Below are 125471 nucleotides of genomic sequence, written 5' to 3'. Positions count from 1 at the left end.
GATGTTTTTCTTTGCTCTATCTTGGCCTCTCTGCCCTTCCCTCTGCTCCATCTCTCTGCCTTTAAAATAAATAATCTTTACAAGCAGAAAAAAAAAAGATGTCACAGCTCATATTAGAGTGTCAGTGTTTGAATCCCAGCCCCAGTTCCACTTTTGATTAAGGTTTCTTGCTAACGCAGACCTTGGGAGAATGTGGTGATGGCTCAAGAAATTTGGTTTCCGCTACCCATTGAGAGAACTGGGTTGAGTTCATGATTCCTACCCCTGACTACTGCAGGCATTTGCAAAGTTAACCAGTAGATGGGAGGGAGAACTCCCTCTCTCTCTCTTCCCTTCTCACATAAATACAATTTTTGAAAAATAGAAGATAAACTTTTTTATGCAACAATGTCAAATAAGAAGTATTCAAACGTTCATGAGGAATATATAGTATAAGAAAATGATGCAGACATTTCAATTTTTTGTAGCAAAATAAGATTTTTAATGCCATTTTCCCACAAGCCTTTTGAAATATCTTCAAATTCCTGAATTTATGCTTTAGATCCTTAAAGATTCGTTGCTCATATCTATGAACTTGATTTATAAGAATGACCAAATTTTTTACAGCTGAATTTCAGGATTCACTTCCTCTGATCCAGTAAAACAACAACAACAACAACAACAAAAAACTATTGTCTGTCAGGGTTAAGAGAAGTTACTTCAGTTAGCTCTGCTGGACTCTGTTGTTAAATACAGCTTGTTCAGGGCATTAAGGCATAGGGCTTAATCTCTAAAATCTGGGACACATCTTCCACATGGCACATACCACCACTATGGCAATAATGCTAATATCAGAATTGCCTATGAGTTTTCTCACACATGATCTCATTTAACATTCAAAACAGCATTGATAGCAAAATGAGGAACCAATGAACCCAGTGCTGTGGCAAAGCATATTAAGCCACCTGCAGGACAAGCATGTTATGGGCACCAGCTTGAATCCCAGCTGCTCCACTTCCAATTCAGCTCCCTGCTAATGTGCCTGGGAAAGCAGTGGGAGATGGACTTTGTCCTTGGGCCCCTTCCACCTATATGGGAGTCCTGGAAAAATCTCCTGGCTCCTGGCTTCAACCAGTCCCAGCTATTGCAGTCATTTGTGGGGTGAACCAGCAGTTGGAAGATCCAGCTCTGGCTTTCCTTTTCTTTCTCTGTAATTCTGCTTTTCAAACACATCCAGGAAGTGCCCTAGCCCTGTTCCTTATACTCTGCAGGGAGAGTTTGTGTCATCACCTATGAAAGGTTTCGGGAGCCACTGGAATCATTAAATCCCAACTTGCTCAAATACACAATACTGAGTCCCTACCACAACCAAGGCAGATCTGAATACCAAGATGCCAAGCACAAGAGCTGCCAGGGTCCCACTCTTTGGGGATGAAACTGACTAACTGCCACCTTAGCAGGCTTCTTCCCATCAAGAGACGGATGTGACACTGGCCAACTGTCCTTTCCCTGGGGACTCAACTAAGGCTTGGGCAAATAGTACAAGTTGCGTCCTGCCTCATGGGACAGCTGTGCCAGTGAAATAGAACAATTACTGCCTTTCTGAGATGCCAATAAAAGTAAAATTTTAATGACTTGAATCTGGTCTATTGTCAACAAATTGCTCTTCACACACAGACCAAAGTTTCTCCCACTTCCGACCCTATCCCCAGTCACTGTCAGCCAGGGATGAAGAGCAAAGACTCCAAAGATGTCCAGTGGTCGACATCAAGTTACACCTTTCCTAATTGCTATTCTTGACACTACTGTTGTTTTACTTTTGTTTTCCCATCTCAGTCTTCTGCTTTCTGAATCAATTATCTTGCAGCTGTAACAGGTAGCATTTTCTTTTATCTTTGTTTCTAATTTTTTTGCACCCCCCGCCTTTATTTTTTCCTAGGTCTAGGATGGAAAAGATTTCAGAGAGGAATATGAAATAAGAGTGAATGTAGCTATTCTTAATGCACAGCGTCACCTTCAAATAACCTTTCATAGCTTTCCAGAAATGTGGTCCAACAGATCTCTTCATGCTTTACTAGGAAGATGTGCACCACCTGCCTCCTCTCTCAGTCACTATAGCTCACACAGAAACGCTCAGGGGATCTGTTACCAGCGGTAAGACAACTGCAGAAGCTGTGGGTCGACCGAGAATGCCTCTCATCAACATTCACCCAGGAAGCAGGAAAAAACACAGCTACTTATGCCTCAGCAGGAGAAAGCATGAGTTGGCAGATGAGGGGCAGCCCCAGCCCCAGCACGTCCTAAATGTCTCAATGTTGATTCCAGGCTAGATTATCCTGTTTCCACTTGAAAAACATTTTCCTTATGAAAGCATTTCATATATCTTATGGAAAGGAGATGTGAACATTTTCATTTAGGTTAGATGGAATTAAGAACTTATTTGGGGGCAAAAATACTGAAATCTACACACAGTCTGCAAAATATGCATTTTCTTTTTTATTCTTTATATAAAGTGAACAAATTTCACATGTGTCAAAATACAGCTTTAGGAGCACAGTGACATTTCCCATCCTACCCTCCTTCCTGCCCGTGTTCCCACCCACCGTATCATTCCTTTTTATTCTTCTTAAAAAATTTATACAATGTCATATTTTCATTTTTCTTTTCAATCACAGGCTTAATACCCCATTGGGTAAATATTTCAAGAAATAGAAAAAAAAACAGCCCTGCCATTCTTCAAGGGTATAGACACAGGCTAAAAGACATTTTCCATGAACTTGGGGAACAGCCCTCATATTCAGTTTGTGAATTGTTCATCTGAAGGCCCCAGCAGCATAGTAAGAACTTACACGGACTCAGCTCTTTGTACAAGTCCATGTAGCCCATATTGTCTCTTAATCTACCAATTTATAGATAAAGCAATTGAAGCTTAGGAAGATGAAATCACTTGCCCAAGATATCACTACTTATTGGTCAGGCTGAGCGCTCCATACTCAGTTTATTTGATCCTATGGTTTGAACTTCTAATAACCTCAATACATTTCCCCTGCATCCCATTTGGAAGAATAATCTTGTTGGCATGTGATCCTTTACATTAACAGATACATGCACATCTGCAGCCAATTCCTCATACCTCAGGGGCACTTGATAAAATTAAATGGAAGTTTAAACGAATGATTAAGCTATTCAGCATCACTAGAAAGTTGAATAAAACAAAACGTTAACCAAGTGGTTACTGCACTATGCAAGAGTGATTATGTGCCCTCTAAAAGCAACTTTGACCATTGCAAGGGGATGGAATTTTATTTTATTTTAAAACTAAGAATATCAGTTTGATGGGCATGGATTGATCTTCAAAATCTTAGGACATGTAACTTAGGGATATCTGAAAGCATAAGAAAGATTAAGATGAGACAAAGTTGAAGGTAGAAAACTTTCAGAAACCATTACCTTAAGCAATGGCTCAGGCAACATCTTGGCAGCTGGCCTAAACCTGCAGGTGAACATTCAGGAGCAAGGCATAGATAGATAAGGAAACCTGAAATGATGGCGTGCAGTAGGGGAGGGTGCCTGCTGATTCGTTTTTAAGTATCGGCATTCAATCTAGAAAGAGGAATGCTAAAATGAGTTAGGACCAAAGCCAAAGAAATTGTGAATAACTTGATTAAAATAAATATGGATTAAGAAAGGATATGTCTTTGCAGAAACAAATAAAATACATACTCACAGAAGACCCATTGTAACTTAGAAAATAGTTTCCCTTAAAATGGAAAGAGAACTTATCCTTGAAAGTTTGTGAGGGACAAAGAATGACCTATTTGTTGTCATGTGAATAACCAGGAGGAAAGACAGATCTGCCCTTCAATCTGCCAGGATGGACCTAGCGCACCACAGTTTACCTGGGACATTCCTAGTGAGGCTACCACCTCCCTCCTCAATTCTTGGGTGACTAGCTTAGATTTTGAGAAGAAATCTGGTGTAGGCTCCTGGATACTAAGGCTGATGGTGGTGGGAGGGTGACTCTTACAGATCAGCTTACAAGTACAACTTTATCTAAAGGAGATTGGGGAAAAGGATTTCACTGTGTAACAGATGAAGAATTCTCTGAAACATGGAGGTATATTAGAAGTTGGGGTGAAGGTTCAATTTTAGAGTGTTTTTCTTCTGTATAGTGAGCTATTTAGGATGCTGTTGAATTTCTCCCCTTTACTTCATATTGGTTAACTTCAACTGGTCATTAAGATTTGGCCCACCATAAAACTTTGAGTGGAAGTATACAAATAAAGCAAAAATATTTTAAAAGCAGATGGGGCCTGCCCAATTCGCCCCCTGTCTGCTGAAACCCCTATGGGAGCTGGTGGCATCTTGCCATGAGGTCAGTCACAGGGAGTGATCTGCAGCCAGGGTGCATGCGCTTCTGACCAAGTTCAGAGTTATGACGAGGGGCTCTGTGGAGAGGCAGTCTCTCTGGATTCAGCCAGAAGGCAACTGAGCTTGAAAGGAAAAGAGGCTAGAGGTCGGCTCACTCTGATAAGGGGTAACTTTAGGACAAATGCAAGAACATTTTTACACAGTGGGTAACTTAAGAAATATCTTACCCCTACATGCTGAACATGTAAATAGTTTCAAGAAGGATTTAGATAAATTTGACTGATAATATTTTAGGGCTGGAAGGAATCTAGGGATCACCTTGTTCAATGGCTCTCAACCATGGCTGCCCATTACAATCACCCAGGTGGTTTTAAAAATCATTATGTTAAGTCTGCAACCCAAACCAAAGGATCACAATCTCTGGAGGTTTTTTTAAGCCTTGTTTTGAATTCACATTTAGTCCTAAATATAATACATTGTCTGATCTACCCTTCCCTACTACTAAAAAATAATGCCATCTAATCATGAAGTTGATATTGGTAAAATGTTACAAACTGGACCATGGATCTTATTCCATTTGCACAATTTTTCACATGTATGCATTCAAATGCTGGAAGTTCGCATGTTTCCATGCAACCAGAAATAGTATTTTTCAAACCTCCTTAGAGTGGAGAACCAGGCATCCAGAGCAGCCAAGCCTCATTCTGAATGGGAGAAGATTGAGTCTAGAGTGATCACAGGAGCTTTCCAAGTCCATGGCCACCTATGTTCTCTGGTGCATGTTAAGTTACCTCTGCCCTTCTGGTGCTTATAGGTCAATAATGTGCTGCTGAAAAAAAGCAGCCATTTGTGGAGGGACCAGCAAGAAGCACAAGCAATGTGCTAATTTTCAAAACCACCTGAAGGGATAAGCAAAAATTTTTCCAACCTCATGAAGTTCGTAGCCTTTAAGAAAAAAAAAGATTCATAAAAAGTACGGATTCTGGCCAGGAGCACACAGCACCTCCTTTATGTTTGTTCTAGTTATCAGATAACCTTGCCCTGACGGGATGGATCATAAGTCTGGCCTCCTATAAAAGTTTTTAGAGACTCTACTCTGCCCTCATGCCTCCTTTTGCCTGCTTCATGTTGCAAAGGGTTTTCCAGCACCTGAGAACATGTGGTCCATCTTGTTCAGGAGATCTCCTCGCTTCCCTCACATGCCCTCCCACCTCTACTTGGGCAAGAGAGAGGCTCACCTTCTCCCCCTGGGACTCAGCAGTTCCATTGCATGCACTTTTCTGGTGTGTGAAAACCTCAGAAATGTCAGCTGCTCTTCACACCGTGAGCTTTGGACCTCTTCCTCTGTCAAACCCAGCACATCTAGGGTAGCACACAGAAGCTGGCCCCCATGTGGCTGAGACAGCTCCAGCCCAAATCCTCTGAGAGCCTCACCTTATCTCAGTAAGTCCTGGTGCACATCCACCCCCATCCCAAAACAGAACAAATGCAACAAGGACATCCAGCTCACTGGAACAGGAGCCAGGGCCCAGGGAGCTACCATGGGTGGAGGCTCTGCAGAAATGAACATGGCAGATTAGAATTCAGCCACAACCTAAGCCTAGTGAGCGGGGATCAGCTGTCAGCTTGCAAGCCAGTCTCTCACAGCCGCTCGTCAGCTACAGCCAGTTAGAGTTGGGTTTGGGGAGAGAGACTATTCGTTGGCAGTTTGTCCCCCATTGTTGTTGACTTACTAAACTCAACTAGACTTGGAGAGCTGGAGATTCTCCAGGCAGCTCCTTTAAATTTCTCTTTGGAGAGTTTTCTACCTTCCCTGGCAACCAAACTTCTAAAGGCTGACTTTTTTCCCCTTTTCTGTCCCCAGCTTTTTTTTTCTGTCTCAGGAGGATGAAAGGAAGGCTCCAAGCTGCAAGGAGGCTTGGCTGCCCTTCTCTAAGGCTTCATCTGTCTTCCTGCTGGAATGGCTATGGGAGTAGTCCCTGCTTGGTAGGCAGCCATTTGTGCCACCCCCTGTCCTGGCACATCGTGTCTCCCAGGCTGGGGCTGGGTGATTACCTGGAGGAGACCATCCGTGAAGGACACGACAGAGCCTTCTGACCTGGTTAACCACAGGGCCCTGAGCCTTGGCGTTCGTTCCCACCGTTGGGGAGGAGCAAGCTAGTGTCTTCAGTCACTTTCCCTGCAGTCTGCCGAGAGAGGGAATCCAAATCTGCCAGCCCCTGCCTCCACTTCCACCTCTAATGCTGTGTGGCCCAGACTTGAAAGAGCTCTGCAACCAGACAGACATGGCCTGGACTTCTGCTTGCACTACTTCTTGGCCCTGTGACAAGTACCTTAACTACTACGGGCTACAAAGTCACACCAATCAGTGCAGCCAAAACCTGCCCAACTCAGTAAATCCCTTCAAAACTGATTTGATCCTATAAAATGCTCGTATTTTCCTTGTATGGATTGTAGGAGGTCTCATCATCCCAGGGAGTCAGGGCACACAGCAAGGCTGTGTGAATCAGCTAAGACCTTTCTGGATTATCCAGGACATGGTGACAGGAACCCCTCCAAGCAGCAGACACTGAAAGCATCATCAGTAACACATGAGCTTGAGAAGGGCTCTGTTCATGCTCTGAAAAGGCTCCCCAGTATAACGGGCTTTTATGTTCTCTCCCCACTTCGAGAGAACATCATGGTCATTTGCACACTTTAGTGGATCACCTCCGCAGACACCCTCCCAAGGCCCCAGTTGTTTTGTCTGCTGTGTATTAGATTTCCTGCTAGACCACCTACATATTCGATCTCATTTCCACAATCAGCCTGTAGGTATTGGTATCTCATTTTCCTGGATGAGAAAACTAAGACTCAGAGAGATTAAATCAAAAGCCCCAAGACAATAACTTGAAGTACCACAATTCTGACCTCCAGCTGCATAATCCCATAGCCTAGTACAAGGCCTAAGCCCATGGGAAAGGTCCTGGAAGTTTGCAGAGAATTCATCTGGTGGGGGCTTCACACAGTTGACCCCCATTTGTCTTTCTTGCTCAGCATTGTCCATCAGCAGTAACTAAAAGACTCTCACTAGATATTACCAAGGCCTCTGCAAGGAAACTGCTCCAGTATACCTCTGCTTCAAACCCTACCTTCGATCCCTTATTTCAAATGTACCAAAGAAAAACGGAAAGGTCCCTTTAAGAACATTCTCCGAATGAGTTTGGAATTGCTAGGTTTTGCCACCTTCAGAGGACACTGTGCTGCTATTATAAACAACAAAGTTGCTGCACCAAGCATTCTGCAGGTGGAAGAATGATCAAGACACAGTCCCTGAGAACAAAACCTTACCTTCCTAGGTAAATTATCTTCTACAGAGTAAATGAGGTACAAAGATGGAAGCACAAACCAAAAACAACAATAGAAAGACAAGCAAAGTGCCATTAGCTCTAAGGGGAAGCCCTGAAGTGGCTGCTATTTTTGTTCTCTGTATCAAGTGCACACAAGTGGGTAACTGCTTTTGTTAGACTGTCAAGGATTTCAGCCTTAATGGTGATTCGGAAAGTCATGAAGCGTTACACGGAAAACATGATTTTCAGTACCTGTGGGAGCTACAATATGCTCCAGTATTCAAGTTTAGGTAAACTCTACTGCTTCAAAGAATTGCTTTTCCTTGCAATCTTGTGTTGACCTTGGATGATTTCATCTCTTTATGCCCTTCTCCATAAAATCAGGGTGACAAAAAGTACCTCCTTGACTTGCTTTACAGTTAAATGAGATGATACTTGGTAGCGGAAGGATTTTTCATGGGTTTTTTTAATTTATTGGTAAAGCAGAGACAGAAATCTTCTAATCATGGGTTCATTTCCCAGATGCTTGCAAGAGCCAGGACCAAATCAGGCCAAAGCCAGGAGTCTAAAATTCAGTGTGGGTTTGCCACGTGGGTGTCAGGGACCCAAGTACTTGAGCCATCAGCAGCTGTTTCCCGAGGTGCACAGTAACAAGAAACTGGCTTGGTGGAAGAGGTGAACAGGTACTCCAATGGGAATTCATGCATCAGAACTGCCACATTAAGCCTTTCCTGCCCCCCATGTCAGATTTTTTTAAAATATGATCTTATGGTTGGCTCTTGTTATCAGCTACATCATGAGTGGTTAAATACTTTTAAAATAGAAAGTTAAGTTCCTGGAAAAGGAGGAAATGATTTATAAATCAGTTATCTCTGCTTTCCTGTATTTCTCTTGAGGAAAAACTCCAATTGCTTAGGCCATATCCCAAGACTTTCAGAATGCCTTGTATTTCCACACACACACATGAACTAGCTGGAGCTCTAAAGAAGTGGGAGATGCTCCTTTTTTAAGCTTAATATTTTATTTTGCATCAACCCTACAATCATTGTAGGGGAGCAAAATTACAGTTGGATAGGAAGAAAATGTCCTGGTGTCCCACTGCACAGTAGGTCAACTGCAGGTAGCAACAACAGAAATTTGAATTAAGCTCGCACTGGTCTTGAGCCAAAAAAAAGGTTCTAATTCTGTGGGTCTGTGGTGGGTCCCAAGGTCATTTCTCTAACACACTCACAGTTGATGCTGCTGTTTTTTTTCTATTTCTTGAGTAAGGGGATACTTCACATAGTGTCAAAAGCACTAATGGTAGTCATGGTGTCCAGGACATTAAAAGCACATCTGCTTGCCTCCTGTGAGAGTTGGAGTACTTAATGAAAATGTACATGAAGTAGTTAGTCCCATGTTAACTGTAGCTTAACCTGAAGGTTTCCACTCAGCCTTTCTACAAACACTTGTCTACTCTTCAAATGCATCTCTTCATTGCGAACACAACCATAGCAGCCAAAAGTCAAGATTTCACTCCCAAAATCTGAAGGGTGGCAGATGTACATCCACAATTATCCTATAAATAGAATCAGAGAAGTGTCTTTGGCATCCATTTGTGAGTGTTTGGTCCTTTTTTTAACTAAGTTAGAAACTGCGACTTAGTTTTTCTAAGTTTAGCTAATAAGAATTCCTGTTGCAAGCAGAATAAAGAAATGAAAGAGAAGCCCTAAACTTGCCTATATGTCATCCAAAACCACTTCTTCCCTCTGACGAAAGGCATGTGCAGCCAAAACAAGCAAAACTGTGGATGATAGCACTGGGCTGAGGACAGCTGCCAAGCAAGAGAACTGCTCAAGCAGGTACCAACTCAGAGTCCAGGGCCATACACCGGGGGACTCGCTGAGGCAGGAAAATGATTTCTCTCTTGGCTTCAGCGGTGTGGGAAGTCAAAACCTCACTGAGAGCCATGAAGGACACCATTTCTAACAGTCATCGCACTTGACAGACAGGGTCCTTGGCCTCAGGAGCCCACCACATTGTTCAACAGGGAAGACTGTCAAAGGGAAAGACCAAAATCAGCATATAAAAAGGCAGGCTAGGGCCTGCACCATAGCCTAGTGGCTAAATTCTCACCTTGCATGTGCAATGAGTCTTCTCGCCACTATGAATTTGCTACTCATTTACCAAGAAAAATCCAATTCTGTATGCTCACCAGCTCTACTGCCCCTAAGGGGTCATTTGCTTTCTGAAACTCAGAGGAGAGCCGTGAAGGAACTAGAACTACCCTCTTCCTTCTCACCTCCTTCTACATTGCACCCGTCGAACTCAGACTGCAGTGCTGTAGGTGGGGTGGCCAGGTTTTTGACAATAACTGATTTCAGGCTGAACTGATCCAAAGCAAAACCACAGCCCAGCTAGACTATTCTGTGATGACTTTACGTAAAGGCAGACCTACCCTCTTGAAAGAAGTCTTCGAAACACCTGGAGTCCATTTCAGAAATTCTATTTGCCTTTTGGACAGTAAAAGTCCAGGGAATTTTTACAGCCTCCCAAAATAATCAATCTGACCCTATAGGTCCCACAGCAACAGACCAAAGTGTCTCACATAATTAGCCAGTTTCTCATGGAACTTGAGGGGACTGGCCCAAGATTGTTCTCAGAGATACACTGTGTAAATGAATACCCAGCTGGTGTCATCAGAGCAGAGGAATTCAGTGTGGAAAAGCACCATGACCTGGGAGCCAGAGGAAGGACACAAGCTCTCACACTGGAGAGCTGGCCTGGAACTTCTTTTAGCAGGGTCCCAAGGTCCCAGGGACACATGGTTGGGGTTAACCATGGGGGAGTGGGAGGCTTGGTCCTGTGTGACCCCTTGTTCTTACCCTAGGTCCCTGAGATGATTGACCTCAGGCAAACCACTTCAGGCATCTTAGTTTTCTCATAACCGTCAGAATATGGCCAATCCCTCAGGGCTGTTGTATGAAGAGAAATAGAAGGTAAAGGGGTCTTCAACAATGGAAAAGGAAAGAAAATTGTGCATTGTAAAAACGTCGTGTGGAACTTTTGGAAATTTTTGTTTGGTTGTTTAGATGAATTTCAAGAGCTTTGTGAACTTGTGAAACCTTCATGTTAAGGAGGTTGCCCAAGTTCATACAGGCAGTAAACTACGGTCAAAACCGGAGCATGTCTGACGCATCCTGTGTTCTCTTTCCACTAAGCCCTGGATACAGGAGGTGAGAAAGATGTGTGGTTGCTGTGGTCTCACAGGGCACTCGTCCAAACTGGAAGATGTTTCAGTCTCCTCAAGCTCGGTTTCAGCTCAGTGGAGATTTTGTAGCATCAACTCTTTTCCTTATTGTGTTTGTTTATTTGAGAGAGAAAACCCATAAGAGAATTCCTGTGTGCTGGTTCACTCACCCAAATGCCCACAATCCCAGGGTTTGAAATTGAAAGCCAGGGACTAACCTAGGTCTCCTGTGTACATAGCAGGAACTCAGTCACCAATCAGCCAGGAATCGAACCCTGGCTCTCTGAGATGGAACACAGTTGCCTTAATCAATAGCTTAATTGCCCACCCATAGGGACACAATTTTAACCAAGTCACATGCTTTTCTGAGCTATCAGGCAAAGCACAGGATTTTCACAAGTTTAAACTCAGCTCAAATTACCTCTCAATTTAGGGTAACGTGCAGGGACTCTTCCAAGCATAAGTTGGTAAACTATTATGGCAACTTCACCCCTCTACCCATTCCTCCCCAAGAGCCTGTGTCCTAGAACTCAGAACTCTGAAAATTTTAGAAATAGATTGTATCATAAAAAATATTCATTAATTACAAGGAGCACCTGCCTAGGTAAGTCAGGTTCTTCATAGCAATGTTCAATACATTATTTAAAATAATTCAATATTCAAAATGAGATTAAGGACATGTTTTATTATTATTATTTCTATTATTCTGTTTTTATGGTAAAGGAAACTGAGACCTAGAAAGATGGGATGACTTGCCTAAAGTCATTCAATGACGGGGGTGGGACAAGATTCAGAGCCAGTCTTATCCCAGGATGCCCTGGGTCCTGGTGCTAGTGGAGAGTAGTGACCCAGAAAGCATACTACCCTGCCAACCCCCCGTGGCTGGGCCAGACTCTCAGAGATTCACAGCTTGTCAGCCAGGCACCAACGCAAATGCACACACAACCTGAAGTACATAGACCCTGACAGAAGTAACCCAGGTGACCACTTACCCATGGAATGTGCCCAGCCCGATAAGAAGGCAAATGCCTGGCACCTTGTGGGGTCAAAGAACAGATCAGGTTTCATCGCTAGGTGGTGGTAATGCAGGACTCTATGTGGTCTTCACCCGCCAAGACTGGCTGGCACTTACATCCACAGCCTGCCCCCAGGGGACCTTCTCTCACCTCAACTAACTCCCCAGTGGAGCATAGTTCCCTAACTGCATAATGCAGCAGAACTGGAACAGACCTCCCCCTTTACCTCTGTCCCTCTGCCCCTGCCCTGCTTTCCCTCAGGTATGTCCTCTGTTGGACAACTTCAAATGCAAACTCTAGTCAGTGTAGCTATTGACCTTGGATGACTTATTTCATCCTTCTGAAATTAAAAAAAGGGGGGGGGGGGAGGGGAGGGCAGTAAAAATGTCCATGTGCCAGGGCTGTGGTTGGGACTAAGGGGCCCGGTCTTGGTGAAGCATGGCACATAGCAATATTCTAATTCAATTCATTTTGGATAGTGACTTCTCTGCATTGTAATTCCTCTCAACACCTGCCTCATTCAACTTAGCATTTTGTCAAACACCCCCAGCTTAGACATACTTAGCTGAACATTTTCCATTCTTGTTGAAGTCTTGTTTGTTCTAGATCTCCTTAGAGCCAAGAATTAAGCCTGTTCTTCCTCTTATCTCCACCTAGACCACCACTGACACTGTTTGGAGCTGTGGCATGACCCCTACGATGCTGATGGATGAGAACTCCTCAGTGTGTTGGTAATGCCACTAAGCATTCTGAGTTGTTAAATGTTATTTACAAAATTGAATTTTTCATCCTGGCAAAATTAAGCAGGTGTAGTTTTTATAGCTATGTTGCAGGGAAGGTGATTAAAGGAAGTGTCCATCACCACGGAGATAGAAAATGGGAAGTTCAGCCTTGAATCCCTGTGTGTCCAACTCTAATACAGCAGACCTTTAAACCAGTTATTTAATCAGGGTCCATGTCTCTGCCAGAATTAAGTATCCCACAATAAGCCCATGAGGAGCTACAGAAAAAGGGAAAACAGATAAGGAAGCACCAAAACATCAGGGGGTAGGGCAGAGATGGCCAGTATCATCCTCTCCAATCTCGGACCAGTTTAACTGCAGCCCTAAACCATTCCTGCTAAACACACACAGGAAGAAATGTCATACTCAAAGACAGCAAAAATAAAATTTCTTTTCTCCTTAAATGTTTTCTTTCCCTTCACCATATACTACAAAGACCACCAGATGAATGAGCCCTAAACAGTTTCTCTAGCAAAAAAACTATCTTGCTTTTGAGTTACCAGATTTATGTCAACAGCTATCAGGAAAATGCTGCGGCTTCAGATTGTTAATTCCACCTGTCTGTTACCCTAAAATTAAAGTCATTTGCATATTTGCTAGAGGGCTTTGAAATTCAGAAATCCACATAGTATAGCTTGAAAGCCAAAAAAAATCAATCAAAGCAAGCCAAGACTTGTTCCCAGGAGACAGAACTGAAATTTACAAGTGGTGCTGGGTACTTTCCCTGCAGGGAGACTTGCCACTTGCCGCTGCCATCTGGGTCCAGCTGAGTCTGATCTGTCCTCTCAATGATTGTGGAAGGAGAAGCTTGCCTGCCTCTGTCAGTCACTCTAAGCCTTATCTCCAAGAATGGGGCCAACTCCCGAGGTGTCTGTTTCCTTCTCACACTTCCAAAGTCAAGCAAGCAAAGCAGATGGTCAGAGAAGGTGGCCTTAGGATGAACATCTTAATCAGACAGGGAGTGATTCCAAGTTCTATTCCAAGACTTTGACATATGCAAGCAACTCTCACTGAATATCTATAAGTCCAAAGTCATTATTATTATCCCCATTTTGTGAATGAAGGAACTGAGGTTTAAAAAGGTAAAATAACTGTCCACTGTCCTAAGGTTAATAACTAGAGTTGGAATCTGAGCTCACATTTTCTAGTCCTAAGTCTATTTCATTGCACTTGGCTGCTTCCCCTTGAAAGCCATCAGAGACCAGCACAAGCCACATGCAGGTATGAGCAGAAATAGCATAGCCTGTGGGCTCAATTGCTCCATCTTGGGTCAGAGGTCAGAGGAATGATAACTACGATGAAGGGTCACTGACGTAGCCTGAGGGGATCACCATCTGTCTGGTTCCATGTCCTGTGATGGAGTTTGTTATCTGCCAGTAGAAATGGGCTGGGCGCATGCCAAGGCCATAATCCAGGGCAAAGGGCACACTCATAAAGTCCCTGAAGCACCTGCTCTGGCTCTTGTTGGCTACATAAACCTGGACTTTCGGGTTAAACCTGGGCCTGTGATTTCTCTCCCAGCGTGTTTGGGAATTGACCCCTATCTGGTCTGGAGACAGCAGAGCGCAATGCAGGTGGTCAGCCTGACTCCCCTGCTGTCAGCTCAAGCCCATCAAAAATACACATGCAGCGTGTGTTCCCTTTGCTAGGCTTCCCTTCCTAAGTGGTGCTGCAGGGATCCAGCCTAACAGTCCCAGTAACCATGTCTCATCATGATCGTGTACCCCAGTGTAAACAGAATAAAGTAGGGAGAAGGAAACCAACAAGTGCTGGGTACCTATTCTTTGTCAGTTACTGAGCACATAACCTATCTCTTCTCCTTCCCAAGAACTCAGCAAAGGTAACAGGCATGGTTGTGATAGCCATATTTTACAAAAACCCTTTCCTATGCTAGTTGGGGGCAAAAGCTTGGAAAAAAAGATTTCTTTCATTCAACTTTTGGCTCCTCTTTCCGTTGTGTGCCCTTGAGCCAACAGTTTCAATCCTTTATGCCCCAGTTTCTGTACCCATGATCTCTTTGCTGATCTCCAGCCTGCTGACTACCCTGCAGATTCTGGGCTTGCTGGCTCCATAATTATTCAATCCAATACATGAATATCTTAAAGTCAACCCTTTCTTACAACTTCCTTCTTTTTCTCCTATTGTTTTGCTTTTTTCTAGAGCACTTCAATACAGATAATTGTAATATCTGATTACTCTGAGAAATAATAGGGTTACTGTGAGAAATAATGAGTTAAGACATGTCAAAGTCATTACATATTGCCTGGCCAATGGGAAGAAAACAAACTGTGTCTCTTCACAATATACAGATGAGAACTGATGTTCAAATAACCTATCCAATGGTTGAATCCAGGACCATCTGTACTCCTGGGTGAGGGGAAAAGGCTTTCTGAGGCACACATGAGAGAATAACAAGTTCATAGGTAAGAAGCATAAGGTGCCTCAATTCAGTGCTATGCTCCAATGGGTCAGTACCAAGGGAAACTGGGTTTTGAGTGAGCCAAAGACCAATGGGTAGAGCGATATTGCCCCCATCCTTAGGGCAGAGTTTGAGGAACCATTGTAATGATCAACTTGGCCTGGTTTTCCCAAGACTTTCCCTATTTTGATGTTCAAAATCCACATTCAGGAATACCCTTAGTCAAGAGTTAACCAGGATAGTTGGTCATCGTAGGAATAAAATTCCTGATTTTGAAAAAACAAAAAACTCAAAAAATCAGAATGCTTCATACTATATGAGCCCTTCAGACTTGGTAGCATTAATTTAGGACTTCTTAAAAGACTCAGCATCTTATAGAGAATATATTTATAATTTCACCAAGGAAGCACTAAACCTCTTCTACTAACACCACTTAGCTCTCTTCAACCTCACTGGCTGTGAGCAGAGAAGTTCCCACAATGTGCATGTCTACAGCTGCCAAGTCTCCTGTTCACAGATCAGAAAGCTCATTGCCCAGGAGTCTTGCCCAGCTGCTTTACCTGGGTCTCCAGGCTCCCTCTCCTGCCCTCTATTAACCACATCCTGGCCAAGGACATAGACCATGTTGATTTTGGAGAGGGCAATTCAGGCACAAGCACCACTATCACCCTACTCCTTCAAACAACTGGTTTTCCTTTTAAGAAGAGTGAAGTGCCAAGAGCTACTGGGTATGGCTGCCAAAGAGGGCCTGGGATCTACTGCTTTCTACAGACAAGGAGCCTCTGTTTACAGACAGACCTGCCTTGTTGTTGACCAGCTCCCTCATTCTGATGCTCTCTGAACATCCATGTCTCCAAAAGACACCTGAGAAGGTTGGTGCTCACATCTGGATTTCCAGATTGCCTGGTGAGTGCTGTTGTCATGTCTCAGGATTGGACAACTAAGAGAACTGGTGCAAAAAAGTGGAAGGGAAGACAACCGAGTCACCAAGATAGGAAAGACCACCACCTTACTGATGCTCTATTTTCTTCAGGTGTCCTTCCTTCCCTCCCTTTCTCTCAGTCCTCTGCCCCACCCCCTTTGGTACTACATTTTGGCCTGCTCTTCGGAAGCAAGTCTTCAAAGCTCTCCCTTCCCCTGTCAAAACTTACCTTTCTTTGCATCCTGTTCTCTTACTGATATTCTCAGAAATCCTCTCCTTCAGACCCCTTGTCACCCTGGCCAGAAGAGCTCCCATGTGCCAGGGTGCCCCTCCTGCGTCCTGTCTTCCTCAAATTTCAGCAGATTAGAAGCTGGGGGGAAGTGAGCTGTGTCTGGGACAATCCTTCAAGTGGAATCAGGCATATCGAAGGATGGGGAGGGAGAGACTGAGGTTTTAAGAAGCTTGTAATGGTTCAAGAGCTGTAAGCTTTAGTTCCAATTGGTCCTGCAAATGTGGTATGGCACAGGCAAGGATCCCTGTGAAGGCTTCCAGGAGGCAGGTCTAGAAGGCAGAAGCCCTGTTTCTTTCCTTTTGCCAAAGATGATCAGCAGTGTCTTCTCTGCCAGACCTAACAGAAGGTTACCTGTCAGGACAGCTATGTTTGGGGTCACTTAATGCTTGCATGATTATATTAACCTAGTTTGTCACAAGAGCCTTTGTTTCCATTGGCTTCTAGGCCATCCTCAGCTCTATACTCAGAGTGGTCTTTCTGGTGCCTGTGGCTTCCCATTCTAGTCATGGAGAGGCCTTTCCTGCTAGAGCCCAAGGGCCATTTCTGGACCTTGACTATCAATCTGTTAACTTCCCAACAAAGCTTCCTGAACCACAGAGATATTAGGGCACTCGCCCAAGGCTTGTACTGCTAGTGGACTTAAACCCAGACTTGACTCCAATGACCACCATCTATTTCTACCTATTGTAAACATTGCATTAAATAGTAACAAAATAGTGTCTAGAAAATGACTGATTGGGACTGGTACATTTTCAGTGCTCTGTCAGTATCTGCTTTCTTATAAATACTATTAGTATCCAGTTTTCACAAATGACTGAACTACTCATGTTCATGATTGCTCATGTTCATGACTGCTCAAGGCTGCTCACATCAAGCCATAGAGTCAAGATTAGTTTGCCTAATCTTAGTAGATTATTAAATTAGTAGACAGCAGGACAATACAATCCACCAGATGGATATGTGACTCCTTTGGTGACATTACCTTAACGACTTAAAACCCTCCATATTTGTAACAGAGAGAGTTTAAGGAGTTATGGTCCAAAGTTAGGATTTTTAAAATTAGAAACATGAAAAGCATTTCTTGTGAATTTATAATTTCTATTAAAAGGTAGTGAATGCCCATGCCATCTGCTCTGCCTCATATCTTAGGCTAGGGTACAGGAAACTAAAGGTCAAAGTTGTAGTTTTCAGCTTATAGATCTGCTCTGAAATTGGCTGGACATCAGTGCTCTGTCATCCAGCCTCCTCCTCAGGGGCATGGCAAACTGGTTCCAACCCAGATATAGGCTACTGTGCCTGAAGATTTTCCAGGAAAGACAGCCTGAGTTTCCATGATCTTCATTTCCTTTCCAAATATCAAATTCTATCTGTTACCAGCTGCTTCATATGTATGTGGCCAGAAGTCATTGGCTGATCATGTGTCATCTCAATTAATACTCACAACAACTTTCAGTTAGTGAGAAAGCCATCTCCATTTTGCTGCTGTGAACCCTGAGGCCAAAGAGGCTGCCACTGCCTGTGTGCAAGGTTGGCTGCCTGCTTCCTCTGTGCGCACCCTCTGGTTGTCTCAGTCCACTTACCCTGGAACTATCCTCCCTGGAGAAATGTAAATGCACTAACACATGTGCAACCTACCTTAAAAAGATATTTGTTGGCAGGCCCAGTGCAATAGCTTAGTGGCTAAATCTTCACCTTGCATCCTCCAGGATCCCATATGGGCACTGATACATGTCCGAGCTGCTCCACTTCCCATTCAGCTCCCTGCTTGTGGCCTAGAAAAGCAGTGGAGGATGGGAATCCTGTACCCATTTGGGAAACCTGGAAGAGGCTCCTGACTCCTGGCTTTGGATCGGCTCAGCTCTGGCCATTGCAGCCACTTGGGGAGTGAATCAGCAGGCAAAGGATTTTTTTTCCCTGTATCTACTTTTCTCTGTGTATTTGCCTTTCCAATAAATCTTTTTTTAAAAAAAGTATTGGTTGGTACAGCCACTTTGGAAGGTCATTTGTCAGTGTCTATTAAAATGTTATTTGCATACTTTGTTACACAATTCCATTTCCTTTGCCCTAGAAAAATACAAAAGAATACAAGGAACTATGCCCAAGGATATTCACATAAACATTTACAGAGTGGACATATGATAACAACCTACATGTTCAACAACAGGAAAATGATCAGAAACAAACAAAAAACAGAACAGATACATACTCAGAACAAGGAACTGTGGGCAGTGGTAGAGAAAATGAATCAATTTGCTTACTCACATGGAAATAGGATCAAGATCTTTTGCGATGTGAAACACATTTCAGATTGGTGGTTGCACGTATGACTATATACATCTTAATAGGTGCTGATTTTTTTGCTTTTAAGTTTATTTGAAGGAAAGTGACAGAAGAGAGAGACAGAGAGAGAGAAGCAACCAGTGAGACTCTTCCACCTGCTGGTTTATTTCCCAAATGTTCTCAATAGCCAGAGCTGGGACAGGTCAAAACCAGGAGCCCACAGCTCAAGGTCTCCCACTTGGATGACAGAGACCCGACCAGCTGAGCCATTAGCAGCAAGTTGGATGAGAATGAGGTATCCAGGACTCTGATATGGTAATAGCACTCTGATGCTCACTTCAATGCTGAGGGTTTTTTGTGCACACAAATACTTGTATGTAAACATCTAGAGAAAGATGTGAAATGATGTAAGTGAAACTGAAAACTGAGTAGGAATAAACAATAGGAAATGGGGACCAAAGGGGACTTCTCTCTCATCTAAGGGGCTCTGTTTTTTTCACAACAATGTATCCATGCATTACCTGTGTAATAAGAATAGATCTAATATATAAAGTTCTTTAAATTCACTCTGTCATAGAAATGGTAGCACAGATCTTGGCTTTTGCATCAGCTTGACCAACAACAATTGCATAAAATAATTTTGATAACATCTCATAAGAATAAAGCACTTGACCCTGTACTTTGAGCATAAGTGATTAATAATCATTGGCAGTGAATATTGCTCCCACCACCCAGTGAAGAACTGTATTTGAGCTGTGTGCCGGCACTAATCTGTTGAGGAGTACTAAATACCTCATCTTGACTACATAGTTTCTATCAGGGAATGGAGAGCTCATGCCCCTGCCACTCCATGCAGGTACCTCACCACCACCACCATGGAAGAAGAAATGAGATTGCAAATCCAATAAGCAAGATAAGCAGGAAGCAATGAGATAGGACATGTGTGTTGAAATAAGAGGTTGCCTTATCGCAGCCCAGGAAGCCAGCACATGGTCATGACTTTCCAACAACCCATCCCCATGCATAGGATACCTACCAAGAGCAAGTTCCTTAACTCTGAGGGCTAAAGAGCATGTCTTCCTTTTCTTCCTTTTCCTAAGGCTTTCACTGAAAACTGGCTGGGAAGACAAGACAGGCAGAGCATTGGAGACTATAAGAATGAGCCTAAGAAGGTCCAGTTGGGACACAGGAACCTGTTCACAGACAATAAGGACCAGAGATTCTAGCCTTGTCCCTCCCAGCCTAGCATAGATCCACAACTCCAATGTTAAAGAGGTAGGGATCTTGGCAGCATCATGTACACAGAGTATTCACCTGAATTCCTGTGACCAACTCTGGGACAAATAGCTAGGTAATCTTGGGGCGGGGGGACTAATACTATACTGGGTTCAGCCAGAGGCTGCCAACATAAGTCCTGAGTCTTACCATTACAGACCAAATCCTGCATATCCTGATTAAATATTGACAATAGCTCTGCCTGCCTTATCTCCCAATTCAGTGAAACTCCAGTCCCTGAGGAGCTGTATGGAGCAGAATCTAACACCACCACCACCACCACAACCATACCACAGCAGCCAATGTTCTCACGAACCAGCTCAGCAAGGACACTTCGCTAAGACACAGAAAATCAAGCCCATGATTCTCAGCAAATAAGTTTTATGAATCATTAGACTTTAACATAAAAGCTTCCTTGGGTCATCTGGGGGCAACTGGCAGGAGTGTCACCTGTGAAACTTAATAAATCACCCATTAACTTTCTACCAGCAGGTTAACTTGTAGGTGGAGAAGTGTGGACCGGGGGGGGGGGGGGGGGGAGGGGAGGGGGGAGGTCTGGAGCTGACCATCAGAGCTCCCTGGTGCCTGAGGCTGCTCACCAGATCCAAGCCTTACTGCCCAGAGGACAAGGAACCCTGGTTGGGTCTGAAGGTGTGTAAAAGTCATGGATCTCAAGGAAAACACAAGCCCCAAGTGATCCCAGATTATCTCTTGAGAACCTCCTATGCCATCCGTAGGAGGCATCTACAGGAAGAGTTCCTGGCCTCTTTCTGGACTCTGATAAAGACCCCAGTATTGTGGCACAACAGGTTAAGTAATCACCTACAACCCTGGTACCCAGTATTGGTATGCTGGTTTGAACCTTAGCTGCTTGGCTTCTGATCCAGCTCCCTGCTAATGCACCTGGGAAGGTAGTAGAAGATGGCCCACATGCTTAGGTCCCTGCCACTCGTGTGAGAGCTCTGAATGGAGTTCCAGGTCCTGGCCCAGCCTTAGTTATGTGAACATTTGGGTAGTGAACCAGTGGATAGAAAAATCTCTACCTGCCTCTCCCTGTCTTTGCCTTTCAAATAAATAAAAATATTTTTTAAAATAAATATTTTTTAAAATCTCATGAAAAGGCAAGATTTCATGTGAATTCTCCATAAAGACAAGAAGGGGGTGACCTCATATCATAGGCAGCCTTGTTGGCAGAAGCTGTTCTTTATCACAAAGGTGGTTTTCAACAGCAGGGGTCACTGCAGACATGGAGGGAAGACACTTCAGAGGCTGATGCGCTCTGGCCCCCGATAAGGTCATCATGTGGAGGTTCTGCCCTGCAGTGTGAATAGAGGATTCTGTTCTTTCAGGCCGAGACGTGAAACTCAACAGCAAAGCAGCTTCCAGTAGGATCCCTGCTTCGAGGTTACTCCTTAAGGATTCTACTCCACAACAGAGAAATTTCCAAAGCTTTGGGGATCCCCATGTGGATAACACCCACCTGCCACCCTTTGATGGAGTTCCAGAGTCCAAAAAGGGATCCCCATCTCTCTCAAACACTGGGGCTGGTCTTCTGTTCAGGAATCCCATGCTGCAAGGGATCACACAAGTTCCCAGCAAGAACCCCTAAGAAGGCAGATTTTTTTCCTCCTCATCATCACAGCCATCAGTCACATGAGCCATCACATCTTAAGCTTAATGCTTTGCATCCACATTATCTCATGACCCATTTTATAGAGGCAGAAGCTGGGAAAGAGCAACTTTCCTCCTGGTCGTGCGATTATGAAGTGATAGAAGCCAAGATTTTAAATTACATCTCTCTGACCTCATAGGTCATGCTCAGAAGTGGCCACAGGGGCCAGCTAACCCTCTACCTCCAAGCGCCACATCTCATATGGGTGCTGGTTGTGTCCCAGATGCTCTGCTTTCCATCCAGTTCCATGCCTGTGGTCTGAGAAAACAGGAAAGGACAGTCCAAAGCCTTGAGACCCTGCACTCACATGGGAGACCTAGGAGTAGCTCCTGACTTTGGATTGGCTCAGCTCTGGCCGTTACAACCACTTGGAGAATGAACCAGTGGATGGGTTATCTTTCTCCGTCTTTCCTTCTCTCTGTAAATCTGCATCTCCAATAAAAATAAATCCTTAACAAAGAAAAGGGAAAAAAAGTAAAAAGCCATCACAGACCCCAGAGCCAGACTGCCATGGCCACCACAGGACAAAATATATTCACATATTCATATCTGTTAAGCAATCCCAACAATGCCCAGCAAGTAGTAAGCATTGTACAAGTATTGAATAAGTAATTAAAAGCTTTTTGGAGCAGCTGCAAGTGACCTCATCTATCTGTGTGGCAGTAATGAAACCTACAAGAGAGGAGTGAATACAGCAAGACTGAAGATGTGCTCAGGCCTCTGGGCCTCTTTACAACTCCTCACCCTCTCCTAACCCCATCTCAGCAGAAGGCGAAAGTCGTCTCTAGCATAATTTGCACATAGGAAGTTCAGCCTGGACTTTTGCTTTCCCTGGAGTCAAAAATAGTCTCCAACAAGGGCTCCCAGGAATGCCCCAACCAACCTTTCCAAAGCTTCAGAGGTTAATACAGCTGGAGTTGGTTTGCATTGAGGTTGCAGGCCACTGCATCATCCAGGAGATAAGTCTGAATTAAGCAAATCACCTGTGCCAGCATTCTCCAGAAATTACCAAGCTAAAGGAGTGTTGCCCAAATAACTAACCCTTTCCACCCAGTGGTAAGGCAGCAATGGACATTCCTGGCCAATACAAAGCATTACCCAGGGTGACACAGCTTGAGGAGCTCAGGGCTGGTGGGAGAGGCCCACAATTCATTTCATACTTGCCCTGCTGGGTTTGAAACTCCACACAGTTCCTCCCCACACTTTGGGCAAGGGAGTGAGTTCCCTCTGGGAATCCTTAAGATTCACTCAAGAGGTAAAGGCCTCTCGGTGGGTTTTTGAAGCTCTGAATCATTACTCTGACTAACCTGACAATGGGACTTCTCAGAAAAGGTGGGGTTTGAACTGGACATTGGAGACAAGTCAAGAAAAGAAAGGACATTCAAAGACATGGAGGGGGAGAATCACAGCTTACTTTAGGAACAGCACGTGGCTGGCAGGAAGATTATAGGCTTGGATTAAATGGAAAATGCATTTTTTGTTAGAAAAAAATTACTCTAATGGAGGCTGGCATTGTGGCACATCAGGTTAAGCCACCATTTGCAACACTAGCATCCTATATCAGTGCCAGTTTGAGTTCCGACTGTTTCAGTTTCAATTCAGACAGTGACAGATCTCTCTGTTCTTCACATTCTGATTTTCTAATTAATTAAGTTATCTTTAAAATTATAATAAGGCTTAGAATATTTAATAAAAACACAAATTTCTAAGCTATAAAACTCACCACTTGAATGAAACAAGAACTGCAAGTGAAAGTCCCTACACAGTTTCCCGGTGATAATGGGCACTGGCGATTTAAAAGCCAGAGCCATGGCTGACACAAATACAAACTGGCAAATGCATTTGCATAGCTGTGCTCCTGGGTCCAGCTGGAGCAGACAGGCCCTGCGATGACCAACAGCTGGGCCACCTGGGACTCAGGCTGCCAGATGAGTGCAAGGAAGGGCTCCTCCAAGGGAACTTGGCTTCTCCATCCAAATGGTAGCTTAAGATGTCAGCTTCTCTTGCGGTTGCCATAAAAAAGAGTCACTGAATTTTAGGGTAGACCGTCAGCCAGAAATGTTTTAACCATTCCTCTACTTCCAAACCTGTACCATGTACAACATACCAAAGACAAAAAGCTGATGTTCCTTGGGTGTGCATTGTTGCCAGGGATGTTCACAGTACAGGCTCTCCTCTGACATTCAAATGATCTTACTGATGGCACTCCCTCCAATAACCCTGGTAATGCCTCACCACCTTATAACCTAAAGCTTCTCCTAGAGCCCACAGCAGAGGTCTGACAACCCATGTCTTCAGATAACAGAAATGACATTGTCTTTACATACGCTCTCTAAGTCTGTCCTTACCCATATGTGATATGGCACATCTTCCCAAGTCTCCATCCATTTAACTTGTGGAGGAAAGCCCAGTGTAACAGCCAGGAGCTTGGGCGCTGGTGTAAGAGACCATGACTCTGGTGTTCCTACTCACTGTGTCCTTGGGGAAGTCATTTAACTCATATGGACTTAAGAGTCACCTCTGTAGAATAGAAATAACATTATTTAATTGTAAGATTGTTGTGGTAATCAAAGGAGAGCATAAAAGACCAAGTCTTCATAAGTTAGGCACTACATACATGTGAAATATTATGGGTTCTATTTTAAAAAGTATTATCAGTAAGAGCCTGATGTGGTAGCCTAGTGGCTAAATCTTTGCCTTGCATGTGCAGGGATCCCATGTGGGAACTGGTTCATTTCCCAGCTGCTCCACTTCCCTTTTAGCTCCCTGCTTGTGGCTTGGAAAAGCAGTTGAAGAAAGTCTGAATCTTTGGGACCTTGCACCCAAGTGGGAGACTCAGAAGAAGCTCCTGGCTCCTGGCTTCAGATCATCTCAGCTCTGGCCATTGTGGCCACTTAGGGAGTGACCCAGCAGATAAAGATCTTTCTCACTGTCTCTCTTCTCTGTATATCAGACTTCTTAATACAACTAAATAAATTTTTTAAAAGTAGTATCTGTGATACTGAATAGCATTAGGAGGCTAACATAGGTATATTAACATCAAATAAAGTAGATTTTAAAACAAGCAATACAATTAGAGATGAAGAAAAAAATTTTATGCTGATAAATCAATTAATATGAAGCATATAAAGGGTTCATCACAATGGCCAATTGGCTGATCCTCCCTCTTCAAATGACAGGACCCCATTTGGGTGACAGTTCGTGTCTTGCTGCCCCACTTCCCATCCAGCTCCCTGCTTGTGGCCTGGGAAAGCAACAGAGGATGCACTCAAAGCCTTGGGAGCCTGCACCCGTGTGGGAGGGAGAAGTTCTGGCTTCTGGCTTCAGATCAGCTCAGATCCACCTGGGCAGTGAATCAACAGATGAAATATCTTTCTGTCTCTCCTTCTCTATAAATCTGCATTTCCCATAAGAATAAATAAATAAATCTTTTTAAAAGAAGATTTATTTAATTTTATTGTAAATTCAGGTATATATAGAGGAGGAGAGACAGAGAAAGATCTTGTGTCCGGTGAGTCACTCCCTAAACACCCACAGCAGCTGGAGCTGCGCCAATCCGAAGACAGGATCCCAGAGCCTCCTCCGGGTCTTCAGCATGAGTACAGGGTCCCCAGGCTTTGGGCCATCCTCTGCTGCTTTGCCAGGCCACAAGCAGGGAGCTGGTTGGGAAGCAGGGCCACCAGGATTAGAACCAGCACCCATATGGGACCTCAGTGCGTGCAAGGTGAGGATTTTAGCTGCTAGGCTACTGCACCAGACCCAATAACTAAATCTTTTAAAATATTTTAAACATTCATAAAAAACCATAAATATGTGTATACTTAACAACAGACTCAAAATACAAATATGTGAATTAAAAGTATCCAGAGGAGTAAGCATTTGGATGCATATGGATGATCATAGTCTCTCCCTCTTTCAGTAATTTTGCCTCTCAAATAAAATGAATAAAACATGTTTTTAAAAATCCATCAATGTAGTTTACTATGTTAGCAGAATGGAGAAAAACTGCATGATCACCTCAATGAATCAAAAATATGGCAAAATCAGCATGATTTATTATTTTTTTAAACCCAGCAAACTAAATAACAAGTGCTTTCTCTAGCTGATGAGGATGAAGCACTTACATAGGAAACACACAACCAGCATCACAGACGGGACAAAGTAATGACGTTTTCTTGCTAAGGATGGGAACAGACAAGGATTCCGGAATGCTTAAAAATATCTATTTCAAAAGCTGTGTTCCTTTTTAATGATTTATTTACTTATTTGAAAGACACAGTTACAGAAAAGGAGGGGTGGGAGGATGGGAGGGAGGAGTGGGAGGGAGGGGGAGAGAGGGAAAGAGAGAGAGAGAGAGAGAGAGAGAGAGAGAGAGAGAGAGAGAGAGAGAGAGAGATACTTCACCTGTTAGCTTATTCCTTCTCTCTCCATGACTACAATGGTCAGAGTTGGATCAGACCAAAGAAGTGGCAGTGAAAACTGATAAGGGGCACGGGGAATCTGAGGGTTAGTTGTGTTACTTTGTATTTTAATAGAGATTAGGATTGCACAGGTGTATGTATTTGCTGAAATTCATTGAACCATTCCCTGAATATTTGTATCCTTCATTGTATGTAAATTTGACTTTATGATAAAACAGAGCCCTCAACTAAAGCCAGTTTAATATTTATGTGACCTAAAATACTTAGTGGCGAACACCTTGATGTCTCTGCTGACTTTGAAATCCACCCGTAGATAAAACGTACGAATACAGAGAGAGGGTGAATAGATGGATACAGATCAGGGAAGAAGTAGAGCTGGATGTTAAGGAAAAGTAAAGGCAGTGAGTATGTTCAACGTATAGTTCTTTCAATTCTTTTGAATGTTTGTAAATTTTCATAATGAAATGGTGAACAGAAACAAATATAACCCTGATGTGCAACAACAACAACAACAAACAACTCTATGAGAGCCTCCAGACATAATCCAGAGGCAGTGAGCCTAGGTAGGTGTGCTGCTCCCAGCCGCCCACCATCCGCTCTTGTCACAAACAACCCCTGCAACACCCAGAGTTCTGTCAGACCCAGGTTCCTGAATTGAACTTTCCTGGTTAGCGAAAAAACACACAGAATTTCCAGAAGTCTCACACATTCTCGTTTTTAAAGCTGTGGTTACTAATACTATAAGGACACAATAACTACATTGCTTATAAGACAAAAAAATATGCAAAAGGCAAACAAAAAATAAAAGAATACACAAGGAATATATAAAAATGTTCCTATTTGGGATCCAAAACTGGTGAAATGACTATTACAGGTAGGATAATAAATTATTCTCCAGACAAAAGATTCTATTACAATGTTGTAATAAGAATGCTGATCTAAATTTTAAATTTCACTTATATTCTTAACTGACCTGTGAGATATTTTTGAATGTCCAAAGCGTAGAATATAAAACTGCCTTCTGCCTAAAAGAAGCTAACATCCATGAGGGCCTTAGACTATGTCCCACATTACAGGTGGTCATATACACGTATGTCATGGGAATCCTGTATGCTATTCCCATATGAACTGACTTCTGCCTGCTCCAGGCTGCTCTTTCCACTGCCCCACTCTCATGGATGAAGGGGAAGTGACATGTGAATGAGCCTTACTCTGTTTCAAAGCAGCTTCTAATCAAGGGGTGGCACGGAACACAGCAGTCCGTGCCTAGCGTTTTGAACTTGTCCCTGTGTGTGACGTGGGCAGCTGCCAGGTCTGCTCAAGAGCACTTTGGCATCACTATACTTTTCTGTCTGTCCCTGGTCTTCAGACACACAGACCAGAAAGCCACTGTGCCTCAGGCATGAACAGCCAAGTGATATAGCAGTGAAAAGGCAGGAAGGAAACACTCCTCCAGAAAACAGGTTTGTTGTGGAGTTTAGGCATTTTAAAACATGGATCGCCCAAAGCTCTGGAAACCTCTGTGTAAGGATTCACAAAGGAGTACGCTATTTCTTTTTAGTAGGATAGTTTGCAGATTTCATTTCAAAAGGAAAAATACAGGTATGCAAATGGATTTGTCAACTGCCACTATAACTAAACTCCATGGGCAAAGTTACCTGTGAAGGAATATTTGTTTTGGCTCACGGTTTTGGAAGTTCATGGTCTAAATCAGTTTTGGGTCTGATGAGAATGGTAGATAGCAGAACAGCAGCATAGGAAAGATAAAGCCAGGAAGCTATCAGGGCTGGGTCAGGCCACAGTCAGCAGCCAGGAACTTTTCCAGATCTCCCACATGGTTGGCAGGAGCTCAGGGACTTGAAGCATCTTCTGTGCTTTCCTAAGGATATAAACAGGGAGCTGGATTGGAAGTGGAAACTTGAACTAGCCCCTATATGGAATGCCAAGTGTTTCAGGCCGCTGCTTAACCCATTGCACCACAGTGCCAGCCACCAACTTCCAAATGATTCTAACATGCAAAGTGAGAACATCTGTTATAGTTTTTCCTTCTAGCTAGATTATGTGGAGGAAAACACAGCCTTTTAACTTTATGAGAAATATGTTTGCTTCCTCTTAAGTTTAATTTAGCATTTTAATATAGGTGTCACTTTAGAATAAGGTTGGACAGTCTTTTGTGAGAACTCAGGTTTGGCTTTGGGAGAGGACATGGTGACCATGAATGCCATGCTCCTGCCATGCCTCGACAAACACCAAGATCCCTCCTCTGGCAGATCCACTGATGCTCACAGACTTAGTGTTGATTTGGAACACATGATGGCAGGGTCCTTCAGGCCACAGCAGATTCCCAGATGGGTGCTGGGAAAAGTCCCATGCATGCCACCAATCCACATCTCTGCTACTGAAACTGGAAAAGCAGCAAATGACAGCCCAAGTGCTTGGGTTCCTTTTCCCATGTGGAAGAAACTCCTGGCTTTCTGGCATCAGTCCAGCCCAGGTCCAGCTAAGGCAGCCATGTGGGGGGTACACCAACAGATGCAAGATGTCTCTGCCTTTCCTTCCCTCTCTGTAATTCTTTCAAATAAAAATAAATAAATCTTAAAAGATATGTAGTTTGAGTGCTTTAAAAATCCATGTATTAAATATATAAGATGACAACACCTTCAATGAGTTTATGACTGGTTGATATCAACTGAGATAAAAAAATTCTAGTCCAATTTAAAAATGAAGACTTTGTATTATTCCCAGAAAACACTAGAAATTATTTTTGTAATGTGTTTTGCACAACCAATGATACACTACTTTTGTTTAGATCAAAATATCTTTGAGTATCCTTTGCAGCAATGACATTTATTCAAATGAACTAATGAAATCAACTAAAGTTAAACTCAGCTCTTCAAATCATCTCATTTTAAAAAGAAATTGGATATATTCAATAAATATTCTAAATGTTATTTATACCTAATAATATGCAACATATTTTTCACTATTAATAAATGAAATAACAGGGCCAGTGGGATGGCTCAATTGGATATTCCTCAGCCTGCAAGAGCCAAGATCCCATATGGGCAACAGTTCACTTCCCAGCTGTTCCATTTCAGATCTAGCTCCCTAGTTATGGCCTGGGAAAGCAGTGGAGGATGGCTCAAAACCTTGGGACCCTACACCCATGCTCAAACCCTTGGGAGACCAGGAAGAAACTCCTAGCTCCAGGCTTCTGTCTCCAGATCAATTCAGTCCTGGCCATTGTGGCCAGTTGAGTTGTGAACTAGCAGATGGAAGATCTATCTTTCTGTCTCTCCTTCTCTCTGCAAATCTGCCTTTCCAATAAAAACAAATAAGTCTTTTTAAAAAAATGAAATAGCTAAATATTTATTTTACGTTTATCTAATAAAATTTTTAGTATTATAAATGCTTTATAGTGGATACTATATTCATAAAACAGCTCAAGTATATATCAATAACTAAATTTAACATAAAAATACAATGAACATGTATTACTGACTTTTAGAAAACTGCTTCAAAACAGACACCTACAATCATTTACAGTGTCTGTCTAGCCCAGGGTTGGCACTTCATAAAATATGTATTGATGGCCAAAAGGTACATGAAAAAAAAGTGCCCAGCCTTACTCATCACTATGGAAATGCAAATTAAAACCACAATGAGATACCATCTCACACCTGTCAGAGTGAGTATATCAAAAAGACAAAAGATAACAAGTGTTGGCAAGAATGTGCAGAAAAGGGAGCTCTTGTACACTGTTGGTGGGAATGTAAATGAACACAGCCATTATGAAAAACTGTATGAAGCTTTCTCCAAAAAAATTAAAAATAGAACTACAATATGATCCAGTAATCTCACTTCTGGCTATTTACCCTAAAGACTTCAAATAAATTTGTCAGAGAGGTACCTGCACTCCCATGTTCATTGCAGTGTCATTCACAGCAGCTGGATGGTGTTACAGCATCAACCTCAGTATCCATCAACAGATGTGTATACACAGCATGGTGTGTATAGACAATGGAATGCTATTTCACCTTTAAGAAGCAATTCTGTCATCTGTGCCAACATGGACGAAAGCTTAGAACATCGTGCTAAGTGAAACAAGCCAGGTCACCAACAAACATCACCGTCTCACAGTGGAATCCATAAAAGTGGAGTTGAATAAGGGGTACAGATGCTAGAGTAGGAAGGAAATAGGGGAGGCATTAATCAAAGAGTCCTTAGTTAGGAGCAAAATTGGGATTTTTTTCAGATATTTTCTACAGTTTGGTGAATAACTAATTGCAACATATTAAACATTGAAAAATTGTGAAGTGCAAATTTTAAATGCCTCCATCCCCAAAATGGTAAATGTTTAAGGTGATGGATGCATTAAATAGTTCTTTGATTATTTCACATTGCAGTCATAAATCACAACATCCCTTTATGCCCCATACATAGACTGTCAGTTTATAATAAAACTTTAAAATATCAATGAATAGCAATCATAGCCATACCTACAGTATCAGTTTATGAAGGTGTCCACCCACACATTCAGAAGAAATATCTGAGAAGCATCATGTCTCCATAAATCCGATGAAGAGATTATTTTAATCAACTTATAACTAGCCACATCAATGATTAGGGGCATGGAAGGACAGTTTTGGCCTGTCAGTCAAGATACCAGCAACCCATATCAGAGTGTCAGGGTTCTGATACTGGACTCCTGCTCCAGACTCCAGCTTCCTGTTAATGTAGACCCTGAGAAACAGACGTAATGGCTCATGCAACTGAGCACCCGCCTCCTAAATGGGAGATCAAGATTGAGTTCCTGGCTCCTAGCTTCAGCTTGGTCCATTTCTGCAGGTTGCAGGCATTGGGGGAAGAGAACCAGCGGAAGGGAGTGTGCTTGGGTGCTCGCTTGCTGCCTCTCTACCTTTCAAATAACTCAGCACATCATTTTTAAAAGATATTTAGGAGCAATGGATAATAAACATCACAAATTAATTCAGTTCAATGAGGAATTATAGAGTGTGTCATATCTGACTCACAAATGAAGCAAGTTAATAAGTTTTTTTTATGGTTTCTGGCTTCAAGAAATTCATGTTTAGCTCCAGAACATGACCTCAAACTTCCACTTCAAGTTGCATGCTTTCTGATATGCAGAGAATCTGAGCCACTTAGCTGTGTGATTTCACTATTTTCCAGGTACCTAACTTCTTACCATATGTTGTCTCTTCCTTGCACCCTGATTACATGCTGGACATGGGCCATGTCATGGATCAGGATCTTGTAAACTTCAGTCTACACTTGATTTGCCATTTCATTTGTGTTGCAAGTCAGTTTGTTCCTATGGCTACCTCAAAAGACAGTGGATAAGACAAAGTAAATTTTTAATAGAACTCCCTTTAAAATTGAATCTCATTAAAGCAAATGGAAAATTTCAAATACCTTTTTTTCCATGTCCTTTTCCGAGCTTACAGTCTACATGTAGAATGAACCAAAAAGGCAATCATCTAAAGTGAGCTGAATAGCTGGATGTGGTCCTGTTCCCCAAAATCTGAAAGTAAGTCATACAGGAGAACAATAGTGATAATATAAAAACAATTTGTTAATTAATGATAAAGATTAATGATGAAGGCAGTGAACTCAGAGGCTCTTAGTAAGTTAGCAAAGCACCAGGAAAAAGCAATTCTTCCAAAGTGTTACTCATCCCAAGGATTAGTCTTGGAGAGAACCAACCAGTTCTTTAATTTCCATTTCGCTGTGATATCTGGCCCCAAGAAATGACTTCCTTTGGCTTCCTTCCCACGTGGTACCACAAGCCCCTGGATCCAACTGACGGATTTTCAGAGCCTGCTGTAGGAATGCTAATGGTAGGACCCATCCCAGTTACCCAGCATCAGGAAAGACCACTCATGTAACACAAATAACTAGAAGAGAAATAGAATGGAAATATTTGCTCCTCTCCTCCATCCCTACTCTCCTAAAAACCAAACTACGGGCTGCACATATGCTGTGTTTGGGAGAATGAGACTCCTGGAATAACGAGGACTGTTTTAATCTACTCCTGCAAAAAAACAATTTGCAAAATCAACAAGACTTATATAAGTTCCTTCCTCTAATGACTCTGGCATGGGTTCTGAAAGCTAAGGGACATTAATTTGATGAGAAATAAAACATTCCAGCACAGAAACACCTCTACATATCTTTATTGAAAATGTTTCCATCTCAGCAGAATAACCCAGGGGGAAAAACGGATGGATGAACAACCACAAACAATACATTGACTTCGAGAAGGAAAAAAAATACCATTTTAATCTTAGCAGATACATTAAATATTTAATCTAAATTAAAGCATTCAAGATACACCAGATGTCTTCAAGAAGTTCAGGGGAAAGGCAACTAAAAGGTAGATTTATTTTGGTGCAAAACATTCTTAAATTCATGGATAGTTTTCATAATATTCACTTTCCTTCAACTTTTTGAAGAACCACCTATGCATGGATTTTTTATGACAAAATAAATTTGCTTTTAATTCTACTTCTCATGTACTTTTTGAAATACTCTACTATATATACTGGGTTTTAGAAAAATACTGAGAAATTTGTTTCAGAACAAACCCAAAGTGGGAAAAAATTCTAAAAGGTAACTTTCTCCAAAGTTGATTTTTAATTTTTTATTTATTTTAATATTAATTGAAAGTGTAAGGAAGAGAGAAAGACACACACAGAGAGAAATCTTCCTTCAATTTGGTTCACTCCCAAATGCCTACAACAGCCAGGCTTGGGCCAGGCTGAATCCAGAAACCCAGAAATCAACCTGGGTCTCCCATAAGGCAGGAACTCAAGTACTTGAGCCATCATCTGCAGGCTCCTAAAAGGAAGCTAGATTAGAAACAGATAAGCCAGGTCTCATACCAAGCACTCCTACTGGGATGTGACTATTCCAAGCAGTGACTTAACCTCTGCACTAACTGCCTGCCCCAAAAGTCTTCATTTTAAATGGCAAAGGAAATGTGTCCAGAACACTATCATTTCCTAGAAATGTCCTTAACTTCTATGTGAATTCTACCAATGAAACTGTCTGCCTAACAGTGGAAATAGTCACTAGAAGGCAAACATGGTATGCCCAGGAGCACACAATAACAGCCACACTCATTCCCCTGCCAATCTGACATGTCTCCATTAAAGAAAAATAACTACTATAAGTTGGACTGAACTTAAATGGCAGTTATCCTGGCTGAGGGTTCAGTGACCCCCAGGAAGAATGGTGCTTGGATGGAGGCAGCCTTGGCTTCACATACTGGTGGCTTGTAGGTAATCTGAGACATTAAACTCAAGTAGCAGCCACTGAGCTCATCGCTATTGGACTTCAGTGGGTCTGGACTCACGCCCAGCACAGCAAAAGATATGGACTTGGGATAGAAATGTCTAAGCCCATCACTCATCCTGCTCATCACAGCCTGGTTAACCTCATATGTGTTCTCAGGAAAACAGTAAAAATATCCCTTACATAAAGATTTTTCTTAAGTTTGTTATCTTCTTAATAATCAAGTAACCTGGAGCTAACTCATTCCTCTATCTTCCTCCTCTCCCCATAAAGCCCCAGCTAACCTCTATAACCTCATCTGCAACAAAAGACATATCTGTGCATGTCCCTGCCTTCCTTAGCCCACCTCGCTGGTGACCCACCCCTACCCACCCTGATCTTCCTTTAAACCCTCCCACCCATCGCTACACTCATCCCAGGGTCTCAAGATTTTGCTGCCTAGGTTATAAATCTGGCAAACATTTAGAACAACAAGCAAAGGAGTGACTGTGCAAACCAATGACTCAAGGACTCTGGCATCAGGTCTGCCCTTGGCTGCCTCTCTCAGGAGGTGCTGGCAGGGTTGGACTTCACCACAGTGCCCCCCTCTCATCTCTGAATGACTGGGGTAGAACTGGCTTACAGATGGGTCACCAGTGAGCACCAGAGAGAAGAGACCCTCCTAAAGGGATGACACATAATAGAAATGGAAGTGCCTAAACCACAGACCCACAGACTTAGCAACATTCGGAAAACCAAAACAAAACAATAAAAAAAAAAAAACTCTGAAATCTCTAGAATGCCCTGCCCAAAGGAACAGAGCAGAAAAATAAAGAAGAGAAGGAGGCAGAAGGGAAGGTCTACAATTTAATTGCTTCGGCAGAAAGTGTAGCTACAACATGGCTACTCCAGATGTGAGTCTGGGGCTCAAGCCCAGGCTATTCTGGAACTCCTAACCAAGGGTAATAGGACTCCCAGTGGAGATCAAACCCTAAAAGCCTTCCACAGAGAGCGTGTGGTTGAGCACGTAGCTGTCATTATCTTCTTCTTCCAAAAGCAGCTTGTCGATGGTCAGCGAATTCATGGCTCTCCTAGGGTCTTCCATGTCCTGAAGCACTGGCTCTGGGATGGAGATGGGCAGCTGGACAAACTGAGGACCAGGCAGGGCTGGAGCCGGAGGCTGGTACTGTAGGGTGGAGGTGGGCAGCGTGGAAAGGGGTTGAGGCCATGGGAAATAGGTGAGGGGTGCCTGGTGTTCTGGGGCCTCCAGCTGGGGGCCACCCGTGGGCGTGCTGGCACTTCTGGTCTGTAATGGGAAGCACAGGACCAATGATTAGCAGCCCTCAAATACCTAGCGGCCCTTCCTCATCCTCGAGGGACATCTTCATTGCCCCCTCTTCAGCTCTGCCTTTTCCTGTTTTCTCCTGCTCCAAATCTTCCTCACACAAGCAGCCATACTTCCTTTCCATGTGTCACTTTGACACTTCGCAGGCTTGTGTCTCTTTCCTACTCAGAACCCTCAATCTTGTCATAAGAGACAAATGGTAACAAAGCCCTACAACTAAGCAGATCAAAGAGGATTTTCCAAATTTGGTTGAATATAAAATGCATCTCAACTTCAGGGATCTTACAATGGAAAATGGAAATGTATCCTAAAATCTGTGAACTTGTAACATGTTAAACAATGAGCATATGATAGGTAGCCCAGGAGTTGTAGCTGGGAAGTGGCTGTTATCCTGCCCAGCCACAAAGACAATCCTGGCTCCACCCAACTGCATAGCATCCGGAATCCCTGTAGGCCAGAACAACTCCATCACCTCCCAGCCCTTGGCAGTGATCAGCATAGGAAGGTCTATCTACTGCTTTCTCTGTCTCTGATCTGTAACTCCACCTGCTAGTCAAAGACTGGCTTCTTACTACTCCTTCACAGGCGACAGGTGCAGGTGGAAGCAAAACTTGCCTGCATACAGTAACGTAAAAGAGGAACAACCTCCCCCTACCAACCTTCTCTCTGGTTACCACAATGTCTTGAGAATCAACTTATCAGAGTCATTCAGGGCACAGCTCTGCATCAGGTAACAAAGCAAATCCTGGCCCTGGAAGTCTGGGGCAGGGCCTGGGATTCTGCATATCTAATCTGAGCCCAGGGGATGCCAGTGCAGCTGCTCCAGGAATCAGTGTTGAGTAGTAAGGATTTAGGGTATTGTCAATAGAATGATGGAATAGGATGGGCACCCCAGAGGTCACTTGGCCTCTGAACACCTGGGGGATGCAGGCATCCCACTGTGGCACACAACCACTTCCCTCCGCTGATGTGAGTTAGGGGCCTCCAGCCCAGGGTCTTGAAACCAGACAAATACAAGGAAAGCCCTTATAATTAGCAGCATTTAAAAAATCCAAATGAACACCCTCTAATTTGGAACCATCGGCCTGTACAGATCGAGTGCAACTGCAGGCTTCTTCACTCAGGGATAGAATTACATCATCCCAGCACCTCCATAGGCCTTATCTCTGCTGATCACAGCCCTGACTAGAGAGAGGCCTAAGCCAGCTTTGATGAGTTCACTTACAAAATGGCAAAACAAATAAATTACTTCTTAATGAATACAGTTTGTTGGATATACAGAACTGTTCAAAGCAGAAGGTGGGGATGATGAAAGGCAATAAATAATAAAAAAGAATCTTCAGTAATGAAATGCTGGGAACCATTATGTTCTCAAACCCGTAAGTCCCCTGATATGGAAATAAGTGGCCTGGGGGGAAGTGTTGAATTCTCCTAAGCACCTTCAGCAGGCCCCACAGTTGGTTTTCTGGATAGCCAGGTGGGCATGGAGAAGAAGGGCTCCGGAAGGATGGGCCTGGAGGGTGTTTGGAGGCAGAGGCCGAGGCAAGCGCACTGGGATGATGCTGGATCCTGGAGGGAAATGGAGTGTGGGGAACCTAAGCAAGCTTCACCATTGGGGGTGGGCTCTGTCAGTACACCTGGGGTCCCAGCTCTACTGGCCACAATCTTCCGAAGCTGGATACCATGCCACGCACAGTCCTTTTCCCCATAACCTCTAGGGGAATTCCAATTTCTTTGGTCCAACAGGAAACACTTACCTAAAACTGTGCTTTCTTCCTCTATTCCTGATGGAATGGGCTCTTCCTTTGCTATTTCACAATGGGAGGCAGCCCTTGACTAAGTTTGTAGCTGTACATGAGTGGCTAAGGGATTTGAGCCTAAGCATCCTGACATAGAACTCAAGAAAAACTATCCCACAGGTGGATTTGATTCCATCAAAAGCACAGTTTCTTGAAAAGTTGTATCTCCTGTCACATGGTCTTGAAATCTCTCAGGAAATTCCAGTGTTAAATGTATAATCATCCCTTAGGCTGTATCTAAGGATAAAGGAAAGGCTTCGTGGGCCTGAGGCCCCACATAGATCTCATTCATGAAAAACTTCAGCTTCTAACCAAGACTCCCTGCCTATAGGGCAGCTGGGGAGATTGATACAGAGGCAGGAGAAATATCTCCCGAACCCAAGGGAGGATCAGACACAACCAGAGAGCTTGGGGGATGTTTTTTTTGGAAGGCGCTATGGGTCAAAAGGAAGAATAGGCTTCCTTGGATGATACAATGGGCTTCAGTAGCCTGATTGGCCTGAAAATCAACAGCAAGCAACTGCAGGGGTCAGATATTGAGAGTATCCTCAGCATGGGCTCCATGACGTACCGTAACATTAGTAATGAGTGGTGGAGAGGCGTAGGTCAGCACCGAGGAGGGCCCCACCACCGTATAGCTGGGGCACACGGGCTGCACGTACATGTCAGTTGAGTAAGGGCAGTTGACGGCCTCATGGGACACATACTCAGTGTAGGGTGTCCATGGTGCCAGGGGCTGGAGGGTGGCTGGGGCAGGTTGAGAGAGCCAGCCAGCACACAGGGCCCCCTCCTCTGTCACAGTGGAAGCAGACATCTCCATGTCAAGGCAGGAAGGACCTGTGGGAAGAAGGAAATCACAGAACTGCAGGTGCCACCCAGAAGAGGGCCTCAAGGAGACCAGGGTTGGGAGGGTGGGGAGGAAGCATGTTCTTACCCACTGTGGTGTAGGTTGCCAGGGGCTGGTGAGGCAGCACCACCTAGAGGAGAGGAAAGAAGACAGGATTGGTATTGAGTCATCTCCAGTGGGCCCTGGACAGGGGCTTGCCTAGAGAACAGGGTAAGAATCACCCTTGATAGAACAAAACACTCCAGCCCTATAACCTCCCTACTCCCTCCACACCCTCACACACACACCATCACCACCCCCTTCCAACCTACACTGGTGAGGCAGTTGTGTTTGCATGAAGACTGGCATCGTCCCCTTCGCAAGGACATTTCCAGTTCACACCAAGGAGGTATGAATCAGACCATGGTGAGAACTTTGGTCACTTTAAGGCATCACCAACTTGCTCTACCCTAGGTCTGCCCCTAGGGGCAATCAGCATGGCACTTGCTGCCTTCCTGCTCCCAATGAGTAGCTGCCCTGGTTGACCCTGCCAGCTGGCAGCTGGCCCCGCTGGCCACAGGAGGCCTTCTCACCGCTGTTGGTGTGACTGGCGCCCCGCTGCTGGCATGGCCACGCTTCCTCCTCAGCAGTTCCTTCACTGGCTCCTTCACACGGACGCCCTGGTAGGGCCGAGGTGGGGCCGGAGTTTGCTCTGGAGCTGTGGCTGTGGAAAGCAACATGGCTGGAGGAGCCCGTGGCCTTTTCTCAGACTAGCTCCCACCCCCAAAGTGCCCATTTCCTGGAGGATCTGATGGTTCACTTCTTCCATTTTGTGTGATCACCGAGTTGACCCAGAAACTCTTTCCTAATCCCGTTGTTGCTTCTGAGCCCCTTCAGTAGCTTCCCTGAATGGCCTAACTCTCTAAACTAGGATTGGAAGACCTTCCCAGTGGGATCCAAAACTGTTTTCTTAACCACTTTGTACCCTAATTTCTACCTAAAACCTACAAGTTGATACAATACATCTTATGTTCTCCACATCTCATCTCTTCATATTTACTTGAGGTGGCAATCACTTGCCATGGGTGGAGTTGGCTCCCACTTCTCTCAACATCCTAATTCCTCCGGACCCAAGGTTGACACAACCCTCCTGGCTGACCACTATGGTCGTAACCTCTGACACACTTCTGTTTCAGGTTAGCAGACCTTCAGCTCCAGTCCCCTGACAGTCTAGCTGTATGATCACGGGTGAGCTATCAGACCCTCTCTGTGCCTCTTAGTATGCAATTCCTTCATCAAAAGAACTGTGCGAGGAATCATCAGACACAACCCATGGGAAGTGCAGCGTGTCCTACAAAATCAGGTAAAGGGTCAGCATTCAATAAACTTGCAGTCTGCAATATACTAATGAGTTGTCCCTGTTGATAGAAATTTCTTTTGCCCTAGCTAGATCTTAAACGTCTCAAGCTGAGCTATTATACCTGTTTTTCTACATCTTCTTGAGTGACATATCCATGATAAGCTCAGTAGTTATTTGGTCTTTAACTGAATGGGTGATTCATTAAACCATGTACCCATTCATCTTCCCTCCATCTCTCTTGGTCCTTCAGAATGATGGGGCTGAAATGAATGGCTCCTAGGTTCTCCGTGACTCCCAGAACATGGCACAAATGCCCAGTGGTGATCCACAGGATCCTGGAGCCACAGGGTGTATACCTGGCTAATGAAAAGGCTCCTCCCACCCCGACACCCCACTTTATCCCTCAAAGGAAAAAAAAAACCCTCTAATAAGAGCCAGAGCAGAGAGCCCTTTCTGGCCTGGGACAGCAACCTTAGTGACAGTTCGTGTACTCTGAGGAGCCCTTCGAGGGCAGGCCTATATCCACCAAGAGTGATGAGAAGCACTGGCCCTCAGGACCCACGCAGAGAACCCATTATTATCCCCCGATAAGGGCCCCAAGAACCTGGACTCTGAATCAAAGTCCCGGAAACCTGGATATCTGTGAAACCCGGATCTGCTGAGGTGCCTTGGCTGAACTTTGCTCAGTAAATACCGAGCTGATAAGGACAGGGGCCAGGCACCAGCATGGCCTGGTCTGGAAGCCCAGCAGTAAGATGGAAACTTGGGCTCAGACAGCAGGAGAAAAGAATGAGACCCAGGGACAGATGACATGGGGTCATGTATGTCAGCCCCACAGGCTCAACTTCAGACCTATCACTGAGGTCCCTCACCTGGCCACATGGCAGAATCAATCAGGGAGTGATGTAACACACAGATCCCCAGGCTCTGCTCCCCTATAGTCTTACCCTATGAATCTGGTGTGGACCTAGAAGTCAATTGCATTAAAATCTCTGGTACATTGGCGGTCTTACTGAGATTAGATGCACTCATTATTCATTACCAATTTAACACAAGGGTCTGTCTACAACCCTCTTCATTGTAACTTCTTCTGTTCCATCAAGGATCTCTACTGGTACTCAGTCTTTCAAACATCCCTAGTATGAAGAATGTGCAATACCGAACAAGACATGTGCAGTGGAGCCAGCCTGCTGCTGTGCCCCTAGACCATCTGTGTACCTTCACCTTTGTTCTAAGCAGCAGTGACAATGGATGTCAGAGTCAGAAATATCAGTATTCAGATCTGGGCTGTTACTTAGTAGTACAAAGTTGTCCTATTTCTTTAGTGTTTCTAGATTTCAATTTCTTCATTTATAAACACGTACAATAATTCCTCTCAGGAACTAAAATAATAAATGGTGCGCTCCCAAGGCCATGTCTGGCTTAGATGGGTAGATGCTCAATACACTAGAAAGCTCTTCCTCATACTAAACCTGCTTTACAGTAGCAAGTACATTTCTGTACATTGCTTTCCAATGAAACTCATGGTCTGTATACAGCTTTCTTAGCTAAAGAATGAAGGCCAGAATGGTAAGCATATTTTAAGGGGATCTCAGAGTCATATGCAAATTGCTCAGAATAGAGCTTGGCACAGAGTAATCATTCAGTCCGCAAGATCTAATATTATCAGCAGCTTTAGAAGCAGCAGCCCTCTTTAGCAACTGAGGACAGAAATAAGGTAGCCCTACTGAACTTTCCACTGCTTCAGCTATTTTTCAATGACATACTTCTACTGTCACCTTCCTTTTGGGAGCATTGCTTCTGCGCAAGTTTCATTTGCCAATTCGCTTTGTGCTGGGTGATGCTCAGTTCTATCACAGAGCATGGGTATGGAGCAGACATGGCAGAGAGCTGGGGCACCTGCTCCTCCCACACCTTTGATTCACTCCTTCTCAGGGTCACCTATGGCTGTATCAGCTTTGTTCACAGGCATATTGTTCAACCTATACTTGTCATCAGTCGGGTCTCCAGCTATTTCTTAGGTTCAAAGTATAGTCTAGGATATTGTGTACTGAAGGAAAAAGTGAGTGTTGAGATTGTTTGGGGCCTGAGCACTGTGATACTCCTTAATTCAGCTGGGGAACCAGAAATACTTGGTCCTATATGTACACATTTCATACCACATCTAAGACTGGCATATGGCTCATCCTCCCACTCTTGATTTGCATGCATATTTCTAACTAAATGCCCAGAAGCCTCCCAGTCCCATCCTCTCCCAGGAAGTAGACATGGCAGTCACTGGCAAAAAGGAACCAGTTGGACACTTCCAGGATCCCATCAGTTCTGGAGAAGTAGGGCAGGCCTGCCTGCATCCTTTTGTTTTTAAGTCAACAAAGAGGGCTTGGGGAGGTGTTGTGAGCAGAGGGGATCACCCTCTAATGTTGGGGGCCTCTTTGGAACTTATAGTGCCAACAGGCATGTCCTGGCAAGACAGATCCTATGTGGAGCAATCTCTAAGTTTCCACTTCTTATTGCCGTCCCAAGATTCCACAGCTCCCAAGGGACTCCTGACTGTCCAATCGTATGTCCAAAGCCAGCTGCCTAGGAATCCTGTAATTGACTACAGTGGAGCAGGCTAGAGCATGCGTGTTTCTGTTCACGTCTTTGCAAAGAGTCTGTGATTCATCAGAATCCAGACCCTCAAGACAATTCCTGAAGGAACCCATCAGCCATGCGTACATGCCAGTCCAAAACAGTAAAGATTCCTAATCCCCCAGTAAACACCACGCACCTTACTACCTCAAACATGGGCACTGAGCTCACAAATCAATTTGAGAAGTTTGTTTGAAATCATGACTGTCTCACCCTGGGACTTATGGATGCCTGAAATGAACAAACTTTCAAACAATTAAATGAGACTGTGTGAAAAGATTCTAAGATGGGGCAGGCATTGGAATCAGCAGTTAAGACATGGTTTGGGACACACACACACCATATCAGAGGGCCTGGGTTTGAGTCCTGGTTCCACTCCTATTTCCAACTTCCTGTTAATGCACACCCCAGAAGGCACCAAGTGCTGGGTGGGTTCCTGCCACCCACACAGGACATCAGGATTTAGTTCTCAGCACCTGTTTTTGGCCAGGCCTAGCCCTCACTACTGCAGCCGTTTGCAGGATGAATCAGCAGAGAAGAGAAACTTCTCTCTTTCTCTCTGTCTCTTTGTCATTTTCAAATAAATTAATCTTTAAAAAATGTCAATTGTTGAAAACATTTTCCAAAGTAATAATAGTAAAAAAAAACTATCTAAAGAATATAGAACGAGATCAAAGTAATAATACACCAGCAGAGAAGATAAAAGCCTCATTCCCCAAAGCCAAGTTGACCAGAGATTTTAATAACCCCCAGATGAACCTGCAGCTGCAGCTAGCACGCCAGCAAAGTCCGAAGTGTTCTCACCATGAGTCTTGTGATCGGAGGCCCTTTATGCCTCCCACAGGCATCCCAGTGTCCATCACTGGGGAAAACCTTTCCACATAAGCACCAACTTCTCCTCCCTCTTTGGAACCCTTTCTCAGGCTGAGGCAGCCAACACAGTGCTTTTCAAACCCCCTAGAAATCAGCCACCAATAGGGTTTGAAGGGGGGGGGAAGAAAACTACTCCTATACAGAAAACAAACAAAAAAACCTCATGAATCTGTCCTCTATGGGGGCTTCCCTTTTCCAAAATGAGCAGTGAAGAGAAACCTTTAAGGTACAAAAAGTCAGCAGAGGATATTTCAGTTCCCCCTGTCACACACCCGGACATGCTCCACATCTCAAAAGTAGAGTCCTGCAGCTGCTGTTCCACTGAACACAAGACCAAGCATGACACAGGCAAGCCAGCGGGGTGCCCCAGACCGCACCCGGCTGCATGTGGGCAACTGGGTTCACTTTGCATCGAGCTGAGGGAACACACGATTCTACCAATTTAAATTAACATGGTATTCCCAGTTCTTCAATAATGATACAATAAACTATCACTGAGAAAATATGCAAAATGGTCAGCACTTGTTTACTCAACGACCCCAGGCAAACCACATTCACACCACAGCACGGAAGCTGGTCAGCTACAAAGGGCTCTCCAGCTAGCTTCAAGTGGCACTGAGCACGGGCAACCACTCTTTGGAGGTAGCTTTCAAAATGCCACGTCAGACATTTCATGCATCCCCTAGGACAGCCTCCAAGCTACCCTCAAGAGAAGATCTTCTCCCAGCACTTAGTCTTTTGCAAATTCCCATGGGGCCACCAGGGCCAGGCAGCTGGCTAGAAAGCTGCATGAGAGCTGCTAGAAGCAGGAGGCGGATCCAGGACAAGCACATATTTCAATAACCCTGCAACCCAACGTGACATGTGATCCATTGAGATTCCTACCAATTGGATGAACTTCAGTAACAGCCACAGGCCATTCCTGAGATTAAAAATCTTCCTAGCCTAGGAGGACATGTGCCACACCATCGACTGTGTTGCATGATGTCTTGACAGCTCTAGGTAACCTCTACAAATATTATTATCTTTCATTGCTGAATCTTCAATATTATTAAAAGGAAGAGACAAACCCTCTCTAAGAAGAAACACAAATAATTTTCCCTTTACTAATAGCAAAACCAAAGACAAATAATTGAACAATAGGAATCTGAGCCTACGGCTAACAAACTTGTCCTAGCTTCTAACTGAAAACAAAGTCATAAAAGTAGCTGACACTTATCACTTCAATACAAAGAATCATGTTTGTGCTCCCGGCCTAAGATTGCTGAGGAGTTCTGGGAAGTGTTCGCTCAGATCAACTCAAACATCATTCACATCCTTAACTGAAACACGAATATGGGAGCTCTTTTCACAGTGAAGGTCTGAGTCAAAGTTTTCAAATTGCCATTTTCCATTCATGGACAATGGCTGATGTTTTTCCAACAGGAAGAAAGAAATTGGGCTTTGTCCAAAGTTTGGACTTGACATACTATAGAAAGGCTTTCCCACCCAATTTACACTAGATTGTAGCTTACATTTTTTTTTAACATAGGCCGAGAAAAAGATCCTATACACATGTAAATGTGGGCTTTCCACTTACTACTGTTTGAACTGAGGGGAGTCTATGGGCCCAGAAATATAAACATGTCATTCACATAGTGTAGCAATCTAACACCCAAAGCAGAGGAGAAAGATAGACAAGGCGGAACGGCAGCTATAAAATAAGAGGGAAAGTTCAACCTTGACTGAAATATGATCTACTGTTGCACGTAGGGCTGCTGAGGCTGTTGGGAAAGAGTAAGTCATGGGATCTTGGGCAGTAGAGCACAATATCCCTCTCTGGGGATCTCAAAGATTGTGGCTGACCCCATGTCCTCTGGACTGACTGGACAAAAGAAGAGGCGTCTCCTCTCTTCTGTCCCCATGCTAAGAAACATACTTCCCTTCCCATCAGCCCTCTAGAGCTCACACATGGACCAGGGCAAGTCCAACTAGGAAACACTCAAGGAAGACCATGGTCATTTAAAATTGTCCCCTGGTGTAAGCAGGCCAAAAAGATCTGAAGAGAACAACTCTGTCAAGAGAAGCCAGGGAGGATTCGTAAAGGACATTTGGGGTAACTATCAGCTGTCTTCAACCACAGAACCCCAGGCCAAGGCAGTATAATAGGCAAGTGAGCCCCCACTTAAAGGAAGTCATAGCCAGCAAAGAATGGACACCCAAGGTGGTCACTTAGGGAGGGACTCCTCTCTAGTTTACCATTAGGCAAGTGTAGACAGCCCATTTACCCACAGCCTACCTGCCTCATCAAGTCACCACCTCAGATTTTCAGACTCTGAGGCCTTGCAATGGACAGAATTCTCCCAAAAGTTCTGGATGTCCCATCCTAACATCTTAAACAAGGTCAGTCAAGAAGTTTTCCATATGGCATGGTCCTCTGCTCACTGCTACCCTGGTTGTCCTCCCTCCGATGCTGTGGTGCCATTCACACCACATGTTCACCCTCCCACAAAACTTCCTGCCGAACAGGCAGAGCACAAGTCCATTGGATCTACCCTTCCTAATGTGGAGCTGAATACATTGGATGAATAGGTGGCCAAGGTCCATTTGTTTCCTGGTCACAGTCTTAACTCCCAGGGACTCAGAAATAACCACGCTCACATTTGCATGGAGGTCTGTGGCCCAGAGAGTCTTTGACACAAATGATTTCATATGAGGTCTCACCGCAAGGTCTGATATAGTCAAGGGACACACACAGTCCAGGCCCCTTCCCTTCTTTTCTGATGAGGAAAGTGATGTTTAGATATGCTTCAGTGACCCACCTTACCCTGATTATCCATCTGACAAACCTAGGACTCTGATTCTAAGAGCAATCCCATTGTGCCTCAGGTTGTCACCCTGGAGGTCAGATAGTTCCATGCCCAAACCTTCTGGCTCCTGCTCTAGTTGAGATTTCAGCTATCCTGATCCAGAGACAGCCAATTTCCCACAAGGAATACAAGTCCCAACTGAGAAAAGAATGAGTGGTCCACGAGAAACCTGCCAGCGGCCTGCTCACATGAGGAGTGACGAGAACTGAGACCAAAGCAATTCCCCGCAAGGTTTTATTTTTGGTATTTTTCGACCGAAATGACAACAGATAGGTCCACCTGAGACACCAGCTGCATCTGCCCGCCTTTTACAGAAACTGGGGTCACCAGAGCAGAAAGAGTTCCCATCTCAGAGACACCGTGCCCCAGGGTATGGGTCAAGACCAGGAGTCCCCCAGCAGAACATTCACTGGGTGAGGATGTGCTGAGTAGAGGAGATTGGGTCTCAGCCCTGTTGCATTTACAAGCTGGTCTAATGGGGTGTATAGCCTCAGTCAAATAATCACACAAGCACATCTAGAATTGCAGACTCCACCAAAATTGCATCTGTCCCAAGACTAAAGTGTTTCTGGCTTATCTCACTCATTTCCACCTCTACTTAAGTAAGGCTTGAATGAGCAACACACTAGAGGCCCCAGTCTATAGGATTCTATAAAGAGCAGAGTGGTGAGAGGTATGACTGTGCTGTCTCAAATGCAGAAACTGAGCTAAGGTCAAAGACTCAGGCCATGCCATGCATGTGAGCCTCTCCTGAGACATTCAAGGTGGCAGGTCCTGAGTGAACCCCAAGGATGACACATCAACTGGTCTTCTCCTGCCTTGGGTGATGATGCTACCAAGAGACAAACCGTCTCAGCAACTCAAGATTCTAAGCTGAAAACTGACTCACTTCTGAGGTTCCATACCAAATCTCATGGGTAAAACTTTTTGAGACTCTAGTTTTCACTAGCTTTTGAACCAGGTTAGAGCTGCCCTTGATGAAGTCATAATGTGTCTCTATCTAAAGGTGGGAGAAGAAGCAAGACCCAATGGAACTCAGAATTTGTGGCATGGAGAGGCTTGTGTTCTAGGTTGGGACTCAGGCAGATCCAATTTGGAAAATGTGCTGCATTGTTTATCACTCACACAACCTTTGGCAAATTACTTAATCTATGTGTGCCTCAGTTTACCCATATGGAATCTGAGAGTACTATTCACATCAAAAGCTTATCATGAGAATTGTGCGGAACTGACTAAACACCTGTTGAACCAAACGGCCATTTCTCATTGATGTCAACCTATAATCCATAGCCCATCCATCTCTCACCAAAAATGTAGCCTTAGTAAGTAACCCTAACTTGTTCTCATCTGCTGCATCTGGTGAGTGTCTCTATCTTCAGCCTAACAGAAGTCTTCTGCTGCCTGCAAGGCCTGTATCAACCTTGCCTTCATTGCGCTCCTGGAAGCCTCTGCTTGGGTAGTCAGGCCTAACATCCCCCAGTAGCCTTTTAAGGAGACAAGGATGCCAATACTGCTGCAACAGGCAGGACTGGTCAAAGATCTCACTTGCAGAAAATAGAAGACATCAAAACCAGGTTCTGACTTTGTGTAAAGATACTATAAGCTAAGAAGAAGACTTCTTTCTTCAGAAGCCTCTAGAGGATTGGGTTTGTGGCAGATTTGAATTATTTTAAATGATGATATCAGGAATGAACACCAAGGATACTCTCAAATGATAACAGTTAGGTAGCAGACCAGAAAAATGACAGTCCTTGATCCTGAGCTCAGACTGAGCAGCTCCTTATGGAACAATCATGCTTTTCCACATGGACAAGCACACAGTTGTGATAAAGGCTGTGCTGCAGATATTCCTTCAAGAGGGCTAGAGACAGCAGTACTCTTAACACATAGGGCAGAAACTCAGCAACACACAGGGAGAGCTCTCATGTGCTCAGAGAGGGAGATTTTATCACTGTTGGAGCCAGGAAGATTCCTGGCTGATACACTGAACATAGCCTTAGCTTTGAGAGCAGCAGACATTAAGAGGAGAAAGAAATGACCCAAACTAAGAGCTCAAGATCAACAGTTCCATATCGGGGGTGAACAAGGACAGTCTGCCTACTCCAGAAACCCATTCAAAGTCTAGCACAAGGAAGCTTTGCCAAGACAGAGCAGAGGAGATAGATGTATCTTTTCTTACTAGATCAAGGCCTGAACCCAGAATGGCAAATCTGGTCTAGGGTGGGAAATACCTATAATCAGGCACCTAGAAATTCAACTGTCCATTTCTTGAGTTAAGCCAGGAGTGGGAAATCTTTGTTCTGGAAGGGCCATTTGGATATTTATAACATCATTCACAGGTCATGGAACATCATCAACTTAAAAATCAATCTGCCACAGATTTATTAAATTTTGAGTCATGCTTGCAGTTGCTTTAGCAGAGCCAGAGCAAACGATTTCATAGGCCTAATATATAAGATCCCTGGACCAGACATTCCCCACCCCTGAAACATTATTTAATCTTTCATTTCCAGGGTCAAAAACTCTCATGAAAGCAAGAAACTTCTCTTGAAACCCTGAAATAAGGAAGGACCACTTCCTTGAAGGAATGATTCTTCAGACCCCAATATCAGTTGTGTATTTGCAATTAGAATTGGCTGCCTACAGTCCCAAGGCTCATAGCGGCCCACAGTACAGACAAATGAGCAAAAGCAGCCCCAATGATGGGCACATGACAAGAGATGCAATTGCCAGGCAAGATGAGCTTTTTTGGTTAATTCTCAGGTTTACTAACCGGTGGCCCCCATGACATGGAGAAACCCTTATAGAGGACTCTGGGGGAGGACAGTGGTGCACAGAATATCAAACCTGGGAAATTTATCACTAGGTCAGTTTCTGAGGAAGTTAACCCTTTCCTTACTTTAAAGAAACTCATAAACACAAAGAAAACCTGACCTTCACAACCTCAAAGCTCCACGAACACCAACACAACTGATCCGCAGCTACTTACTCCTAAAACCAAGGACATGTGCCCCAGTGTTAAGACCTTGCAGATTTCAGTAGGGGATTTAATCCAGGTCTGGGTGGTCAAGATGTAGTCTGAAGAAGCCTGAAATATGGCAACATTGTCTGTGAGTACCAAGAGAGACAAGGAGTGGGAGTCTGGGATGAATGAGCAAAACTGCTCTATTTTTATGTTGATGTGCTACAATTCATTTGGTTTGAATAAATAGGCACGTAAAAGAAATCTGCAGACAGATATCAGCCTAGATATCCTTGCATTTTCTTTCAAATGTTAATACATTCTGGGATACATATCCATGTCCCTGGATCTAAGCAAGAAGTTGGTCATCAGAGCCAGCATTGTGGCATAGTGGGTTACAGTCACCTCCTGAGATGTGAATATCCCACATAAGTGAGTCCCAGTTGCTCCATTTCTAATCCAGTTACTTGCTAATGCATCTGTGAAAGAAGCAGGTGATGGCTAAAGTACATGGGCCACTGTTGTCCATGTGGGAGATCTGCATGGAGTTCCTGGCTTCAGGGTGACCCAATAACATCTGTTGCAGTCATCTGGGGTGTGAATCAGTAGATCAAGCATTCTCTAACTCTGCCCTTCACATAATCATATATTTTTCTTTGACTCTGGTTGTCATTTATTCTTCAGATTTGGCATCCAATTCTATATTCATGATAGCTTTCCTACTTATATCTACCCTTCAATTCACTAGTTGATTCCTTTGACTTGGAGCAATTCCAGTAATGGATGGATACACACTTGTATGATATGATGACTGGAGGGCTAATTTTCCTTCTGTACTTTTCTCTGCTATATCAGTGTGGCTGTCATTCAACATTAAGATTCGCTTATATTTTCAATTCTCTTTCCTCTCTTCTTTCACTCCTACGGACTCCGTGTTTCCCAGTCCTGCAGTATTTTTTAATAATCTTTACATTTTTCTGTCTTCCAATTAAATGTATGGGTATTTATAGAGGATTTTAAAAATTCACCTTTTTAAAAAGGTAGTCAACTCCTTTTTGGTCCTAACATCTGGTCTGAAAATAGTTATAGTTTACAATTCTTTGGCTACCAGCTCTTCCCAAAAAGTGGTACTTATGAAACCATTACTAAGAAAAGGAGGCAGCACATTGTTGTTTCAGATTTCAGTATCAGGAGTGCTATTTCTTGCTTATTTCAAACTTCATTCTCTAGTCAACTAGGTTATAAACACCTCAGTTCAACCTTGTGAACTAAAAACAAACAAAAACCACAAACTTTCCAGTCAGGATAAGCTTTGCTGCTATCCTCTTTCAAGGTTGGAAGGGAAAAATGTGGCTTTCAATCCAGGTTTAGTCAGTGAATGGTCAATTTAACTATTATAATTAACTGTGATCATTAATCCCACTAGAAATCAGAAGAGTGAAGTCTGTGTTATGTCATTTCACAAGAAATGCAGGCTTTAGAGACTATAAAAATATACTAGTCTACATAACCATTATCCTTTCAGTTAAAAAGAATGATAAATTATGAACAATATCTAGTACTTAGTGCTTACTTGATGCAACATACAGTAGTAAGCAGCTACCACAAGCCTATGAAGGAAGAACCACATCCTTGGAGTATGCATAAGGAAAATAGCAGCGAAAAGAGGGAGATGGACTCAGCAACAGCACATAACGAAGAAGGCATAAATCTAGGTCTCAAATTCAGATCTACCTGTGACTGAAGCTACTCTTTCTCAATTGTTAAGATCAAAGAAAGAATAGAGATGTCACCAACTCAAACTAAAACCCTACTCGCTCTGTATCTTGCTCTTCACCTCATGGACACATACGCACACACATGCGCACACATACACACACACACACACACATCCTCGAAAAGATGTGATGGTTAGTCTAACTCAATTTAGAACAAAGGAAGAGCTGAGGAAGCAGAGGAGTCGGCTCCCAGCACAGGGCTCTCCATGGGAATTGACCAGAATGCAGATGGGCTTGATAATTTGGGGACAAACTCAATGGTCCTCTTTTGGACCACTGTAACTTTCCACTGTAACTAAGGAGTATGCAAAGGGTTAATCGGAGAAACAGAGCAGTGAGCAGTTTCTTTTGTTTTGTTTGTTCATTTTCCTCAATGAATAAGCTAAAGCCTATGCTGAACACATCAAAATGAGCTCATAAGATAGGAAAAGCCATCTGCAGTCTGGTGTATTAACTTCTACCTCCGTTCCTTTCTGGAACATGGCATGTTAGTACTCTCCTCAGGAGCCCCCTAAACACCATGTGAGTGAGACAGGACCCATGATGGAGAGACTGGATGAGTTAGAAAGTCTGCACTCATGGTCTAGTTTAATCCATTTCACTATGTGGGTGAGTTACTAACCTAACTTTAAGCTTCTTTTCATCTGTGGAGTGGACTTTATAAGAAAACCTACCTCACGGAACAATGAGGTATGACATAATACTAAAGAGTTGTGAAGACTGGGTAGTGTCTTCCTCCACGTTGGTAGCAGCCACACAATAAAAAAGGCAACAATGTGTCCAGCTAAGCCACTGCACAGGGATCCCCATGGGAGAGCAGAAATTCAATGTCAAGGAAGTTGTATGATGGGGAAAGGAGCCATGCCAGGCCTGATTGTTTTGCTGTTCCCTTTTGTATTCTTCCATACCTGAAGTCTCGATGAACATCACAGATGTGACAGCTATGAAATAAAGCTGGACTTCTCACACATGGTAGAAAGTATATCACTGGCATGTTTTTTCTACAAATATTTTATTTGAAAAGCAGATTCTCAGAGAGAGAAAGAGAGAGAGAGAGAAAAAACACTCCCATCCACTGATTCACTCCCCCAAACAGCTGCAACTACCAGAGCTGGGGGTAGTCTGAACCTGTGAGCCAGGAACTCACTCCATGTCTCCCATGTGGGCCTAGAGGCCCAAGCCCTTGTTCTCCCAAGTCATTAGCAAGGAGATGGATCAGAAGCAGAGCAGCCAGAACTTGAACCAGCACCCATATGGGATACCAGCACCACAGGTGCAGGACTGGTTTCCCACCATGCTGGCTCTATCACTGTCATATTTAAACTGGTGTTATTTTAGAAATCCTTGTTAAGAAATAAATGTAGCCCAAATTGATCCAACAGAATATTCAAAATACCAAACAAATACTCAGTACTTCATAGCTGTATTTATCATCAGTGAAAGAATCGAGTGGGTTCACTCAGCCTAGTACAATGTCCAAAGGCATCTCAGAAGGCATCAACTTCAACCTTCAGGTCAATAGTTTTCAAACTCTGCTGCATGTCTGCATCATCTGGAAGCATCTGAAGCTACCAATGCCCAGGGAAATTTCATAAGAAGCTCTGGTTTGGGATCCAGGCATGAGTGATTCTTAGCCCCAGAGCACTCCAATGAGTTGCCAAAGTTGAAAAAGACATCTCTAAGTAAATGCAAGAACTCCTTCTTGTAAGTTAAGGACTTATAACTTAGAACAATTTTTAATTTTGTAAGCAGGAACCCTCAAGAATCAGCATTGGAAAAGAACCTCAATCAACTTCACTACTCTCGCATCCGGCTAGAAAAAGACAAGAACCGTTTTACAGATGGAACACTGGAGATTCAAAATAATTAGCTGGTTAACAGTCTAATAATCTTTTGATTGGAAAGCATAACAACGTTTTGTCCTCAGTTTCACACAACCAAAGCAAGAGGGTTTTAGAGAAGGTTCTCTATCCCAAGTAGACCCACTCCAACCAAGTAGTTGTTCTAATTTGAAAATGAAGGTGTCAGGCCCGGCGGCATGGCCTAGTAGCTAAAAGTCCTTGCCTTGAACACACCAGGATCCCATATGGGCACCGGTTCTAATCCTGACAGCTCCATTTCCCATCCAGCTCCCTGCTTTGTGGCCTGGGAAAGCAGTCGAGGATGGCCTAATGCTTTGGGATCCTGCACCCGTGTGGACGACCTGCAGGAAGTTCCTGGCTCCTGGCTCTGGATCAGCACAGCACCGGCCGTTGTGCTCACTTGGTGAGTGAATCATCGGATGGAAGATCTTCCTCTCTGTCTCTCCTCCTCTCTGTGTATCTGACTTTGTAATAAAAATAAATAAATCTTTTTTAAAAAAAGAAAAAAGAAAATGAATGTGTCACTAAGGATTTCAAAAAAGTGAAAACTGTGTTAGCAATCCCAATTCATTAGCCAGCTTTGACTTGGTTACCTAAGAATGAGAAACTAGGTGGGCATTTTCCTTAAGTGGGAAAATAAGTAACTTCAGAGAGACGTCTCGGGCAGGGTCGGGGGTGGGGAGGGATGCTGAAATACACTGACTTTGCAATGACAAAGTTACAAACATTGATAGGACTTCTTCAAGAATTAAATGCCCTCACACTTAATGAGTACAGACAACCTTGCTGTGACGAGATTTGCAGGTGTGAATTAAGCGAGAGCTTTTAAAACTTCTGACTTGGAGATTTGGGAGTATAAGAGCAAAACTTCAGTATTTTTCTTTAAGAAATATAAGGAGAAGGAAGCAAAATGCCACACCAGGAAAAGCATTTGCTCTCTGACCAGTTAAATCTGGGTGTTCTGTAAAGGTATGTCCTTTATTTCACCTGCACAATGGAGTACGAATGTGGGTCTCTCTTCCGGATTCTACTTGTTCTTTGCAGGAAGAACTACTGAATTAATGGACAAACTTGGCAAGAAGTAAAGGTATGTTAGACCAATTAAGTAAAGATTCCAACACAGAATAGAAACATTAGAAACTGTTCACAGACTGAATTACTATGTGTTGTTGTAAGAACACCTAAACAAATGAAGGAGATACGGTTCCAAAAACTACTGTGTATTTTGCACATTTTCCTTAAGTCTGTTTAGTGGAACCCTGAAGTAAATCCTAACAGCAGAGTTCTGTATTAATGAGAATTTTGAGACCCTAGTTTAACTGTCTGCTAAAACCTTGGCTCTGTTCAAATTGTCTGAAAACAAAGGCATATTGTAAGGTAATAATATGGTAGTACTGTCTCCCACTCCTCAAGTGCCTCCTAATTATGGTTAGGTGCCCAACAAGGCCGAGCCTACGGGACACCTAGACATGCTGCCAATTCAAAGAAATCAGCCAAGATGGCCCCTTATGCTGTCGCTCTGTCCCTAATATGACTAACAATAAATTGTAGTTACCCAATTCAGTCATCTTCCAACCAGTGGTGTGTTTATCAGAGCCGGATCCATTGGCTTTCAGGGAGAAGTTCAATCAAATCAATGCTGACCATTGTAGAAATTATTACGAATTGGTTGCAAGCTTTCTCTGCCATTAGTGTTGATATTATGCAACTAAACAACCTAAGGAAATAAATGCCTGAAGTACCAAACAAATCATCTTAGACTAGAGGTCAGCAAACTCTTTCTACAAATTTTAGCCTTTTTGTGCCATATGGTCTCTGTCCCAACTCAATTCTGCTGTTGTTGCAGAAGCAGTCAGGGACCAAATGCAAATGGACAGACATGGCTGTGTTTCAATAGAATTTTGTATACCAAAGCAGGCAACAGTCAGATATGGCTCATAAGCCATATTGGCAGACCCGTGTTAAGACCCTTGGAAAATCTTGCTAGACCATAGCACCCAAGAACATTTTGACAGTAGCTTTCTAATTACTCCATCAAAATATAGGAAAGATTATATAGGAGGGAACTTGGCATGACCGTATCCACTCAAGACAGGCACACAGGAAATACTGAGTAAGAAAGATACAGTTACTTGTTAGGAAACCTGCTATCTTTCCTTGCATTCTCTGCTTTAGCGATCGCTCGCTCTCTCGCTCTCTCTCGCTCTCGCTCTCTCTCTCACACACACACACACAAACCTTAGGTTCCCTGTTTTCTGGGTTTTAAACAATGTGGGAAAGTGAACAGTCAAGAAGTTGCAGAGTTTGCCTTTAAATCCACATTTGCCTTGCTCCAACACTCATGTCGTTCCCACTGAGGCTGTTCACTACCTTAGTGGATGCTAATTCTCATCCACATGGCACAGGCAAGACCAGGTGCAGCAGCCAGGGAAAGGATCTGCAGGTGGAGCACCTTCTTTACCCGAATGAGCAGTCAAGCAAATCTCAAATCCATGATTGGGGCTTAAAGATCTCCACTTTTCTGCACCAGCAGTTCTCACCTTTGTCACGCTAGTTTCTGATTTTTAACCAAAGTCAGTATTCACATTCAGTTCACAAAGGAGGGTCATGGGCAGGCAGGGAGGAGGCAACGTTTACAAAGCGAATGTTTTCTTAACCCTTTCCAGAACCCCATAGTACAGTCATTTCAGCTCATGCCTGGAGGGTGTTTTGTGAAAAAAGAAAGTGCCTTTTCAGCACTCTTGGTGTCTAATTTCAAGCCCTGCCCTTCCAATGGTGATGTGAAGTAGGCAGGCTGATGGTGCTGTCCTGTTTTCACTGCTTTTCCCACAGGGTTTAATCACTCAGGTCCCTCCCTGCCACACATTTGGGTTCTAAATGCCCTTGAAGGCTCCAAAGGGTAATGAGAGACAATCCAGTAATTTATTCATCCGAACATGTGGAAATGTGTAGCCCAGTTATTCCATGATAAGCGTACAGTGTGGTCTCCTTCATGATAAAGCTTTGGGTACCTGACTGGCCTCCTGAGCATGAGCAGAAAGCATCCCCTTTGAAAAACATTCACCTCTTACACGGTGTTAAAGGAGAGAGAAGGCAGTGTGCAACCCAGGAGGAGGACTATGGCAGCTTAGGTGTGCAGGGGAGCAGCCCACATCTCAGATGCTGATGCAGAACCAATACAATCAACAGTATTTTGGTGGCACCATTGTGGACTTCCTAAAGTTATCTTTTCTAAATGTTGTTTTTACCCCATTTTTCAGATGAGCAACCTAAAGACTGAAGGAAAGCAAAATGACTTGTCCACTAGAAGGTACACTGAGGCAGCACTCCCTCCAAGGATCCAAACCAATTCAGCTCCAAATCTCAATGAAACAGTTCTATATACCTTGACAATATGATACTGGATTTTCTACCTTTGTCTATACCTACAGTGTCATGATGCACTTAGATAACAGAACATTAAACTTGTAACTGTTATTAAAGGACTATGCTATTATGATAATATAGGGGGAAATGGTGAGACAGGGAAATGGGGAGAGAGGAAGCCGAGGGAAAAGGAGGAAACCCTGTATCTACAAAACTGTAATCATAAAAATAATAAAATTTTTTTTAAAAAAGGGCACATGGATGCTCAGAGGCCCCCCAGGAAAGGCATCATGAGTCACCTGCTCTCATCAGCATTATTTCCCTTCCTTAGCAAGGATACAGTCTCTCTTTCTCCTCCTGGTAAGAGTTGTTCACTACCCATACTAGAGCATTCTTAATTATCTTGGAAGGAAACCACTGCTCTCAAACCCAAACATTTTATTTTAAAAATAGCCTGCTGATATCAAACAATATCGTACTTCTCGGAAATTCTTAAATCACTCCATTAACAAACTCAATCCCACAGAATTCACACGAGAAACAAAGGAACAAGACATTTGTGATAAAGTGACTTGAGGTAGGTTTTCACCAGTGGAAGTTGTATTTGAGGAGTCTAAAGGAATCTCTTTTCACAAAATACTGTCTAATTTACCCTTTTCTGTAAATAGAGATTCTCATACATTAGACTTGCTTGAGGTGAGGTGTATTAGAGTTAATTCAGTTATTTTTTAAGGCAAGCACTGCTTTTAAAAGGAGCAAGGTTTTGTTTTGTTTGTTAGAGATATTTTGGCTTTTGGGTTTTTTGGCAATATTTCTTGCTTAAGGAAATTAAGGTTCAATTCTCACGAGCAGGTGCCTTTATTTAGCTCCTGAAAGGAGCTTTGTAGATAATCTCTGTATGACTTCAACCATTACTAACACAAGTCTCTGTTCAATCCACATTATGGAAAAAAAAGTTCACAATTGTTCCACCCAATTCCAGGGATAGAAATCAAGGTCAAAGATAAGCCCTTCGCCTCTTGTAGTGGGACACACAGGCCTTGTCATAGTAAGAAAGAATGACAAGGGGCAAGACAGGGAGGTGAAGGAGGACCCGTTTCATAAACTCAGCTTTCCACTGCATCCCAAGTCTTCATCAGAAACGAGCAGCACCCTCGGTGGAAAGCTAAGGCAGGTGGCTAGCAAGCTCCACACAGCCCCACAGCAGGCTAAAAGGTGGCTGCTGCCAACACTGAAGCTCCTGTGCAAGCTGCACTACTTTCCCCTCTCGGCCCCAAACCCCCTCTCACACTGGGCTTTGGTCTTGTGAATCATCAGCTGCCCTTTCTTCACCACAGTGATTCATGCACAAAAGCGAGGATGCGATGAGCTGTCCCTCCTTGGAACGTGTGCGTTTTCCCCTCAAACCTGGAAACTCAGCATCACCTCTCACAGTTTGGTTTCTGTATCAGGCTCCATTCTGCCCACTCTGCCCTCTCTGCTCCCCAAAGCCTGGAACTGAACACTGAACCCTCTACAGCACCCGCAGCTCGCCTAGTCTGGGCCACCTTGATATCTCCCCCAGCCCCAGCCCTTGCCTGCGCTAACTTGGCTCTGACAGCCACAACCAAACCACTTACGTTTTTGCCAGAGCATGGCCTGTGACAGGATGTTGCCTTTTCTCTTTGAAGCAGACAGTTTGGCTTCTTTAATGTGAGACCTGGGTGTGCTTTCCTCCAGTGGAGCCACCGTTTGCTCTGAGGCTGTTTCCTGGGCTTTTTAAAGGCCCAAGTTCCCGCTGCGTGGGGCTGCGTCATCACATCCTCCCACCTCAGGCACGGGCGCACTGCGTCCTGCGCAGTGCTGCCTTGCCTGTCCCCCCACTGTGTGCGTCCTCTGAGACCCACCAGCTGCACAGCACTGCACGCACACAGCCAGCCAGCTGGGACCCAACCTAGCACAGAGGCCATGGCCACTTGCACACAGCCACAGGGTGTGAGGTGCTGCGGCTGTGTGTGTCTGTGAGAGAGGGAAGTTGTGACAAGTGCTAATGGTGTGAGTACCAGGCCGAGTCTTGGACCTCTTCATACCAGGGAAGAGCCCCAAGTTCCCTCTGGAAAAAGGATTTTCTATGGTGCCCATGCAGGCTTCCACACCACTGGCATGCTGGCAGGACTCAGCCTGCCTTGGGTGCCTACTCAACAGGAAATGCAATTCCCAAGGGTCACTGATTCTCAACCCAGGAGGAAACACCTGTCATCTCTTCAAGCCTCACTAAACAACCTCCTCATTCTTTTAATATTGCTTTTCTGTTTATTCCATTTTAAAACACAACGGCCCTTCTTGTGGCCCCCAGCCACCACCAAAATGGCAAGGCCTACTCTTGCTTAGATATGGGGGCCAGGGGGTGGGGAGACACCTGTTCTGATAGTCAAGATACCCAAACAGAAAGAAGAAAGGCACCCATGCTCCCTCTGGATTTGGCTCTCAATGCGGATGTGTAGGGTAGTAGGAACAGAGCTTGGCCGGAAGCTCCTCAAAGGAAAAGAAAGGCTGGGACCCTTGGCAGTGATGTTCTGTCTGGGCCCAGGCTGCCCCAGTGTGGCAGCCTTCTGCTGCTTTGCATCTAAAATCCACATATTCAGGCTCTTGTGACTCCATCAGTTTGGAGTTCAGGCCACTTGCATTCCCAAAGCAAGTCAGGGACCTTAGTGCTGTGCCCCCCATGTGCTTGGGAGAAATCTCGTAGACCCCACATTTTATGCTTACAAAAATCTCTACCTCCACAGAGCTGTAGGCATAGGATACCATTGAACCCTAGCCTTCGCCTCCAGCCTTATCTCCTACTACCCTCTTTTTTTCTGGTCCCCAGTGTCGTCTAAGCACCACTGCACGTCTGTTCCCTGCCCTTGACTCTGTTATCCTTTCTTGCTGGGTTCCTCTCCCTATTTCCCCACCTACAAATCACTTCTCCATTTATCAAGCTCCAATTCACAAAGGATGTTTTTGGATGACAAAAAGATTCTGACCCTTCTGAAATCTCCTAGCCCAAAAAATATCCCCCCTCTTTTCTTGGCTCTTGGAACACTTTGCTCATCACATAACAGGTATGTCTATGGGTTTCCTCTGACACCTTGGTGCCTCACCCAGGACCACCTACACAAGCTTGGACCTTCTCTCCCTCCCGTCCCAGTAAAAGTAAATGTAGTGAAGTTATAAAGGGATTGCTGGTTTGTGGGCACATCTTAAAGTGAGATCATATTTCCATAAACAAGTCACTCACAAGACAGAGAAGGCTGCTTCCTAGCTGAGTGATGATGAACTTTTGCAGAGGCTGTAGCATCTTGCACTGGCCTGAACACAGCAGGTCACAAGCCTGACGTCTCCCCAAGATGCCTCCACTGAAATGATGGTACATCCAGCGGTCCTGGCTCAGTTCTAAATCATGTGAGTTCCCATCACAGCTCTTTCACTCATTGGTCATATCCCCTTAAACAAGTCATATGACGGTTCTTGTCTCTGTTTCCATGTTTACATGGCAGGTGTCTGAATACCTCACAGTTTCTTAAGGGGATATATGACCTTGCTCATCCAGACATATATCACGCTGTATGTTAGTTATCTGTCTCATTTGCTTTAATTCCAGGAATTAAGATATTTATTAGTTATTTCTGTTTCTTCTCAAAGGCATAATGATTTCCATGAATTAATAATGACTTTCCATGCACCAGGCTGCATATAAATATACTACCTAATCTGGTCTGCACAGAATACATTCGTGAAGATATTTCTATTTTGTTATTCAGAGAAACAAATGCTTACGTGATTTAACTTGCCCAATAACACAAGGCTATTTATTGATAAGCTGGGTGTCAGATTCAGTTCATCCAATAAGACTTAGATATCTAATTAATAACCTGAAAGTACCAGTACCAGGCTGTTTTGATAACTACCACCCTATATGTCTGAAGATCTGAGATTGTGATCCCTGCTGCTAGGTTCTTACCCTTCAGGATGGTTCTGGCTGTTTGTAGTTTCCTGTGTTTCCAGATGAACCTTTGTATCATTTTTTCCAGCTCTGTGAAGAATGTTCTTGGTAGTTTGATTGGAATTGCGTTGAATGTATATATTGCTTTTGGTAATGTGGACATTTTGATGATGTACTCTGCCCATCCAGGAACATGGTATGTTTCTCCACTTTTTGAAGTCTTCTATTTCCTGTCTTAATGTTTTGTAGTTTTCCTCATAGATGTCTTCTACATCCTTTGTTGGGTTTATTCCCAGGTATTTCAATTTCTGCTCTGTTATTTTGAACGCTACCGTGCTGGTTCGTTCTTCTTCAGCATTGGGGTTGTTTGCATACACTATGGCTGTTGATTATGATGTCAAATCTAGGGATATTACATGTGAATCTTACCTTACGTCATTTCATACTTACCTGTACCTTTTGTAATAAGAACTTTTGATGTAATTCATTAATTAACTATCCATAAGTGACATTGTTTATAATTACCTGAGATGGTCAATGTCCCTTTTATCACTGTTATTGGTATTGCCCATAAATAACGAAGATCTGGTCCTCTTTCTGCCTTCAGTAGGGCCCTGGGATACAAGAATGAACCCACAATGAAATGACTGACAGTCTCCTAAATGGTTGGGAGACACTCCAGGGGCAGCATGATGGACTTGGGAAAATTCACAAAAGACACCCACTGTGAGACTGGAGGGGAGAATGAGGGTAGGGCGGGGGACGACTTGTGGGAGAGGAAAGGGAGACCCTAGCACCAACTAAACTATATCCATAAAACAAAAAAAAATTTTATAGAAAAGTAATAATAACCTGAAAGATACTCATTGACTTGAAATCAGAGAAAACCAAATGCCTACCTCACTGGCTGTACCACAGAATCATTGTGATAAGGCTCAGAGCAATCAATAGAAGTTTACATTTCCTGGAATAAACCCCTGTCCTCTTGAAAGAGCGAAGGAAAAGAAGAAGCCTGGAAGTACTCTGACAAATCAGTTCTTGACACAGCCGATGAAATTTAAGACAAGAGAAAATTATAGAGGTTTATTGGAAAAAGAGTGTATTCACAACTAACCAATATGAATCAAATTGACAAACAAACATATAATAAACAAGTATTTTTTAAATGTTGAAGAAAAAGAGCACTGGGTTTGTAATTTTAAATCCAGAGAAACTGACATTTCTTAAAGGAGAAAAATGCAAGTTAAATATCCTTAATTCAAAATGCTTAGAAAGAGAAGTGTGGATTTCAAGTTGCATAACATGTGCAATACACATCATGAAATGCCATGGGGATGGAACCTAAGTCTAAATACTAAGTTAATTTGTGTTTCACAGACATCTCATACACATAGCTGGAAGGTAATTTTATATAATAGCATAACTTTATTTTGACTATAAGGTCAGGTGTGGAACTATCCACTTGTGGCATCATGTTGGTGCTCAGAAGTTTTGCATTTGTGAGGATTCTGAATTTTGGATTTTCAGATTCAGGATTCTCAACCTACATATCTATCGGTAAACTGAAGAACTCAATGAGGAAAATAAACGTAAGTACACATATGAGATAAGGTAAACCACCATTTCTGTTCTTGCTGTAAAAACAGAAACAAAATATTTCATTTTTAAGCAACTAGACAAAGCTGGATCTTTCCATAGAAACCAAGGAGTTTTTTTAAAAAGAAAACAATGAATGGGAAGCAGAAATATGATAATGGAGTAAGTCCTAACAGTATAGTATCTATAATTATTATAATTAGTATTACAATCTAATATATAATATTATTATAACCTATAATTATTATAAAAAGATTAAACTCAGCAATGAAAAGACAGAGAATCCTGAAGTAAATTTAAAAATTTAAAAAGGTCCAAGAGTATGTCATCATACTCTTAAATTAAAAGAACGTAACAAGTTTGCAAGTAAAATATTGACGCAATTTTGATCATAGATTTTAAATATCAACTTTGATATTTTAAGAAGTTGATATTAAAAAAAAAAACTGGAGGCCAGGGGCTAACATTGTGGCATAGCACATAAAGCTGCCAGCATTTCACACAGGTGTCAGTGTGAGTCCCAGTTGTCCCACTTCCAACACAGCTATGTGGTAACATGCCTGGGAAAGTAGCAGAAGATGGCTTACATCATTGGAACCCCTTCAGCCATGCAGGAGACCTGGAGGAAGCTCCTAGCTCCTAACTCCTGGTTTCCATCCAGTCCTAGCCACTGCGACCATCTGGGGAGTCAATGAACAGATGGAAGATCTCTTTCTTTGTGGCTCTCCTTTTCTCATCCTCTCTCTATAACTCTATCTTTCAAATAAATAAACCTTTTTAAAAAAACCAACTTGTGAGCATAAGTTTAAAAATGTTAGTTTAGGGCCCAGTGCGGTGGCCTAGCGGCTAAAGTCCTCACCTTGAACATGCCAGGATCCCATATGGGCACCAGTTCTAGTCCCGGCAACTCCAATTCCATCCAGCTCCCTGCTTTGTGGCCTGGGAAAGCACTCGAGGACGGCCCAAAGCCTTGGGACCCTGCACCCGCGTGGGAGACCTGCAGGAAGTTCCTGGCTCCTGGTTCTGGATCAGCACAGCACTGGCCATTGTGCTCACTTGGGGAGTGAATCATTGGATGGAAGATCTTCCTCTCTGTCTCTCCTCTTCTCTATATGTCTGACTTTGTAATAAAAATAAATAAATCTTTTTTAAAATGTTAGTTTATTGAATTTGGTAATATATTAAGAAATAACAGTAATATATTAAGAAATAATAATAAATGTAACATTTATCTCAGTAACACAAAAATATCTCATTCTTAGAAAACCTGTTAATATAATTCGTCACCCTGATAAATTATAGGAAAAAAATTTTGAAACTACCCCAATTTCTAAACATTTGATAAAATCCAACATCTGTTTATAATAAGAAAAAATAACTTTCAGAAAATCCAGATTAGAAGGAAGCTCTCTTAATAATGTTCATATATCAAAAATCTGCGGATATTTAAAAGAGATTATACACAAATTCCTTTTAAAGAACAAATTGTCCTTTTGTTTTAATTTGAAAGCATTTTTACCCATAGTTCTCAGAAACACATATTGAACAAAAAAGAATGAAGCATGAATTATACCTTGAATTGTGCCAAAGAGTATTCTAGCCTTTAGGGATTCAGCAACTAACAAAGAAGAATTTGTTAATGGCATCTAACCAGGTATTTGGTGTCAGGTAGATAAAATATCCTTATGACCCTTCAATAAATGATTTGTCGTCAGTATTATATGGATAAATGAAGGCATGAAAAATGGATGGTCTACAGCTTCAACAATATTAAGATTGTCTGTGACCCAGAAATTCAGGACAGTTTATAAAACCAGATCAATAGAAAAAGATTTCTTGACCTTAAAGGTGGGAATAGAGGGCTGGGCCAGAGGATTCTAAGGGCGGGAGGGAAGTACATGAATCCTGTGTGCATATATACATTTTCCTTAGGAAATAGTCCACAGGGTCCATAAATGTTCCAAAGTTAACCATTGCTTATTTTAGACAAATGCTATGGTATCAAAGTTTTGGATATAAGAAAGAGGCATTGCTTAAATCTAGACAGAATACAATGGCTATAAGATAAAAATGGGTAATCCACAGGGAAGATATCAAATTCCACTGTTGCCTACAGGTAATCTCTCATGCTTCCTCCATATATTGGATCAGCCAAGCTCACTTCTCATTTCTCCAGCAAATGCCTATCGTTTCATTCTTCTGCTTCGTTTCCTTCTGGAAGAAGCAGTAGAATAAAGAGATCACTTAACATAGAGTCGGCCTGGTTTGGAACCTGGCTGCATGTTAACAGTAGGGCCTTGGATAGGCTGTTTAAAGTCTCCTATTTTTCCTGTCCTCCTCTCTGAAATAACAGCACTTTTTGCAACGACTAAATGCAATAGCAAGGTGGGTGCTATGGTGCACCAGGTTAAGCTGCAGCTTGGGATGCCCATATACCATATAGGAATAAGTGATTTATGTCCTAGCTACCCCACTTCCTATCCAACTTCCAACAGATGCAGGTCCAAGAACTTAAGATCAAGTTATTGGTTTCTAGCTTATGCCTTGCCCAACTCTTGCTGTGGTAGTCAACTGGGGAGTTAAACAGAGGATGGAATATCTCTGATTCTCCCTTTATTTCACACTCTGCCTTTCACATAAGTAAATAAATCTTTTTCAAACACAATAATAATAAAAAAACCACCTTGTCATCATGGAGTTCAATCCACACTAGACTGTTTTCCCTGCAGCTATGATGTATCATTACTCACAATCTGTCCTTTAAAAAAATGTTAATGTAATAACCTAAGTGCAGAATCTCCTACATGCAGTAATCTTATTGTTTCATCCAGATCAAAAGACTTTGTAATTTCCTTTCATAATTTTGTTTGATAGTCATGCATACTATGAGTTCTTTCAAGCTTTACTGAAGGTTACTTTTCCAAAAGGTAAGATGCAGCAAGATTCAAACTGCATCGCTTCTTTTCAAATTCCCAGCCACCATCTGTAAATATGGCTGACAGCTGCATGGCAGGTCCTTATCAAGGGATGGCCTAAATGGTTGGGATTTTCCACTTTATTGCACCTTAAATAATTAGATATTACAGCTCTGCACTATAAGGAATTCACATTCACCTAATTAAATAGAGACTGGGACAGTATAAGTGATCTGGATGTGTGCCGATACTCAGAAGTTGGATTTTATTATATGTAACAACCTGTCCTCCATGGCAGCCTGGAGGGTGCCCAGTTCTCCTTATGGCCATTCTTGAATGCTCTCTGGTACCAAACATATGGCCTCTAGTCACACTGACAACCTCCCATCAACCAGGCAGCTGGTAAGTGCCAATGCCTCATTTTGCATATGGGAAAATCAAGGACCAGGTGGCTTTGTTATAGATAACTTAAGACTTCCATAAACATCCTTCTTGGAAATTAGTCAAGAAAACCTGGAGGTATTTATCTTTAAGGTTCTTTACTACCATGGAGATTTGGAAAACATCTCTTACAGAAACAAAACAGCCAGGCTAATCCTGCCTACCACATGATCCTTCCATGGCAGAGGTACCACCTCTGAGGTACCATCACTGAGCAATAGGCTCTAATCAGCAGTTTTTGTCTCTGTCACCAACAGCACCTTCACCCACTCTACCTATGACAACTCTGCAACTCTTACTGGACCCAATCCTATGCTTGGATGCTACAAATTAAGGATACCAAGGTGAGGTAGACACATTGCTTTGCTTAAGCAAATTATTGCTGGTGTCAAGCACTTTTTTTTTTACAATGAAAGTCCCAAAACATTCCTAGAGAATGTCTCCCACTTAAATTGACTAGGATACCAGGATACTCATTATAAACAGATAGTCACTGGACCATGCCCCCAAAGAACCTAACTCGGGAGATCTGAAGTGGCCCATTATTGTGTTTGCCAGGTTTGTACTTTGTTTTGCTCTGTTTTAAATAACTATTTCAGGTGAAACTGCCTTGGAATATGGGAGGCACTAACCAGACAACCCAAAGGTAATGCTTTCTAACAGTCCTTTTTCATCATCTTTTTAAAAAAGATTTATTTATTTTCATTAGAAAGGCATATTTATAGAAACAAGCAGAAAGAGAGAAAGAGAGAGAGAGAGAGATCTTACAACTGCTGCTTCACTCCCCAAATAGCCAGAGCTGAGCTGATCTGAAAACAGGAGCCAGGAGCTTCTTCCAGATCCTCCACATGTGTGCAGGATCCCAAGGCCTTGGGCCACCCTCCACTGCTTTCCCAAGCCACAAGCAGGGAACTGGATGGAAAGCAGAACAGCTGGAACCAAAACTGGCCTATATGGGATGCCCACACTTGGAGGTAGATTAGACAGTTTAGCCACTATGCTGGTCACATACGATTATCTTTTCTATATCCTTTCAAGTTTCTGCAATGGAATGCCCCTGGAAAGGTCTAGAAACAAGCAGCTTAAATGTAGCACAGAGGATCCTCTATCTGGTTGAGCACACACCAAACATTTCCCACACACACATGGGAGCTTGGCGCTAGGAACATTCTGTACCCAGAAACAACTTCATTCTTGTAGTTCTCCTAACAGTGACCCAGTGACCCTTCTTCCTGGTACCCATACTCAGACCACAGCTTCACAGCTTCTTGCTTCTCTCTATAGCACCAAAAGGCCCCAAATAACTGGAGACCCTGCCCATCCCCACCCCCCTAAAACACACACAGGCAGACATTGGGGATGCTACTGGCCTAAGCAGCTACTGATCCATGCCCTGTTCCTCTTGAGTTGAGTACTCAAAGGAATAAATGAAGAGAGTTTATCTGAGGCAATGCTTGTCAATCATTCCTCCTCCTGTACCACAACAAAGGAACCCTCTGCCGTTCCTCCTGAAACAACAAGCCTTCCAGTGACTCACCAGGTGTATCTTACGATTTGTGTACAAACACTGGAAATAGGAATTACAAGAAAGCCAAAAGTATATTTCCTTGTGAATCAAAGGTAGAGTTTACTACTAAAAGGAAAAGGTTGCAACATGTGAAGACATGTCTCTTTGCAAGTGTGCCAAGCTCCTGGGCAACTCTGGGTCATAGGTAAGGCTGTAGGGCTGGCAACGACATTCTTTTTTTAAACTATGTTTCTTTCATTTTGTGGGAAAGCAACCAGAGTTGAGGGATGAATGCATGAAGAGAGGGAGAAGACAAAAAGGAAATAGAAATTAAGTGGAGAAACAAAGAAATAAGGAAAAGGAGGAGAGAGAGCCCCAAAGTTGAGACATCTCAAAAATTTCAAAAGGATATTAAAAAATTCTGCCTCTTGAAGCAGAACAGTTGCTTCGATTAAGCAGGAATGCTGCATGAGCCATTTGCTTTCCACAGTAAGTAACCCAAGAGAGAGAGACAAGGGAACCAAATAAGTTAGGCTTGGCCTCTGTGATCTCAAAGACAAAGACAGACATGGACATTCAATCAATACCTGAGGGCCCATGAGTCCAAGCTCAGGCAATTGCTTACAAACTGAGTGTACAAGACCATAGGGGAAGGACTCTATAAATGACATCCATTGTTGTTGTTACTGTTATTTTTATTAGTAATGAATATAAAAGCCTTTGACTTGAGCCTAGTTTTTCTGCCACTATCAATGGGAGAGTTTTTAAAAAGAGGAAAACTGTGACAGACACATAAATGTAAATTGCCATGAGTATTTCTTTCTTAAAACACACACACACAAAAAAAAAACCTCCCTCCCAGGCCAGCATGATGGCTACATAGCATTGTGAATTACTTCTCTGCCTGTTATGTCAGTATTCTATATGGTTATTGGATCATATCCCAGGTGCTCCACTTCTGATCCAGCTTCCTGGCTATGATCTGGGAAAGCAGCAGAGGATGGCTCAAGTCATTGGGCTCCTGCACCCATGTGAGATTGGCTCAGCTTCAGCTGTTTCAGACACCTGGGGAAATTAACTAGCAGATGGAAGGTCTCTATCTCTCTCTCTTTCTCTCTCTCTCTCTCAAAATTCCATCTTACAAATAAAAATGTTAAATAAAAACTCCCTTAATTTGTGTATCCCACAAGTAGACACAACCATGCAATTAAAAAAGGGAAGGGAAGGGAATGAAGATAAAATGACTCTAGGAGTTCCACCTGTGCCTCTCAGCTCACAAAGTCAAAGACAGCTAAAAGTTCTGGAGAAACATTTATGTATTAGGAAATGTTACAAACCATTTATCCATGTTAAACCACTTAATCCTCATAACAAGTTGTGAAGTATTAAGAAAACAGAAGTTAAAGTGTGCTTAAATAGTAAGAGAAAGGAAAAAAATACAGCCCAACTGATCAAACTCTTTGGGTTCTAGTCACATTACACCACCTCCCTATAACAGTTGAGACACAGCCCATCTTTAATTCATTCATTCATCCATTCACTCAGCAAATTGGAGATGCTTCTAAAAGTCCATAGAAAATGGAATTAAAAGGCAGCTATTTTGGAGCAAAAATTTGTGAAATCCACATGCATTTTCACAACATACATTTTTCTGGGAGCTTTATGAATTTCCCTAAATTTACTGAATATCATCCAGTCTACATTTGACAGTGAGGATGTAGCAGTGAATAATGCTTTAAGAATCTGACTTCAGAGAGCTTCCATTCTAGGGCAAGTGGGGAGGATGGAGAGGACATACTAGCACAAATATCTTCCCACCAGAGCAAGGAAGTAATAAATCAGAAATCATCCCTCAAGATAAACATCTCAAGCACATTCATAAAAAACATAGTAAAAACTCAACTGGGTGATACAAATAAAAATCATCAGAGGCATTCAGCCCAGACAGTCTACATTCAATGAACTCAATGAACATCAGTTGAGTGCCAGCCATTGCCCTTACCATGGCAAAACAGAAACTGAGCTCAGGGAGTCACACATTCAATCATATGGCAGGAGGTAGGAACCGAGGCCTTGTTGAGCTTTCTGTTCTACACAGATGCCTCTGGAGGGTGCAATGAGAACTGCAGAGCACAGAAGCAAGTAGTCTCATGAAGCTCTATACATACTGGGTTTTTCTCTAATGGCTTCGGAGGCTACTTGGAAAGCCCAGAAAGTAGCTCAGTCCATTTACCTCCATGAAGCAATGTGACTGTTTGGCACTACTGAGATGGACCCAATGATGACAGGCACAGACTGCAAAACAAGGATCCAAGCTGACTGTTATCTAGTCCAAGACTTACCTCAGCTAGAAATTTAACTGCTCAAGTTACAAAATGATGCAAAGCCCTATGCTGCAGACAATGTGACAGATAACCTCTTCTGACATAAGTGTGACTTCCTTCAGGAAGCAACTTGGGTTTCTTTTGCATCCAGAGAATTTGACACAATAACAGAAAAAGAATATGAGTTCAATTGTTTCATTGATTCATTGATTGCTGATCCTTATTAACTGGGGAGAGGGGGGACAATACAGGCATGTAGTCATCAATGCTGCACCTGAAGTTGGAGAACAAGTTCCCCAGCCCATCAGCCATCAAGACACAGGCATCCTATTCAGAATGGTGGCGGATATGCAAATGGCCCCAGTTGCTCTTTAGAGCTTCAAGCTCAAAAACCGAAATCCTATTGTTCTAAATGTTTCTATAGGTTTGGAAAACTGAACCAGGTTTGCCTGAGGAAAATATCACATGAATCCCATGGAAGAGCACAATTTATCAAGTGTCGCATACAAATTCTATCCCTTCGTCTCATCTTTCAGGCACTAGATTCGAGTTCTGCAGCACCTAGAATCTCATAACCCAGGTTTCTTCAGCTTCACCACCCTTCAGACATGTATGGCCTAAGCAGAGCTCTGTCTGAGACCTCTGACATTTACAAAGACAGCAGGCAGCCTGGTCTTTCATTCTGTTCCATTTGGAAAGTACAGACAACATGAATCATTATAGGTTTTCAAGTGAGGAGCAACAATGTCAGAATCACCCTTTTTGAAAGACAGAGTTACAGAGACATAGAGTTTGATTGATTTTCCATCTGCTGGTTCACTTCAGAAATGGCCACAACTGTATCAGACCAAAGCCAGGAGCTTCACCCAGGTCTCCTGCATGGGCCCAGATACTTTAGCCACTTTCTCCTGCTTCTCCCATGCCATTAGTAGATAGCTGTGCTGGAAGTGGAGCAGCCAGGACACAAATCGGCACCCACATGAGATGTTGACTTTGTAGATGGTAGATTAATGTACTATACCACAACCTAGTCCCCAGAGTCACACTTTTTTTAAAAATGGCTTTGGCAACAGAATAGAAATATATTGAAAATAAGAGAAAGGTTTGGCCATGGGGCTGGGGCAAAAGGAGCCCCCTGCAGTGTGGCGGCTGTGGGGAGTGTCCCAGCGAGGCCAAACCCAATGCTGGGGACTCAGGCCAAAGTCACTGCCACCAGGCGGTGACCCAGTCTTAGGTTTTGGGCAGCCAGTGTGCCCATTGGGCGTGAGGCTCTGCCTGCTGGCTGTCTGGTGGTGAGCCCTGGGTTTTTTAGGATATGTAATTGCTGTCTAGTGACATCCATGGAAAAGGCCAGTGTGATGAGTGTGGGTGAGGTATGAATTCTGGGTGATTCCCAGTAATGGGGTCATGGAACTTTCTGGCAAGCATGGGGACTGAGACTTGGTAGTTTAGAGGAGAGAGTCCAAAATATCTATTTGGGACAGACTGATTCACCAGCCCACATGGGAACCCTGAAATGGGCTGTTAGCGTAGAGCATCACTGACTGCCACACACCAGTTCACATAAAAGCTATGGATGGGGGGTCTGTCTGGCAGGGCTGGGTACCAGTACCTGACTGAGTGGTGGAACAGGGGATGAGTCACACTTGGCAGGGTCAAGACACTAGCCAGCATACAAGAGAAGCAGGTCCGGGGATAGATTATGTGGGGGAAGTATGGGCCGAACCCTGTGGAGATACAAGTCCCGCTGGTTAGCTCGCGAGCTGGGGTGGTGATGGGCTGAGCTAAGTGTGACCATGGAACCTGCCATCACTTATGAATAAAGGAACCGACAACAGTCTGAGCAGGTCAAGTCAGCAGCACCCAAATGTGCATCTTAAAATAGGATGTGGGTAGATTTCATCATGCTTGGGACAGCAGGATTGGCAGCAATTCAGAACTCTTGAACTATCAAAACTGCTTAAGCAGGACCCTTGGAGCACGCCTCACAATGGGGACCGGGGATGGGAGGGAGGCTGGGTGGGGCTGTTCCCTTTGTTTCTCCCCTGACCCCAGATTCAGGGGGAAAAATGATATTAGTGTGGAAACAATGGTATTACCCACTTTACTGTAACCCTTGACCCTTTGTACCCGAAGCAACTAAGTAAGATTAATTTTAAAAAATAGCTAATGAAAAAAATCTATATTCTGTCTTTAAAAAAAATAGGATGAGGGATGGGCCAAGCTGCAACTGGAAGAGGGTGGACCAAGCAGGAATGAACTAACCTCAACTCACAAGGAAGAACAGAAATCAGGATGGAGCACAGGTCATGCCAAACTAGGCTCTTAGACCAACTGGTCTGCATGAGCCAAGGATACTAAGCCACAGCATAGAGGGCAAAGGCTAAGACAGGTGAGGGGCTAAGCCAACTGGGTCAGAGCAACCACTGCCACATGTATAATCTAGGGCTGGGAATAGGCCCCATTGGGGAGCTATGAGAGTACACCCTTGCTGGGTTGGGGTTCCCACGGGAGAGTGCGGGGGCTGGAGTGGGGGCTGTGTTCTGGTCTGGATATGACTGCAGTCTCCCTTGGCGCAAGTGTGAACTGGGGCTGGGTACACCTAACCAGGCTAGACGCCAGCACCATCTGGTGCTCTGGAGAACCTGGTTAGATGTAGGACGGACTAGGCTAGGTCTCTGCTCCTACTGAACTGTGCATGGGTGTCTGGGTATGGACGAACCTTGACTGGGCTGAAACATCATCCAATAGTAAGAACCGGAATGGACTGAAGGCCAGCAAGGAAAGGCCATGTTCCTACCAGGATAGGAGGTGGACTAAGTAGGGCTGGCCCATGGACCCATCAGAATGTGCAAGATCTGGCATAGGGAGAGGTTCTGATGGAGGAACTTGGGAAAAACCACTGTCGGGACACAGTCCCTGCAGGTGAGCACAAGAACCACGATAGGGAGCAATGCAGATCAGGCCAGAGAAAGATACTCACTGGCATACATTTGGCATAGGTCAGAGGCAGACCAGACTGAACCAGTTCACATCACCTGCTGGCAAATCCAAACACCAGAACAGAGTGTGGGTCGGGCCAGGTTCAGTTGCAACACAAACCAGTACACATTACTGAATGCCAAGGTGAGATGAGCCATACCAGATGTGGCTGCAGCATCCAAACAGCACACTTGAGAACCAGGGAGGGAGGGAGCAAAGCCAGTAGGGAGAATGTGGGCTCCCCTGCTAGACAGTCACTCCCATTGCAGAGCATGGGTTGGGGTGGGGGCAGACCAGACCAGGCAGGGCTACAACACCTTTGGGTCTCATATGAGTTAGATCAGGGAAAAGCCAGGCTGGGCTGACTGTTCTAACTGATGCAAGCATAAATTAGAGTGGTTGAGGGTTGGTTGGACTTTGCTGCAGCATCAGCTGACAGAGGCTGGGGCTGGGGGCTAAATCTGTCAAGTTGAACTCCAGAACCACCTGGAGAGTGCATAATCCAGGAGTGGGAGTGGCCTAATAGAGAGAGAGTAGGAACCTCTCTCTTGGGTTACCACTCCCACTGGAGAGCATGAAAACCAGGATGGGGCAGGGGTGGCTAGACCAAAAGGCACCCACCAGTATGTGTGTGGTCTGGATAGTAGGGTTGGTTGGGTTAAACTAGGCTTCAATGCCAATTGACATGTATGAGAGCTAACTGGGATATGGGACAGATTGAACAAGTTTGCAGTACATAGTGGCAAGCATGAAAACCAGGGTAGGGGGCAGGCCTGGTGGGGGTTATAGGGAGTCACCCCCAACTAGGCTGCAGCTCCCACTGGTTTGTGTGAGGGCCGAGTATGAAGTGGGCAGGATCGGGCTGGACTGCAACACCCATTGGTTCGCATGGAAGACAGGGCTGGAAACAGAACTGACCCAGCAATTGCAACGACCGGCATGTGCATAAGCTGATTGGGGTGACGGACGGTGCAGACCCTGTACTGGCAAGTACACACAAGATCAGGTCTGGGATTACCTGAGACGAAGTTTCTTTGGAGATTCCTTCCAACTGAACTGCTGATCCCAGAACCCCAACCATGAAGAGACTATGTCAGCCAGTAGATTCTGAATAGATTTCATCATGCTTGGAAGAGCAAGACTGGCAGCAATTCAGGTCTGTTGAACTATCAAAACTGCTTGAGCAGGACCCTCAGAGCATGCCCCACATTGGGGACCTGGGAAGGAGGCTGGGTGGGGCTATTCCGTTTGTTTCTCCCCTGACGCTAGATCCAGGGGGGAAAAATCGATGATATTAGTGTGGAAAAAAAATAAATCTAGTAAATACTGTTGACTAAGCAGAAGGACTGTCGAGCATCTAACATTAAATATATATATATATATACACATATATATACACACATATATTAATGTGGAAACAATGGTATTACCCACTTTCCTGTAGCCCTTGACCCTTTGTGCCTTAATCAGCCATGTAAATATTACCAAAATAAAATAATTTTAAAAATAAAAATAAATAAAAAGAAAATAGGAGAAAGGAATAACATGTTTCTAACAATCCCTCCAGTGAGAGTCAACTAAGGTTGAACCTAGAATGGCAATCCTAGATGAACCCAACTACTTGGTCTCATTGTACCCCATTCTGAAAGTACATTGTCTTTGTAATCCCAGAACCTGTCACATAGTAAGCATTCAGTCACTGCCTGTTGGGTTCATAGAAGTGAGGGAATCTGAAATGAGTCCATAATTTTTAAAATGAAGAAACCAGGATTAGAAGGAAGATATTTTCCTTCCCATTGCTACCTTCCTGGACAAGGACAGAGATTACCTAAAGCCTAGTCCCCTTTATCTCTTTTCCAGCAATTGCCAATTTTCTTCAAGTATCAGAATTAACACTCCCAGAGTTTCTGATTGAACAGGTTTGGATGGGATCAGACTATCTGCATTTCAAACAAGTTCTGAGGTGATTTGGATGCTGCTGGCCCAAGGATCACAATGTGAGAATCATTGTCTTATTCAGTTCTCCCTCTGTAACAACTAGATGTTACATGTTAGATGTTCAGAAAGCATATGGCCTTGTCTGACTCACTCTCACCCCTCACTACTTGATCCTGGGCTTTTGTGACAGCACGCACATTAGCCTATGCCTTAGTAGTTAAGAGCCCAGACTTGGGCCAGGCGCAGTAGCCTAGTGGCTATAGTCCTTGCCATGCATGCACCAGGATCCCATATGGGCACTGGTCCGTGTCTCAGCAGCTCTGCTTCCCATTCAGCTCCCTGCTTGTGGCCTGGGAAAGCAGTCGAGGACATCCCAAAGCCTTGGGACCCTGCACCCATGTGGGAGACCTGGAAGAAGCTCCTGGCTCCTGGCTTTGAATCAGCTCAGTTCCAGATGTTGTGGCCACTCGGAGAGTTAATCAGTGGATGAAAGATTTTCCTCTCTGTATATCTAACTTTCCAATAAAAACAAATAAACCTTTAAAAAGAGAGAGAGAGAGCCCAGACTCATGAACCAAATATATCATTTGGATACATATAAGAATAAAATTTCTGGAAGGATTAAATTATTTCATGTATATTAAAGAGTTCAACTGTGCCTATCAATAGTAAAGATATACAAAGAATAGCTATCATTATTGCAATTCCATGCATGGGCTTGAGACAGAGCCCTAAAAGAAATTCTGTGATAGTGCCAGGACCACAGAAAGGCATGAAAATATGTTACAGAATAATACATCATATAGTCACCTGAAGTCATATGCATACACCCCCCACAACAACTACAAAGTTCAAGGGCCCAGCATGATGCTCAGTGACTAAATCCTTGCCTTGCATGTGCTGGGATCCCATATGGGCACCAGTTCATGTCCCAGCTACTCCAATCCCCATCCAGCTCCCTGCTTGTGACCTGCAAATGCAGTCGAGGATGGTCTAAAGCCTTGGAACCCTGCACCTGTGTGGCAGACCTAGAAGAGGCTCCTGGCTCCTGGCTTTAGGTTGGCTCAGCAGTGACTGTTTGGGGACATGAACCAGTGGACGGAAAGTCTTCCTCTCTGTAAATCTGCCTTTCCAATAAAAATAGATAAATCTTTTAAAAAAAATTGCTGGAATGCTGATCACTGTGGACTGCTGCTGTCTGGATCTCCTCCAAGCCCACTGTTATAACAGAACTCTCCTGCTATTATTCTGAGCCAAAGAGCCTGGTACCAAATTACAGTTTATAAATCTCAGTGATTGCCATAATCTAATCTAAGAAGACATATGTTCCCATATACTACAGACTTTACTGTCATCTCAAACTGGTAAGACTGAGCAGTACAAATAGAAGCACTTGAACATCAGCCCCTCTTCAGTGCCCCCATGCCAACACCCTTGAGCACAGAGCACAGTCCCTGTGGGTACCGGAGCAGTACATGATGAATCCAGAAGGTAGAAGAGTGTGGTCCCCAGCATGCACAGCACCCAGAGAACAATATACAGTCAGTTCTCCATATAGCTAATTCTATTTCCAAGGAGTCAATCCACTGGCAGATGAAAGATCTCTCTCTCTCTCTCACTTTCCCTCCTCCCTGCCTCTCTTTTTCTCTCATGCCTCCCTCTTTCTCTGTAACTCTTTCAAGTAAATACATTTTTACTTTTCTCAGAAAAAAAGTCTCTACTTGAACAGATACTTTTTTCTATACTGTTTTATATTTATTTATTTATTTGAATGAGTTACAAAGACGGAGAGACAGAGAGGGAAAAACCTCCCATTTGCTGGTTCACTCCCCAAATGGCCACAGTGGCCAAGGCTGGGCCAGGCTGAAGCCAGGAACCAGGAGCTTCATCCAGGTCTCTCACATAGATGGCAGGGGCCCAAGCACTTGGGGCATCTTCCACTCTTTTTCCCTGGCCATGAGCAAGGAGTTGATTAGTAAGTAGACTACCTGGCACTTACACCAGTGCCAATTTACTACTTACAAGATTTAACATTGTATATAGGTTATAAGTAATCTAATGATAGCTACAAAATTTCTTTCAAAAACAGAAATGCAGTGACAGAGATCCTCCATCTACTGATTCACTCCCCAGATGCCTGCAACAGGCAAGCCTGAGTCAGTCAACAACCTAGAACTCAATTGGGTGGCAGAGATCCAAGTACCTGGGCAATGACGTGCTGCCTCACCATGTGCATTAGTAGGAAGCTGGGATCAGAGGCAGAGTCAGAACTTAAATACAGGTACTATAATAGGAGAGGGATGCAGGCATTCCAAGCAGCATCTTGGAATCAACCCTTGAATCAGTTACCATACCCTCTTCAACACGTTTTTAAATGCACAGTGTATGAAGTGTTATGTCCAGCAGGCCCTTATCTCTCAGAAGTCATCCCATTGGCCTTTTTTTTTTTTAAGATTTATTCATTTTATTATAGCCAGATATACACAGAGGAGGAGAGACAGAGAGGAAGATCTTCCGTCCGATGATTAACTCCCCAAGTGAGCCACAACAGGCCGGTGCACGCCGATCCGATACCGGGAACCTGGAACCTCTTCCGGGTCTCCCACGTGGGTGCAGTGTCCCAATGCATTGGGCAGTCCTCAACTGCTTTCCCAAGCCACAAGCAGGGAGCTGGATGGGAAGCAGAGCTGCCGAGATTAGAACCGGCGCCCATATGGGATCCGGGGGCTTTCAAGGCGAGGACTTTAGCCACTAGGCCACGCCGCCGGGCCCCCCATTGGCCTTTAATACCTGCAGCTCAGAAAATCTAGCTTTCAGACAATGAGTCCATGTGGTGACACAGGAAGAAGTCTCAAGGGCTTGCATACAACAGAGAATTGTTCCTGGATAAGAGGGCATACTCTTTAACCACCACCAGGAAATAAAGAAGAAGCAGTCAAGGCCAGGTAAGCTGGGGCTTGAGTGTCCATTCTTGAGGTGACAAGGGCTCTGCTGCAGGTGCAATCAGGAGATGTGCCAGGAGAGGCTGGCACAAGGTCCCATGTGGCTTCCTGCCCAGACAAACATGCCTCCACAGCCTCAGTGGACAGTCCCCTCTACAGGACCCTCAGGCAGCACACACACTAGCCCATTGTTCTCCATTCTGCTGGCAGCTCTCAGCCCCTTGCTCCCCAGCCCTGCCCCCAGCGACCCCAGCACAGCCTTGTCTGCTCTGTGTTAAGCCAGTTCTGAGGCTCAACTCCACCACCACTATAGTTGCTGTATAGTCAAAACCTTCCCTACTCAGGAGCACAGCCTTTAAAAGTACCAAATTGAAGTTCTACTTTCTGTTGTTTATTTATTTTAGGTTTTTTGTTTGTTTGTTTGTTTGTTTTAGTTTGTATGATTGTTTGTTTGCTGTGAGGGGTTTTCGAAGCGATCCCGATGGTCATTGCGAGGGAGGGGGGGTCCAGAGGTGGAGCCAGGCTCAGACCAGAGAAAGCTCTCCTCCCTGGTCCCGAAGGGCGTTTATTGTTCTTCTGTTTCTGCAGACCACTCAGGGCTTCTGGTTGTCTTTCCGATGACGTTGGTTTCTGCACGGTAGTGTTTGGACTTCTTCCATCCCCTGTGGAAGCTCCGGTTGGGGGTGGGTGACCTCAGAGTACTCGGCCTCCGAGGGCATCCAATTCCCTGTGGCCTCCTTGGCAGTTGGGATATAGTCCTTGTTGCTCGTATTAATGGTTTGTGGTGAAGGTCTGGGAGTCTTCATGGTTGGGATCCAAGCTTCCTCCTTACCACCTGCTCCACTCTGGAGTGCTCCCCTGCTCCACGCACATGACCTCCTGTTAAGAGGTTGTCAGGATCGCACCCGATTCCCCCCTCATGCATTGGTATAGTAGTTTTAGTGTTGTTTAGTGCCGCTTTGAGTCTGTTATCTATGAATTACCAGATTTGATCTTGATAGGCTATATTGTACTTTTTTCTCACTCTTTTTATGGTCCTGAAAGATTTCCCTGCACTCCCCCCCATTACAGGTTAACATAGCGTATAGTAGAACTTGAAATCTGACAGGAAAGAGCTGGCATGGATTGGCTCATGCCTCGCTGGGTGGGTCACAAAGATTAGTTTTACTCCTCACCATGGTGTTGAGGATTTTCCTGCACACCCCCCCCCAAAAAAAAACAACAACAACAAAAAAAAATGTTCTGCACCTAAAATGTTGACATATATCTTGTTAGAGTTACAAGCCAGTCTGGATTATCCTAAAATCTGCCAAGATCAGCAAAATTTTACTTCAACACAACAACTGGCTAAATACTAAGATGAAATGGACACGAAACAGCTGAATGGTGCCTTATGGCCATTTTAAGGTATAGAGCAGCCGGTCCTGTATATGAACTAAATTGAAATGTCAATGAGCTAATCATAGGCTGTGGCTAGGACTTGTTTTCCTTTTTTTTTTTTTTTTTTTTTTTTTTTAATTTATTTTTTTTTTCTTTTTAATACACTGGTTACTCAAAACCATGTCAACTCCATAACATTGCAAATTGCTGTTGATGTTATATTGGGACTCTTAATTGACTGTGATGATATTCTGCCAGCTCAAACTTCAGACCAGAAAAGGTCTCCCCAAGAAACTGTTCAACCAATCTGGACAATAAGTAGCTGGACTCTATGCTTGGTATATGTTTGCAATGAAAGAATCTTGATTGAATTTGAACTGTAATACTGCATCAAGGTGGAGGAATCCACCGGGGGGAGGGGAGGGGGAGGGAGGGGGGTATACCCAGAGCCTATGAAACTGTCACATAATGCAAAATAATTAACAATAAAAAAAAAAAGTACCAAATTGAAATGTCAATGAGGTGGTCATAGAAGGTGGTTAAGAACTCGCATTTACTTTTAACATATTGGTTACTCATTACTATGTCAATTAATTCCATAATGATGTAAATTTTTGCTGATGGTATGTTGGAGCTTTTAATTGATCGGGATGATACTCTGCTGGCTCTGTCTTCAGACCAGAGAGGGTATACCTAAGAAGCCGTTGAACTTGACTGGACAATAAGATGCTGGACTATGTGTTTGGTATATGCTTGCAATGGGGGAATCTCAACTGAACTTGAGCTGTGGTTATGCAACAAGGTGGAGGAATCCACCATGGTGGGAGGGTTTGGGGAGGGGTGGGGAGAATCCAAGTACCTATGAAACCGTGTCACATAATACAATGTAATTAATGAATAAATAATAATAGTAATAAAAAGTACCAAAAGTGTAGATTATAAAAAGGTCATTCAAATGACAAGACTTTTCAGCTGATTTCTATTATCAGGGACTTTTTTAAATGAATTGTTAAACAGATCCTGAAAATATAAAAGCCAGAAGTCCAACTCCAGTGAGGAGAGTGAATGGAATCTATAGGTTGTCCTGGAGTTTCCCCACTGCTTTGATTTCCCTGGCCTTGAATCCAGGCAGTCACAAATGGCTCCAGAGAAAATGCATGATTGAAGCCGCTTTACCCCAGAGCCATTACCTTTAAACTAGCCCTGAAGATTTTCTACATCCCTGAACACCTTTCCACAGCCCTTCAGTCTGACCCATTAAGCAATACAAGTATCTCCCAGAAACCACCCCCAGAGACATGCCTGTGTTCTCATAGGCCCAGAGCACAACTGACACTGCTGTGGCAGGGCATCCTGATTTCTGGGGTGAACAGCCATAGAGAAGGCTCACCTCACTTCCACATTAGCATGGCCTCAATCCTTTCCACCCTCTCCAGGCTTCTTTCAGGTCAACGCCACAAGCCTTCCAGCCAAATCCACCCACAAGCTTTTAGTCGGCCACAATTCCCACAGGTGCAGCAGAAAAGTGACCACTAATTAAAAATGGGAACATTCACTACTCCTTTATTCCTTGCCAAAAGTCAGTGTGCTGTTCTATTATGTCTGAGGTTCAGTTGACTTACTCTGGACATCGGGACAAGCTGAAACCACAAATGTGAATCCAACCTCAGAGCCCACCGCTCATATCACTCTCCATCTGCAATGTGCTTCCATGTGTGTCGTCTACCCACTGCCTAGTTCTCTTCAAAGCCCTCCAAAGACCTACATCTTCCAAAAAATTATTTCTAAGTCTTCTTTCAGTGTTTATGATTCCATCCCTGCTTAATGATTAATCTTATTCTGCAAGATTATTCAAAAACATTGAAATATTTTTATTTTCATCATCTAATTGTTGATTCCTAGTGGACAAAGACCAAGTCTCCCTGAAATCTATCTCCCACGATACCTGACACTGCATTTTAGATTCGGATTTTTTTTTCACAGAACCAGTGTTCAATTAATAATTACTTAAAGAAAACTTGATGCAATTGGCTAGATCTTGACATGGCAAATACATAACACACTCTTCAAAGATAACTATCCTAGATGTATTTCCGCTAAAGAAACAAAATTAGGGCTGAAAAAGAACATAAGACAAAACACACATTAATCCCCTCACTTCTGGGTTCATTTCGTGCTTTCCCTAAGCAAACATTTGTGGATTTAATCTGTGAAATAGTCGTCTCCTGTCTCCCAATGCAGATGGTTCCTCCTCCAGTCTACTCTCCAAAATATGGCCAAGAGAATAATTTTTCATGCAAATCTGTCATCTTCTTTCACCTTTTTAAATCCCTCAGTGGCTTCTCATTGCCTTTAGGCCTTAATCCAAATCCTTCATCTAACTTCCTAGACCTTCAGGGATCTGGGCTGGCTGCCTTTCTAACTTCCTCATCCCCAACACATTCCCCTGTGCTTTCTAGGATATGGCATGTTTACCTTGTAGTTCTTAAAAACATCCACACAGGCTTGCACTCGCTCGTTCGCTCTCTCGCTCTCTCTCTCTCTCTCTCTCTCTCTTTCTATTCCAAGCCCTCTCATATGCTCGTCTGTCTATAATGTTCTTCCACCCTTACCTTCCTTCTCCTATATCCGTTCATCCAGATGATTTCTGTTCAACCTTCGGTTTTCAGATTAAACCCCATTTACCTGGAAAGGTCTTACTTGAGCTCCAAAAGTAAGACCAAGTCTACTACTAGTACTCATTGACCTCCAATGTTCACTCTTCTTACTTGTCTTCTCACTTTTTTGGCTTTGTTCTATGAATCTGTAGCCACATACAATGTCTCTCATTTATCAATACATCCCCAAACCAAGAACAGTTCAGATAAGCCAAATTGAAATGCTACTGTAGTTTAGCCAAATGTCTGAGAAATCATTTCTATTGACAATACTTTCAGGCCACAAAACCATTACCCTTCAAACGAGTGCTTTCGATCACTGACATTTTCAGATAGATATACAATTAAAGAGATACTACTACATGGAAGAGATGTAGAAAATTCCACAGCCTATAATTCCATACAACTTAGTGGAATAGATAAAATCATTTATTTTGCTGGCACAGTCTCACCCTCTGTCTCTGGCTGTTTACTGATAGTCAATGGTTTGTGGGGTATGAGAGGAAGGAAGGAAAGTAGTCATGACCACCAATAGCTATCACCAGTTAAAACTACTGCCCAGTATACTGTTTCCATTTAGGTAAGTCAACCTGAAGAAAAGGGTCTATCCCTGCTGATTCTAAGTCCAAGATAGCTTCAATAGGTCAACAGCAACCAGAGATGGATTCATGTCAACAGAGACTGGCTAGCCATTTGTGGAAATTGATTTCAGAGAGCACTCCTGCCATCTATCCACATTATCCCCATTCCTGAAACAACAATGTCCGAGTTGAACTCTTGGTCCCTTTGCTTCAAGTAGTGCTTCTCAACTTTTAGGCTTTTGTGCATCAGAATCTTGTGGAGGACTTAATAATACACAGATTTCCAGGCATGGCATGGTAGCCTAGCAGCTAAAGTCCTTGCCTTGCATGCACCAGGATCCCATATGGGCACCAGTTTTTGTCCCGGCTGCTCTGCTTCCCATCCAGCTATCTGCTCATGGTGGGACAGCTTAAAGGATAGCTCATAGCCTTGGGACCCTACACCCGTGTGGGAGATCCGAAAGAGGTTCCAGGCTCCTGGCTTTGGATTGACACAGCTCCAGCCATAGCAGCCACTTAGGGAGTGAATCAGTGGACGAAAGATTTTCCTCTCTGTCTCTCCTCCTATCCATAAATCTGACTTTCCAATAAAAATAATAAAATAAAATAAATTTAAACACAGATTTCCAGGCACACCATGGGAAGAGCAGCAAATAGGTCTCAAAGCTTGCATTTGGGAAAAGAAATCAGGCAGTGTTGCTCCCTTTGGTTAGAAACTAAAGGGGTAAACATCTGACTGACTTTGCTCTGCTTAGTGGGAGATGTCATTTCTCTTAGTGATAGACATGGAGCATAAAGTCCAGCCATTGCTCCAGGGCTCTGAGTGAAGGCTGTGTAAGAATTCCTTGTGCTTTATTTTTGTAATCCTCTGTAAAGTTAAGATTATTTCACAATAATAAGTTAAACAGTTAGTGGGCATTTGGCCTAGCAGTTAAGCTGCCAATTGCTGTACCAGTATTCCCTATCAGAGTGCCTGGGTTCAAGTGTGCTCCACTTCTGATTCTAGCTTTCTGGGAGGCAGCAAGTGATTGCTCTAGTAGTTGCATCTCTGAATCCCATATGGGAGACCAGGATTGAGTGCTTGGCTCTGAATTTTAGCCTGACCTGCAAGGCTCTCCCTATCCCTATGCCTCCTTAACCCCCATTCTCATCTTTATACCTTTCAAGTGAATGAATAAAGAGCTGTACATGTTGAAAATGTTGAACATATGTCATGTTCAAATTCTTGTTGAAAATGTTCAACTAGAAATAAATATAAGACTTATTCTTTGGATATATATCTTTTCAGGTGTCAGATTTATTACTTGTAGATCATTATGCCCAAACTAAATGTCCACAAAAACTAAGGCATCTCTAGCTTTGTTTTCATGCCTACTAAATTAGAATGTAATCCCTATGAGGGGACTTTCTGTCCATCACTATATCCTCTTCATTAAATCAAAGTAGGTACTCAGAAAGTATGTGTTGAATGAATAAATGATGCCATTTTACATCATTGGGTAAGTCCAACCCTTGCCTTCTTGGAACAGACTATATAAGAAGATATGATTGTATATTTTCACCTGAATATTATTTATATATAAACATGCATATACTCTTGCATATATATAAGCCTAAGAAACCTAATACTTATAAGTGAAATCTAAGAAGACACATTTATATATTTTATAAACACACACAAATCAGAGACTGCAAGACAACAATATTAAATCAATCTGAGGCCAAGTCAATGTCCACAGAAATCGCTGCCCATTTTTCTCCACCACTCCATCCTTAGCACCTGTACTAGGTTTGGCACTGGCCAACACTCAACAAATATTTGTTCAATGGATGAATGGATCAAGCCTCACATACAAGCCAAGGGGACGTGCCTTCCAGATCCCTCCACAGCTAATGTGTAGGAAGAGAGAGATTGCTGCAGAGAAGCCTTCAGCCTTCCCAGCCTGGAGGCAAGTTGGCATGTGCTATTCGTCCTAATGTTCCCAAAGATGGCTTAGATTCTCCCACTCGGCCTTCAATGGCCTTATAGAATCCACCTTGTGCACAAAGGTCTGACTGTGCTTTCAGCCAAAAGCAATGAAAGAGAAACGGCACATCGGAAATGTCTCCACATACTCATTTCCACCTTGCGCTTTGTATGGACTTGGCGAAGAAATTCAACGGAACTGAACATCCCTTTGGAGAGTGGAACTTGAAATGAGAGCCCCCAAGCAAAGATTTCTGAATGAGATTTTTCATTCTGAGTTACCAAGCCAACCTCTGACTGGAGAAGGACTTCTGTAGGGGCCTCAAGAGGCACAGGACTGAAAACCTGGTATCTGTGTCCATCTCCCGATGAGATCTTGAATGGGGCATGACTCCGGACAGAGCACAGGTAATTTCTGTACTTCAGAAACCCTCAAAGTACAGCCGCAGGTTACAAAGATGAAACACTGCTTCTAATGTGTACAAACAAATCTGAGAAGCCAGAGATAATTAACTTGTTTTTTATGCTTCAGAATCCCAACCTCAAACATTTCTGTTGTTCTCCTCCAGGCATTCCCATTGTGCAGGGCTAAAATTTAAATGAAATCTTCTCTTCCCCATAACACTGTAATTAATAGGGAAAAGGAAATGGTTTCAAGAGGCTAAGGTCTCCTTAATCTGCCTTGTGGCAAAATAGAGCTAACTCAGTGAATCAGCCTATAACAACAGCTGAAGAGGAGAGCAGTTGAAGTGTCTCCCAAGATGTCCACTCAACCAGCTCTAGCTTCTCACAGTCCACCCAACCTATCTCTTCCACTGATAGGCCTAACATTGTCAGCAGTAATCCACAGCCAGTCACTTCCTTGAGTCCTGAAAATGCAAAGGAAGATATTCCCTGAGTGGGGTAATATAAGCTGTTGCCACACGGAAAGAGCTTGATGTTTATCAGATGACTAGCAAGTCACGTAGGTCTTAAGGAAACAGGAGATGGGACGTGCTGGTTAGAGAATGGTACTTATGACAGTGTTGACTGTAATCGTGATATTGTTGATGGTGATGATAGTAACAATAGCATGAACATCGGCAGCAGAATTAATAACAGAAAGCTCTCATTTTAGAAAAAAATGTATTACTAGTTTCTACAGTTACCAATCTGTACTAATTGTTTGTCCTTGATCCACTTTTACATATACATTTTCTAGAAAGGAAAAAAATAAAACTGAAAGAGATTAAGCAATTTCCTCCATAGTTACCCAACTAAGAGAGAAAAACCAAAGTTTGTTGAAGGAGACAGTGCACCTGAAATATCCAGAGTTAGGGAGCAATTTCTAGGTCCCTGGAGAAGTAAGGGTATGTCACAAAAGGAAGAGCAGAGGGCAGGAAATCCTCTGATTTACCAACCTGACCTTAGGTCCTCTCTGCTGACCCCATGATATCAGTTAGTAATTGAGGGAGAGCAAACCTCCAGTTGACTATCACCTCTGACAAAGAAGTGGGAAGCAAAGAACAAAGACACATCTCATTGAATGTGGCAGGAGCTCCTGATGAAGAATGCTCTTTTCCTTGGGATTGTCTCCTTGTCAGGAAAGGACAGGTCACTCATGCTGGGTACAACTTAGGAATGCTGTAGCCAAGAAAACCCAGAGCTTTAAGTAAAAGACCAGGATACAAATGAGGCATGGTTTATTCATTTATCTCTCAGGTTTACAATCAATATTGAACAATTTGGTGTATGTTCACATTAGCAAGTAATGTTACTATCTAATTATTGCATTCTATTGATTCAGTTGTTGGGTGTTTACAATTAGGTTACTAACTCATTGTGGGTAGAGAAAATAATCCCATTAATTTCATACATCGCCCATCCTACTCTTGCACTATCCTGGGCATGTTGCAGGTGCCTGATGAATATCATGTGGTGTCGTTTATTGAATCTCCTCTACTGCAATCAGGATCAGCTACCAGGAATTCTGATAAATGAGATTCGAGAATCAGGCGAATGCAGAGAGTTTGAAGATGTTATCTGTCTTCTCCAGTGAGAATAAAGATGAACCTGTTGGAATTTTTCTGCAACTCTGGGCTTTGAGATTCACAGCACAGCATGGCAGTTAAGAGCCTAGTCTTGGAGCTGGACAAACGAGGTTCAAATGCCAACTGTGCTCCTTACTATCTTTGGACAATCTGCTTAACCTCACTGCACCTTAGCTTCTTCATCTGTAAAATTAACACCATCCTACTAGCTATCATTATAAAGACTAAACATGTATATGTAGCACTTAGAAAAATCCCTGGTGTGTAGCAAGTATTATAAATATAGCATATATATTATTGCTGTCATACTTACTTATTCATTTATCATCAAGACATTCTGTATATATAATGTATCTTTGCCACTCTTGACAATCTATGATACTTTACTTCCTCCCAATAAACCTGAGATAGTTTTTGGGTTTTGCTGGAAGTTGCTGTTATTTTTAAGACACAGTGGTTTGTTAACAATCATACAATTGTCAAGTGCTACACGTGAGAATAGGGAAGGAGCAGATAGCTGGCCCAAGCAAGGTGCTCTTTGATAGAATCTGTTCAGCACTTCCTGATCATTATGTAGTGGAACCCATGCTTGTGCCCTGTATCTAACCTCTTTATAATACTCATTCCTCAAGTATGAACTCAATTTGCAAGAGGAACCTCTGTTTCTCTTATTCCCAGTAACATGGGAATCATTTTCCCATTACAGTATGCTTTGTATGCTGGAGACACTTTCCCAGGGAAAATGAACCTCCTGTCTGCTGCCAGGTTCAAATAACAGCCTATTTATTGATCCAGAAATGAGCCAGGGGCCAGGGCTTTGAGAACTGGGCTCTAGGAAGCTGGCATCCTCTGTCCTGGAGCCAGTGACTACTCATGAGTTGGACTATCTTGCAGATCATATCTCCATGCAGTCACTCCACGTGCAAAGCAGAAGCGAGCAGCTGCACGAATTTGACACAGGCAGAGCAAGTCATAAATCTCACTGCCCAGGAATGAACAGTAAATTCTAACATAGGAGCCAGCCTGCCTCATTTCAAATCCTCCTCCTCCTCTTACTGTCCATTCTTAGTAAAGCCACTCACCTTATCTGTGCCTTACTTTCCCACTTCTAAATTTAAATAACAATCACACCTACCTTTTGAGAATGAAGTCAATTAATGCATACATAAAGCTCATTAAACAATATCTGACATAAGGCAAGCATTTAATGAACACTAGAATCGTTACTATTCTCACTATGGTATATATTATATACCACTAAATAGATAAAATGTACTATAAACACTATATTTTGTACTATACAGTAATTACAGAATATAGCATATATAGTATATTGCATATGCTATTGTTAAAATGAAAGTTGTTCTTACTGCAATGTTCTGCAGTACCACTGAGGAAATAACTATTTTTGACACAAGTCAGAGAGAGTGCAGCTAGACAACATAATAGTCGTCGTTGGCAGAGGGCTCAAAGCCTTTCATTAATATGGTCTAATATAATCGTCACAAAATGCCATATTTGCTGCATCTTGGATGAGAGAACCAACTCTTAGAGGGTGAGTAACTGATTCACGATCTGTGATGGAGTTAGACTTTGTTTCCAGGTCGGGATGTCTCGGAGAACAAGTTCTCAACTACTGTGGCTATTCCTCAGGATGTGTAAACTTCAATGCAAATTAAAAGGGAAAGTGTGGCATATCAAGAAGAGGATGGGAATAGGTGGGAGTCCTCTCCATCCAGGGAACTGCACCAGGGCCTTTGGCTCTGTCAGGGCAAGTGAAACAGTGCTGCAGTCTTGCCTAGAGCAGCATCAGGTGCATATGACACTTAACTATCCCTGTCTTAAGCCTTTAGGTTCACACTGAAGACAGATGAGTCCCAGAACACAACTGGAAATGGTTATGCTGAGTCACTGAACAGGTACTACACTTGAGAGTGTAATGAGGGGCTGGAAGCTATCTCCTCTCCTTCCCTTCTCTCTTCTGTCCTTAGTTGGTGGGTTATCAATGAGTCCCTTGAACCTGACCACAGGCTGTGGGGAAGAGGATAAAGAGGCTGTTGTGGGACTTCAGAGAGGGCTCCCCCGACAGGTGAGGCTTCTTGGGAGTGAGGGAGGAGCAGACTCACAGTGGGAAAACCCAGAGCTTAGAACCCAAAGGCCAGGATGGAACTGCTCCTCCAGCAGTCATCCCCAACATCAACATCCTCACCTCTACACCCAAGAAAGAATTTCAGACCAACAGAATACTGGCACTTTTGTTCATTTCTGCCTAAGGATGGGAAATGCAAAGAGGGAGCCTAGGCAACCTGAAGACTCCTCCCTCACAGGAAATTCAGACACAGGAGAGACGCCACCACCACAAAGAAGGAAGTCATCTTCAGGGCCAGCCAGCTAAGCATCTCGTGCAATTCATCTACCACCAAATGGGAACATACTATGTGCCAGGCAGCAGGCAGCTAAAGACACAGAGAATATTACCAGACAATGGCATGCATGCTATGACAGACGAGACATGCAAGTGGAGAGCTGCTTTGCCAGAACCAAGGAAAGGCACCCAAACAGCTGCTGGAGGGCAATGAGGGCTTGCACAGTGAACTAAGTTCAGTTATGAGAACTGCAGTTAATTAAGAGAAGAATCATGATCACACCACTCCAGGAGGAAAAGAAGGGTGTTAAGTAGATATTTATGCTCATGGAATCACACAACTGTCTACATTTCCTCGGAGGAGGATAGAAAAGGTGGTGAAGGAAAGAATACTTTCAAAATCACTGCTTTAGGCAATGAGGGAACTGAACAAAGAGCTAACTCGGAGGATAAGCCAGGTGCTTGGATTCTCCTATGTCAGCAGCCTCTGTCCAAAGCAGGGTTCAGTTCATTCTCTGTTTTTGTATATATACATATATTTTTTGGTCATGATACAGTTCCACAGGCTCAGGGATTTCCCCTTCCATCCTCCTCATCCCCGCCTCCACCTCCCGCTGTTTTCCCTATATTATAATAGTATATTATAAGTCACAAGTCCATCATTCTGCTATTTAAATGTATCACAACATTGTAGGAATAGATAATGCTAGAAAGTCCAGCATCCTATTGTCATGATATATTTAAGAGTTTCATTGGGAGATCACCTTTTATTCAGGAATAGAGATACATACTGCAATGTATATTCATTTCTCTATGTGCCAGTCTCCATTATACAGTTCCTCCACATATATGTACATAGATGCTTACACATATATATACATGTGTACATATATATGTATTTGTGTGTATATGTATACGTGTTTGTGTAAATACACATATATAGATATATACAATATATATGCACGTGTGTGTATATATATAGATAGATATATATCTATAGTATTTTGCATGAAGCTTGTCTTGTATCAGAGATAATATCTGGTATTGATCCTTTGGGGATTGGCTTATTTCACTGACCCTAATGGTCTCTAGTGGTGATTTCCTCCCTTTCAGATTATTTGGGCACAAGAAATGTTGTACCTTGTGGTAGAAAACAAAGCAACTTTATAAGATCTTTTGTGGGTTGTCTCAATGTTTAATTTCATTTTGTAAATGAACTTAACAAGACTTAACCAGTAGGAGGGATACATGACTGATGTGGTGTCACATAGCTGTGGGAATGGAAACCTAGGATAGAGAACTCATTTCTTTTGCTTCCAACTACCGCAGAGGATGGCGGCCAGACACAGAACTTCCAGCTCTGAATGCTAAGTCTGACACTGTCAATCAGCAGACCTCGTGCTGGCCTCAGGACTCTTTCTAACCTGCAGGGGGCTCTTGATTAATCACTAAATTCCTATAGACCACAATTTCCTCATTTGTAAAAATGCTTCTACAGGTTTCTCCAAAATATTTTCTGAATACCAGTTTCCACGGAGTCCTCTATCAATGTCTTAGCAAGGAAGTTGCAGTCCCCTCACCAATGCCTTAGCTTATGGCAGACATGATTAGGGATGCCAGTATGAGCACTGGTATCATCCATGAGCTCCGTAAGCCAGGACTAGATGAAGACAGGAAATACCAGAGAACTTTCCTGCATTTCCACAACCAAATTACCTTAGCAATTCCTTGGCCTAGAATCCATAAGTGGAGGGGTGGTAGGTAATAGGTATAAATGACCAAAAATATACTCTATGACCAACTTACCATGTGCTCTTGGTCAAGGCTGCCTCATTTCCCTCAGGAGCAATTTGCTCGACTATGAAATGAGGTAGTCCAGTATAGTAAAGCCTAACAGTCCATCCTCCCATATCCCAAAGACTTTTATCATGTAACAAAATGCCACTTCTACCTGTCTGGTTCAGTTTTCTAGTAAAAATTTGTAATCCAACATATCGAAAACAAAATCTGCAATTTCCCCCCATCAAATCAGTTCTACCTCAGGAACAGGCATCTGACATCTTGGTTAAGACATAGCTTAGAACACAACCCATAGAATAATGCCTGGGTTCAAGTCCTACCTCCACTCCTGATCCCAGCTTCCTGTTAATGCATACTCTTGAAAGCAGCAAGTAGTTGAGTCCCTACCACCCAGTAGGGAAGACTGGGATGGAGTTCCTGGTTTCAGCCTGCACCAACTACAGCTGTTGTGGGCATAAACTCCAACTATTATTACTACTTCTACTGTCACCACTCTAGCCTAAGCTGCCATCACATCTTCCCTGGGTGAATGGGTCTCCTTCCTAGCTGATCTCCTTGCCATCCTCCTTGGTCTTCCTCAGTCATAGCAGTCAGAGTAATGTTTTACAGTCTAATTATGCCCCTACTTCATAAAAAAAATCCCAATGGCTTCCCATATGACCCGAGTAGAGTCCCATGTTCACGTAACAGCCCAAGCTTTGTACGATCTGGCATCTTCCCTGCTCTAATCACCCTTGCTTTCCCCTAGCTCCAGCCATCCAATCCCTTTGCTGTTCCTTCTTCAGGCCAGGTATGCTCCTCCATTGGTATCTTTGTACCTGCTATCTCCTTTTCTGGGAAAGGAATCTCCCTAACACACTCTTTCCTTCTTCAAGTCACTGAGCAGATGCTATTTGATCAAAGCAGCTTCCCCCACTCATCCTATCAGTGTTCAGCATATAACTAACATAAAGTAAATATTACTAAATTAATGAATGATGCGATTACACAGAAATGGAACAGGCACGTGGAACTCAGAAGGTTTCCTAGTAAAAATCCTAGGAAGCTAAAACTGAATCCAGGGAAGGGGAGAGAGTTTTCCTGAAGCAGAAAGAACTGTAATAAGCCAGACATCAGTTTAGCTGAATCCAAACATTAGATTTAGGAATTTAAGTAAGTCAGCAAAGGGAGCCAAGACTCAAGGATCAGAAGGTAGAATATACCAGAAAGCTAGAACAGGAGGAAAAGAGAACTGAATGGCTCAAGAGGATTCTTCAGCCAAGTCCGTAATGGGCAAAGCCCATCCTGTGCTGAGGCACTTACATGGCCCATCATAGACTGCTGAGTTGGGAAGGGCACACTCTCTTTCCCCCAATCCATCTTGGAATCACTTGTTTTAGAAAACAAGTAACAACAGCCCTAATGTTTACCAGTCCATGCATTTGGTTTAATTTGTGCTAAATTTCTTTCTTTCTAGTTTAAAATATTTCCCATAACTCAAGGATACCAGCATAATGCAAGCTGACATTTATATAGCACTATGATGTTGACATGATTTTTCTGATGAGGATGATGACAAAGATTATGCCCATCTCACCTTTCAAAAATATTTGAGACAGTTTATAAAATAACAACAAATAATATTCATGTGGGACGAAGCACAATTCTAAAGGCCTTTTAGTTACTCACTCATTTAATCCTCCCAACAATCTTATAAGGTGGGTACCATCATCATCCCCAAGCACAGAGAAGAAAATAAAACCCCAGAGATCAAACAACTTGCCTAAGATTATTCAGCTAAAAAATAGCAACCTCTACAAACAAAAAATTAAGTCTTAAGAACCAAATCAGGAAGAAAGAAGGGGGTGAAAATGAAAAGAAACCAATTTTATCTGAAAACCTGGGGACAGAATGCTGCTATAACTCAGGGCAAAAGTTAACCATAATCTTTCTGGAAGAATCAGAGGCAAGGACAATGAGATGGCATTTAGTCTAAGGTAACCTCAGAAAAATTCTAAAAGAGCCTTAGGAAACTAATCTAGAACACATGAAGACACAAGAAGTGTGAGTAATGCCATCCTAGAAGGCAGAGTCAGAGAAATGCGTAAAGTCAGTAGTCAGAAGACAAAATGTGCTTAGATACCACAAAGGTTAGCAACAGAGGAGTGAACAGGAGTCTGGAAGCACAAATGAAGAGGTTCCAACACAAAGAACTTGACAGCCAGGGTAAGCCACCTGAGAGTAGAGGCAGTACCTGAGCAGATTATGGAAATGCGAGATTCTGATCACAAAGTCCTTTAGAGCCTGGCTGCTCACAGTGGGCCATGAACCAGCAGCATCTGCCAGAAATATGGAGCTTCAGACCCTACCCAGTTGTCCTGCAATATTATTTGGTTATGTTTATTTAACTAAAAAGCAGAGGCAGAGAGAGAAAAAAATTTCACACTTGCTTAGTCACTTTCCAGATGCCCTCAACAGGTGGGGATAGGCCAGGATAAAGCCAGGAGCCTAGGATGCCTGGCAAGGACCCAGCTACTTAAAGGTATCACTTGCTCCCTCCCAAGAGGCACATTAGCAGAAAGATGAAATCAACTGGAGAACCAGGATTCAAACAAGACACTCCAATATGGGCTACAGGTACCTAAAGTAGTGTCTTACATCTATGATAAATGCTCACCCAAGCCTCTCACCCAAGAGAGGGATATTTTCCATCAGCTGGTTCACTCTCCAAATGACTGTGAAATGTCAGGGCTGGGCTAAGCCAAAGCTAGGAGCACATCTAAACCTTCCTTGTGGGAGCAGGGGTCCAAGCAACTGGGCCATTCCCAGGTTTATTAGCATAGATGTAGACCTAAAGTAGAGCACCCAGGGCTTGAACTGGCATTCTGATACTGTATGTCAGAATGTAGTGATAGTGGCTTAGCTCACTATGCCACAACAACTGCTTCTGCATTTTAAACAGAACTCCCAGATGTCCTGAGTGCAAATTTGAGAAGTACTACACTAGCAAAGATTGGTATAGCATCATCATAAAGCAGTAGACACTGGACACACAGCAGGCATTATGACAGGTACCTTCACGCTGACAACGTCATTTAAACTTTGTAACAACCATACAAGAAAAATGACCTTTACACATGAGGACATTGTAATGTACCTTGTTACACCACTGAAAGATAGAACTAAGATTTGGCCTCAAACCAATTAGCTTCAAATCCATTTCCATTGTTCGTTCTATGGGAATCCATCTTAAAGGCCTAAGTCAAAGCAAAGGGTTACAGACAAGCTACCAATGGCATCTAGCCTGAAAGCCAGAGCAGGAAGCCTGCATCACAGTATGTGACAGTAAATGCAGAGGATATTTCCCAGAGACAATTCTGATTGAAAAAGAGACAGGTGTAAGCACACTGATTGACATCTATATGCAGGCACCACCACTGCCTTTGAAGAACGAGGCAAAGTCAGGCTTGAATGCATTGGGAGAAAACTGATTCTCCCTGTCATGCCTGCGGATGTGCAGAGACAGTGCCAGCTGTGCCACGCTGCCCTACCTGAAACCCCTCCCCACCCTCCACCCACAGCCGCCTGTAGCGCTGTTCTCCTCGGTTCCATCTGCTCAGCGAAATGTCAGTGTGGGAGCAAACCGAGAGTGAGCACATCTTTCATTTGCCAGTTAGTCATGTACCACTTGCAACGGCTTGTGTGTGATTTGTGTGTGTGTGTGTATTATTGAATTTTCCCCCTAGTGATGGTTGGTCTCCCCAACTTGTTTTTTTATTAAGTTCCACGTAGGCCAGAACCATTTCCTTGGATTCCCCAGAGCATAAAATAATACCCAGGATGTGTGATTGAGCTCATATTGGGTCCCCTCTGCTGGAGAGGGAGAGCGGTCCCACCTCCTACCTCCCCCACAATCACCACACCCTCCAGGGAGAGCAGCACAGGGTGGGTGACAAGCCTCCCATCCGAGGCTCAGGGAATCCCGGCGTGCTTGTCCTCTTTCATCTTCGTGGGAAATGGTGACTTGACCACACGTGGGTGTGTGGTGTGAATTCGCTACGTGGTGTGCTTGTCGGGGTGACTGTTTTGCTTGCTGTCTTCCTGCCTCTTCCTGAGCAGATGACATCAGGACGGGGCTGTGGTTCTCTCCCACTGACCCTCAAAGAGGGCAGGCAAGCCAAGTTCCCACTTCTCAGGTGCCTCCTCTCCATCACTCCCCACTTTGGTGTCTATAATGAGGTTCAGGTCACCTGAAAGGAGCAAAGAAAAAAATGCCACTTCCCAGAACACAGCGCTAGATCAAGGCCTCTGAACATCCCTTTCTTCTCACAAGATCTCCAGGCAAAACTGATTTGCATGCACTGACAAGGCGTTGGTAGAAAAGGGGGGTGTCTTCCATTAGGAGACTGGAAGTCTGACTTTGCTGAAGATGCTGCAACCCTCCCCAGCCAGAGGGGGAAGGGAATGAGTACTTAACAGAACCAAATGTGTGGGTCCGTGGGAAGCCCAAGGAGAGGAGAGAAGGCTCCCCTGGACAGACAGATCCTTTGAAAAACCAAAACACATAGTGAGCACTAGCAGCTCTGAGCACAAAGCCTATTATCAACTCTGAAACTATTCCAGTTGCAAGAGCACCTATGGCATGAACTAACTCCTCCTGAACTTGGGGGGAAGCTGAACCGCCAACTGCACTCAGCCAGTTCAGAACTTGTGCCCAGTGAGAGCACAAGTATGGTCTACTGATTCCACCTGAACTCTTGCAGCCCCAGAGGTCGGAAACCTAAATTTGATCACTCCTCTTTCCTCCAAAGCTTGTCCACTCTCATACTTCATCATACCCTTTACATTGTAAACTGATGGCTGATGAAACTTTGCCATCAACGCTTACTGAGGGGTAAGTGACAGAACAAAACACTGCATTGTCTATAGATTGTACAAGGATGGAGAGTTAAAAAAATTGGGGATTTCTTCTTTTATCTAGAAGTACCATGCCTGCCTGACCTAGGTCCTAGAGGTTGGGCAAGAGAGAGAATGAGAGAGGTTGGGATCTCTAATGTATCTCCCAATGTGAAAGCTGGCAGCACAGAGGTTGGTATGGCTCATGGTCTCATGTGACCAAGAAATGGGCTGCCCTAGCGGCCAGCCCAGCAGCCTCCAAGACACATCTACATGGCACACATCTCGAAGTCAGCTTCTAGAATGAGAGTCCACTGGGTCACAGTGCTAGAAGGGAGGATATGGCAGCCCTGGGGGCTGGGCTGGAGCTGTGCAGAGGAACTAGAAGTCTTACATTTAGAAATGTAGTGAGATGTGGCAGCTCCTTTGTTGAAAAATTCCAGGAACACCTTTATTCTGGAAAAGTCCGAGTATCTTTAGCTGTTAAGGCTAAAAGTCCCAGAGGGAATGGAAACTTGGGGTGAGACTAATGCTACCATCTGCTTGGTGAAATAGGGTTTCACTAAGGGTCCCCTTTTTCGGCCCCCAGATGTAACAAACTCAGTTTTTCTCCTTCTCCTCTTCTCCCTTCTCCTCTCCCTCATTCTGTCACTACCTTCTTTTTCTTATTATATTGTTAACATTCAATCTGTTTAGGGCCACCAAGCACGATTGTGCGCACATGCTCGCACACATGCGTACACACACACACACACACACACACACCTCAAACCTCAGGGGACTCTGGCTTCCTGAGGTCAGGTCAGAAGAAGAACTGATCTGAAAAGCCGTTAGTCATGTGATAGACCCACACTTCAGGGGATCCAGAACATGCCTTGGTTCTAGTTCAGTCTCTGTGCCCTTCCCAGCACAGCTGAGCCCCTACAAGGGCGGGAGGGTAGATGGTGTCTGCTCAGGACAAGATAGTTTGTTGTGACCCTGAAGACCACAGGTTTTGGGGTTGTCTCCCCTGGATTTCTATTCTAGCTCCACCATGTACTCCAAAAGAGCAAGTTGACTTCTCTACATCTCAGTTTCTCATAGGGAGAAAAGGAACCATGCGGCCCCCCTGGCAGGACTCACCCAGATCCTGTACATGCCTAGCACAGAATATAGGTGGATCAAAGATCCAACCAATGGTAATACATTACTATTTCATAGATCTGTGAAGAAGCTGATTCCCCAGCACTGTCCAGGATCCCAGCAAGCTAGTGAGATGATCTATGCCCAGGGTACTGGCCTTCATTTTGTCTTGAGAGTATTCAGGGCCTAGGATGGCAAAGGGTGGGCCCAACATTCTGCTGATTCTAATGCTTCAATTCCAATTTGCTTTTTTTCTTTAACAGCCTAGGACATTAACTGCAAGAACATGCCCCTGTCAAAGTTTGATTGACTCTGAGTGAAAGATTAAAAATGATGTTGAGCAGCACTTCTGACTCTGCTTCTGCCAGTCACTGCTTCGCCTGGCTGCATTCACTTCTCTTCCTGTTCCTCTTCCTGTCCTCTCTTTGCTGATCTGGACTTGGCCTGGTATTCTTGTCACAAGGTCATCTCGCCCAGGTGAGCTCAGCTCAGCGTGAAGCAAAACAGCTCCTCAGGGTCTGGCACCCCAGGGTCTGACTAGGGAGGGGGACAGCCCTCCTCATTCTCTTGCCTTCCCGCATGGCAATTTGTGGTTGCATCTCACAGAAACCAAGCAGGGAGGAGTCTAATCAGAGCTCATGGAGCCCGTGGAAGTGGAGCGCCAGCTGCCCACTCATTTCTTCGGGTGCTGATTAGACTGTATGCAATCACTCATGACACTTCCTGGGTCTGACCGCTCGGTTTTAAAGGACACCTGGGCATGTTTTGTTTTCAACAGACTCGTGTGTTTGTTATTTTGTGAGCTTCAGTTTTAGGTCCGTTTGGGCGTTCTCTGAGGAGAGCCACACTGACTTGGGGTTTCGCCCTTCATCTCCACCCAACTCTCCCAAGCATCTCGAATCCCTGCTTACACAGACTGCAGGTTGGTGTGACAGCAGCATTTTCATGTTCTTGGGCCACGAGGTGTATTTTATAAACACAGTTTACACAACCTGGGAACTTAGGGGCTTTCCTCTCCACGGGAAACAGCTGTGAGGAGCTTGACCAACCTTTGCTTTGTGGAGAGAGAGAGAGAGAGACGTCACCTCTGACCATCTGTGTGGGGTAGCTGCACTGGCTAGGCTCTGTTGTTATGCCTGAGGATTTACCCAGAACTGGGAGCTAGGAAAGGAGGTTCACAATGCCTGCCTGCTTTGTTTCCAGTTTTATTGGTCAGAAAGGACTCTGCCCAATTCCCTGTCCTTGTTCACCTTCAATCTTCAGACAAATGTGGGCCTCTAAGGTCACAGAATCATACATTGGTGCAGCTGGAAAGACTTCAAGAGAGTTGTTCACCCAATACACTAGATGAGAACTACCTGTGTGTAAAACATCATGGTAGATCCCATGCATGAAGGTGAGCAGGACCCAGCCCCTGCCCCCTGCACAACTGTCAGATTCCAGGCTTGGTTGGTCAGCAACTCCATCAAGTCTTCTGTGACCTCTACAGAAGCACTCAAGGTTGTCTGTCTTTGGGTCTCCACTGCCTTGTGTTGACCACTACAGAGAAGGACTTGTAAGCCTTCCCTTCCTATGGAATGTTGCTTCCAGAGGCAAAACAGGCCATGAAGAATGACAGGGATATTGCACAGCTCCTATCACAAGGTTTACGGATGGGGGAAAAATGTTTGTTAGCCACTTTAGCTAACCACCAAAACAAGATGAAAGGTTGGCGGTGGCCTGAAACAGAAAGAACTGGAGAAGCCACAGGGATACCACCAATCCTGAGAGCCCAAGAAGCAGGTGGTCCAAATGGAAGCTTCTCATGAGGATTTTTGCAAAACCCTCACTGCTGTGTCCACAGAAGGTTGACTAAGTTTGCTGGGGCTGCCAAAACAAAGTGCTATACACTTGAGGGGCTTAAATCAAAAAAAAATTTTTATTCTCCAACATTTCTGGAGCCTGATCAGGGTTGATTTTTTTTTCTTCCTTCTGTACCTATCTGTGTCCTATTCTCTTCTTAATAAAGACACTACTCACATTGGATTCAGGCCCACCCACATGACCTTAATTCCCTCTTTTAATGCCCTATATTCAAAAACAGTCACATACAAAGGATCTCAATATATGATTGGGTTAGGGAACGTAAAATTCATCCAACAGCCAAAGTCAACACTGAGGCGCTCAGAACTGCCAGGGTTTCTGATAAATAACCCACAGCCAAGGACTAGGCCAGAAGGCAAGGAAGAGGCCTCTGGCCATCTCCCTTCTTAGCTGACTTGCAATCTTGGAGTTTCAAAGTTTTATCCACCACTGGTGACCAACCAAATCTCACTCTATTCTTGTCACCATCATCTCCTGTGTGTGCCCCGTTATCTCCGATTCTCCCCATAGTGCTAATGTGAGCTAAGTTTTTTTGTTTGTTTGTTTGGGATTTTTTTTTGAACCAAGGACAGGGGAAGGTCCTGGTGTGGAGAAAATAAACTGTCTTCCTTAGAATCAGGATAGAAAATGACATTGATGGCAGCAGTTTCCAAGGAGAACGGATGGCTTGCTTCCTAAGCTCCTAAGCAGAACACAGAGAAAAGATCCCAGTGCACTGGTTGGATGCAGGAGAGCCAAGCCACCAGCAAGCACCAGTGGTGCATATCTGACTTCCAGTCAGAGCCACTGTGATGCTAGACAGGAACCAACATGGAACACAAAGAGACACCTGGCAGCAAGAAGGTCCCTCTATCCATACTTCTCTTACAGTTGGCTGGCTCAGGCACCTGAACCCTCAGCAGCCTTCATTCCCAAGGTTGTTCTTCCGTATTGGGTGCCAATTGGCTAAGCATTGTATTGGAAAAGAATAAAGAATTTGAGCTTCCAGATGAGCCAATGCATTGTGACCAGAGTTGGCTTAACTTGGCCACACATGTCAAGACAGTAGGCAAGATATTGTTGACTCAGCTTGGGAATCTCAAGGACAGGTCAGTAAGGAGTGGCTGGGGTGGAGCAGGCTTAGAAACAATTAGAACAGACTAGAGATGCTCAGAGGCCAGCCATCAAGCTACAGTCCAGCTATGTAAAGAACTAGGAAAGTTCACAGGCAATCTTCTGAGGAGACCCTGAACAGGTGTCAAGGTGCAAAGATCCAGAGGACTTGGGGAAACCAGTGGTTGATTTCTCCAGAAGACAGTAAGCTCAGACCATAACCATCCAAAGCAGGCCTGATGATCTGTGACTCCACCTGATCCTGACATGGCATCTGTGGCCAGGTAGATAGACCAAGCTGAGAAGCCTAGCTCTGGAACTATAACTCAAGAGACCACAACTAACCAACTTCCCTGGACCAAGTAACACCTGGGGCTTCACCTAAAGCAACAGGAACCTACACTTTTCACACCAAGACCAAATGCTAAGCATGTAAGGATCAGGAAAAAGAAACAGTGATTGTGGCAGGGAGTGAAGTCTGTCTTAGCTGAGGATTCTTTAGGGAAGATGAAACAAGGAGAAATGTGACTGTGAGTATCTCACCAGAGCTGACATTTTAAAGCTACATGAGCTACATATAGAATTTCTATCCCACCCATGATTCTTCCCTTCAGTAGGTAAGAAAAAATACACAGTACACAATTTGAGAAACCTGTCTAATGGAAGGCTGAAGGGATTCCATTGGCAACCTGGTGACCCCAGTCATTCATTCAATACATTTTCATTAAATACCTAATTTGTACCAGGCTTTGTTTTGGTTGGTGAACAAGACAAAAGAAAAAATTCATGAATCGTATTCTCCAGTAAAGAACAAAAGAAAAACATAAATTATGAAACTGAAAGTGTTTAAAATTGAGACAAGTGCCACTAAGGCTTTTGAGGGTATAAGTGTACTTCAAAATCTGGATAGTGGAATTAAAAGTCCATGACAAGTGGAGCTTCGAAAAACTTTAAGTTCCTGCACATCTGTACTCAGAATATAAATTTCCCATGAACTTTGTGATCACTTCTTGTATATATGGATTTCTAAATTTTTTGCACCAAAGAAGCACCCTTTTAATCTCATTTTCCAAACTTTTTGAAGTGTCCTCATATATGGTAGAACACAAAAAGGATGAGTGGGAATTAATTAGATGAGATGGGTATGGGAGAGATCATGCCAAGAAAGACGAGAAACATCTGCCCAAGACCTTGGAATTGGGAAGTACAAAGAAAAAATCAAGGAATCATGGTCCCCAGAGGCTGGAGTCCAAAGAACGGAGTGAGATGGGTCTCCAGAGCATCTCTCTCAAGGAGGATGCATCTGACAGTCCATGTGGACTTTCCAAATGGCTTTGATCCATATCCAAGAGCAACTAAAAGTCACAGAAATACTTGGAAGAAGAGATAATATCACCAGATATGCTGGCCAGAGCACCCAGGTAGACAACCCACTTTCCTAATGTTGTCTAGATGCAGGCATAGAACTTAGCCTTCTGTCTCAGTCCATCATGATCTGTAAACTCTAATTGGACACTTCAGGAGCAAAGGTTAGTTTGCTTTTAGCAGGCAGAGCTAACCAAGCAATTTGCAAAACTAAAGTTTAGGTTTGTGCTTGTGTTTGCACAGGGGCAGAATGTCCCTGTGGGTTCCCAGCTGAGCCACACATTTAATGATGTTGGCACCACAGCAGGGACAGACTACTCAGCTGGTAGGAAACAGAAAGTGAGCAATATGAAACACCAAGGCTTAGAAAAGATGAAAGATACAACAGGTCACAACCATATTTCATGGTACCACTGCGATCAGGCCCTCAGAGGAGCACAGAAGCTGCGGAAGAGTTCTTTCAGCCTCTTTGCATCTCAGGCACCCAGTGCTTCACTGCAAATTTCATCAGAACAGGAAAGTGATCCCCTCTGTATCTACCTTGAGGGAACCTCTAACCTTTCAATCTATAAAATTCCCTTGAACTGATCTAAGCCAAACAGCCTCCTCGTTGAAACCAACATGGAAAGATACAGAGGAAGAACTTCTGGTTTTCACAACCAGACAAACAAAAAGGGAGCTCCCCAAATTTCTCCTTCATTTCTGAGTCAGCCATACCCCCCTGGCATGCCGATCTCAAAATCAATGTCCAAGGCATGAAGACTGATCTCAGGAGTTACCAGAAAAACACCACACTCACCCACTTCTGTCAACTTCCTTCTTCATTACTCATGAAAAATGGTTCCTGAGCTTAGCTCTGGGACCTCCCAGATCCATGCATGCTCCAAAGCCTGGACTCCTATCACACAGGTGCACACATGACAGCCAGCCTAGCATCGTGTCCTCAGCCTTCTCAGGATGTCATCTAGTCTGATGGGAGGAAATGGAGGTTAAATGGCTCCCAGCCTCCTGAAAGAGACAAAAACAAGTTCCCCTGAGCCTAAGAGCTTCTGTTGGGGATAGACACTTGTGCATATCCCATCCCCTACCCTCTTCTAAAACACATCCTGGGAATCCACCTCTTCGTCTGTCCCAGAGTGCTCCCATGGCCAATGAAGGCAGACAGGGATAGAAGGACGCTTCTCTGTACCTTACCCTCATTTCCTCCCCCTCAAGTCTGAGTCTGGAGAGCAGGTACCATCAACCTGAACCAAGAAGTGCCTGTTGCCATGTAGAAACACTTCCATGTGCACACTTTCTGCCTTCGGGTGCAGCAGATCAGCCAGGGGCACAGCGGGTATCTCCCCAAGAGATACTCAATGAATGAGACTAGATATGAGGAGTCCTCAGAACTCTAAGCTCTGCAACACACATAAACACACAGAGCCAGTCAGTCTCCCCAGGCAGGGAAGGAAGGACAACTCCAGATGCTGTTAAGTAAATGCTATAGCAGCTTCTGTCTTAGTGAAGTTATACTTCTTTTTCCCTTCCCCTCCTGTGACTCCCTAAAGCAGAGCACTATGCATTTTCTTTGCATGCTTAACCTGATCACTCTGGCAATCTCTGGACAGCAGACCCATGGATTTCTGCTTCTCTGGCTGGAAATCCTGCAAACAGTGACTCCTGACGTGGTTATTGTTCAGTACACAGATGGAATTTCTTCTGCAGAGCAGCTAGCCACTGCAGACCCCTCCAACAGCCAGAGGACCCACCACAAGGACACAGCTCCCCCTACTGACAGCTCACATGTTGGCAGGCCCAGAAAGACTCAAGTCACTGCTTCCACCCTCCCTCCTACCTTACCCTCACCCCAGTCATCTAAACATTCTGCAAAAGTATGTTCCAGGAAAAACTTCCTGCTCTCTTTTCATCCACTTCTAGCAAATAGGAGCAACTTCATCTACAAGATTTTAGAAATTAAAGTCCTGTATTTCAGTGCTAGAGCTCTTAAGACAACACAGAATTGAAATGACACCCAGAACAGTACTGGGTCAGACTACTAGGATGTACTCCAAGGTCCCTACAGAACTGAGCTTCGAGAACCATGTACATCAGATGATCACCTCCCAGGAGCTGGCCTACCACTGCCCAAAGGAATTCCCAGATGCTCTGCCCACCCCCATGCCACAGGCAGCCAAACACACAAGTTATCGACTTTCAAAGAACGATCAAGAACAATCACAAGTAAATAATAACAACATGTTTGACTCTCCTGAGTTTCCTGACCTTCATCTAATCCTCAAGGATATCACCATTCCATCAGTTAAAGAAACAAAGAGATGAGATGATATATCAGGATGGAAGCTCACCTCCTTCTGTGTAAGCTGGGATGTGTAAGGAGAAAAGAAGTCTCAGGGGCCTGAACTCCTCTCCAGGGCCTTCCAGAAGGAAAAATGAGAAAGTTAGACCTCTCCTTTTCCATGCTGAGTCACCATAGAGACTCACCAGAACAGCACCAGCACCAGCGGGGCAGAGGCCTGCTGCAGTAGGCAGAATAAACCAGCAAAGACCCAGAGGTTTGAGTGGTCTCTCTCCCATTATGTCCATCATCATGAAATGCTCCCACTAAGCCAGGGGAGCAGGGCAAGCCCTCATGGGCTCCTCTTTGGGCCACCACCCGTTGGCATCCAAGGTGATACAACCCAAGGCTCAGGGATACTGACCGCTACCCAAGCAGACGATCGAGTAGTCCCCCTGACTCCATTTTGCTTTCCACAGTTTCAGTTAGTTACCTAAAATCAACCATAGTCTGAAAATATCATGTGGCGAATTTCAACATATAAACAATCCATGAGGTTCTGGCTGTGTGCTGTACTGGGCAGCATTCCAATGACTGCATAATTCACCTCACTTTACTTTCTCACCTGTGTATTATGTCATCTCACATCATTACAAGACGATGAGTATAGTATAGCATGCAACCTTGAGAGAACTCATTTTCACATCACTCTTACTATGGTGTTTTTTGTTTTTTATTCTTTTGTATTTTTATTACCACTTTTTAATTTCTTACTGTGGTTAGCTTAGAAATTAAGCTTTACCACAGTTTGGCACATACAGAAAAAAAAAACACAGTATACATACAGGTTAGTACTATCAGTCAGCAATTGCAAGTCTTGGGATATCTCCCACGGATAAGAGAAACTGTTGTACTCAATTAATGAGCTGGATACAGAGGACACAGAAAGGAAGGCTACAAAACTAACCTGGACAGTAGAGCCTAGATGACTCATCCAAACCCCAGAGTCAACAGGAACACACCAGATGGGAGAGGTGGGGATGAGTCACACTGGGGTTGGTCCAGCTAGGAGTCAAGAGGTGATTCATTCAGGGAGGTAAAAACAGGCAAACCAAACCAAAACCGTAAAATAGGAATGGTGGGAAGGTACAGCAGAGGAAAAACTGAATGGGAGGACTGTACTGTGCAGAGTGCCCTCTCCTCCAAGCACGAGCACCTGCTGCTCTCTTAGCTCGTCTCTAAGCTCCTTAAAAGGGGACCCATCCTCTTCCAAACATCACAGCTTCTATTCTCCCTCAGGAGACCACAGCATAGAGAGAATGCACTACACAACTATGACGGCACATCAAAAACCTTGTACAAAATACTGATGCTAATTTTTGGCTCATTTTGATGTCCAAAATGTTGAAATCCACATGAGGATAGAATCAAAATTTCCATAGAAAATGCACATTATGGAAAAATATGCAAATTTCAAAACAATTTGCACCAAAATTAACTCTTTTTTTAATTCTGTTTTTCTGTGAACATTTTCAAGGGCTTTCACATATGTGGCCAATGTGAAGATGTCAAACGGCATTTGGACTCCAAGTTAGGTGGTTTGACAAGCAGTTTTGACCTTCAAGGTCTGTTGAAGTTCTATGATGATACCTTGCTTTCTCCTCTGACAGGAACTATTCCTCCATGCTCCAAAAATTCCAACTCCTAGCTCAGGGATCCTGATGTTTCTGTTTTTCCATTATTGCCAGATGCAAGACTGCCTGAATTCCAGACAATATCACCACTGGCACAGAATTCACCCTGGGCTCTTTTCCTCCTGCCTCCACCACCCTGTATCAGGAACAGTAGGTCCAGGCAGGTGTGGCACGTACATGTCCCAGGCTAGTGTGGGAAAATGGACCTCTGCCCAAGTCACTCAAAGTGTATGTGTCCCACCAGACTTTGGCCCCTGGGACATTGTGAGGGTTAGAGTGCTGCAATGAAAACCATTCTTAGGATTATGCATATCTCTAATTTGTAATCCAACCACCAATGAAGTCTCAAAAACAACTGCCCACAAGATACCAATTTCTTCCAGGGACCTAGAATTACCTCAGTGGCAGAGTTGCTTCAAAACAGGTAAGGAAAGTCCCTGCCTATTTTTATTTTCTGTTGGAGTATGACTTTGCTCTCATAACACCATTAAACACACGTCAGCAAAGTGGAAGACAATTGCTAAGTGATCACTTCTCTCCTCATCTCCAGCTCTGGATGCTACAGGAAAAATGAGTTCCATTCACAAAAATTTCCCCTCCTTAGAGGAAATCAGCCACATTGCAGACCTCTCTGAGCTGGGAAGATGAGCAGGCTCCTCCAGAAGCCAAAGGAAACATGGCCCACAGTGGTCAAAGACAAGCATGACCACTCCCCTAGCAAGAGCTGATAGCCCGGATGGGGAGTGCTGCTCTCAGCTCACCTAGCATTGTGTGGCCAACTCCATACAAAATGACTGAAGAATTTAAAAAGGGATTTTTTTTTCTAATAAATATTCTTGTGTAGCTAATCCACCCTTTGTAACTGTCAGGCTTCATGGAGCTGGCTGCAAGCCCATCAGATAACAATGCAGCTGTGACCCGAGAAATGTGAGAAGAGGAGCAGATTAATAAAGATGAAAAACATGTTTGGTAACTTTGTCTGAGGGGAGGTTGGAGGGGAGTCTTCAGAGAGATACCCTGGTAAATCAGGGACCCCAAAACTAGTACCACCCAGAAGCTGCAGCTCCGTCGCAAGGATACAGGTCGATCAGATGTGTAGGCCCTGGCAGTAGGCTGCTAGTTTTTCTCCCTTCTTGCACTTTGCTCCCTGGGCCTTTCTGCAGTGGTTCAAAGGAAAGTGGCAACAGAATAACAGAGGTGTCACAGCACCAGGCACACGCTTCCAGTGTCCTCCACCCCTAGACACATATAGCATGGCAGGGAAGTAACCCAATGTAGAGTATCCTCCCTCCTCCTTTCTGACAAGGCCCAGCAAGCAGCCACGACAAAGCAAGGATGAAGATACAGGGAGAAAGGGACTCGACTAACGTCTACATTTTCCTAACCAACAGTTAGCAGCAGAAGTGGTCTAACAAGACATGAGTAAGTGTGGAAAATTGCTGAGTCACAGATGACCTGAAACTTCGATGCTTTCCTATGAAGTAGAAATATGGATCTTTCAAGCTATGCAGCGTGGCTGACTAGCATAGAGGTGGAATGGGAGGAGTTCCTTAATTAGATCCCCACCCCTTTCTACAATTGCCTTCCTTCCATTAACATCTATGATAACATTCCAACAAAAGATCTTCCCCCAAAAAAACACTTCCCCAGGATTTCTTCAAGCCCTAATGTGTCATTTTATACTGCTTTGGCTCTTATCCTTGTCCTATAAACTGCAGCAGGTCCTGCTAACCTATAGAGTTTTGCAGAACCTCCAGCCTGGGGCCTCTATCCTTCCCCTCCCCCAGAAAAAATCAGCAGAAGTTGGAGAACATAATTGTCAGGCATTAACAGGGTTCTTGACAATCCCAGTTAAACTCTAGTCTCAGAGTCCTGAGACACTATGTCCAACATTTGGTCTCCTTGGACTTTTAAAGGCTGCTCTCTGCTCCCATCATCCCAGTCCCTGGCTGTCAGCTGTATGCAGCCATTCAGGGAAAGTGGGAGTGCAAGCATTCCCTCCTCTCCCACCTTCCCTACCCACAAAGCAGGTTGCATGTGCTCATCCGTGTGAGGGGCATGTTCATGATAACCAGAATTCCAAGTGAGGGCCTCATTAGCTCAAGGAAGGGTTGGCTCAACGGTGGATGACTCAGTAGTGTATTAAAGGCACAATCACAATTTATAAACCACTCACTATGCTTCAAGCTTGTTATAAGTCCTTCCTAGGGTGCAGAATATGTGGTCCATAGACTATGTAAGGCCCACAGAAAAAATTGTCCTAGCCCTGCCAAGACAACCCCAGGTGAGACTTAAAATTCAAGAAATAGCAGGCTCATTTTTTAGGTTGATCATTTTGTATAACCTGTGATGAGGTTATAAAAATATCCAAAGAGCTCTTGGCAGGAAAAAAAAAAGGTTCCCCACCCTGATCCCATCTTCTTAACACCTTACTTTTTTTATTGAAATAAAATTTACATAACATAAACTCATCTATTTTAAAGTGTACAATCAGGTGACTTCCAGTACAAGGAGTCGTCCAAAGTTCATGGAAGTACTGTTTCTGGAAAAACTAAGCATGGATTTCAAAACCAGGTTTTTTGGTACCTATATAAACTTGCCTTCTACTTCCATTTTTCCAGAAACTTTTGAAGTACACACATATGTTCACAATGTTGTGGACCCCATCACTGCTAATTCCAGAACATTCCACAAAAAGCAATCCATATTCACAAAGTAATTGCAAAAGCCTAGTTTCAGGGAGGCACCTTATACCAGCAAAGCTTAATGTCCTGCTCAGGAGGAGGGGAGAAATGCCAGTATGGCAGAGCAGGTCCCAAGAGGCGAACATGGAGCAGATACAATCACAGATAACTGGACACTACCCAAATGTTACATGAGGAAATGGAACACGGAAGGCTAAGTAACTTGCTCAAGGCCATGCAGCTCCCGATGAAATATGGTTATGTGACTGCAAAGCAAGGCAGAGGTAGACATTTGTGTCTGGAAGGTGAAGTCTGAGAAGAATATTTGTTTCCTGTCTCTTGTCGTATCAGCAGCATAGAACTGAGTGTCCCTGTCTCCTGCCTTACCACCAGCACAGAACTGAATGTCCCTGGACTTACTGCCCAAATCTGAAGGCACTAAGGAAAGGAACATCTCTGGAGCTTTGATCCAGGTGGTAACGAATTTCAAAAGGTAGGAACTTATGAAACTCATTAGCTAAAGGAGACAGAGGCCCACACAATGAGGCCTAGAAGTTCAGTAGCAATTACTAAGCACTTGCTGAGCCAAGTCGATGCTAGACCAGGCCAAGACACCAAGAAGCAAGCTCCCTAGCTCTAATTCTTCTGCAGCTGATTCCAACTCATTTCTCATCTCCACTGGGATTATTCTCTCTACTCAGATCCTGACACACATCCAACACATCCTTTTGTCTTTCCTGCCTCTGATTCTTCCCTGGGTGGTTTTGCAGCAGCAGCAGCAGCAGCAAAACCTCCTTTTATCTAGAAAGCGCTCCCCAATCCTCTCACCTTACCCAGCTCCTATCCCTTTGGACTAAACCTGTCTTCAGTGAGCTCTCATTTTTCCAAATTACCAAAGCGCATAACAATAACAGTCAATATGTGTGGTTTTCTTGCTGTGTGCCTTGCACTGTACCAATTTGCAGGGCATGACTTCACAGAATCCACATTTCCAGATGGGAAAAAATTGATGCTCAGAAAGGTTGAAGAATTTAGTCAAAGTCACACAACTATGATGTCACACAACTATGATAGGGCAGAACCAACATGAGAATCTTGGTCTTTGTTATTCCCAATCACCATATCAAAGGTCCTCTCCAATGAGCCTGGATGGAACAAGACAGCCCTTTATCCTGCAGAGCACCCATTGCTAATCATTTCACACACATCCTGGCTTCTTCCTTTCCCGAGATCACAAGCACTTTGAGGGCAGACACCATATATGTATAAAAGCAGTTTAGTAGCATCTCTCACACACATGGAGTGTGTGTCTTTGCCAAGGACAAACAGGTCGGATACCCCCAAACAAAAGCTTTGCGGACTTATCTTGAAAGGAGTACTTGCTTACTTGCCTTTGTACCTTGACCTGGACAGAGGAAGAGAACTGTAGGCCCAGGATTGTGTTGACAGGTGCAAGGTGAGAGCAGCACATGGCTTCACGGCTGGCCTGGAACCCCAGATTCAGTATGAATGTCAGATGGAGAACAATAATGTTTCTGTTTAGAACCCCCGATACATGCCAGGCACCCCTCTAAGCACTGGATCTATTGGATCTCCTGAGTCTACACTCAAAAGTGTACACTTGACACTTGTTAAGGTGACAAGAACTGCTACTGTCACTGCTTGAGAGATGAGGAAACCAAGAAACAGGAAAGTAACTGTCCCAATGGCTCCCTGTTGGCAAATGTTAACACTGTAATTCAAACCCAGGGCTTTCTGATTCCAAAACCTCTACAAGCAACAGCACCCCCCACCTATGTAAACTTTTCATTTTATCAAATACTCACTCTATAAGAGACTCAAATTAGTTGATTTTCCTGAGACAATGGTCCCCATGGCTGAAGCTAACCACCCAGATGAGGTGCTCAAAAAAAGAAGCATCTAGCTCCACGATACCCATCTCCAGACAGGGCAGGGAAGAAGTGGGTTCCCAAGGGGCAAATATTGTGGAGTAATGGGTTAGGCTGCTGCCTGTGACACTAGCATCCCATACAGACACTGTTTCTATTCCCAGCTGCTCCACTTCTGATCCAATGCCCTGCTAACCTGCTGATGTGTCTGGGGAGGCAGTGGAAGATGGCCGAAGTATGTGGACTCCTGCAGTTGACTTCAGCCTGAGCAAGCCATTTGCACACATTTGGGAAGTTAACCAGCAGATAAAAGATATTTCTTTCTCCCTTTCTTCCTTTAACTCTCCTTTTAAATGCATAAATAAAATTAAAAACAAAACGATAGTGAAAGGAAGGGAGAGAGAGGCAAGTGAAAAACAGGCTGTTATGTGCAGGCAGAGAGGAAAAAACAATGATAGTTGAAGGAAGGATTCCGAGTGACTTCAAGTTTTCATACAATGCACATAAGAAACAAACTCTCAGGGAAGGCATTTGATCTGGTGATTAACACACCCACATCCTACACTGCAGGACCAGAATTGGATTCTTAGTTCTGAACTCTGACTCCTGTCAGTGTAGACCCTGAGAGGCAGCAGCTAAGGCTGAAGAAGTCGAGTCCCTGCCACCCATACTGGAAATCTGGCTCCTGGCTTTGGCCAAGGTTTGTCTCCTGCCTTTTACTCCTGGAGTAAATCAGCAGATCTCTCTCTCTCTCTCTCTCTCTCTCCACCTCTTAACTTTTAAAATTAAACAAAAAGAACTAAATTCTAGCAACATACAAAGCTGAGGCCACATATTTAGTATGAGCCCACCTGGACAAGGGTAGTTGTCACAGTCACACATTCGGGGGGACATGCAGTGCAGTACAGTAGCGACCAGGAACATGAACATCAAGCATGCAGTGACAGATCAGAAGACTCCCAGGGATGGAGCCAGGAAGAGGGAACAGCTCAGTGCAAATCAGTAAGCAGGTGTGAATAACTCCCAGTCACACCTTTGGTAGTATCCCACTCAGCAAACATGTATCAAGCATGAATGCATGCCAGCATCATTGCTGCAGCTGGGAAGAGAGAGCTGACACTCTCAGAGGGTGCCAGGCACTTTAGACTGAGATCACAGGAAGGAGTCAAGCCATGCTGCTTCCTGCACCCAGATCCCTTGATGCCAGTCTAGAGATACTAAACAAAGGGTTAGCCGAGCTGCTGCACGATATTTCAGTAAGACTTATGGGAAATAACAGACATGAGAGGAATCAGCAGGTCAAATAAACTTGTATTCTGCCAGATTAAAGAGATGGAAACTTGATTAGAGGCAGCAGAGAGTACTGGCCAAGTTTAACTATAAACTGCCTTACACTGCTTTAGAAAATAGACTGTCCAGGCCAGTGTGGTGGTTCAACAGGCTAATCCTCTACTGCAAGCGCCAGCATCCAATTTGGGCACTGGTTCATGTCCTGGCTGCTCTGCTTCCAATCCTGGTTTATGAACTGGGAAAGCAGCAGAGGATGGCTTAAACCCTTGAGACCCTGCACCCACATGGGAGGCCTGGGAGAAGCTCCTGGCTCTTGGTTTGAATCAGCTCAGCTCCAGCCATTGCAGCCATGTGGAGAGATGGAAAACCTTTCTCTCAGTGAAATCTACCTTTTCAATAAAAACAAAAATCTTTAAAGGGTAATAAACTATCATATTGCTCAAAATCCAAGTTCTGTCACTACTTTTTCCACGTTATGTTTTTCCCAAGAGCAGCCATAGAAATCCTGGTCACTTCAGCAGGGCTGAGCTAGGGAGACCCTGTCCCGGAAGTGAGATGAGAAAGACGGCCTCATAAGTCATTCAGACACCAATATTTTTCATTTGTCATGGGCCAGGGAGTTAAAACTATGATAAAATGCACAAAGATAAAAGAGACCACTGAGGTCACCCAATCTGATTTTCTTATTTTACAAACAAAAATGAGGCCTGGGGACAGAAAATGGCTTGTCCACAATGAATCAGTAGCACTAGCCGACTCAAATGCAAGCAACCTAGTGATCCATCTTCCTACAGTTAGAACAAGGATCACTCATCCAGGAAGAAGTGAGGAGGGTGGGGAGCCCTGAAAGGATGTGCCAGCCTGCGTGCTCAGGAATACCTTTCATCGAACCCCCTCCATTGCCACTTGCCGTAATTCTTATTCCATCAGCTTTCCTAACCAGGAGTGCAGAAAAGGACATCCATCCCCTAGTTTGCGGCTCTCCAGAGGAGATACAGCTATGGAAAGGCCATTCCAGAGCTGCTACAGACTCCCTGCAGCTTCCTAGTTCCTACCAGAACTCTGAAGTGTAGCAGCACAAGCCTTGGAGGCTTCAAAACGAGCTCAGTTTCTTCAAGCAAACAGAGTACAGCACACCACAGGCAAAGCTACAACACCTCGTGGTTGGTGACTTTTGCCAGATGCATTAGCACCAGCCAAGAACTAAGGCAGAGACCCAGCCACCCAGTCCCAGCCTCCACTGGCTCTGCAAGAAGCTACACAGCCTCCTCAGCTCTCCAGGACTCAGACCCAAAAAGAGGAAAACATTCAGGGCTAACATCGGAGAATCCAGGGCCTCTTTGTAGCACACAGGATGTCAAGGAAGCCCACCACCTCCAACTCCGTGGGTGGGAAGAAGGAGGGCTCGTCTCTCCCCCCAGGAGGCTGCACCCTGCCCTGGGAAGGAAGCAGCTCCCTGAGAAGTGACACTTGAGGCCCTGGCATGGGGCCAGAAGGAGCATAGAGCTCAAGGTTTTTGTTTCCCCTTTCGTAAGGGAGACAGGCAAGGAAAGGAATTCTTTGGCTGAGTAACACAATACTTCGAGGTCCAGCCCACGAGGCTTGGCCCTGGGAAGAACAAACAAGCTGCCTGCCCTGTCCCAACAGGTTTGTGGACACTCACCACCAGCTGCCACTCATGGTGCTGGGGGAAGGGGGCAGAGCAGACCCCAGGGAGAATGGGGAGATCTGGAGGGGACCTACAGCCCAGCCGCAGAGGCCAGAGCCTGACACCTGATGCCACCAAGTAATCAGGTGTGGCAGGGCCCCACCTTCCTGGGGTCATCTCAGCTCCCATCTTGCCCTAGGCCTCAGCACCCAGCAGGAAGTTCAGGGTTGTTTTTTGTTTTTTGGGTTTTTTTCACAAGCTCCTCACAACCCCTAAGTAGAGGGCCTCTCTCACTGATGGATAAGGAGGTTGTCAAAATGTTTCATGGAAAATGGAATTCAAAGATAAATGTATCTAAGTGCAAAAACATGTTTAAATCCAGCCATCTATAATCAGTCTTTTTAAAAAGTTTGTGGAAAATGCACGTAACACATGGATTTCTTTTTTTTTTGGACCGAAATTAACCTGTCTTTTCATTCCAGTTCTCCACCAACTTTTGAAGTCCCTTGTGTGTCTTCTGTCTATCCAAGCAAAAATGCCCAGACTCCTTTACTGCAATCCAGAAGAAAATGTTAATATTTGCAGTTTCAAAAGGATGCTTGACAGTTATTATCTCCATAATCCTAATCACCTCTGAAGCTAGGCATTTCACACTCAGGAAAGCAAGACACTCAGAGCATGTGTGCTGAGGTCGTAAAATCACGCCTCATCAGCTGTTGGTGACTCCCTCCAGCAGCTCTGTAACCCCTACCTTTTCAGACCCAGCAGCTGAATGAATGGATGAGAGCTTCTCACCTGGCCTGTAAGGGGAGCAGGCAGAGGTGGGTGGAGCCCTCGCCTCATGCCCTGCTGGCCTGGCCTCTGCCCCTCCCTGGCAGGTGCCCCCCTCACCTCTCAGTTGCCCTCCCCTCCCGGCCACACACTTCACGCTGTTTGTTTTGCTGAGAGTTTCCGTTGGCTCGTGTGTGAATGTTTGTTCTATTCCTCCTGCAGATGGCAGACAGCAGGCCCTCCCCATCCTCACCCCCACACCCAGCACTGTGTGGAAAGCAGAGCTGCAGGGCAGAACAAAAGCCTGGCAGGTGAACAGCCCCGACTGGCGGCCTCTTTCATCCAACCCGAGCAGCACAGACAATATCTTTACAAAATTCCTTTCAATTCCCCATCATCTGCCACTCTTCCTGCCTGGCTCCCATCCTGCTGCAGCCCCTTGCGCCCCAACCCTCACAAAAACATCTGCTCCACACAGTCCCAAAGGGCAAGGAAATATTTTTTTGTTTTGTTTTGTTTTTTGGCTTCCAATCATTGCCGCCCCCTCAAGACCCAGAAACTCCAATGTCCACAGAAACTTCCAGCACACGTGGGGGATGCGTGGGAGATGAGTCTTACCCTGCAGTGCACAGACCTCCCTGGCAGAAGGGCCCTTCTGTGACCTTCATCTTTTTGCAAACCCATAGTGAGGCATCCCTACACCCCACCCCGCCCATCTTTACTGAAGCCAAGGGCTCCTGTGGGGATTGGGACTATAGGGTTTAGAAAGGGACCTGAAACTATTTCTCACCCCCCTAATCTCAGTTCTCCAGTTAGGAACCCAGGAGCTGTGCTCAAGTGGAGGATGAGGGTCTCATCCTCTGGAAACAGGCTAGCCCAATGTCCAGGAACTGGCTATAGGGAGGGACAAGAGAAGTGAGCCCTTAAGCATTTTTGCTACCCATGCCTGAGAACAGAGCTCAAGGGCAGATGTCCCTGGCTGTCTCCAGCATCCTCACCCCCACTGTCCAGCAGCTCAGGCACTAGCTCTTTCTCCCATTGCCAGGCTACACTCCCCAGCTTTCTGTCCTATTGTCTCTTACTTGCTTCTGCTGTTCTGGCCAGTTCTTTGGCTTGATAGCCTAGCTGCTCAGCAAGCCTTCAGTCCTAGTGGTATCTCTGGTAATCTGCATCAGCACCAGGTCTTGTAGGTCAAGGGCCAAGCTCATTCTACTTGCATGCTCAGTTCAGATTGCAGGACCCTAGCCAGGCCCACAACCCACACCCTGAGAGAGGGCAACTAATGGCCATGACCTCTGAACCACCAAGAAGGAGAGCCTTGGGGATGTCCCAGCTGGCCCTGCTATTAAGAAGCAGCTGATGATTTCCTCAGGGGAAGAGGCAAAACAGGGTATCAAAATACCCCGTCACTAGCAGGAAGGAAGGACACAGAATCCCCAGTGTCACCTCACTGGAAGCTCTGCAGATGCTGGCAGAGTCCTGGAACCCCCGGTCCAGCACTCCTGGATTACACTTCTTACTGCAATGTGTGCAGGCCAAACTGTAGCCCAGAAGAGGAGAACGAACCTCCACATGCTCAAGCTGCCATGCCCATCCCTGGGCCACTCTGCCATCTAGACACGTGGTCAGACTGCCCCCTATACTCACCCTCACTCCCACAGTCCCCACACTCTGGCCTGCCCTGATCTGCCCTGGTTTCTAGGCCTTCAGGGGTCTGGGTCCTGATACTTCTTCCTCCTGACCCCTTCAGTTATGCCCATTAGAGGCCAAGTGTTACCCCATGCCATTTCCCCCAAGAACTCACCCGGTTCCACCAGGCATTTGTTATCTGAGTGTACAATTCTTATCTGAAGACTCCTGAATCACAGAGGTATTATGTTCATCTCTGTCCCCAGCTACCACCTGCTGTCCCCCACCCTCAGTTCTCCTAGCACTGCACCTTTCTCAGAGCAGCCTAAGTTACACATATTCTGGATCAATCATTCTAGGAAAACCTCCACCCCCACCCCCACCGACCCCATGTCAAGTCATTCTGATTGGCCAGTAGTGATCCTGGCCAGGAGGCAAGGCAGAACACAGGAAAACCAAAACACGTGCCCGTCTCCTTGACAACCACAGACATTGTTCTAAGTTTCAAAAGACAGAGTACTAGGGGATGCCATGCCATGAGAGATAATCAGAGAGAAGCTCCAATCTCCATTCCATGTGGGCATTGTCCTGAATTTAGTGTACACTTTCCTGCTGGTACTCCTATCCACCCACCAGAAACCCCCGACGGACATATGAAATTCATTTTCAAACCTTTAATTCCCCAAACAGGAGGGAAAGGTGGCTTCCCAACCTGAGGCAGGGCACGTGCAAGTGGCTGCCCCATTCTGGGCGGGGCATTCTTGGCTTCTGCGGTCAGAATCCCAGGGAGGCCTCGGCTTGATTTGCATGGAATCACACAATGCAAGGCACAACAAAGCCACTGGAAGCAGCAGAGCCTTCTCAGCTGAGTTTAAGGTTTAATCTCCTTAACACAAAACTTTCTGCTTTGCTTTCACCAGACTCTGGGACTCTTGCTAATGATGCTAAACAAACAACAGCATTGTGGCCACACAGGTCTTGGTTATTGTGGTTTATGGGCCAGGCCTGCACCTGCGCTGTTTGTGTGCACTCAGTTGGATGCCCTACAGGGATCTCTGAGGAGCACAGCAGGAAGGCAACAGGCCAAGGACCACTAGACCTCTGCAGCAGATGCCAGCCCCAGGCTGCCCCCAACACACACACACACACACACACACACACACACACACACAAATACACAAATTTCCTCCACCAAACACCAGCCCCAGGCTGCCCCACCCATCCACGCACAGCATACACAATTTGTCCCCCCAGGAAACACTCACTCCCTGCTCTCCTTCTTTACACGTCTGCCAAGCCGATTATCTTCCTCTTGTAGACAGCATCTAGCCCACATGCAACCCCTGCCAGACTCGCCTACTTCACCTTCCGCATCCCTTTTCCCATCAGCTGGTGTCATTCCTAGATCAGCTGCCCTGTTTGCTTCAGCATTTCACCCTTAGGACTCAACAAGACACTTTGTCAATGGCATGCTTGGGGTGTTAGAGTCCGGGCTAAAGTCCCCGGATGTCAGGGTGTGAGTTAGTCAACCCCCAGAGAATGACCAAGAGTTTCACTGGTTATGCAAACAGCAAACAGAGTTTACTGCGCCAGCATGCTGGGCCAGACCGCACTTGGGGCACGCAGGCCAGCCAAGCGGGGCGGTCAGACTCCGAACGAGCCCAAGACAGAAGATTATATAGGCCCTTTTGGGCTGGGAAATACATTAAAAGTAACAACCTTAAACATGTTAATTTTTTATGGCCTTCAGGCACAGGGAGACTGTTCCGTTCCTATACCCACCATTTTATGGAACATCCCATTCTCACACCCTTATCTTTCTCCTGTTTCTGGGACTGGAGAAGAATTGCACCCTTGCTTCCTCTGTACCTGGGTTCACAAAGTTGCAAGGCAGCAAAGAACAGATTTATAGCTAAAGCGGAATCCTCCCAAAGTCCAGGCGCCTCCTCGCCTAACAAAGTAGCAGTTTCTTCAGCACAAGGGAATCTCACACTGCCCAACAAAAACATTCTTTTCCAGCATTCTAATATACTATCATAGCATTTACTATACTCTAACAGGGGCTCTCAGGCATGGCCCCCGCCTCTCTGCGCAGAGGTTGTGAGAATGAACCATGACCCTGCAGCTCATTGACGCAGGTTTATAGCCAGACCAATGGCCTAAATGGTAAGTGCCCTGGTTCATCTTGGTTATCCATAAGACAAGACATAGATGCTCCTTGTTGTCACATCTAACAATGCTGAAGCTCAGGAATCTGTTCAGGGCTCTGTCAGGCCAATTTTCTGTTCCATGTGTCATTTAGCAGAGGTTGTTCTATGGCTTCTAAGTGACCAATAGACCTATCTGGGAGTCTGCCCTTATTTTCATAATTTCTGTCTGGCCAGTTGTGGCTCATCTGCAATTGTTGCTCCAATGACAATATGTGCCCTCTCATCACTGAACAATGAGTGTCCTTATGTAGCAGATCAAGGTTGCCAACGAGAGTGTCTTGAATAAACTGTGCAAAAGCTACCTGCATAAGGCTTCATAAAACCAAGGCTCAGAACTCAAAGAACCTCACATCTGCCACATTCTATTGGTCAAGCAGATTCCAAAAGAGGAATTTTTCAGACATTTGTAATTGATCATGTCAGCCTCAAAGGTATCTCAGGAGTCACAAGTCCCTTGTAACCAGTAGAGGGGCAGAATGTCTCAAGCTCAAAGATGACAGAATGCAGCCTTATAAATGTTAGCGTTACCAGCCTGTATATACTAGGGCCTAGCATCACTCTCAGCCATGCCCTAGAGATGCCAGCCAACACTCTACCCCAGGCATGAGCAGCATTCCCAGTAACCTTCCTCTCATCTACTCTGGCTGCTGGCGGACTTTGGGTTTACCTTGGGTTCTGCCAGACCCAGAGCTGTTTCGGGTTTTTGTTCACAGTTGGGAGAAGCAGCCTGAATCAGGTGAGTACAGAGGCAAAGAGGCTGCCACAAGATTGGATCAGTGTATGTGGGGTCAGGAACAGGACTCAAAGCCCCATTCTAGCCCCAGAGGGTGGTCCTGGCTGAAGGGTAGGGCTGTCACAATATTGCTGTTCTAGGGCTCTCTGGGAGTCACAGGTGGGCTGTGGAGAGGAGGGTCATGGAGAAAGTGGTGGGGAAGTTGGTTTCTACCTGCCAGACCACTTCAGTACTGAGTCACATCAACACCTAAGCCACATCTGGTCAAACAGGCTCTGACAGCTCCACCTGGTCCTAACCAGGGACACTTGCTGCAACTCCAGCCTGGGGAATGGATGGTACCTGGCAGGACAGTCCTGGAAATGAGGGCACATTGTCACGTGGTCTTTTTTGCTTTCTTGATAAGCACATGTCAAATCCATACCAAAAGGAACAAAGACTAGAATGATCAACTTCCACGATTCTAAGGTCAACTTCGGAGACCAAATGTTGCCATTTGTCTTAAGGCTCTGAGGAGTTAAGGAAAGAAAAATCTGCATGTTCCCATGCAAGAAGGAAGGAAGGAAGGAAGGAAGGAAGGAAGGAAGGAAGGAAGGAAGGAAGGAAAGAAGGAAGGATGGATGGATTAGGGAGGAAGAGGGAATAAAACTGCAGCCTCAGCAGTGGCTGCTCCATCCAGGTAAGCACTGCTGAGTGGGTGCCACAGACAAGGGAGATTCTAGGAATTTGGGAACAGATTCTGGAGAGCACAAAATAACTCCCAGATCAGAGACTTTCCAGACCAATAGCCTGATTTAATCACAGCGAATTCCTCAGGGATTGAGTATGTCTCTGTTTCCACTTGAGATGTTTCTGTCCATCTAACTCCCATACTTGACTTTAACTCTGGTTGGTTGGTTGGTTGGTTGGTTGAATTATCTTCTGAGCTTAAAAACATTTTGCAGTCAGGACTCCTTGCTATGTAGCTGAACATATGAGTGGTTCTTGGGAAACCCCCATGACTCAGACTTGGATAGGACAGTGTAACAGAAAGGAAAAGAAATGTTGATTGATGGGGCAGGCATCTGATGCAGCAGCTACATCACTGCTTTGAAAGCGCACGTTCCACATTAGAGTGCCTGGTTCAAGTCCTGGCGACTCTATGACAAATGCAACTCCCTGCTAATGCACGCTAGAAGGCAGTGGTGGTTCAACCATTTGGATCCCTTCTAATCCACTGGAGAAGCCTAGAATTAATACCAGGCTCCTGGCTTCAACCTAGCCCAGTTCAGCTATCTTGAGGCATTTGAGAAATTACCAATGGGTGGAAGATCTCACTCTGTGTATTTCAAATGAATTAAAAAGAAAAAGAAAATTCACATTGAAAGATAAGATACTAGAACACACTCACCACCAACATCTGGATCCTAATATTATCCTCCAGTAAGAAGAGTCAGAATTCCTTGAAAAATGAAAGATTCTGGGATTGACACAGGAAATATATAAGCTCCAAAGGCATCTTTCAATGCCAAAACTGTAACAAAGTGTTTAAAAATGACTATGATAACCCACAATCATGGAGTAAGTAAAACTGATTCAGTAGTCAAATGCATGAATGTTCAAAGACCAATGCTGGGTCCTTTTGAGCCCAAAAGAAAAATGCATACTTTCTACCCAAAGGTACGTAATAAGTGGTTGAATGACGAAAACGGGACAGATCTCACATATGAAAGAACTGTGAACAACATATATAGATCCTGCACCCTCAAGGTGAACACAGACCCCTACTCTCACAGTATGGCTGACTCTCACTTCTTTCTAATCAGTGCAGTATGGGAAGGGGAACTAAACCACAACTTAACAAAGGAAATGGGACTAACACTATCTCAGCCTGTGGATTCAGGTCAAAGTGTTGATGGTAAAGGAAACATAAAATGCCCATGGAAAATTCCACCTTATTTTTTTAAAGTTTCATTTCTCCATTAATGTTTTAAGTACCCTCATATGTATCCCCTGGATATGAAATTATGCATTTTATCAAAGAGGGTATTTCTTCCCAAAAGAACTTCTAACTTCAAGCCCATCACTAGAAAAAACATTACAAGATACCTGACCCATGCTCCTGAAATCTGAAAAGATCCGCAAAAAGAAGGAAAAATTGAGGAACTATTATGGCTTGGTGGGTTCAAAAGCGACAGATGACTAAATCTAAGAAGTGACTCTGCGATAGAAAATATGAATCCAGTGCACACTTAAGCCAGAAAATGCATATTATGAGAAAGATAAGCACAGATATCTAAAATTTCCACCAAAATAAACTTATCCTTTCATTCTGTTTTCCATGGAGTTTTTGAGTTTTCCTCATACAATCCTCATTTTGTAAAAACTCACTTTTTTTTTAGGATGCTCGTCTATAAGGAGACAGACATGAGAATAAATGGCCATGTGGCCTGCTGAACATCTCTCTCCCTCTCTGAGCCTGTTTCCTCATCCATAGGAGTGAGTGGTTGGATCCCATAAACTCCTGTCTGATCCCGATGGATGCAGAAAGGCAGTTTAGGGGCACTAGCTGAGGCAAGATGGCGACATGGCGTGGTCTTCAGTGTTTCACTTTCCAGCTCCTGTTGGCTATGCAGCTAGAAGAATCCAGAGTGCATTCTCCTCTCTTGGGCTTCCGTGTCTGGCCCACACAGAGCTGAGCACTCAGGTCTGTATCTTGCGCCCTTGTCTGTGGAAGGGCCCCATCCACTCAGGCCTCCTGCTTCTTTTGTAGCCCCATGGGAATGAGCCTAGGAAAAGGACTCATGAACTCTTTGACCATGCCCTAAGCCAGAAGCATCCCGACCAGCTGAGGATGCTGAGGTCAGACATCTCAAAGGTGATAGCAACCGGGACCACTGTTTGTTTTTTCATGTAAACTTTCATTTGAGGAGCACTCTGACTTTGTTTAAATCATTTCAAGTTTTTCATTGCTAGACATCCATCCAGTGGTTACCTCGTGGCAGTGTTTCACCTTGTTTTGGCTCAGGACACAGCACGCCAGTTCTCTAAATCTTGTTCTCCTCCAAATATGCATTGAAGGATATAACTCCTAAAGTCTCCAGCCAGCTGTCATATTCTTCATCCACCAGAGTCATCTGACCCCAGGTAGGTCCCTGGTACCTTCTCCCAGCAAAGAACAACCTCCCCATCCCAGTCACCAGGCAGAAAGTAACTGCTAGAACCAGTTTCACAGAGGAGAGAGTGGGGCACAGCTACTGTGATTATGGTTGTAGAAGATACAACATGAAAAGAGACCAGAAGGTTAAACCACTTCCCATGAGATCTCAGAACCAGAAGAGACTCACCTGTCTATCAGAGGGGGAAAAAAGGTGCTGGAAAATTGTTGCAACTGGGGTATGGGGGTTGGGGCGGGTAGGGGGGCATGCTTAGAAACTGTAATACCTGGGTTCTATCTTTGACCTCTTTGGCTAAATGGCATACCCTCTTAGAGCCTCCATTTCTTACAAGATAGAACAGAACTCATTGCAAAGTTGTACCGCCCCCTCCCTCCCAAAGAAAGAAGGTGCATCTCAAAGTTCCTTGCAAAACTTTCCTATTGAAAGTATGGTCACAACCACCCAGCCTTACATGAGACCCTGTAAGGAATGCAAAGCCTCAGGCTCTATCTGCAATCACCCATGGTACTGAGTGTGTCTGAAGAAGTTCCTAAGGCACTGTCAAGCATGGTCAAATTTCAGAGATAATGCAAGATGGTAACCTAAATATCTATCAAAATAATTTAAAACAAGAATACAAACGTGTGCACGTGCATACGCGCGCGCACACAGACACTTGCAGTAGCACATCCTGCTTCAGAATCCCCCACCGCACTCCACCCAGCAACACAGGCCACCATTTCCACCAAGCTCACAGCGCCACCTGCTGGAAAGTTGCTGGAGTGGTGGCTGAGACCCCTAGCAAGAACATAACAGGGCAAGGATGATGATAGTTAAGAGCAGCACTGGGTAGGCTCAGGGGAAAGGTACTGCGATATCCATGGGTGGATGATGAGCCCTTGAAGACACACTGTCAATGTGAAACACATGCTAGATTTCAACAGAACACAAAATGGCCCATTACTAGTTTATATCGACTACATGCTGAGATGATTTTAGATAAACTGGGTAAATACACACTTCAATGTCACTTGTTTTTTATTGTAGCCATAGAACATTTTAAATTATATATGAGCTTTTATTATATTTCTGCTGGACAACACTAACGTGAAGTCACATTTTCTCAGAATAAGGGTTCCCAGAGGCTCTTGACTTCTTGTCCCTCGAGTATCTCTAACAGAACTTATTCCTTCCTCCCAGTCTGCCCAGCTGCACAAATCCCTCTGAACTCATAAGGTGTTCTTTTAGCTATCCGCCAGCCCAGAAAAGAGCTTGATAATACAGAAGGAGCACAATCAATACAAGAGATCTTCAAAATGCTCATGGAAGTTTATCTTGTGGTAAAACCATGCCTGGATTTCACCTGACTTTGCATTAAATAATGTTTTAATTCCATTCCTCAGTAGGCCTTGTGAAGTACCTGCTTATCTGAATGAACGAGGGAGGAGTGAACGGCTAAGCCCCCTTACTCGAGGGGCTGCTTGTCCCAAGGGGGTGGCCCTCTAGAGAAGCAGTCAAATTACTCATCATTCAGCGAAAAAGCTGGTGAGTTACACAGGACACACCACATCAGATTCCCAGCTTCTGGTGTTTAAAGCTGAGGCCTGATTAGATAGTCATGCCAGCAGCCTCCCTAAGGCTCTCCCACTCCAGCACTGTTCAGACTTCATGATGTTGGACTGACAAGTTGGAGGGTCTAGCGAGTTCCAGAGCCTCATCCTGTTTAGCAGGTGCTTGACCACTAACACACCCTACTGATACTGCTTTGTGGCTATCTGGGTACTTCCTGCTTGATGGATGTTCACAGCAGCTTAAAAGAAAACTCAGTAATAATAGTACTTAGGATAACAAGCCGTAAGTTAACTGGTTCTGCCGTTTTGAAAGGACATTGGTAATGCCAGGATGGGAGTCTTGCCCCATACCTTGAGCACCTTGCACATGACGTCACCAGGTTCTGGGCCAGGGATGGGAGGGGGGTGCTTACTATCTTTCAGCTTCCAGTTACATGAGCAAGAGCATCTGATGGCCGTGGGGATTCGTTAAAATGTTCTAGTCTTTCTGGGTCTTGGTCTTCTCTGTAAATTGGGAGGTGAGAACTGAATGACCTTGGGGGTGATTTTAACACCCAAATCCCACACACAGTTCTCTAAAACCTGATTGGGCACTAAAGGCAAGACTCTTGGGTTTTACTCCTTCATACAAACCTCTTGCGGGATTTTGCTTACAAGGGGCTGACTGGCTTTGTCTTGCCAAAAGGACGGGGAAGAGACCCTGGCCCTTGTACACACACACACACACATCACCTGCTACTCTAGAAGGAAGAGAAGCTTGGAGAGAGAATGGACTGCTTCCCCTGTCTGGGCCCCAGTCACCTAGAGGGCTCCTATCTCAGATTTCATCTTCCTGAAATATTCAGGGAGGGCTGCCTGCTGCTCCCTGGAGTGGCAGGTACGGTTTGCAGGGCCCAGATCTCGCAATACCTCTCCTGCTGCTGCCCTTGCTGTTGCTGTCTGGGCCTTCTTTCTCTCCCTGCCTGTGTCCCCAGGGGGTCTGCCCCCTATGTCTGCCTCTCTCTCTGCCTCCATGGACTCTGCCCAGAAGGTAAGGAGCTGGCCTTTAGGGGGCATTCCAGGAACAGAAGCCTTCATATCTCTCTTTTGCTTTGCCCTCCACAGTGGCACATGCTTGCACACAAAGACCCCTCAGGACTGTGGGAACAACATGCCCTGTGCCAGAGGGGTACTGGACTCACCAGGATGCTCAGAGGGTAGGGTTGGGTCTGAACCTGCACCAAGGAGGTAAAATGAAGGAGTAGGGACAGGAGACCAGCTGGGAACATGCGGTGGCAAGGGGTGAGGGGGAATGTGGTTTCATGAGACACCCGGATTGGGATAGAAGTCCCAAGTCCCAGAGTGGGGATTGGCGAAGAACAATCAGGTATCACTTGGGGTGGGGGGAACTCACAGGAGAACCACTGTTCTTGCGAGGAAAGTTCTAACCCTCATTACTGCACGGCTGCCACTCCACAGGTGGGCTCTGCCCTAGCTCAACACCTGTTCCATGCCCCCCTGGCACTTTCTTCTCTGGAGCCGGCCTCCACAACACTTCCTTCTGCCACCTGTGCCCCGTGGGATTCTTCAATCCCTGGCCCGGCCAGAATGCCTGTTTCCCCTGTGGCTCAGAAGCCACCCAGCTGGAGGAGGGCCAAGAGACGTGCACCTGCCGGCGGCCTGGCCGAGTGTTCCAGGTACGTCCTCTGGCAGCAAGCCCCAGGGACAGGCTACATGTCCAAGACTGCTTTGGTTCCGTGTCAGTTCAGCTCATGGGTAACCTGACCTAGGTTGGCTCTGCTTTCTGAGTGATTTGGAGCTTGGGATGCCAGACAAAATAGAGAGCCTGGGTAAGCTGGAATTTCAAAAACATGACAGATAGTTTTTTTTTCATATTGCATGGATCATAATTATATTCCAAAAAAGTGTAGTATATCTGAAACTCAAATGGAATGAGGTGCCCTCTTATTTTTGTTAAGTCCGGCTATGTCAGGCATCCTCTTTTCCTCTGCCATGATCACTCTCAAAACATCCTAGCTCAAGCCCCCAAAGTGTGCACATGAATTCTTCCTTAACGGAAAGAAGAGCGCCGACTGGACCCTTATCAACACACACCAGTGACCGTCCCCCTCTTCATAATACATTTTCTGGCCTTCTTGGAGTCCTAACCAAAAGGGCTGACGCATAGCTGATTGCAGCCAATAATAACCAGCAAACCTGAAACGGCATTCCTCCCATCCCACTCTGCCCTCTGCCCCCAGCCCAGTGACAGCCAGTGCCCCTGCCTCCCAGGCCACCAAGACAGTGGTGGGCCAATGGGCTGTGTCCAGCGGGAACACAAGAGCTGCCAGGATGGGACCACCTGGAACCAGGAGTGGCAATGCTTGAATGAAGACCAGTGGAAAGAGCACTGTGCCCACGAGGTAGGAGGCTGCCCCCAGATTACGCCCTTGCCCTCCTGTCTCTCTGTCCTCCCAGCAGGATGCCCTGGTATATTCCACCGGCCATTCCTTGGAGATGTGCAGGCCTGGGCATTGCACTGTGAGGCATTACCTAGAAGCTAGAGACAACTAGAGACAACCATTCCCAGGGAAATATCCCCCAAGAGTCTTTTGTGCAGGTGTGTGCTGTACCAGGAGATGCCCATGGCTATGACCCAGAACTAGGGCTCTGCCTTTGCTGGGGTCAACACTCAAGTGGAACGTGCGGCCCCCTGTGCCCAGAGGGACAGAAGCACATCCTGCAGCTCAGTTGCCCCGAGGGCATCCCACAGATCACAGTCACTGAAGGCCTCAGGAGCCAGGTACAGTGCCCCAGGTTCCAACCCCACACTGAGTATTTTCCTTGAGAGAGAGGAGGAGAATAGGAATACTCCCATCTGCTGGCTACTCCCTCAATGTCCCCAGTAGCCAGAGCTGTGCCAAGCCAAAACCAGAACCCTGGAAGTTCATTTGGTTCTCCCACATGCATGAAAACGGGCTCAAGTACCTGAGCCATCATCTGCTGTGCCCCAGATCACATTTAAGCAGGAAGTTAGATCAAAAGAAGAATTGGCAGGATTGAAAACAAGCCCCCAAGTATGAAATGCATCCATCTGGTGACTCTACTGCTGTGCCCAATGCTTGCCACGGGGCCTACGACTTCTGCGCCCAAGGAGGGAGCTTGTGAGATGCGCTTGTGCACAGGGCCCAGAGGCTGATGCTGGGGACCCCGTAGCATTGGCACAACCTCTCCTACATCAGAGGCTCCAGAAATAGAGAAGAGCCCCTCTTGCCTTTTATCCTGTAGAATTTCTCCAAGAACCTGAAGTCACAGCAATTGTGGGTCACAGTTCCAGCTGATATCTGCCCCAGAAGGAGTTCTCAGAACTCCTTCAGTCACCACCATTGTCCTCCCACTCCAATCAGGGCTATGGGGAGGCTCTGTGCTCTCTGAACACCCCTGCTGAGGGAGTGTATCATTCTCACATCTTGAGGGAAGACTTGATCTTGTCCTTCCTACTCCCAGGAATTTTACCTTCTGGACAGACCCTCCTCACCACGCGCTGTGGGCCACCCATGCAGTTTGGGCCGGGTACAGAAGTCTGTCCCCTTATATGTGGACAAGGTGGATGGTAAGAGAGCTGGATGGAGGGGGGTGGGGTCACAGCCTGGACCCACACGTGTGTAAGCCCTGGCTTTAGCAGGGCTGGGGTATGATGGGCAACTCATTCCCTTGGGGGGAAAACTCCTGGATTTTTCTCAAAACTTGGGTCCTGCTACATGAACTTGAGGGCTGGAGAACTAGTAAATGAATGTATCCGTGCATCGGGGGAAGCCTGCTCCAGTGCATGCAAAGCTGATAGACAGCTGTCTTATTCCAGAGCTTGGCTTCCTGGGCCTCACCAGACCAGGCCATGAGCTGCTGCAGTCACTTGGCCTGCCCCTCACCAACCCCTGGCATCCAGACCTGGATTCAGGTGAGCAATGTAATGCTCACTCCCCCACTGCCTCTCCTCCCCACCCTCTCCCTTTCCCAGAGCCCCCCACAGAGCTGAGGAAGCAGCTGCTCTCCCTGATGCTCAGCATCTCACTCAGGGAAGCCAGAGGAAGCTCCTCCTCAGTCACTGAGCCTCAATGCCACACCCCTCGGGGACCTGCCACCCCCAGAGCCTGGCATCCGAAACCCCACAGTCTGCATCCAAGTCAATGATACACTGGCCTTCCTGGTGACTCGTGAACACTACCCTGAGTATGACCTGTGAGTGCTTAGAGGCCCCAGCCTGCCTCCTGGGAGGCCCCAGCCTCCACCATCAGCCCCAGCAGCAGCAGCATCCCTCCTTTCTCTGTCTTCAGGGGCCACTTCTACAACACACTGGTACAGTTTGACTGGGGGCGCTTGCGGGCCCTGGCTGAGGAGTCACAGCTCTACCAGCAAAGTCCTCAACTCTTTCTACAGCAGTTCCAGCTACCTGGGGTCTATGTCTTCCGCCTGAGCAGCAACCGTCATCGAAAGATGGTTTGTCTATGAGGGTCCACCTCATTTCGGACCTTGTTCTCTCCCCCTCACCCCAGTTCCCCTCCCTGGAAAGAGAAGACATTATAATCAGTGCACACAGCTCCCTAAAGGAGGAGATGCCCTCCATCAACGTTCAGAGTTCTATAGTTTCAACAGATGAGTCTGGGAATGCCAAGGGCCCCTTACCCATGCGATGGGTAAAGGAGGAGTAGGTGGTGAGGACCGTTGCACAGGTGTGCACTGAAGGGCGTGAGTGGTCCCCAGTGGCTTAGGAGCTCTGACTCCCAGCTCTCCATTTGATCTGCCCTTCCATAGCCCGAGTCCAGAAAGGACATGCCATAGCCTATGTAATCAGGATGATGGATGTCATGATTTATCCATGGCAAACTGCACCTTATGCTACCATGGATCCCAGTGTGCTGTTACACACAGGACCAAGTGTTGCAATCAGCCTGCATGGCTCTGACTTTATTTGCCTAGCTCTGGAACATGTGGGCAGTGCCCTTACAGGGTGGCATCACCTGATGCCAATGAGTTTCCCAGACTTAGCCACCTGGACCCTGAGCTGTGCCCTATGATTTAGACACCCTGGTTAGTACAGACAAGCCTAGGTTCCCACTCCATGACCCAGTCTGTGACAGCAGAATGAAGGCTGAACAGAATTCTCTCCACCAGTACCTCCGTACCCTCCCACCTGGGGGCCAGTGCTTTGCAGAAGGGCCCTTCGCCTCCACGACTCCCAGATGCCTCATGCAAACTGGCATTGCCAAGATCCCCAGGCCAAGGAGCAGGGCTGAGTGGCCAGGAATCCTCGGGGAGATG

At 44.5% G+C, this 125471-nt stretch overlaps 1 protein-coding gene across 4 annotated transcripts; it reads right to left on the bottom strand.

The window, feature by feature from the left end:
- Positions 1-34134: 34134 nt before the first annotated feature.
- POU2AF1 (POU class 2 homeobox associating factor 1) lies at positions 34135-113271 on the bottom strand. Of its 4 annotated transcripts, none has more exons than XM_058663931.1 (5): positions 113195-113271; positions 37844-37974; positions 37359-37401; positions 36996-37261; positions 34135-34586 (listed from the first exon to the last, which is right to left on the bottom strand). In XM_058663931.1, exons 1-5 carry the CDS (start codon positions 113265-113267, stop codon positions 34272-34274), a joined length of 828 nt encoding a protein of 275 aa, XP_058519914.1. In that variant the 5' UTR covers positions 113268-113271; the 3' UTR covers positions 34135-34271. The 4 variants fall into 4 exon arrangements, with proteins under 4 accessions (XP_058519914.1, XP_004585102.1, XP_058519916.1 ...); XM_004585045.2 differs by lacking the exon at positions 113195-113271 and adding an exon at positions 56551-56696; XM_058663933.1 differs by lacking the exon at positions 113195-113271 and adding an exon at positions 45869-46410.
- Between the last annotated feature and the right edge of the window lie 12200 nt (positions 113272-125471).

Source organism: Ochotona princeps, chromosome 4, assembly GCF_030435755.1.
Source record: "Ochotona princeps isolate mOchPri1 chromosome 4, mOchPri1.hap1, whole genome shotgun sequence".
In the NCBI taxonomy this organism is placed as follows: Eukaryota; Metazoa; Chordata; class Mammalia; order Lagomorpha; family Ochotonidae; genus Ochotona; species Ochotona princeps.
Note: the sequence above shows the minus strand (reverse complement) of the source record. Positions and strands in the feature narration are given on the sequence as shown.

Excerpts from the sequence above, each read along its gene's own strand:
- POU2AF1 (XM_058663931.1), bottom strand. The coding sequence starts at position 113,267 with ATGGGGCAGCCACTTGCACGTGCCCTGCCTCAGGTTGGGAAGCCACCT. Across the intron at positions 37,402-37,843 it reads CGCCAGTCACACCAACAGCG|GTGGTGCTGCCTCACCAGCC; the intron begins GTGAGAAGGCCT and ends CCTCTCCTCTAG. Across the intron at positions 34,587-36,995 it reads CACTCATTACTAATGTTACG|ACCAGAAGTGCCAGCACGCC; the intron begins GTACGTCATGGA and ends TTCCCATTACAG.